Raw genomic sequence first — 144,179 nt, forward strand, 5'->3', positions numbered from 1 at the left:
ATCATCATAGGAAGAACACTTCAAGAATACTTCAAAAATCCCTTCAAGTTTACTAATTTACTTCCAAGCTTTCTAATCCATTCCAAGTAATCATCTAAGATCAAGAAACCTTTGTTATATACAGTAGGTTATCTTTCTTATTCAAGGTAATATTCATATTCAAACTTTGATTCAATTTCTATAACTATAAACTATCTTAATTCGAGCAAAAATCTTACTTGAACTTGTTTTTGTGTCATGATCCTACTTCAAGAACTTTCAAGCCATCCAAGATCCTTTGAAGCTAGATCATTTCTTGTCACTTCCAGTAGGTTTACCTACTAAACTTGAGGTAGTAATGATGTTCATAACATCATTCGATTCATATATATAAAACTATCTTATTCGAAGGTTTAAACTCGTAATCACTAGAACATAGTTTAGTTAATTCTAAACTTGTTCGCAAACAAAAGTTAATCCTTCTAACTTGACTTTTAAAATTAACTAAACACATGTTCTATATCTATATGATATGCTAACTTAATGATTTAAAACCTGGAAACACGAAAAACACCGTAAAACCGGATTTACGCCGTCGTAGTAACACCGCGGGCTGTTTTGGGTTAGTTAATTAAAAACTATGATAAACTTTGATTTAAAAGTTGTTATTCTGAGAAAATGATTTTTATTATGAACATGAAACTATATCCAAAAATTATGGTTAAACTCAAAGTGGAAGTATGTTTTCTAAAATGGTCATCTAGACGTCGTTCTTTCGACTGAAATGACTACCTTTACAAAAATGACTTGTAACTTATTTTTCCGACTATAAACCTATACTTTTTCTGTTTAGATTCATAAAATACAGTTCAATATGAAACCATAGCAATTTGATTCATTCAAAACGGATTTAAAATGAAGAAGTTATGGGTAAAACAAGATTGGATAATTTTTCTCATTTTAGCTACGTGAAAATTGGTAACAAATCTATTCCAACCATAACTTAATCAACTTGTATTGTATATTATGTAATCTTGAGATACCATAGACACGTATACAATGTTTCGACCTATCATGTCGACACATCTATATATATTTCGGAACAACCATAGACACTCTATATGTGAATGTTGGAGTTAGCTATACAGGGTTGAGGTTGATTCCAAAATATATATAGTTTGAGTTGTGATCAATACTGAGATACGTATACACTGGGTCGTGGATTGATTCAAGATAATATTTATTGATTTATTTCTGTACATCTAACTGTGGACAACTAGTTGTAGGTTACTAACGAGGACAGCTGACTTAATAAACTTAAAACATCAAAATATATTAAAAGTGTTGTAAATATATTTTGAACATACTTTAATATATATGTATATATTATTATAGGTTCGTGAATCAACAGTGGCCAAGTCTTACTTCTCGACGAAGTAAAAATCTGTGAAAGTGAGTTATAGTCCTACTTTTAAAATCTAATATTTTTGGGATGAGAATACATGCAGGTTTTATAAATGATTTACAAAATAGACACAAGTACGTGAAACTACATTCTATGGTTGAATTATCGAAATCGAATATGCCCCTTTTTATTAAGTCTGGTAATCTAAGAATTAGGGAACAGACACCCTAATTGACGCGAATCCTAAAGATAGTTCTATTGGGCCTAACAAACCCCATCCAAAGTACCGGATGCTTTAGTACTTCGAAATTTATATCATATCCGAAGGGTGTCCCGGAATGATGGGGATATTCTTATATATGCATCTTGTTAATGTTGGTTACCAGGTGTTCACCATATGAATGATTTTTATCTCTATGTATGGGATGTGTATTGAAATATGAAATCTTGTGGTCTATTGTTACGATTTGATATATATAGGTTAAACCTATAACTCACCAACATTTTTGTTGACGTTTAAAGCATGTTTATTCTCAGGTGAATATTAAGAGCTTCCGCTGTTGCATACTAAAATAAGGACAAGATTTGGAGTCCATGTTTATACGATATTGTGTAAAAACTGCATTCAAGAAACTGATTTCGATGTAACATATTTGTATTGTAAACCATTATGTAATGGTCGTGTGTAAACAGGATATTTTAGATTTTCATTATTTGATAATCTACGTAAAACTTTTTAAACCTTTATTTATGAAATAAAGGTTATGGTTTGTTTTAAAAATGAATGCAGTATTTGAAAAACGTCTCATATAGAGGTCAAAACCTCGCAACGAAATCAATTAATATGGAACGTTTTTAATCAATAAGAACGGGACATTTCACAAAGTTGGTATTTCATATATGGACGGGTCTTTGGCCATAAAACTGATCCCAATCTTATCTAAACCTCATTTCCTTTTCATTTCTTCCCACCCACTCACACCCCAAACCCTAGAGAGAGAGTAAAGGGTTTAGAGAGAGAAAGCTCGAATCGGGGATGAAGAAGAGTGATTCGGGTCGGGTCTCAAGAGTTAAAGTTGTTCTCCTCGTTCACGGCTACGTTGTGATAGTGATGGTAAGTTCTAACTCCGAAATTCATCTTTATGATTTGGTATTCAAGTTAGGGTTTTTAGCTTTTTAGTTGTAAAACCCATTTAGATGATGAAGTGGGTTTATGGAAACTAGTTATTTTTGATACATGGCGGGTTTTGGGTTGATTGACGTTTTGACCATGATTAGGCTTTGGTTTTGGGTGTAATCACTTAGTTTAGTGATTTTGGAAGCGTTGGAACCCTTTTGGGTGTATTCGAGTTGACTAATTTTGAAATGGGTCAAAATTAGGGTTTATGTGTCAAAGTGGGTTTCGAGTGATGAAATTATGAGTTTGGGTCTTGCGTATGTTGGTTAAACGTTAGAACATCCGTATTGACTCGGTTTTTGGGTGTAAACCCTAATTTAGGTCAAAACGGGTCAAATGGGCATTTCGGGACAAGTAAGCTCGATTCGTTGTCAAATTAAGTTTTAAATCAAGTTTTGGTAAATCAAGTAGGTAAATACTTGATTTAAGTGTTAGTGGTTGTCTTGGAAATATAATCACTAGCCGTTAGTGATTTTGGGGCGTTTTATGACTTTGGTCAAAATGAGCAATTTGAATTGGGTCAAAATTGAGGATGACACTAATTTGGATTAATTGGATGTTAAACACTTTTGTTGAGTGTTAAATGATGCTTTTCATGTAATTACTCGCGAGAAGTGATTTTAGGTTAAAATTTGGTGTTTTAGCAATAAAGTCAAACTTGGTCAACCATGGAATGGGTTTTGTGAAAAATACGAGCTAGTATGCGTTTAAAGGTTAAAGTTGACATAATTGGGTATTTCGAGAACGCGGGAACTAGTCTCGCTAGTTTTGGACCTTCGGGTAGCGTTAAAAGTGCAAAAGGGTATATTTTGCACTTGTTGTTCATTTGGGCGGGTCGAGAGTCCAAATGGGGTTGTATGTTGACTATGTGTATACCTATATGCGTATTATAGGTAAAATCTTGCTCGGTTGCGTGTGGTGGAGATTTCACGCATGGTTTGTAATGCTCGAGTTCACAAGGTGAGTGGAATAATTATATGCGTAGGTATATAATATATTTATTTGTGGTAGCGTGAGATGTGAAGTGTCGAGGTGTTAAGACACCACGTTTCACGTGACGAGTGAAGCATCGAGGTGTTAAGATACCACTCGAGGTGAAGCATCGAGGTGTTAAGATGCCACCTAGGAGTGAAGTGTCGAGGTGTTAAGACGCCACTCCATGTTAAAGGGTGAAGTGTCGAGGTGTTAAGACGCCACCCGAGGGTGAAGTATCGAGGTGTTAAGATGCCACCCGGGGGTTAGTGATACGAGGTGCTTGTAGTGACCCGAACTTTTCCATGTTTATATATATTAATTGAGATTGATATTTACATGATTAAATGTTTCCAACATGTTAAGCAATCAAACTTGTTAAGACTTGATTAATTGAAATATGTTTCATATAGACAATTGACCACCCAAGTTGACCGGTGATTCACGAACGTTAAAACTTGTAAAAACTATATGATGACATATATATGGATATATATATAGTTAACATGATACTATGATAAGTAAACATATCATTAAGTATATTAACAATGAACTACATATGTAAAAACAAGACTACTAACTTAATGATTTTTAAACGAGACATATATGTAACGATTATCGTTGTAAAGACATTTAATGTATATATATCATATTAAGAGATATTCATACATGATAATATCATGATAATATAATAATTTAAAATCTCATTTGATATTATAAACATTAGGTTAACAACATTTAACAAGATCGTTAACCTAAAAGTTTCAAAACAACACTTACATGTAACGACTAACGATGACTTAACGACTCAGTTAAAATGTATATACATGTAGTGTTTTAATATGTATTTATACACTTTTGAAAGACTTCAATACACTTATCAAAATACTTCTACTTAACAAAAATGCTTACAATTACATCCTCGTTCAGTTTCATCAACAATTCTACTCGTATGCACCCGTATTCGTACTCGTACAATACACAGCTTTTAGATGTATGTACTATTGGTATATACACTCCAATGATCAGCTCTTAGCAGCCCATGTGAGTCACCTAACACATGTGGGAACCATCATTTGGCAACTAGCATGAAATATCTCATAAAATTACAAAAATATGAGTAATCATTCATGACTTATTTACATGAAAACAAAATAACATATCCTTTATATCTAATCCATACACCAACGACCAAAAACACCTACAAACACTTTCATTCTTCAATTTTCTTCATCTAATTGATCTCTCTCAGGTTCTATCTTCAAGTTCTAAGTGTTCTTCATAAATTCCAAAAGTTCTAGTTTCATAAAATCAAGAATACTTTCAAGTTTGCTAGCTCACTTCCAATCTTGTAAGGTGATCATCCAACCTCAAGAAATCTTTGTTTCTTACAGTAGGTTATCATTCTAATACAAGGTAATAATCATATTCAAACTTTGGTTCAATTTCTATAACTATAACAATCTTATTTTAAGTGATGATCTTACTTGAACTTGTTTTCGTGTCATGATTCTGCTTCAAGAACTTCGAGCCATCCAAGGATCCATTGAAGCTAGATCCATTTTTCTCTTTTCCAGTAGGTTTATCCAAGGAACTTAAGGTAGTAATGATGTTCATAACATCATTCGATTCATACATATAAAGCTATCTTATTCGAAGGTTTAAACTTGTAATCACTAGAACATAGTTTAGTTAATTCTAAACTTGTTCGCAAACAAAAGATAATCCTTCTAACTTGAATTTTAAAATCAACTAAACACATGTTCTATATCTATATGATATGCTAACTTAATGATTTAAAACCTGGAAACACGAAAAACACCGTAAAACCGGATTTACGCCGTCGTAGTAACACCGCGGGCTGTTTTGGGTTAGTTAATTAAAAACTATGATAAACTTTGATTTAAAAGTTGTTATTCTGAGAAAATTATTTTTATTATGAACATGAAACTATATCCAAAAATTATGGTTAAACTCAAAGTGGAAGTATGTTTTCTAAAATGGTCATCTAGACGTCGTTCTTTCGACTGAAATGACTACCTTTACAAGAACGACTTGTAACTTATTTTTCTGACTATAAACCTATACTTTTTCTGTTTAGATTCATAAAATAGAGTTCAATATGAAACCATAGCAATTTGATTCACTCAAAACGGATTTAAAATGAAGAAGTTATGGGTAAAACAAGATTGGATAATTTTTCTCATTTTAGCTACGTGAAAATTGGTAACAAATCTATTCCAACCATAACTTAATCAACTTGTATTGTATATTATGTAATCTTGAGATACCATAGACACGTATACAATGTTTCGACCTATCATGTCGACACATCTATATATATTTCGGAACAACCATAGACACTCTATATGTGAATGTTGGAGTTAGCTATACAGGGTTGAGGTTGATTCCAAAATATATTTAGTTTGAGTTGTGATCAATACTGAGATACGTATACACTGGGTCGTGGATTGATTCAAGATAATATTTATCGATTTATTTCTGTACATCTAACTGTGGACAACTAGTTGTAGGTTACTAACGAGGACAGCTGACTTAATAAACTTAAAACATCAAAATATATTAAAAGTGTTGTAAATATATTTTGAACATACTTTGATATATATGTATATATTGTTATAGGTTCGTGAATCAACCAGTGGCCAAGTCTTACTTCCCGACGAAGTAAAAATCTGTGAAAGTGAGTTATAGTCCCACTTTTAAAATCTAATATTTTTGGGATGAGAATACATGCAGGTTTTATAAATAATTTACAAAATAGACACAAGTACGTGAAACTACATTCTATGGTTGAATTATCGAAATCGAATATGCCCCTTTTTATTAAGTCTGGTAATCTAAGAATTAGGGAACAGACACCCTAATTGACGCGAATCCTAAAGATAGATCTATTGGGCCTAACAAACCCCATCCAAAGTACCGGATGCTTTAGTACTTCGAAATTTATATCATATCCGAAGGGTGTCCCGGAATGATGGGGATATTCTTATATATGCATCTTGTTATTGTCGGTTACCAGGTGTTCACCATATGAATGATTTTTATCTCTATGTATGGGATGTGTATTGAAATATGAAATCTTGTGGTCTATTGTTACGATTTGATATATATAGGTTAAACCTATAACTCACCAACATTTTTGTTGACGTTTAAAGCATGTTTATTCTCAGGTGAATATTAAGAGCTTCCGCTGTTGCATACTAAAATAAGGACAAGATTTGGAGTCCATGTTTGTATGATATTGTGTAAAAACTGCATTCAAGAAACTGATTTCGATGTAACATATTTGTATTGTAAACCATTATGTAATGGTCGTGTGTAAACAGGATATTTTAGATTATCATTATTTGATAATCTACGTAAAGCTTTTTAAACCTTTATTTATGAAATAAAGGTTATGGTTTGTTTTAAAAATGAATGCAGTCTTTGAAAAACGTCTCATATAGAGGTCAAAACCTCGCAACGAAATCAATTAATATGGAACGTTTTTAATCAATAAGAACTGGACATTTCAGTTGGTATCCGAGCGATGGTCTTAGAGAACCAGAATTTTGCATTAGTGTGTCTTATCTAGTTTGTTAGGATGCATTAGTGAGTCTGGACTTCGACCGTGTTTACTTGAAAAATGATTGCTTAACAAATTTTGTTGGAAACTATATATTTTTAACATGTGAATATTATGTGATATATTAATCTCTTAACGCGTTTGATATTATGTGATAGATGTCTACCTCTAGAACAAGTCCCATTGACTCACCTAATAATAATGAAGAGTCAAATGTAAATTGGAATGATTCGTGGACTGATTCACAAGTTCCCGAAGAGGAACCGGAAGAAGAGTCGGAACCGGAAGAAGAATCGGAACCGGAAGAAGAATCGGAACCGGATGAAGAAATAGAACCGGTGGGGGAAATAATAAAACGGTTAAGTAAAAGAAAATCCTCAACCAACCGACCAAGGTTAATTATGGTCAATGGTGTTTCCGCCAAGGAAGCAAAATATTGGGAGGATTACCAATTCTCCGATGAATCAGATTTCGACGAGAATTCCGATGATGTTATAGAAATTACCCCAACTGAATTTAAAAAGGCAAAAGAAAATAATAAGGGAAAGGGCATAAAAATAGAGAAATCTAATTCCAACCCCGATGAACTGTATATGTATCGTCAACCCCCGAAGTCCTTAAGTTGTAACAATGACCCGGGAACCTCTAAACCACCAGGTTTTTCTAAACCAATGTGGATAACGACGACTCGTATTAGGGGAACATCATATATCCCTAGAAACTTGGCAAAACGAACAAAAATCGAAGAAGAAGAAACGAACGAGTCGGAATAAGATAGTTGTATTCGTGTGGTGTAATATATGTAATATAGTGTTCTTATGCTTTATGATATATGTAAAAATTGCTTGTATTAATAAGTATTTTTTTTATTAATCTAACTCTTGTCTATTTTACAGTTTAAAAACACAAAATGGATAGACAGCCCAATATTTTAAGAGACCTACCCGGAGACATGATTGATGAAATCTTGTCTAGAGTCGGCCAGAATTCCTCGGCACAACTATTTAAGGCGAGATCAGTTTGTAAGACATTCGAAGAACGTTCCAAGAATGTCTTGGTTTATAAGAGACTTTCGTTTGAAAGATGGGGGATATCACATTGGGAAACCCATAAGTTACGATGTGTTTACTTTGACGCATATATTGCGGGGAACCCAAATGCTATTTTACGCAACGGGTTAAGAAATTATTTTGACTCAATATATCCGAATATTAGACTTCGTGATTTAGAAAAAGCGGCTAACATGCAACATAAAGAAGCATGTTATGCTTACGGATTAGTAATGTTCGCTTCTCACCAGAGTGAGAACAAGAACATCGGGCTACAACTATTAAACAAAACATTTCCACAAGTGACGGAGTCGGTAATTGGGGTAAGAAATGAGGTTTTTAGATTGTTACGGGACTGTTGGACATTACGTAACCCTCGTCCCTTTGACGACGTTACAACACGCTGTCTTATCAACGGCCATAACGGTTATGTTGCACAAGACCAAGGATGGGAAGTAGTCCTAGTAAAACCAGAATGCATGACTTGTTTCTGGACGTATGAATTACGTGTCTTTATTGCCTTTGCTGAACGACTTGTGTATTAGCTAGAATTATCTTCACAACTATCTTGTATCAAAGTTATTGTGTGCTATATTTCATGCTTTATGTAAAATAAGCGGTATTGTAAGTTTGTAAAATATTGTATAAAAGTTTGAACGCGAAATATTATTATAATCAGTTTTTCATATAGAATTGTAGTAGTTGAATTGTATATTAGCTACTAAGTATGAACTTAACGGGTAGGTACTACCCGAATTTAAACTTATAAAACGCTAATATGAAGAAAAAGCTTTTATAAATGAGTTCATATTATGCTACGAAATACTATTAACTACTCTTAATATTCTGTATGATTAACTTGTTCCATTTAACTATTTTGAAGGAAATGGCACCGACTACTCGACACACCGTGAATATGAATGAAGAGGAATTCCGTACTTTTCTAGCTTCAAACATAGCCGCAGTACAGGCTGCGCTACATACCAACAATAACCTTGGATCTAGCAGTACAGGAAATCGTGTAGGATGCACCTACAAAGAATTCACGGCCTGTAAACCTTTGGAATTTGATGGAACCGAAGGACCGATCGGATTGAAACGGTGGACCGAGAAGGTCGAATCGGTGTTTGCCATAAGTAAGTGTACTGAAGAGGACAAAGTGAAGTACGCTACGCATACCTTCACAGGTTCTGCGTTAACATGGTGGAATACCTATCTAGAGCAAGTGGGACAAGACGATGCGTACGCACTACCGTGGTCAGCATTCAAGCACTTGATGAACGAGAAGTACCGTCCCAGAACCGAGGTCAATAAGCTCAAGACAGAACTTAGAGGGTTACGAACCCAAGGATTTGATATTACCACGTACGAAAGACGATTCACAGAATTGTGCCTATTGTGTCCGGGAGCATTCGAAGATGAGGAAGAGAAGATCGACGCGTTTGTGAAAGGATTACCGGAAAGAATCCAAGAAGATATAAGTTCACACGAGCCCGCCTCCATACAACAGGCATGTAGAATGGCTCACAAACTAGTGAACCAGATTGAAGAAAGAATTAAAGAACAGACTGCTGAAGAGGCCAATGTGAAGCAAGTCAAAAGAAAGTGGGAGGAAAATGGTGATAAGAATCACCAATACAACAACAACAACAATCGCAACATCAATCGCAACTACAACAAACGGCTCAACAACAACAACAACAACAACAACAACAACAGCAACTACAACAATCATCCCAACAACAATAATAACCGCAACAACAACAACAATCAGAAACAGCTATGCCAAAGGTGTGAAAAGTATCACTCGGGGTTCTGCACCAAATTTTGCAACAAGTGTAAAAGAAATGGTCATAGCGCGGCGAAGTGTGAGGTCTACGGACCAGGGGTTAATAGAACAAAAGGAACAAATGGTGTCGGAACGAGTAATGGCGGAGCAAGTAGTGTCGGAGCAAGCTATGCCAATGTAGTTTGTTATAAATGTGGAAAACCGGGCCACATTATTAGAAATTGCCCGAACCAGGAGAACACGAATGGACAAGGCCGCGGAAGAGTTTTCAATATTAATGCGGCAGAGGCACAGGAAGACCCGGAGCTTGTTACGGGTACGTTTCTTATTGACAATAAATCTGCTTACGTTTTATTTGATTCGGGTGCGGATAGAAGCTATATGAGTAGAGATTTTTGTGCTAAATTAAGTTGTCCATTGACGCCTTTGGATAGTAAATTTTTACTCGAATTAGCAAATGGTAAATTAATTTCAGCAGATAATATATGTCGGAATCGAGAAATTAAACTGGTTAGCGAAACATTTAAGATTGATTTGATACCAGTAGAGTTAGGGAGTTTTGATGTGATAATCGGTATGGACTGGTTGAAAGAAGTGAAAGCAGAGATCGTTTGTTACAAAAATGCAATTCGCATTATACGAGAAAAAGGAAAACCCTTAATGGTGTACGGAGAAAAGGGCAACACGAAGCTACATCTTATTAGTAATTTGAAGGCACAAAAACTAATAAGAAAAGGTTGCTATGCTGTTCTAGCACACGTCGAGAAAGTACAAACTGAAGAAAAGAGCATCAATGATGTTCCCGTCGCAAAAGAATTTCCCGATGTATTTCCGAAAGAATTACCGGGATTACCCCCACATCGATCCGTTGAATTTTAAATAGATCTTGTACCAGGAGCTGCACCAATAGCTCGTGCTCCTTACAGACTCGCACCCAGTGAGATGAAAGAACTGCAAAGCCAATTACAAGAACTTTTAGAGCGTGGTTTCATTCGACCAAGCACATCACCTTGGGGAGCTCCTGTTTTGTTTGTCAAGAAGAAAGATGGTACATTCAGGTTGTGTATCGACTACCGAGAGTTGAACAAACTTACCATCAAGAATCGCTACCCACTACCGAGAATCGACGACTTATTTGATCAACTACAAGGCTCGTCTGTTTATTCAAAGATTGACTTACGTTCCGGGTATCATCAAATGCGGGTGAAAGAAGATGATATTCCAAAGACTGCTTTCAGAACACATTACGGTCATTACGAGTTTATGGTCATGCCGTTTGGTTTAACTAATGCACCAGCTGTGTTCATGGACCTTATGAACCGAGTGTGTGGACCATACCTTGACAAGTTTGTCATTGTTTTCATTGATGACATACTTATTTACTCAAAGAATGACCAAGAACACGGTGAACATTTGAGAAAGGTGTTAGAAGTATTGAGGAAGGAAGAATTGTACGCTAAGTTTTCAAAGTGTGCATTTTGGTTGGAAGAAGTTCAATTCCTCGGTCACATAGTGAACAAAGAAGGTATTAAGGTGGATCCGGCAAAGATAGAAACTGTTGAAAAGTGGGAAACCCCGAAAACTCCGAAACACATACGCCAGTTTTTAGGACTAGCTGGTTACTACAGAAGGTTCATCCAAGACTTTTCCAGAATAGCAAAACCCTTGACTGCATTAACGCATAAAGGGAAGAAATTTGAATGGAATGATGAACAAGAGAAAGCGTTTCAGTTATTGAAGAAAAAGCTAACTACGGCACCTATATTGTCATTGCCTGAAGGGAATGATGATTTTGTGATTTATTGTGATGCATCAAAGCAAGGTCTCGGTTGTGTATTAATGCAACGAACGAAGGTGATTGCTTATGCGTCTAGACAATTGAAGATTCACGAACAAAATTATACGACGCATGATTTGGAATTAGGCGCGGTTGTTTTTGCATTAAAGACTTGGAGGCACTACTTATATGGGGTCAAAAGTATTATATATACCGACCACAAAAGTCTTCAACACATATTTAATCAGAAACAACTGAATATGAGGCAGCGTAGGTGGATTGAATTGTTGAATGATTATGACTTTGAGATTCGTTACCACCCGGGGAAGGCAAATGTGGTAGCCGATGCCTTGAGCAGGAAGGACAGAGAACCCATTCGAGTAAAATCTATGAATATAATGATTCATAATAACATTACTACTCAAATAAAGGAGGCGCAACAAGGAGTTTTAAAAGAGGGAAATTTAAAGGATGAAGTACCCAAAGGATCGGAGAAGCATCTTAATATTCGGGAAGACGGAACCCGGTATAGCGCTGAAAGGATTTGGGTACCAAAATTTGGAGATATGAGAGAAATAGTACTTAGAGAAGCTCATAAAACCAGATACTCAATACATCCTGGAACGGGGAAGATGTACAAGGATCTCAAGAAACATTTTTGGTGGCCAGGTATGAAAGCCGATGTTGCTAAATACGTAGGAGAATGTTTGACGTGTTCTAAGGTTAAAGCTGAGCATCAGAAACCATCAGGTCTACTTCAACAACCCGAAATCCCGGAATGGAAATGGGAAAACATTACCATGGATTTCATCACTAAATTGCCAAGGACTGCAAGTGGTTTTGATTCTATTTGGGTAATAGTTGATCGTCTCACCAAATCCGCACACTTCCTACCGATAAGAGAAGATGACAAGATGGAGAAGTTAGCACGACTGTATTTGAAGGAAGTCATCTCCAGACATGGAATACCAATCTCTATTATCTCTGATAGGGATGGCAGATTTATTTCAAGATTCTGGCAGACATTACAGCAAGCATTAGGAACTCGTCTAGACATGAGTACTGCCTATCATCCACAAACTGATGGGCAGAGCGAAAGGACGATACAAACGCTTGAAGACATGCTACGAGCATGTGTTATTGATTTCGGAAACAGTTGGGATCGACATCTACCGTTAGCAGAATTTTCCTACAACAACAGCTACCATTCAAGCATTGAGATGGCGCCGTTTGAAGCACTTTATGGTAGAAAGTGCAGGTCTCCGATTTGTTGGAGTGAGGTGGGGGATAGACAGATTACGGGTCCGGAGATTATACAAGAAACTACCGAGAAGATCATCCAAATTCAACAACGGTTGAAAACTGCCCAAAGTCGACAAAAGAGCTACGCTGACATTAAAAGAAAAGATATAGAATTTGAAATTGGAGTGATGGTCATGCTTAAAGTTGCACCTTGGAAAGGCGTTGTTCGATTTGGTAAACGAGGGAAATTAAATCCAAGGTATATTGGACCATTCAAGATTATTGATCGTGTCGGACCAGTAGCTTACCGACTTGAGTTACCTCAACAACTCGCGGCTGTACATAACACTTTCCACGTCTCGAATTTGAAGAAATGTTTTGCTAAAGAAGATCTCACTATTCCGTTAGATGAAATCCAAATCAACGAAAAACTTCAATTCATCGAAGAACCCGTCGAAATAATGGATCGTGAGGTTAAAAGACTTAAGCAAAACAAGATACCAATTGTTAAGGTTCGATGGAATGCTCGTAGAGGACCCGAGTTCACCTGGGAGCGTGAAGATCAGATGAAGAAGAAATACCCGCATCTATTTCCAGAAGATTCATCAACACCTTCAACAGCTTAAAATTTCGGGACGAAATTTATTTAACGGGTAGGTACTGTAGTGACCCAAACTTTTCCATGTTTATATATATTAATTGAGATTGATATTTACATGATTAAATGTTTCCAACATGTTAAGCAATCAAACTTGTTAAGACTTGATTAATTGAAATATGTTTCATATAGACAATTGACCACCCAAGTTGACCGGTGATTCACGAACGTTAAAACTTGTAAAAACTATATGATGACATATATATGGATATATATATAGTTAACATGATACTATGATAAGTAAACATATCATTAAGTATATTAACAATGAACTACATATGTAAAAACAAGACTACTAACTTAATGATTTTTAAACGAGACATATATGTAACGATTATCGTTGTAAAGACATTTAATGTATATATATCATATTAAGAGATATTCATACATGATAATATCATGATAATATAATAATTTAAAATCTCATTTGATATTATAAACATTAGGTTAACAACATTTAACAAGATCGTTAACCTAAAAGTTTCAAAACAACACTTACATGTAACGACTAACGATGACTTAACGACTCAGTTAAAATGTATATACATGTAGTGTTTTAATATGTATTTATACACTTTTGAAAGACTTCAATACACTTATCAAAATACTTCTACTTAACAAAAATGCTTACAATTACATCCTCGTTCAGTTTCATCAACAATTCTACTCGTATGCACCCGTATTCGTACTCGTACAATACACAGCTTTTAGATGTATGTACTATTGGTATATACACTCCAATGATCAGCTCTTAGCAGCCCATGTGAGTCACCTAACACATGTGGGAACCATCATTTGACAACTAGCATGAAATATATCATAAAATTACAAAAATATGAGTAATCATTCATGACTTATTTACATGAAAACAAAATAACATATCCTTTATATCTAATCCATACACCAACGACCAAAAACACCTACAAACACTTTCATTCTTCAATTTTCTTCATCTAATTGATCTCTCTCAAGTTCTATCTTCAAGTTCTAAGTGTTCTTCATAAATTCCAAAAGTTCTAGTTTCATAAAATCAAGAATACTTTCAAGTTTGCTAGCTCACTTCCAATCTTGTAAGGTGATCATCCAACCTCAAGAAATCTTTGTTTCTTACAGTAGGTTATCATTCTAATACAAGGTAATAATCATATTCAAACTTTGGTTCAATTTCTATAACTATAACAATCTTATTTTAAGTGATGATCTTACTTGAACTTGTTTTCGTGTCATGATTCTGCTTCAAGAACTTCGAGCCATCCAAGGATCCATTGAAGCTAGATCCATTTTTCTCTTTTCCAGTAGGTTTATCCAAGGAACTTAAGGTAGTAATGATGTTCATAACATCATTCAATTCATACATATAAAGCTATCTTATTCGAAGGTTTAAACTTGTAATCACTAGAACATAGTTTAGTTAATTTTAAACTTGTTCGCAAACAAAAGATAATCCTTCTAACTTGAATTTTAAAATCAACTAAACACATGTTCTATATCTATATGATATGCTAACTTAATGATTTAAAACCTGGAAACACGAAAAACACCGTAAAACCGGATTTACGCCGTCGTAGTAACACCGCGGGCTGTTTTGGGTTAGTTAATTAAAAACTATGATAAACTTTGATTTAAAAGTTGTTATTCTGAGAAAATTATTTTTATTATGAACATGAAACTATATCCAAAAATTATGGTTAAACTCAAAGTGGAAGTATGTTTTCTAAAATGGTCATCTAGACGTCGTTCTTTCGACTGAAATGACTACCTTTACAAGAACGACTTGTAACTTATTTTTCCGACTATAAAACTATACTTTTTCTGTTTAGATTCATAAAATAGAGTTCAATATGAAACCATAGCAATTTGATTCACTCAAAACGGATTTAAAATGAAGAAGTTATGGGTAAAAACAAGATTGGATAATTTTTCTCATTTTAGCTACGTGAAAATTGGTAACAAATCTATTCCAACCATAACTTAATCAACTTGTATTGTATATTATGTAATCTTGAGATACCATAGACACGTATACAATGTTTCGACCTATCATGTCGACACATCTATATATATTTCGGAACAACCATAGACACTCTATATGTGAATGTTGGAGTTAGCTATACAGGGTTGAGGTTGATTCCAAAATATATTTAGTTTGAGTTGTGATCAATACTGAGATACGTATACACTGGGTCGTGGATTGATTCAAGATAATATTTATCGATTTATTTCTGTACATCTAACTGTGGACAACTAGTTGTAGGTTACTAACGAGGACAGCTGACTTAATAAACTTAAAACATCAAAATATATTAAAAGTGTTGTAAATATATTTTGAACATACTTTGATATATATGTATATATTGTTATAGGTTCGTGAATCAACCAGTGGCCAAGTCTTACTTCCCGACGAAGTAAAAATCTGTGAAAGTGAGTTATAGTCCCACTTTTAAAATCTAATATTTTTGGGATGAGAATACATGCAGGTTTTATAAATAATTTACAAAATAGACACAAGTACGTGAAACTACATTCTATGGTTGAATTATCGAAATCGAATATGCCCCTTTTTATTAAGTCTGGTAATCTAAGAATTAGGGAACAGACACCCTAATTGACGCGAATCCTAAAGATAGATCTATTGGGCCTAACAAACCCCATCCAAAGTACCGGATGCTTTAGTACTTCGAAATTTATATCATATCCGAAGGGTGTCCCGGAATGATGGGGATATTCTTATATATGCATCTTGTTATTGTCGGTTACCAGGTGTTCACCATATGAATGATTTTTATCTCTATGTATGGGATGTGTATTGAAACATGAAATCTTGTGGTCTATTGTTACGATTTGATATATATAGGTTAAACCTATAACTCACCAACATTTTTGTTGACGTTTAAAGCATGTTTATTCTCAGGTGAATATTAAGAGCTTCCGCTGTTGCATACTAAAATAAGGACAAGATTTGGAGTCCATGTTTGTATGATATTGTGTAAAAACTGCATTCAAGAAACTGATTTCGATGTAACATATTTGTATTGTAAACCATTATGTAATGGTCGTGTGTAAACAGGATATTTTAGATTATCATTATTTGATAATCTACGTAAAGCTTTTTAAACCTTTATTTATGAAATAAAGGTTATGGTTTGTTTTAAAAATGAATGCGGTCTTTGAAAAACGTCTCATATAGAGGTCAAAACCTCGCAACGAAATCAATTAATATGGAACGTTTTTAATCAATAAGAACGGGACATTTCAGTGCTAAGTACACTAATGGATGTTATGAACACCAATGGGAAATTCGAGTACCATCCCTTGTACGATTGGTTAACCATGGTTATTGTGTTGTAGTGTAGCATATGATAATGTTCGAGTTATATATATGCTATTGTTGTGCTAGCTTGTGGTATTGGAGGTTAATGGCTTTGTACTTGTGATGATAAGCTGATTGTGTTGCTAGCATGTATGCGGTATGTGAGTAAGTGTTTGCAAGTAGGTATATTATATATGTATGTGTATAATTATTGCATTCACTAGGCTTTATGCTTACCCCTCTCGTTGTTTACCTTTTTACAGGTATTTTGTTATGAAGCTAGCTAGTTGTTAGACTAGATGCATAGGAGCGCTTGGGCTCGAAGGGGTAGCTTTTGGTTATATGGACGCGGACTGGGGATTTGGTAGTCTCCGGGATTATGCTCTTGGTATTGGGTTGGGTTATTGAGTCTTAACCCGTATTTCTTGTGATCGGGTCATTATTACAAATGATTTTGTAAAGTGTAATTTGTGTGCCAAGGGTCATGATAGATTGTTAAACGTATCCTTATGATGTTATGTTTCGATTAAAACAGAGTTGAAAATGTATTATATTAATGTGACCTAACTAAATAAAAAAAAATGTACTCTATTTTTGGTTAAATGGATTTGGGTTGTTACAAGTGGTATCAGAGCATAGTCTAAGGGAATTAGGTGACCTTGGGATAGGTGCCTAGTCTTAGACTTATTGGCGATTGTGCGTTATTTGCGGGGCTTGTAGGAGTACGGGTCGGATTGAGATTTGTTAGTGCCTTAGAGTAGGTGACTAACTAGGACTAGTGCTTGTCCAATGTGGGATTATGTGGGGCCTTATTTCGCATGTAAATTAGTGCCTTAGATTGCTAGTGCCTAAGGTAAGTAGGCAAACTTGGACGTTGTTTTAGTGATAGTCACCTAGGTTGTAGGTTGACTTGTCGTTGTGGTGTACTTGTGTACGTTTATTACTATTGTATATTGGTGTATATATATATATATATATATATATATATACAGGTATCTAATTGGTGCGTTGTCTTAGAGATGAATCTATTGGAGAGATTCAAAGGTTTGGCGATTTTGAGTGATCAAGTTCACGGTAAGGACTTTGGTCATTCGGGTACTAGGAGTTATCGCGTGTTATTTTGTGTGAATGTTGCGTCAGTTCGGGTAAAGTACTTTGCGTGACCATGTGGAAATGGTAAGGTACGCATTTGTAATAGTGACCGATCACCATTATTACGAAAGTGTATTTTGATACCAAGCATGACATGACAAGTACCGAACGGAGGAAACGTGGCATGGTTGGGGTAGAACGGGACGTGTTAGGAATCTTTTATTGGTTCCTAGGATATAGTGGTCTCGAGTGATGTGCTTGTTGTCATGTCGAGTTCTTTACGAGTCGGGAAGTGTTACGCTGGATTCGGTTAGCTAAGGTGAGTGAGCAACTCACGAGTTTGGCGCGTGCTTAGTCACCCTAAGTAGTGGGTGTACTGTTGAGAATGTTATTGGTTTTAGTTACCTATCGTAACTAGGATGACCGATTTACGTGTGCGTGTGTGCGGCGAAGACTTGAATTCCGTAATGGAATGCAATAAGTCTAATGATTGTAGTTTTGAGTTACACTCGGTAGAGTGTGTGGTTAGAGAATCGTTGTGACAACCCGGAAATTTCCAACCAAATTTAAACTTTAATCTTTATATGTTTCCGACACAATAAGCAATATTTGTTAAGTTAAATTTCAAGAATTTTAAACTATGTTCATACATTCATTCAACTTCGACCAAGTTCCAACGATTCACGAACCATTAAACGAATATGATTATATATGTATATGTGTATATATATTATAACTTGAAACGTAAATGAAATATTATATTAAATACTTTATATGATTGTATCTGTTTCAAAATATTTATCAATGGAATTAGAAGATAAGATCAACTGATTGAATTATCAGATATATTAAATTATGATTACAAGTCTCTGTTGAAAGGCCCACGTTGATTTGAGAAATCTTTCCATTTTAACAATATTCGGAAAATGGTAAAGTAATTTATAAATAAGAACAAATTGTCAATCATTGAGAACTAGACAAAGGATAGTGGAAGATTGAATCTCATAAAGACTCGATTGATCTATTTAGTTTCAAACGTACAAAAATGTTTTCAGTTTAAAAAGAACTTTATTATTAAAACGTATATAACTTTTATAAATATCTAGAACCACTTTTGACAACTCATTACTTAACTAGTATGATAAAGATAACGATATTTATATTTTATTTTATTAAATATATATATATATAACGATCTAAATTAATATTATATATATTTATACGCGTATAATACGTACATAGTTTTATACTTTTACTATACTTAAACTTTACCTTTACTTTATTTTTACTTTACTTTAACTTTAATAATTCACTTTAATAATTCATACTTTAATAATTTATACTTTAATAATTCACTTTAATAATTCATACTTTAATAATTCACTTTAATAATTCATACTTTAATAATTCACTTTAATAATTCATACTTTAATAATTCATTTTAATAATTCAAAAATCTATTATAAATAGAATTCAATAGGTTTCATTATTTCATAGAAACTTGAAAATATTTTTCTCTAAACTCTCTCAATCGATTTACATATATATATTTACTCCGTATTATTTCAAGATATTATTAGTATACATAAAATATTACGACGGAGTGTTGTCTGAGTGATTTCGAAATTGTTTTTCGAGTAGGATAGGATTAAGGAAATTATGGGTTATAGCTATAGAGGTGATTGAGTATGGTTCATGGGTATGCTCGTGAGGTCAATATAGTGTTTATCATTTCCGTTGCGTCTACGTACCTTTCCTGCAATATTGAATCTCAATATTGATACGTGAGTACTCATAATTTAACTTTTACATACTAATAGTGTATCCTTGACTAGTGCTCGAGTATTTAGGATTATGCATGCTTGTACTTTTGATATTGCCCTTAGACAGGTTAGGTTGAATCTTGAATTAGTTACACTTGCGGTTGAGATAAGGTATAAGATATGCATGTCCTTGGAAAGCTAGCGAAAAATTAAGAACTTTTCCTTTAGATATCGAATGGTTTCGATGAACGGATTAGAAGTTATAATCAATTGAATTTTCGATATTTTTATTAAAAATGATTATTATTATCGTCGTTTTTATCGTCGTTCTAGTTTTATCTTATTATTATCATTATTATTATCTTTATCAATAAAAGGGATTTATCATTAAAAATTGTTTTCTTTATTACTATCGTTATTATCGTTAAAGTTATAATTAGTGTTATTATTATTATCCCATTATCATTATCATTATTATTATTATTATTATTATTAGTATTATTATTATTATTATTATTATTATCATTATTAATATATATATATATATATCATTATTTAAAAATGGTTATTGTTATTGTTATTATTATTATTACTATATTATCATTAAGATAATTATTAGTATTATCGTTAATAATATTATAGTAACTATCATTATTAATATTAGTGCAATTAAAACAAATAATTGTAACACCTAAATATTTTGATTACTATTATTATCATTATTATGAACACGATATAAAAGACGATTAAAAGCTGTTAAACGAAACGATTAGGAAATAATGAGTAAGAGTATCATGATGAAATTAAAATATTATAAGATATTAATTTAGATAAAATTATCGTTCTTATTATTTTTATCATTACTATTATTATTAAAAGTATCGTTAGTATTAAAACTATCATTTTAACAAAAATTATCATTTTAATAGAAATGTCATTGTTACTATAAAATATCATTATTATTATTATTTTTAAATAGAATTATTATTTTAAAGATAATATTAAAAATTATCGTAAATATTAAAGTTATCATAATTAGAATTATCGTTTTATCATAATGTCATCTTAGTAATTATAAATATTGATATTTTTATAATAATAATTATTATTACAAAATAATACAACTTTTACTTACTATCATTATAGATATTATTTTATCAAATAAATATGTGATACAAACATATTTTACTACGTGTAATAACTTACTTTAATAATACCTATCATATTATCTTTATGATATTAAATGAACCCTATAAATTTTATTACTTAATATATATAAAAGTATATTTGATTATATAAATTTAATATAAAATTTTATTTATTAATAAATAAATTATATTATTTACTCTAATAAATCTTTTTAAAATATTTAAAAATATAAAACGACGATATTTAAACTATATATTAATCATGTATAGATTTCTAGAAATTATTTTGAGTCAAATTTACTTTTGTTGACTTTTGCATATTAGTCTCGAGCATTAGGATTGTGGTACACTATGACTTGACCTAATTTGTTAGACAAATATTGACCAACATATAAATATATATAATTAATTTAGGTTCGTGAATCCGAGGCCAACCTTGCACTTGTTCAATGACGTTATATGTATTTTTACTACGAAATACAGTATGGTGAGTTTCATTTGCCTTTTTACCTTTTATATTTTTGGGCTGGGAATACATGCGCAACTTTTATAAATGTTTTACGAAATAGACACAAGTACGTGAAACTACATTCTATGGTTGAATTATCGAAATCGAATATGCCCCTTTTTATTAAGTCTGGTAATCTAAGAATTAGGGAACAGACACCCTAATTGACGCGAATCCTAAAGATAGATCTATTGGGCCTAACAAACCCCATCCAAAGTACCGGATGCTTTAGTACTTCGAAATTTATATCATGTCCGAAGGAGGATCCCGGAATGATAGGGGATATTCTTATATGTATCTAGTTAATGTCGGTTACCAGGTGTTCACCATATGAATGATTATTTTTGTCTCTATGCATGGGACGTATATTTATGAGAACTGAAAATGAAATTCTTGTGGTCTATTAAAATGATGGAAATAAATGATTATGATAAACTAATGAACTCACCAACCTTTTGGTTGACACTTTAAAGCATGTTTATTCTCAGGTGTTAAAGAAATCTTCCGCTGTGCATTTGCTCATTTTAAAGATATTACTTGGAGTCTTTCATAGCATATTTTGAAGAACGTTGCATTCGAGTCATTGAGTTCATCAAAGATTATTATTAAATCAATTTATAGTTGGATAGTGGATATTATGAAATGGTATGCATGCCTGTCAATTTTCGATGTAAAGAAAGTTTGTCTTTTAAAAACGAATGCAATGTTTGTAAAATGTATCATATAGAGGTCAAATACCTCGCAATGTAATCAACTATTGTGAATCGTTTATAATGTATATGAACGGGTCCTTTCAGTTGGTATCAGAGCGGTGGTCTTAGCGAACCAGGTCTGCATTAGTGTGTCTAACTGATAAGTCGATAGGATGCATTAGTGAGTCTGGACTTCGACCGTATCTGCATGTCAAAAGTTTTGCTTATCATTTTGTGTCGAAAATTAACTACTTATCATCCTCAGAAAATTACCTGCTTATCATTTTTAGTCTAAGACACGTCTTGCTGTATTGATTGCATGAATAGTGTATAGACAAAAATTCATATCTTAGCATATCTGCTAAATCATATCTTATCGTATCTGTTACTTTAAACTTTGCCTGACATATCCCGCAAAGTCCTCCGTAATCTACGAAATCTTTTGATCTATATATATATATATATATATATATATATATATATATATATATATATATATATATATATATATATATATATATATATATATATATTCTATGTAATTAGAATACCATCCGTTAGCCAAAATCATTTCATATCGGAAAAAAAAATCCTTTATCCAATCGTACGAAATGGAATTCGTCATCAGTTCAAGTCACTCAGATTCCGAAATGGAATCCCATTCAAGCTCCGAAAGTAGTGTGACCGGAATAGATCAACCAATCAGTCATCACCTATTCTGGATGAATTGGGGATGGGTTCGTAGCCTCCTCAATCATTGGAGACAAGAAGAAGGTGATCCCTTCCATCCACCACATTGCCCTCTTGATGAAGAACCTGAAGCACTTACCGGCGAACCTGTCCGAAACACCATTTTCTCGCTCATTTCCAGAGTATCTCGTCACGATTATATATTACATCAAATTTTAGATTTTATTTATCCGCTCGTCCGAACCGACAATCACCCCGGTGTAATAGAAGAAGTCAACGAGCTTCGCGCTCGGGTAGTGGCTTTGGAGAATATGGTGCAGAGATTACAAACACCAGCAGCAGCATCAGCAGCATAACCAGTACCACCATCATCAACACCAACAGTACCATTACCACCTCCAACCACAACCGCGTCGTAAACCTCAACTTCACAATCTGTCCCACGAGCATCAACGTCATACGCACCATAGATACCAAGGAGTACCAACAACAATAACTGACGAAGTATTAATTCATAACTTCATTGGAGAAACATTCCGCGGCGATTATGTAATCTCTAAAGTCTTAGAGATTATCTAATCTAGCCCTAACCATAAATCAGTTAAGCGAACCAAAATGATGGAAGGAAGAGTAGAAACCCTGACAAAAATGGTGTGTGATTAACAAGCTAAACTTGCTTTACCAACAACATCAATAGTACCATCAGTGTTACCAGCATCGTCAGTACAGTCAACATCCGAATCAACAACACCGATAACATCACAAACTCCGTCAGTTCAAGAATCACTGTGGACATCATTACGAATCAATAACGTTTATATTGTATCAACGAGTTATGAAGAATTAACTCATTTCCTCTGAAGAAATTATATGTATATATATATATATATATATATATATATATATATATATATATATATATATATTGAAATAAATCTTTCAGTGCTAAGCTATTGTGTGTGAATCTTAACTACTCGGTTAATTCATATTACAAATATGCAATAATGTACGTCCTTCGGCCGCAACTTAACCAGCGTTAACTACAATCTCTGTCGCAATTCAACAAATTCCAATTCATAATAAATCAAGTATATATTTGATTTTACACTTTCATCATCAATGTACCCGAAACTTTTCAGATAACATCATTCGTACTTTACGAAATTCACAAGAATTCCACGAACCGAACACCATACATCAACAAATAACGAAGTATTGATTCATAATTTTAATGTCATTAAAGAAATACTGCGTAAAAGTTATGTACTTTTTAAAGCTTTTAGGGATTATTCAATTCTAGTTTCAACCGTAAATTAAATGAGTTTAATTTAACATTAACTCATTAAATCTATGTTACATCTGAAGAAAATATACATATATATATTTTCATAAAGACTGTAATAAAATTCTTTTGTACAAAATATTAATTGTGAATTTTTTTTTAACGGGTAGGTAATACCCGAGAGATATATAAATTCACAATTAATATGTTACATTCTTCGAATCTGATTCAGCAAATCATCCATTATACTCCCTACTTTCACAACAATATACATTCTTTTATAGAAATCAAAACAACCATACTCATTCAAAATTTAATTACATATTCTGATTTTGAAATCTCAAAATTTAACTTGAGATATGACCAAAATCATCACTCTTAGATCCTTACATCTTTCACAAGCTATATTTTGACTTCAAAACTGTGTTAGAACATCAAATGTATGTTAACGATTACAATCTGTGTTCAAACCCTTCGAAAATTTCTGAAGACACTTCGAATGATGAGCAATCGAGATAATGATCCAACCACATGTTACCCACAGTTATGTACCCGAAAAACTCTTGAAACCAAAGTAAAAGTTTAAACAACGTATCCGCGTCAGATTCTTTGGCATTTATTAGCAAAAATAACTTTGCGACTCCTATTCAAAGTAGCCAGTTTTGTCACAGCTCCAGCAAGTCAACTTTGAATTTTCAGTCAGACTAACCTTATTATAACCTTGAGATATACACCATCGTTACCAGGGAACCTTTTACATTCCACCATATTATTAGCAGATGTACCAACAACTTCATTACCCTTTGACTTTAGCCTCTCCAAAAAGTCATCATAATTATTCATTGAAACCCCATCATTTACTCATTCGCATCTTGTAATGAGAATTGCCATACGAATCATTGGGAATTAGCAATCAGTATTTTGAAATCTTGCAGCATGTCTGCGCCAACAGTTATATGTGTATATATAACGTCTATCTTCTGGACTTAATTTGAATGTGAAGTTTCTGAAAAACACTCCGAACTACGAATTGGTTCTCCGAAAATGGAAAAAATGCTGATGAAGCAGCAAAAACTATAAACGACTTTAAATGGTAAAAGCTGGATGATAATGATGAAGTGTGCTGGCAAAGCGCAGAAAAAGAGAAGTTTTGGAACTGGAAAACGGATTGAGCAAAGTAGGAAGGAGGCTGTGGACAAATTACAAAGACTGAACCTTGACTTTAAAGGATCCAAATGATTCAGTCATTAACGAATACCTTGCTCCTGACTCTAAACCCCTGCGGACAATATTCTTCATCATCCTCTGATATTAGAAATTCTAAAATATCATCATATCTTTCATTATAAATATCCTCCATATTTCTGAAGATATTTTCTTAATTCTTCTTATTTGAAATCATTTACCTCTTCGCGCTATCTGTATTACATCATAAAAGAAACTATTTTAGTTTCTAAATTCTGAAAGATTCAAGTTTAAAATAGGAATATTTTGAAGTAGTGTTGAGAACTGAAGCATGAATTAGTATAATATAATGACACTTGATCAATGTGATTATATTACAGTAAGTCATGCTGAGTTTCTAAATGGAACGTGATGATTCACAGATCATAACATCATCATGTGCCATGTTATACGACTCTTGTATTCTATTTAACCTCTAAAATATCAAAAAAATATTTCTTGATGATTCGGCCTTTTCCAAGGTATTCTAGTAATTTGACAAGTCAAGATCGTGCCATCACAATTTCCTTCCTAGAACATTAACAATGTTCATTCCGAAATTCATATCTGTGAATTCTGGACCATTACAAGCGGTGCTTAATCGCAAGAAGAAGAAACGAAAGGACAAAACTCCGAAATAGAAATTGGGGTATAAATTGCAGCAAATAAAAGAGAGCATTAACTGTGAATGATAATGATTATAGAAGACAGAAGCAGAGACTTTGAAATATAAGGGAACATATAAAGCTCAACGACAAACCAGAAATTATAAACCATATATCGATGCATATAGCAATATAAAGACACGGGAGAACTAGAAACACTATAAACCCAAGAGTATAGTAGAAGTAAATAGATTCTTCCGGCGGTAGATGAAAAAGAAGAATGACCGATATGAAAGTTAGAAGTATATCGAGAATCAGAGCTGGATGGAGCATATTGATGAATACTTTAAAATATGAGTTGAGGGGGAAAGAATAGAAGGTGATGAAACATGACTAGGAACTTAGAAATCAACAGATTTAACTCACACAATGGCAGAATAAGTGAATCAAACCCTCTAGTGAATAGGTTAAGTTTTTTTTGATTAATTTAGTCAAACCACAACTAAATCAAGTGTGATTAGATCAACACCTAGAGCTATTATTCACCACATGGGTGATTTGGACTGAGAGAGAATCGGAGGAGCTCACTAGATCTGAGTGTGTGTAACAAATAAGAGGCTTAACCTAAAATGAAGAACATAAGACTTTATATACCCCTGCTGTTGACTCACCCATACGATTCATTCATCACACGTACGAGTTGGCTTCATCAGCCGTACGGGTGATCACTCACTCGTGTCTTCTCATTTAGGTTGTAATTGTGACTTAGCTCAGCATCAACCGTGCGTATGAGCCTATCAGCCGTACTAGTGAGGCTTCACTCGTACGTCTGACTAAGTCTAACATAGTCAAACATCTAAATCTCGTTCCTGCAGTTCCTGTAACCACATACAAACACAGGATAATAATGAGCAATCATGGTGGCCTGTAAACTGTTGTACCTGCAATGGACGTGGGTAGATGTCTAGGGACTTGCATAAAATGCATCAACAGAAGGTGTGAGTTGTAAGGAAACGAAGGAGGTGAATTTATAAGAAAATCTCCGACAGAATAATTAAAATGGACGATCGCATTTAAAGCGGATCCTAATTTCCTTGATTACCGGAGAGTCAAATCTTATTAAGAAGATTTTCTTCAAATCCCTTGAAATCTGGGAATCAATCATATCTACGTCAAATGATAAGATGAATCTACACTTACTCATTTCACTCTTCTATGTTAGCTTCATTCGTACTCTTCATATAAATGGATTGTTTATCCAAATTATTCGCTGATGATAAAACTCTAATTTTCAGCCCGTATGTATCATGAAAACATACTTATTATCATTCACGACCTTTCCACTTAAATTTCGGGACGAAATTTCTTTAACGGGTAGGTACTGTGACAACCCGGAAATTTCCAACCAAATTTAAACTTTAATCTTTATATGTTTCCGACACAATAAGCAATATTTGTTAAGTTAAATTTCAAGAATTTTAAACTATGTTCATACATTCATTCAACTTCGACCAAGTTCCAACGATTCACGAACCATTAAACGAATATGATTATATATGTATATGTGTATATATATTATAACTTGAAACGTAAATGAAATATTATATTAAATACTTTATATGATTGTATCTGTTTCAAAATGTTTATCAATGGAATTAGAAGATAAGATCAACTGATTGAATTATCAGATATATTAAATTATGATTACAAGTCTCTGTTGAAAGGCCCACGTTGATTTGAGAAATCTTTCCATTTTAACAATATTCGGAAAATGGTAAAGTAATTTATAAATAAGAACAAATTGTCAATCATTGAGAACTAGACAAAGGATAGTGGAAGATTGAATCTCATAAAGACTCGATTGATCTATTTAGTTTCAAACGTACAAAAATGTTTTCAGTTTAAAAAGAACTTTATTATTAAAACGTATATAACTTTTATAAATATCTAGAACCACTTTTGACAACTCATTACTTAACTAGTATGATAAAGATAACGATATTTATATTTTATTTTATTAAATATATATATATATAACGATCTAAATTAATATTATATATATTTATACGCGTATAATACGTACATAGTTTTATACTTTTACTATACTTAAACTTTACCTTTACTTTATTTTTACTTTACTTTAACTTTAATAATTCACTTTAATAATTCATACTTTAATAATTTATACTTTAATAATTCACTTTAATAATTCATACTTTAATAATTCACTTTAATAATTCATACTTTAATAATTCACTTTAATAATTCATACTTTAATAATTCATTTTAATAATTCAAAAATCTATTATAAATAGAATTCAATAGGTTTCATTATTTCATAGAAACTTGAAAATATTTTTCTCTAAACTCTCTCAATCGATTTACATATATATATTTACTCCGTATTATTTCAAGATATTATTAGTATACATAAAATATTACGACGGAGTATTGTCTGAGTGATTTCGAAATTGTTTTTCGAGTAGGATAGGATTAAGGAAATTATGGGTTATAGCTATAGAGGTGATTGAGTATGGTTCATGGGTATGCTCGTGAGGTCAATATAGTGTTTATCATTTCCGTTGCGTCTACGTACCTTTCCTGCAATATTGAATCTCAATATTGATACGTGAGTACTCATAATTTAACTTTTACATACTAATAGTGTATCCTTGACTAGTGCTCGAGTATTTAGGATTATGCATGCTTGTACTTTTGATATTGCCCTTAGACAGGTTAGGTTGAATCTTGAATTAGTTACACTTGCGGTTGAGATAAGGTATAAGATATGCATGTCCTTGGAAAGCTAGCGAAAAATTAAGAACTTTTCCTTTAGATATCGAATGGTTTCGATGAACGGATTAGAAGTTATAATCAATTGAATTTTCGATATTTTTATTAAAAATGATTATTATTATCGTCATTTTTATCGTCGTTCTAGTTTTATCTTATTATTATCATTATTATTATCTTTATCAATAAAAGGGATTTATCATTAAAAATTGTTTTCTTTATTACTATCGTTATTATCGTTAAAGTTATAATTAGTATTATTATTATTATTATCCCATTATCATTATCATTATTATTATTATTATTATTATTATTATTAGTATTATTATTATTATTATTATTATTATCATTATTAATATATATATATATATATATATCATTATTTAAAAATGGTTATTGTTATTGTTATTATTATTATTACTATATTATCATTAAGATAATTATTAGTATTATCGTTAATAATATTATAGTAACTATCATTATTAATATTAGTGCAATTAAAACAAATAATTGTAACACCTAAATATTTTGATTACTATTATTATCATTATTATGAACACGATATAAAAGACGATTAAAAGCTGTTAAACGAAACGATTAGGAAATAATGAGTAAGAGTATCATGATGAAATTAAAATATTATAAGATATTAATTTAGATAAAATTATCGTTCTTATTATTTTTATCATTACTATTATTATTAAAAGTATCGTTAGTATTAAAACTATCATTTTAACAAAAATTATCATTTTAATAGAAATGTCATTGTTACTATAAAATATCATTATTATTATTATTTTTAAATAGAATTATTATTTTAAAGATAATATTAAAAATTATCGTAAATATTAAAGTTATCATAATTAGAATTATCATTTTATCATAATGTCATCTTAGTAATTATAAATATTGATATTTTTATAATAATAATTATTATTACAAAATAATACAACTTTTACTTACTATCATTATAGATATTATTTTATCAAATAAATATGTGATACAAACATATTTTACTACGTGTAATAACTTACTTTAATAATACCTATCATATTATCTTTATGATATTAAATGAACCCTATAAATTTTATTACTTAATATATATAAAAGTATATTTGATTATATAAATTTAATATAAAATTTTATTTATTAATAAATAAATTATATTATTTACTCTAATAAATCTTTTTTAAATATTTAAAAATATAAAACGACGATATTTAAACTATATATTAATCATGTATAGATTTCTAGAAATTATTTTGAGTCAAATTTACTTTTGTTGACTTTTGCATATTAGTCTCGAGCATTAGGATTGTGGTACACTATGACTTGACCTAATTTGTTAGACAAATATTGACCAACATATAAATATATATAATTAATTTAGGTTCGTGAATCCGAGGCCAACCTTGCACTTGTTCAATGACGTTATATGTATTTTTACTACGAAATACAGTATGGTGAGTTTCATTTGCCTTTTTACCTTTTATATTTTTGGGCTGGGAATACATGCGCAACTTTTATAAATGTTTTACGAAATAGACACAAGTACGTGAAACTACATTCTATGGTTGAATTATCGAAATCGAATATGCCCCTTTTTATTAAGTCTGGTAATCTAAGAATTAGGGAACAGACACCCTAATTGACGCGAATCCTAAAGATAGATCTATTGGGCCTAACAAACCCCATCCAAAGTACCGGATGCTTTAGTACTTCGAAATTTATATCATGTCCGAAGGAGGATCCCGGAATGATAGGGGATATTCTTATATGTATCTAGTTAATGTCGGTTACCAGGTGTTCACCATATGAATGATTATTTTTGTCTCTATGCATGGGACGTATATTTATGAGAACTGAAAATGAAATTCTTGTGGTCTATTAAAATGATGGAAATAAATGATTATGATAAACTAATGAACTCACCAACCTTTTGGTTGACACTTTAAAGCATGTTTATTCTCAGGTGTTAAAGAAATCTTCCGCTGTGCATTTGCTCATTTTAAAGATATTACTTGGAGTCTTTCATAGCATATTTTGAAGAACGTTGCATTCGAGTCATTGAGTTCATCAAAGATTATTATTAAATCAATTTATAGTTGGATAGTGGATATTATGAAATGGTATGCATGCCTGTCAATTTTCGATGTAAAGAAAGTTTGTCTTTTAAAAACGAATGCAATGTTTGTAAAATGTATCATATATAGGTCAAATACCTCGCAATGTAATCAACTATTGTGAATCGTTTATAATGTATATGAACGGGTCCTTTCAATCGTGTTGGGATTCTTGTTGTGAGTCACCTTGGAATTGGCGAATCGAGGAGTCTTCGGGTCGTTAAACTCATGGGAGTGGGACCCGTGTAATGTTGATTGCATTAGTGTGTTGTAGATTATAGGGCAACATTCCTAATGGAATATCCCTTGTAGTAGTGGTTTTATCGAGATGTAGAAGGGTGTAAGACTTGGTATCCCCGAGCATCTCTTTAGCGTTAGATGAAAGGTTCGTGTGGCTATATCGTTTGGCCTTGCGGAAATTGCAGGTAGCGTGTGATCGCTAGGAAATTTCGATAAGACGATAAACCGTAAGGTTTTGTCAGGTGGATATGACTTCAGGTCATTACTATAGAGAGATAGGTGACATCGGGCGTATGGAACCTAAAGGTCGAGTTTCTAAAATTCGGTTGATTATGGTGGGAGTCTGCATGACACGGCGTCAGGTGCCTTCTTATACCTGCTAGTGTAATGTTCAACTCCGGTGATGGTGTGATCACTTTGTGCTTAGGGTGCTTGTGAGATACCCTTTGGAAGCATCAAAGATTTTAAATAGTGATCGACGGGTGATAGTAATTCGACGGTTGCAAAAGTCGAAGTTTAGGAGCATTGCAGTAAATACTTCTTATGAAGTGGCAGATGAGCGAATCTTGTTGCTCTTATGTGATGGACGAGTAAGGATGACCGATGAGCCGGTGATGGGCTTAATGGTCGATTAGGTCGAAGGTTATGATGAAGCGTTGATATTGCGGTCGATGCAATTGTTGTGTCAGATTAGTCACTCTTACCCATGAGAGTGAGCAATTGTTGATAATGGTTCGTTGCGTAGAAGGTCGGGTGATCTCGACTGTGATGCACGACTGATTAAGCGGAGTGGCATATGCCTAGTCATAGAGGCGTGTGTGGGGCTTTGGTGGAGTTCGCTTTTCGAACGATGAAGAGCTGTAAATTATGATTTGTGGTATGACGGTGCGATGTCGTCGCGTGTACGACGTCTCAAGTGATAGTACATGTCGGCTCTAAGAGCCTAAAGTGAATTTGCGGTGATTTGATGTTTATGACCAACGGTGAGAATGGTCAGGTATGACGTGAAATTACAATTCCGCGGGATGTTATCATCTTGGCGGTGAGAATGGAGAGATAAATCCTAAGTGGGGGAGTTTTTACTGCCGCCCGAGGAATATCCGGTGGTGTTAGATCAAGTGAAGTGTAAGTCTTCTTGTATAAGGTGGTCGTGCAGTACCAAGTGCGGTATGAAACCAAGTGTGAAGTTTGATATCACGGAAGTGAGAGAATGTAACTGTTATTGCAGGTGCTCTCGTGATATAAATTTGGGTTGGTGTGAAACTCGAATAGTACTGTCGAGTGAGTACGAGTTCGAGATGGTGGTGAATACTGTATTTTCCCTGTCGGGAAACGTGATCGTGAGGATTTTCGGTGGATTATTCCACTTTGTGGATGGTTATGAGGCGGGGAGTGCCAGTTCTCATTGTCTCACGTTGAGACACGCGGTTGTTGTTTATTTACGAGAGTGTGTTCCCTAGTGATGTGACCTGTTGGTTGTATCGAAATGTCGAAGCCATCCTCAATGGACGGTCAATGTAGGAGGATTCACCCGGCGTTGGTGAATATTTTGTGGGTCATGTGGCGAATTGCGAATTGTTATGTGATAATTCGCTGCTGACGGGATTCTAGTACACGAATAGTTTCCATGATAGTACTAGGAAGCCATTGTGTATGGATGTGTTGTAGGGTTTAAGGGAGAAACCTTGTGTCGAGTGTTGATGTTTTGTCTAACTTGTGGTGTATTATTGTCGTCCTGGATTAATTCAGAGACGGAAGGTCGTGTGCGGATCCATTCATGGGAAAGTTTGTATCCCTAGTGTGATTGGTTGGTGATACCGAAATTTCTTCGTTGAAGGAATAACCCGGTTGTGGAGACGAGGGGAGTTGGTTCTTGAATCGGAGAACATTCATGATTGAACGGTTGAGTGTAAATTTATGAACCGGTGAAGCAGGGAGTTTTAACGCGGCATGAATCCTTCTCGATTTGGATTAATGCAAGACTTGGGTCACAGCGTAGTGGACCTAGTAGATCGCGTTGGGTGATATAGTTAAGGATGTAGCTTGTTGTGAGTTATAGCCGAGAGAACTTGAAGGGATGTTGAGATACCATAGACACGTATACAATGTTTCGACCTATCATGTCGACACATCTATATATATTTCGGAACAACCATAGACACTCTATATGTGAATGTTGGAGTTAGCTATACAGGGTTGAGGTTGATTCCAAAATATATATAGTTTGAGTTGTGATCAATACTGAGATACGTATACACTGGGTCGTGGATTGATTCAAGATAATATTTATTGATTTATTTCTGTACATCTAACTGTGGACAACTAGTTGTAGGTTACTAACGAGGACAGCTGACTTAATAAACTTAAAACATCAAAATATATTAAAAGTGTTGTAAATATATTTTGAACATACTTTAATATATATGTATATATTGTTATAGGTTCATGAATCAACAGTGGCCAAGTCTTACTTCTCGACGAAGTAAAAATCTGTGAAAGTGAGTTATAGTCCCACTTTTAAAATCTAATATTTTTGGGATGAGAATACATGCAGGTTTTATAAATGATTTACAAAATAGACACAAGTACGTGAAACTACATTCTATGGTTGAATTATCGAAATCGAATATGCCCCTTTTTATTAAGTCTGGTAATCTAAGAATTAGGGAACAGACACCCTAATTGACGCGAATCCTAAAGATAGATCTATTGGGCCTAACAAACCCCATCCAAAGTACCGGATGCTTTAGTACTTCGAAATTTATATCATATCCGAAGGGTGTCCCGGAATGATGGGGATATTCTTATATATGCATCTTGTTAATGTTGGTTACCAGGTGTTCACCATATGAATGATTTTTATCTCTATGTATGGGATGTGTATTGAAATATGAAATCTTGTGGTCTATTGTTACGATTTGATATATATAGGTTAAACCTATAACTCACCAACATTTTTATTGACGTTTAAAGCATGTTTATTCTCAGGTGAATATTAAGAGCTTCCGCTGTTGCATACTAAAATAAGGACAAGATTTGGAGTCCATGTTTATACGATATTGTGTAAAAACTGCATTCAAGAAACTGATTTCGATGTAACATATTTGTATTGTAAACCATTATGTAATGGTCGTGTGTAAACAGGATATTTTAGATTATCATTATTTGATAATCTACGTAAAACTTTTTAAACCTTTATTTATGAAATAAAGGTTATGGTTTGTTTTAAAAATGAATGCAGTATTTGAAAAACGTCTCATATAGAGGTCAAAACCTCGAAACGAAATCAATTAATATGGAACGTTTTTAATCAATAAGAACGGGACATTTCACAAAGTTGGTATTTCATATATGGACGGGTCTTTGGCCATAAATCTGATCCCAATCTTATCTAAACCTCATTTCCTTCTCATTTCTTCCCTCCCACTCACACCCCAAACCTTAGAGAGAGAGTAAAGGGTTTAGAGAGAGAAAGCTCGAATCGGGGATGAAGAAGAGTGATTCGGGTCGGGTCTCAAGAGTTAAAGTTGTTCTCCTCGTTCACGGCTACGTTGTGATAGTGATGGTAAGTTCTAACTCCGAAATTCATCTTTATGATTTGGTATTCAAGTTAGGGTTTTTAGCTTTTTAGTTGTAAAACCCATTTAGATGATGAAGTGGGTTTATGGAAACTAGTTATTTTTGATACATGGCGGGTTTTGGGTTGATTGACGTTTTGACCATGATTAGGCTTTGGTTTTGGGTGTAATCACTTAGTTTAGTGATTTTGGAAGCGTTGGAACCCTTTTGGGTGTATTCGAGTTGACTAATTTTTAAATGGGTCAAAATTAGGGTTTATGTGTCAAAGTGGGTTTCGAGTGATGAAATTATGAGTTTGGGTCTTGCGTATGTTGGTTAAACGTTAGAACATCCGTGTTGACTCGGTTTTTGGGTGTAAACCCTAATTTAGGTCAAAACGGGTCAAATGGGCATTTCGGGACAAGTAAGCTCGATTCGTTGTCAAATTAAGTTTTAAATCAAGTTTTGGTAAATCAAGTAGGTAAATACTTGATTTAAGTGTTAGTGGTTGTCTTGGAAATATAATCACTAGCCGTTAGTGATTTTGGGGCGTTTTATGACTTTGGTCAAAATGAGCAATTTGAATTGGGTCAAAATTGAGGATGACACTAATTTGGATTAATTGGATGTTAAACACTTTTGTTGAGTGTTAAATGATGCTTTTCATGTAATTACTCGCGAGAAGTGATTTTAGGTTAAAATTTGGTGTTTTAGCAATAAAGTCAAACTTGGTCAACCATGGAATGGGTTTTGTGTAAAATACGAGCTAGTATGCGTTTAAAGGTTAAAGTTGACATAATTGGGTATTTCGAGAACGCGGGAACTAGTCTCGCTAGTTTTGGACCTTCGGGTAGCGTTAAAAGTACAAAAGGGTATATTTTGCACTTGTTGTTCATTTGGGCGGGTCGAGAGTCCAAATGGGGTTGTATGTTGACTATGTGTATACCTATATGCGTATTATAGGTAAAATCTTGCTCGGTTGCGTGTGGTGGAGATTTCGCGCATGGTTTGTAATGCTCGAGTTCACAAGGTGAGTGGAATAATTATATGCGTAGGTATATAATATATTTATTTGTGGTAGCGTGAGATGTGAAGTGTCGAGGTGTTAAGACACCACGTTTCACGTGACGAGTGAAGCATCGAGGTGTTAAGATGCCACTCGAGGTGAAGCATCGAGGTGTTAAGATGCCACCTAGGAGTGAAGTGTCGAGGTGTTAAGACGCCACTCCATGTTAAAGGGTGAAGTGTCGAGGTGTTAAGACGCCACCCGAGGGTGAAGTATCGAGGTGTTAAGATGCCACCCGGGGGTTAGTGATACGAGGTGCTAAGTACACTAATGGATGTTATGAACACCAATGGGAAATTCGAGTACCATCCCTTGTACGATTGGTTAACCATGGTTATTGTGTTGTAGTGCAGCATATGATAATGTTCGAGTTATATATATGCTATTGTTGTGCTAGCTTGTGGTATTGGAGGTTAATGGCTTTGTACTTGTGATGATAAGCTAATTGTATTGCTAGCATGTATGCGGTATGTGAGTAAGTGTTTGCAAGTAGGTATATTATATATGTATGTGTATAATTATTGCATTCACTAGGCTTTATGCTTACTGTAACAGACTCGTCCCACATCGGTGGGAGAGGAAAACAAAGCACTCCTTATAAGGGTGTGGATACCTCTTCTGGTATGACGCGTTTTGAGGGTGTTTACCCGAGAAGCAAATCCGTGAGGTAGAAGTGCGATCCGGGGTTGTACTCGTGCGCGGGTAGCCCGTCGGTGATCGGCTTGTGTCCAAAGCGGACAATATCATACTACGGGCTGATGGTGATGTTACTTATGGTATCAGAGCTGGGGCCCGCATCGATGTGCACTGCGGGGACGCAGTGTCCCGAAGGGGGGGAGAGTTGTAACAGACTCGTCCCACATCGGTGGGAGAGGAAAACAAAGCACTCCTTATAAGGGTGTGGATACCTCTTCTGGTATGACGCGTTTTGAGGGTGTTTACCCGAGAAGCAAATCCGTGAGGTAGAAGTGCGATCCGGGGTTGTACTCGTGCGCGGGGTAGCCCGTCGGTGATCGGCTTGTGTCCAAAGCGGACAATATCATACTGGCAGGTTAATCGTAGAGGGGGTTCTCACAGTGGCGACCTGTGACGAAGCATTGGCTCTTACCCCTTGCGATCCCTTTATGTGTAAAGGGTTGGCCGGCTGTGCGGAGACGCGGGCTGTAAAACCAGGCTTTGAGGTACACTCAGTGGTCACCAAGTGCGCAGGAACGGCACTGAGTGGGATGCGTCCCCAGCTTGTGTTACAAGATGGTATCAGAGCTGGGGCCCGCATCGATGTGCACTGCGGGGACGCAGTGTCCTGAGTGGGGGAGAGTGTGAGAACTCATCCCACATCGGTGGGGGAGGAGAACGAAACACCCCTTATAAAGGGTGTGGATACCTCCTCTAGTGGACGCGTTTTGAGGGTGAGTCCCGAGAAACAAAACCGTGAGCCACCGTGCGTCGGGGCAAAGCGGACAATATCCACTACGGGTTGTACTCGGGCTGTTACAAGACAAATTATAACACCCTAGTTTTTTTTTAATAGCAGCGGAAGAAATTAAAACAGCCATATCATTATTATTTATTAAACACGAGTACTTATTATTCAAAAACCCACAATATGGTGTTACTTAACAAAACAGTTCCTTTATTACAAAATCACGACATCAGAGTTACAAAAGGTTGTCAAACATATCCACTAGACATCCCATCTTCACCCAAAAAGTAGCATGCAATTACCATCAACCTGCAGGGAAGATGAGGGGGATTAGCACGAAGCTAAGTGAATGAAACTATCATAACAGCATTAGCATACAGTATCAATTCATACAATTGTAGGTAACAACTAACAACAAACAACTTTGCCATCCCAGAGGACCGGCGGCCAGGCCTGACCTGCAACCCTAGTTGATCGGGCTAGAGTCTACCGATAGTTCCTGTTACTGACTCCTTCGCATAGTAATCCAGACGCAACGGATGCATCATTCAAAGCTATACTACACAGATAGTAACACTCGAACCCAACCTCACAAATCAAGGTTGACCTCATGAGTCCAACCTTACAAATCAAGACCGACTCCCGGCATCCGACCTCACAAATCAAGATCGAATCAACTGGTGCACATATAATCATATAATCAACACAACATATCAACAACATACTATTATGGCAATCTAATCAGGCGGTTGGGGCAACAGTAGCACAACTTGCTACTCTATACTAATATCTGAAAGGATAGTTCCACTCACCGATATCCACAAGTACTCAGTAGTCTAATATTACTGAGGCTTCTGCTTACTCTTATCACCTGAGAATAATACAATCCGAGTCAGTAATCATATCTCAAAAATATATGCTGAATCAAAAGCAATGTTTTGGTCGAATTATTATAAACGAAATTCACACAACATATTTTTAACATCACACAAGTATTAAAACCACTTTTCACACAAGATTCATGTCAAAACCCACTTAACACACTTTTTGACATAAACCCTAAAATCACCATTCCAACGAGTTCCTAGTCAACAAGTTATATAAACAACATGCATATAACTCGTCTAAGCAATAACAATTAACAATTTCACTATACAAATATCACATAGCAAGACTAATTATTTACTCCTATTTTGTACTAAACCCTTGTTATAACATAAAATATATATCATTCTCATGTACGCTCCATGTGACTTTTATCTATGTTTTCACTTGGTGACTCCATGAATCTATATCCTATTTCCTTTCCATTTCCTTAGTAATTAGGATAAACAACAAAATCCAATACTCCCATGGTTCCATATCATTTTCGTTAATCTTTTAATTAAGGGGAGTGATTCGTACACCACTTGTTTTTAGCCGTACACCACCAAATATGCTTTACAGTGTTGTACAGTACAACACTGTAAAGCACATTTGGTGGTGTACGGCTAAAAACAGGTGGTGTACGAATCAACAGCCTTTAATTAATTAAACCAAAGAATCTGTCCATTGCTCTTGCGAATTTAACAAAGGATGACAAGGTATTTTGTGATCATTTTACATCAATTATTAATTAATTATAATTACTAATGTCTACTTCTTGCTCCTGGTTCCAATTACACATAAACTATAACATATATATATACATAATACATTACGAGCATAGATATGTATACCTTGATGAAGTTGCGCTTTGCAAGACTAGTCCACAAAATTGCTTGATTAAATTAAAGAACACAAAATTAAGAATAGATTCGACGACATGTAAGCAAGGGTGTATATTTAGATTCTAGTTTTAGGATATAAAGAAAATGGAGTAAAATAGAAATGAAATGAAGTAATACAATAACCTGGGACCAACCGTCCATTTCCTTCATAATTGATAACAGTCGCACATTTATATACATATATTAATTAGGCATTTTAGCCGTTATCTAAAACATAGTGTTCATGTTAGGCTGTCTTAACGGGGTTCATTTCAATCAAAAAAGACATTTTCTGTGACATCGTCATAAAAAATATTCATTTATCCACTTAATAAGTACTCCACTCATAATTTATTATTTCACTTTTATATTTAGTCGTTATTATTTATCCATAATTTAAATATCATATTTAAATCATACAATAAAAATAATATATTTTATTCGTTATATCTAGGACATTAATCAGGGTGTTACAAATTTATCCCCCTTAAGAAGATTCCGTCCTCGGAATCTGGACAGGCACATTAAACAAGGGTTCTCGGTTACTACACTACCGCTAGTTATTATAGGGTTCAACGTTTCTAGGTCACATTTTGACGTCCTAGATCTCCTTCGGTTCTCGGAACTTCTGTATGATTTACCACAATGTATTTGCATTGGCCAGGCGCAAGTATATCATCCTAAATCATTCTTTCATTCCGAGCAACACAATTTAGAGATGTTATACCTAATCTCAATCCTTACGGTCTCTACATACGTTATACACACCAAGGAAATGATAACTACCTATATCTACACAAGCATAGCTCATTTTAACACATAATAAAAGACATAATTAAATGATTCAAATCAACAGATTATACAACATACAGGCTAATACGGGTTATATCAAAACATACCTGCGTTCGCATAGTCGGTATCAGTCTCTGCATCTACTGTCATCTGAAAGGCTCTTGCTTCCGCAAAGGAAGGATTCTTTCTTTTCTGTCCTGTTGTCGAAACAGAGGACCCAGCTACTGACATTGTCGGAACCCCTGACCCCACCCCAGAACCTGACCTTCCACTAGTAGGACACTGCGCTGATCGATGCCCCTCTTTCTTGCAATTCCAACAAACATTAACCCTGAGCGAACACGCTTGAATCTCATGTCCCACCTCTCCACACCTCAAACATCTTTTTGTTAAAGCTGAACAAGGACCACTATGTTTCGATCTACAATTGTGACACCAAACCCTCTGACTCGACTCGGTTCCACTCTGAGTAGGGTTCTCTTTCTGTCTATACCCAAGTGACTTCTTAGACTTTGAACTGGCCTGACTATTTGCTTTACTAGGTTGTGACACAACGCTTTCTACCACTCTGCTCTTGGACTCTTTCATATCTCCCTCAGTCATCTTGGCCATAACAAAGGCTTGAGATAAAGTAGTAGCAAACCTTGCCATCGTTCGGTATTCCGGTAGTATCATCTTAACAAAATGTTGAATTCTTGACTGTTCGTCCGGAACCCACTGTTGCACAAATCGGAGTTTATCCATGTACTGTTCAATCACCTCGTCTATTGTCATTTGCGCTGTCATTTTCATCTCCATGAACTCCTTCTTAAGTCTCCCAATGTCATACGCCGTGCAATACTGTTCACAAACCTTGCTGTAAAATTGTTCCCATGTAATCATGCTCACTTGTTCTTTAGGTATACTAGATATAACCGAATCCCACCAAACCATTGCTCTGTTCTTCAACAACCTACTCGCGAAAATAACCCGTAATTCTGGTTCACACTGGCATGCCTCAAAAACTCTTTCCATTTCCCTCAACCAGTTTACGGTTACAGTTGGGTCAGGGCTTCCTGAATACTCAGGTGGTTTACAATCCATGAACTGTTTGAAGGTACACTTCTTCGGTTGTTGAAACATGGACATCTGATACGGGTTCCACATTTGATTAGGGTACTGGTTACCAAACTGTGTTGGCATCTGAAACTGTTGAGGCATCTGATATTGTTGTGGAAACGGTGGTTGTGGTTGCGAGGTGTTTCCACTAGGCATGGACGGAAACTGTGGTGTCGGAAACCCAGGAGGTGGTCCACCAGCATTAGTAGTAGTTGGTGTTGTAGTTGGGGTAACAACTGGTGTGGCAGTCGGGGCAACAGTCTGTTGTGTGGCTTCTAACTCAGCCACTCTATCACGGGCTTCCTTGAGTTGCGCTTCTAACTTGAGAATGTATTCCCGTTGCTCATCATCTGAGTCAGACCCTTCTGCAGGTGCTCGGAAGGTTCCGGGGGTCAAGGGGGAAACAACATTTCTTCGTGGATCTGACATACCTGTACTATCACAACATCTCACCAAAGCTTAGTAGATAAACCGTTAGTACCTATCAACTAACACGTACGATCCCTACATTCACTTAACCCCATCCCCAGTGATATGTTTGACACTATTCAAGATTTGGGAACATGAGACTTGCGTGTACATGCGGCCAAACCTGGCTCTGATACCAAATTATAACACCCTAGATTTTTTTTAATAGCAGCGGAAGAAATTAAAACAGCCATATCATTATTATTTATTAAACACGAGTACTTATTATTCAAAAACCCACAATATGGTGTTACTTAACAAAACAGTTCCTTTATTACAAAATCACGACATCAGAGTTACAAAAGGTTGTCAAACATATCCACTAGACATCCCATCTTCACCCAAAAAGTAGCATGCAATTACCATCAACCTGCAGGGAAGATGAGGGGGATTAGCACGAAGCTAAGTGAATGAAACTATCATAACAGCATTAGCATACAGTATCAAATCATACAATTGTAGGTAACAACTAACAACAAACAACTTTGCCATCCCAGAGGACCGGCGGCTAGGCCTGACCTGCAACCCTAGTTGATCGGGCTAGAGTCTACCGATAGTTCCTGTTACTGACTCCTTCGCATAGTAATCCAGACGCAACGGATGCATCATTCAAAGCTATACTACACAGATAGTAACACTCGAACCCAACCTCACAAATCAAGGTTGACCTCATGAGTCCAACCTCACAAATCAAGACCGACTCCCGGCATCCGACCTCACAAATCAAGATCGAATCAACTGGTGCACATATAATCATATAATCAACACAACATATCAACAACATACTATTATGGCAATCTAATCAGGCGGTTGGGGCAACAGTAGCACAACTTGCTACTCTATACTAATATCTGAAAGGATAGTTCCACTCACCGATATCCACAAGTACTCAGTAGTCTAATATTACTGAGTCTTTTGCTTACTCTTATCACCTGAGAATAATACAATCCGAATCAGTAATCATATCTCAAAAATATATGCTGAATCAAAAGCAATGTTTTGGTTGAATTATTATAAACGAAATTCACACAACATATTTTTAACATCACACAAGTATTAAAACCACTTTTCACACAAGATTCATGTCAAAACCCACTTAACACACTTTTTGACATAAACCCTAAAATCACCATTCCAACGAGTTCCTAGTCAACAAGTTATATAAACAACATGCATATAACTCGTCTAAGCAATAACAATTAACAATTTCACTATACAAATATCACATAGCAAGACTAATCATTTACTCCTATTTTGTACTAAACCCTTGTTATAACATAAAATATATATCATTCTCATGTACGCTCCATGTGACTTTTATCTATGTTTTCACTTGGTGACTCCATGAATCTATATCCTATTTCCTTTCCATTTCCTTAGTAATTAGGATAAACAACAAAATCCAATACTCCCATGGTTCCATATCATTTTCGTTAATCTTTTAATTAATTAAACCAAAGAATCTGTCCATTGCTCTTGCGAATTTAACAAAGGATGACAAGGTATTTTGTGATCATTTTACATCAATTATTAATTAATTATAATTACTAATGTCTACTTCTTGCTCCTGGTTCCAATTACACATAAACTATAACATATATATATACATAATACATTACGAGCATAGATATGTATACCTTGAGGAAGTTGCGCTTTGCAAGACTAGTCCACAAAATTGCTTGATTAAATTAAAGAACACAAAATTAAGAATAGATTCGATGACATGTAAGCAAGGGTGTATATTTAGATTCTAGTTTTAGGATATAAAGAAAATGGAGTAAAATAGAAATGAAATGAAGTAATACAATAACCTGGGACCAACCGTCCATTTCCTTCACAATTGATAACAGTCGCACATTTATATACATATATTAATTAGGCATTTTAGCCGTTATCTAAAACATAGTGTTCATGTTAGGCTGTCTTAACGGGGTTCATTTCAATCAAAAAAGACATTTTCTGTGACATCGTCATAAAAAATATTCATTTATCCACTTAATAAGTACTCCACTCATAATTTATTATTTCACTTTTATATTTAGTCGTTATTATTTATCCATAATTTAAATATCATATTTAAATCATACAATAAAAATAATATATTTTATTCGTTATATCTAGGACATTAATCAGGGTGTTACACTTACCCCTCTCGTTGTTTACCTTTTTACAGGTATTTTGTTATGAAGCTAGCTAGTTGTTAGACTAGATGCATAGGAGCGCTTGGGCTCGAAGGGGTAGCTTTTGGTTATATGGACGCGGATTGGGGATTTGGTAGTCTCCGGGATTATGCTCTTGGTATTGGGTTGGGTTATTGAGTCTTAACCCGTATTTCTTGTGATCGGGTCATTATTACAAATGATTTTGTAAAGTGTAATTTGTGTGCCAAGGGTCATGATAGATTGTTAAACGTATCCTTATGATGTTATGTTTCGATTAAAACAGAGTTGAAAATGTATTATATTAATGGGACCTAACTAAATAAAAAAAAATGTACTCTGTTTTTGGTTAAATGGATTTGGGTTGTTACATTAACTGAGTCGTTAAGTCATCGTTAGTCGTTACATGTAAATGTTGTTTTGAAACCTTTAGGTTAACAATCTTGTTGAATGTTGTTAACCCATTGTTAACTATATATATAACCATATATATGCCATCGTATAGTTTTTACAAGTTTTAACGTTCGTGAATCACCGGTCAACTTGGGTGGTCAATTGTCTATATGAAACATATTTCAATTAATCAAGTCTTAACAAGTTTGATTGCTTAACATGTTGGAAACATTTAATCATGTAAATATCAATCTCAATTTATATATATTAACATGGAAAAGTTCGGGTCACTACAGTACTTACTCGTTAAATAAATTTCGTCCCGAAATTTTAAGCTGTTGAAGGTGTTGACGAATCTTCTGGAAATAGATGCGGGTATTTCTTCTTCATCTGATCTTCACGCTCCCAGGTGAACTCGGGTCCTCTACGAGCATTCCATCGAACCTTAACATTTGGTATCTTGTTTTGCTTAAGTCTTTTAACCTCACGATCCATTATTTCGACGGGTTCTTCGATGAATTGAAGTTTTTCGTTGATTTGGATTTCATCTAACGGAATAGTGAGATCTTCTTTAGCAAAACATTTCTTCAAATTCGAGACGTGGAAAGTGTTATGTACAGCCGCGAGTTGTTGAGGTAACTCAAGACGGTAAGCTACTGGTCCGACACGATCAATAATCTTGAATGGTCCAATATACCTTGGATTTAATTTCCCTCGTTTACCAAATCGAACAACGCCTTTCCAAGGTGCAACTTTAAGCATGACCATCTCTCCAATTTCAAATTCTATATCTTTTCTTTTAGTGTCAGCGTAGCTCTTTTGTCGACTTTGGGCGGTTTTCAACCGTTGTTGAATTTGGATGATCTTCTCGGTAGTTTCTTGTATAATCTCCGGACCCGTAATCTGTCTATCCCCCACTTCACTCCAACAAATCGGAGACCTGCACTTTCTACCATAAAGTGCTTCAAACGGCGCCATCTCAATGCTTGAATGGTAGCTGTTGTTGTAGGAAAATTCTGCTAACGGTAGATGTCGATCCCAACTGTTTCCGAAATCAATAACACATGCTCGTAGCATGTCTTCAAGCGTTTGTATCGTCCTTTCGCTCTGCCCATCAGTTTGTGGATGATAGGCAGTACTCATGTCTAGACGAGTTCCTAATGCTTGCTGTAATCTCTGCCAGAATCTTGAAATAAATCTGCCATCCCTGTCAGAGATAATAGAGATTGGTATTCCATGTCTGGAGATGACTTCCTTCAAATACAGTCGTGCTAACTTCTCCATCTTGTCATCTTCTCTTATCGGCAGGAAGTGTGCTGATTTGGTGAGACGATCAACTATTACCCAAATAGTATCAAAACCACTTGCAGTCATTGGCAATTTAGTGATGAAATCCATGGTAATGTTTTCCCATTTCCATTCCGGGATTTCGGGTTGTTGAAGTAGACCTGATGGTTTCTGATGCTCAGCTTTGACCTTAGAACACGTCAAACATTCTCCTACGTATTTAGCAACATCGGCTTTCATACCCGGCCACCAAAAATGTTTCTTGAGATCCTTGTACATCTTTCCCGTTCCAGGATGTATTGAGTATCTGGTTTTATGAGCTTCTCTAAGTACCATTTCTCTCATATCTCCAAATTTTGGTACCCAAATTCTTTCAGCCCTATACCGGGTTCCGTCTTCTCGAATATTAAGATGCTTCTCCGATCCTTTGGGTATTTCATCCTTTAAATTTCCCTCTTTTAAAACTCCTTGTTGCGCCTCCTTTATTTGAGTAGTAAGGTTAGTGTGAATCATTATATTCATAGATTTTACTCGAATGGGTTCTCTGTCCTTTCTGCTCAAGGCGTCGGCTGAGACGTCCCGTCCCAATCCATAGGGACGAATACAATAACATATGATTACATCGCGAGGTATTTGACCTCTATATGATACATTTTACAAACATTGCATTCGTTTTAAAAGACAAACTTTCATTTACATCGAAAGTTGACAGGTATGCATACCATTTCATAATATCCAAACTATAAATGACCTAATCTGTCATTTACTTAATAATAATCTCTAATGAACCTCAACGACTCGAATGCAACGTCTTTTGAAATATGGCATGAATGACTCCAAGTAATATCTTTAAAATGAGCTAATGCACAGCGGAAGATTTCTTTCGTACCTGAGAATAAACATGCTTTAAAGTGTCAACCAAAAGGTTGGTGAGTTCATTAGTTTAACTTAAACAATCGTTTCCATCATTTTAATAGACCACAAGATTTCAGATTTCCATTTCTCATAAACATACGTCCCATGCATAGAGACAAAAATATCATTCATATGGATTGAACACCTGGTAACCGACATTAACAATATGCATATATAAGAATATCCCCATCATTCCGGGATCCTCCTTCGGACATGATATAAATTTCGAAGTACTAAAACATCCGGTACTTTGGATGGGGCTTGTTGGGCCCGATAGATCTATCTTTAGGATTCGCGTCAATTAGGGTGTCTGTTCCCTAATTCTTAGATTACCAGACTTAATAAAAAGGGGCATATTCGACTTCGATAATCCAACCATAGAATGTAGTTTCACGTACTTGTGTCAATTTCGTAAAACAGTTATAAAAGTTGCGCATGTATTCTCAGCCCAAAAATATATTTTGCAAAAGCATTTAAAAGGGAGCAAATGAAACTCACCATACTGTATTTTGTAGTAAAAATACATATAACATCATTGAACAAGTGTAGGGTTGGCCTCGGATTCCCGAACCTAAATTATTTATATATATTTATGTATTTGTCAATATTTGTCTAATAAATTAAGTTAAGTCATAGTGTACCACAATCCTAATGCTCGAGTCTAATATGCAAAGATCGACGAAAATTAGTTTGACTCAAAATAATTTTCAAAAGTTTATAAATGATTATTATATAATTTAAATATCGTCGTTTTATATTTTTAAAATATTTAAAAGATTTAATAGAGTAAATAATATAATTCATTTATTAATAAATATAATTTTATATTAAAGTATACTTTTATATATCTTAAGTAATAAAATTTATAAAGTTCATTTAATATCATAAAAATATTGTGATAGATTCTATTAAGATAATTTTATTTGATAAAATAGCATTGATAATAATAATTAAAAGTCGTATTGTTTTGTAATTATAACAATCGATATTTATATTTACTAACAATGATGTTATTGAAAAATGATAATTCTAATTATGATATCTTTAATATTTACGATATTTTTAATATTAACTTTAAAGTAATAATTTTTATTCAAAATGATAATAATAATGATATTTTATAATAACAATGACATTTCTATTAAATTGATAATTTTTGAATAACTGATAGTTTTTATACCAACGGTACTTTTAATAATACTAGTAATATTGAATATTATAATAATGAATATACTAATAACTATTTTATGTGATAATAATAATAATACTAATTATAACTTTAACGATGATAACTATAAAAATAACAATTCTTAATAATAATAATAATAATTATAATAATAATAATAATATTGGCAATTAGATTAAAAATTAGATCAACGATATTAACGACGATAATAATAATCATTTTTACGAAATTTCAATTGGCTATAACTTCTAATCCGTCCATCAGATCCCTTTGTCATCTAAAGGAAAAGTTCTTAATTTCTCACTAGCTTTCCAACGACATGCATATCTTATATCTTATCCCATCCCTAGTATAACAACCTTTAAGATTCAACATAACCTATCTAGGGGCAATATCAAATATACAAGCATGCATAATTTTATTTTCTCGAGCACTAGTCAGGGATACACTATTGATAAATAAAAGTTAAGTTATAAGTGCTCACGTATCAATATTGAGGTTCAATATTGTAGGAAAGGTACGTAGACGCAACGGAGATGACAAACACTAAATTGACCTCACGGGCATACCCATGAACCATACCCATCACCTCCATAGCCATAACTCATAATTTCCTTAGCCCTATCCTACTCATAAAACTTGTCTTGAAATGACCCGCTCATGACCTCGTCGTAATATTTTATGTATAATACTAATAATATTACTCCTAATAATACTAATAATAATAATAATAATAATATTAATCTTAATAATATAAATAATATAAGAGTAATATATAGATTAGAGAGATATCGATCAATTGATATGAATGGAACTAGAACCAAATTTCGTTCAACTTATAGCATTTTTTTTTCCTACCTAACCCCATCATTGTCCAGCATATAAAATAAAATAAAAAAAAAATAAAAAAAAAAAAAAAAAAAAAAAAGAGATAAAACTTGCCGACACTCATATTTACATACATTGCACACATAACACGTAAACTATATTTTATTTAATATAAATTATATTTAATCTTTAGAATTAATTAAATATTATATTATATTTACGCTCATGGTAAAAATTTAATTTTTATAAAAATGACACGGTCGTGGTCTCACGACTCATGTACCACTTTCGGTTTTTCGGGCGCACTTTCGTACGTTTAGAAAACTAGCCTTTTACGTTACGTGACGTGTACCTTTTACAAAAATTAGACTTACTCAACAATAAATTACCTTATAAAAAATGTAATTTATAAAATTGAGTGTTGTGGTCATTTACTTTTATAAATCAGTGACTCGTTGTTTAACAAAATATTTTATTTTAAATTAAACGTTTTGTGACATGTACCTTTATTATGAACTAGACTTAAATTAATTAAAAACTAACCCACTCAAAGTGTAACTTAATCTTTTGAGTGTTTTGGTCATTTACTTTTATAATTCATACCCTCGTTAGTTATCGAAGTATATTTAATAACATTAACTTAAACCAAAACGTCTTTTGACTAAATTGAAATATATTTATAATATATAGGTTTGAAATACTTTAATAAAATATTTAGATTTTAATTATATTTCAAAGTATATTTGAAGATCGTTTATAATATTATATCCTATAACGTTTATAAAAAAAAAATATAATTTCCTTATGCGTCAACGTTTAGTTTGTTTTCCTTAAACTTTCTAAATAATATAACTATATTCCCAAAATTTCACTTTCACTCTAAATAATAGGAAGGTTAACTAGTTAACGTTTATTTTAGTTTTCTTAAACTTTCTAAATAAATACCTTAGTATCAATTGAATCAAATAACAAGGGTTATGAAATTCAATCCTCCACCAACTTATGTCTAATCCTCAATAATTAAAACTTTTGTTCTTATATACAATCACTTTTCCAAATATTCCGAATACCGTTAAAAGTAAGGGTTTCCTAATTCAAAGTGGACCTCATAACAGAGACTCTTCATCCTAATTCAATGTATCTGATAATTCAATCATTTGATATTATCTTTTAATCTCGTCGATAAACTTACATCGAACAAATACGTTCGTATAAAGTATTATTAATTCAATACCTTGATAACATTTCTAAATTCATAAAATAGATCTCATAGCTTATATTCATATCAACTAATCCATTCAATGTTTTATAATATATGTCAATCTAATAAGCACACATGTATATATACATAAATATTTATTTACACATAATTGTTCGTGAATCGTTTGGCATGGTCAAAGGGTATTTAATTAAATGAATATAATTTCAAAACTTTCGAGACTCAATCATTACAGATTTGCTTATCGTGTCGGATACATATAAAGATTAAAGTTTAAATTTGATCGAAAATTCCCGGGTCATCACAGTACCTACCCGTTAAAAGAAATTTCATCCCGAAATTTGATCGAGGTCTTCATGGCTAACTATAAGAATGTTTTCATGACGAATATGAGTTGATAAATAGAGTTTTATCATCATGGAGTAATATGGATAAAACAATTCATTTATGTGAAGATTACGAATGAAGCTATCACATAGGATTGAAAATGAATAAATGCTGGTTTGACTTAACCGGCGGTGTAGTCAAGATTGATTTCCAGAATTTAAGGAATTTAGAAGAAATCTTCATAATAAGATTTGATTCTTCGGTAATTAAGGAGATTTAGATCTTCTTTGGTTGAACGCGATAATCTGCTTCGATTGTTATGTCGGATATTTCCTTATAAATCCGCCTTCTTCATTTCCTTACGACTCACACCCTCTATTCTTTCTTCCTCAATTCATACTTTAAAACATTCGTTAATATGCTCCATCCCATCCTGATCCTTGATATCCTCTTAACGTTCATATCCGTCATTCTTCTTTTTAATCTGCCACCAGAAGAATCTATTTACTTTTACTATACCCTAGGGTTTATAGTATTTTTAGTCCTCCCGTGTCTTTACGTTGCTATATGCATCGATATATACGGTTTGTAATTTTTCGGGTTGTTGCTAGATTTTTATATCTTCCCTGATATTTCGATGTCCCTGCTTCTGTCTTCTATAATCATCATCATCCATAGTTAATGCTCTCTTCTATTTGCTGCGGTTTATACCCCACATTTCCATTTCGAAGCTTTGTCCTTTCGTTTCTTCTTCTTGCGATTAAATAGCTCTTGTAATGGTCCGGAATTCATATGTATGGATTTAAGAAGGAATATAGTAATTGTTCTAAGAAGGAAAGGGTAATGGTAAATCCTGATTTTTTTAAATTACCAGAATACCCTGAAAAAGACCGAATCATCAAGAAATAGTTCCTTGATATGTTTAGAGATTAAGTAGAATGTAAGAGTCGTGTAAATGGTACATGATGACGGTATGTCCTGTGAATCATCACATCCATTAGAAACTCAGCATGAATTACTTTAATATAATGACGTTGATCAAGTGTCATTATATTATACTAACTCATGCATCAGTTCCCAACACTACTTCAAAACATTCATATTTGAATTTTTCAGAATTTAGAAACTAACACAGTTTCTTTTATGTTGCAGATATTACCGAGAGATAAATGATCTCAGATAAGGATAGTGGTGAAGATATCTCCAGAAATATGAAGAATATGTATAATGGGAGATACGAAGATATCTTATAATATTTAAGATATGATGATGATGAAGAATATCTGTCCGTGAAGGTTTAGAATAAGAAGTAAGGTGTTTGCTAACGAGTTCATTAGGCACTGAATCATTTGGATCCTTTGAAGGCAGAATCAGTCTCTGTGATTTGTCCACGGCTTCCTTCATACTTTGCTCAATTCATTTTTCAGTACCAAATCCTTTCTTTTTCTGAGCTTTACCAACTCACTATCTTTTATCATCAAACTTTTGACCGTTTAAACCATCTACCATTTTTATGTTTCCTCTGCATTTAATGCTATAATATCTGAATCTCTGGTTATCAATCCGAGGTGGGTTCAGAAGAATCGTGTTTTAGATGATTAAACGCTGGTGGTAATATGGTGGAATATGAAAGGTTCCCCAGTAATAATGACGAAAGGGCAACGTATCTATCGGGGTTATAATAAGACTGGTCCGACTGAAAAATCGAAGTTGACTTGCTGGAGCTGTGACAAAACTGGCTACTTGAAATGGAATTGTAAGGTTGTTTTTGCTAATAAATGATAAAGAATTGGATGTGGGTACGTGTCAACCTACGACCTTGGTTTCGAGAGCTTTTCAGGTACAAAACTTCAGGTAATGTGTGGTTGGATCACCATCTCGATTGTTCAATGTTTGAAGTGTCTTTCAGAATTTCGAAGGGTTTTAAATGCAGATTGTCATAGTCAATATCCAAATGATGGAATTGTCCTGACTCCCGAATGATTTTCATATCCATCTTGTGTGTTACGATTAAAAGTGATGTTCTATCACAGTTTTGAAGTCAAAGTATAGCTTTGAAAAATGTAAAGATCTAAGAGTGATGATTTTGGTTGTATCTCGAGTTGAATTCTGAAATTTCCAAAATCAGAATATGTATTTAGATTCGAATGAGTATGGTTGTTTTGATTTCTTATAGAAGAATGTATATTGGTTTAGTTGATGATTATTGAATCAGAATTGAAGACTGTAACATATTAATTGTGATTTTATATATCTCTCGGGTATTACCTACCCGTTAAAAATTTTCACAAATAATATTTTGAACAAGAATTCTCATTACAATCTTTATGAAAATATAGGTGGGTATATTTTCTTCAGATGTAGTACAGATTCAATGAGTTAATATCATACTAAGCTCATTTGATTTTCGGATTGAATTAGAAATGAATTTTCTCTAAAACATTAGAGATTACATAATCTTTGCGGAGTATTTCACTAATGTAACCAATGCTTCAATATTTATTGGTATTTCCTTAGTGAATCATGCTGATGCTCATAGAACTCTTGCTAACTTCTCAAGGTACGAATATTGTGTTCCCGTAAATTTCGGGTATATCGAAGATGAAAGTGTATAATCAAACATGTTATTGAATGATACACTTGATTTATTATGAAATAAAATTCATTGAGTTGAAGTAGAGATTGTAGTTAACAATGATTAAATTGTTAACGAAGAAAGTACATCATAGCAAATTAGTAATATGAATTAACCAGATAGTTAAGTTCCATACATAATAGCTTAGTACATAAAGATTTATTATGGTAAAAAAAAATTTATATATATATATATATATATATATATATATATATATATATATATATATATATATATATATATATATATATATATATATATAATATACATATAAATTCTTTGGAGAGACTGAGTTAATACTTCATAACTCATTGATACAATATACTCGTTATTAATTCGTAATGGTTTCCACAGTGATTCTTAAACTGGCGAAACTTGTGAGGTTGGAGGTGCTGACGATTCTAACAATGTTGACAGCATTGACTGTGTTGGTGAGGCTATTGGTACTGCTGATGCTGTTGGTAAAACAAGTCTAGCTTGTACCTTACGCACTAGTCTTGTTAGGGTTTCGGTTCTTCTCTCGATCCTCTCTGTCCACTCATCTGATTTAGGGTTAGGGTGGAAATAGATAATCTATAAGACTTTAGAGATTACATAATCGCCGTAGAATATTCCTCAGATGAAGTTATGAATCAATACTTCATCGTTTGTTGTTGTTGGTACTCCTTGGTATCTATGATGCGTGTGATGTTGATATCCGAGGTATAGATTATGATGTTGAGGCGTGTGATGCGAATGTGATTGTTGATGATGGTAATGGTGCTGTTGGTGTTAATGATGATGATACCGTTGATGCCGGTGATGCTGCTGATGTCTAGAGTATTGAGGTTTGCGATGTGGATGTTACTGGCGGTACCGGTTATGCTGCTGGTGCTGCTGATAATGTTTGTAACCTTCGCACCGTATTTTCCAAAGCCACCACCTGAGCACGAAGCTCGTTGACTTCTTCTATCACACCGGGATGGTCAGCAGTTCGGACGAGCGGATAGATATAATCTAGAATTTGGTGTAGTATATAATCATGACGAGATACTCTGGAAATGAGAGAGAAAATTGTTTCTCGAATAGGTTCGCCGGTAAGTGCTTCAGGTTCATTGCCAAGAGGGCAATGTGGTGGATGGAAGGGATCACCTTCTTCTTGTCGCCAATGATTGAGGAGGCTACGAACCCATCCCCATTTCATCCAGAATAGATGATGGCTGATTGGTTGATTCATTCCGGTCACACTGTTGTCAGAGCTCGAATGAAACTCCATATCGGAATAGCTGTCGTAATCTGAGGAGTTCGAACTGGTTGAGGGATCCATCTCGTATGATCAAGGGAATGAATTTTGGTATAAAATAGATTGTAGAATTTAGATTTGGTATTCCTCAGTACATAATTTACATATGTATATATAATACCAAAATCCCATAGATTTCGGAGAATCTTTGAAAGATGTTAGTCAAAGTTCACAGTAATAAATACGCTAAGATATTAATTAGCAGATATGCTAAGATGTGAATTTCGTCTATACGCTGTTATGCAATAAATGCAGGAAAACGCGTCTAGACTTAAGATGATAAGCAGATAATTTCCTAAGGATGATAAGTAGATGATTTCCGACATAAAATGATAAGCAAAACTTTTGACATGCAGACACGGTCGAAGTCCAGACTCACTAATGCATCTTAACAACTAACAGTAAGACACACTAATGCAAGACCTGGTTCGCTAAGACCACCGCTCTGATACCACATGAGACGTCCCGTCCCAATCCATAGGGACGAATACAATAACATATGATTACATCGCGAGGTATTTGACCTCTATATGATACATTTTACAAACATTGCATTCGTTTTAAAAGACAAACTTTCATTTACATCGAAAGTTGACAGGTATGCATACCATTTCATAATATCCAAACTATAAATGACCTAATCTGTCATTTACTTAATAATAATCTCTAATGAACCTCAACGACTCGAATGCAACGTCTTTTGAAATATGGCATGAATGACTCCAAGTAATATCTTTAAAATGAGCTAATGCACAGCGGAAGATTTCTTTCGTACCTGAGAATAAACATGCTTTAAAGTGTCAACCAAAAGGTTGGTGAGTTCATTAGTTTAACTTAAACAATCGTTTCCATCATTTTAATAGACCACAAGATTTCAGATTTCCATTTCTCATAAACATACGTCCCATGCATAGAGACAAAAATATCATTCATATGGATTGAACACCTGGTAACCGACATTAACAATATGCATATATAAGAATATCCCCATCATTCCGGGATCCTCCTTCGGAAATGATATAAATTTCGAAGTACTAAAACATCCGGTACTTTGGATGGGGCTTGTTGGGCCCGATAGATCTATCTTTAGGATTCGCGTCAATTAGGGTGTCTGTTCCCTAATTCTTAGATTACCAGACTTAATAAAAAGGGGCATATTCGACTTCGATAATCCAACCATAGAATGTAGTTTCACGTACTTGTGTCAATTTCGTAAAACAGTTATAAAAGTTGCGCATGTATTCTCAGCCCAAAAATATATTTTGCAAAAGCATTTAAAAGGGAGCAAATGAAACTCACCATACTGTATTTTGTAGTAAAAATACATATAACATCATTGAACAAGTGTAGGGTTGGCCTCGGATTCCCGAACCTAAATTATTTATATATATTTATGTATTTGTCAATATTTGTCTAATAAATTAAGTTAAGTCATAGTGTACCACAATCCTAATGCTCGAGTCTAATATGCAAAGATCGACGAAAATTAGTTTGACTCAAAATAATTTTCAAAAGTTTATAAATGATTATTATATAATTTAAATATCGTCGTTTTATATTTTTAAAATATTTAAAAGATTTAATAGAGTAAATAATATAATTCATTTATTAATAAATATAATTTTATATTAAAGTATACTTTTATATATCTTAAGTAATAAAATTTATAAAGTTCATTTAATATCATAAAAATATTGTGATAGATTCTATTAAGATAATTTTATTTGATAAAATAGCATTGATAATAATAATTAAAAGTCGTATTGTTTTGTAATTATAACAATCGATATTTATATTTACTAACAATGATGTTATTGAAAAATGATAATTCTAATTATGATATCTTTAATATTTACGATATTTTTAATATTAACTTTAAAGTAATAATTTTTATTCAAAATGATAATAATAATGATATTTTATAATAACAATGACATTTCTATTAAATTGATAATTTTTGAATAACTGATAGTTTTTATACCAACGGTACTTTTAATAATACTAGTAATATTGAATATTATAATAATGAATATACTAATAACTATTTTATGTGATAATAATAATAATACTAATTATAACTTTAACGATGATAACTATAAAAATAACAATTCTTAATAATAATAATAATAATTATAATAATAATAATAATATTGGCAATTAGATTAAAAATTAGATCAACGATATTAACGACGATAATAATAATCATTTTTACGAAATTTCAATTGGCTATAACTTCTAATCCGTCCATCAGATCCCTTTGTCATCTAAAGGAAAAGTTCTTAATTTCTCACTAGCTTTCCAACGACATGCATATCTTATATCTTATCCCATCCCTAGTATAACAACCTTTAAGATTCAACATAACCTATCTAGGGGCAATATCAAATATACAAGCATGCATAATTTTATTTTCTCGAGCACTAGTCAGGGATACACTATTGATAAATAAAAGTTAAGTTATAAGTGCTCACGTATCAATATTGAGGTTCAATATTGTAGGAAAGGTACGTAGACGCAACGGAGATGACAAACACTAAATTGACCTCACGGGCATACCCATGAACCATACCCATCACCTCCATAGCCATAACTCATAATTTCCTTAGCCCTATCCTACTCATAAAACTTGTCTTGAAATGACCCGCTCATGACCTCGTCGTAATATTTTATGTATAATACTAATAATATTACTCCTAATAATACTAATAATAATAATAATAATAATATTAATCTTAATAATATAAATAATATAAGAGTAATATATAGATTAGAGAGATATCGATCAATTGATATGAATGGAACTAGAACCAAATTTCGTTCAACTTATAGCATTTTTTTTTTCCTACCTAACCCCATCATTGTCCAGCATATAAAATAAAATAAAAAAAAAAAAAAAAAAAAAAAAAAAAGAGATAAAACTTGCCGACACTCATATTTACATACATTGCACACATAACACGTAAACTATATTTTATTTAATATAAATTATATTTAATCTTTAGAATTAATTAAATATTATATTATATTTACGCTCATGGTAAAAATTTAATTTTTATAAAAATGACACGGTCGTGGTCTCACGACTCATGTACCACTTTCGGTTTTTCGGGCGCACTTTCGTACGTTTAGAAAACTAGCCTTTTACGTTACGTGACGTGTACCTTTTACAAAAATTAGACTTACTCAACAATAAATTACCTTATAAAAAATGTAATTTATAAAATTGAGTGTTGTGGTCATTTACTTTTATAAATCAGTGACTCGTTGTTTAACAAAATATTTTATTTTAAATTAAACGTTTTGTGACATGTACCTTTATTATGAACTAGACTTAAATTAATTAAAAACTAACCCACTCAAAGTGTAACTTAATCTTTTGAGTGTTTTGGTCATTTACTTTTATAATTCATACCCTCGTTAGTTATCGAAGTATATTTAATAACATTAACTTAAACCAAAACGTCTTTTGACTAAATTGAAATATATTTATAATATATAGGTTTGAAATACTTTAATAAAATATTTAGATTTTAATTATATTTCAAAGTATATTTGAAGATCGTTTATAATATTATATCCTATAACGTTTATAAAAAAAAAATATAATTTCCTTATGCGTCAACGTTTAGTTTGTTTTCCTTAAACTTTCTAAATAATATAACTATATTCCCAAAATTTCACTTTCACTCTAAATAATAGGAAGGTTAACTAGTTAACGTTTATTTTAGTTTTCTTAAACTTTCTAAATAAATACCTTAGTATCAATTGAATCAAATAACAAGGGTTATGAAATTCAATCCTCCACCAACTTATGTCTAATCCTCAATAATTAAAACTTTTGTTCTTATATACAATCACTTTTCCAAATATTCCGAATACCGTTAAAAGTAAGGGTTTCCTAATTCAAAGTGGACCTCATAACAGAGACTCTTCATCCTAATTCAATGTATCTGATAATTCAATCATTTGATATTATCTTTTAATCTCGTCGATAAACTTACATCGAACAAATACGTTCGTATAAAGTATTATTAATTCAATACCTTGATAACATTTCTAAATTCATAAAATAGATCTCATAGCTTATATTCATATCAACTAATCCATTCAATGTTTTATAATATATGTCAATCTAATAAGCACACATGTATATATACATAAATATTTATTTACACATAATTGTTCGTGAATCGTTTGGCATGGTCAAAGGGTATTTAATTAAATGAATATAATTTCAAAACTTTCGAGACTCAATCATTACAGATTTGCTTATCGTGTCGGATACATATAAAGATTAAAGTTTAAATTTGATCGAAAATTCCCGGGTCATCACATCGGCTACCACATTTGCCTTTCCCGGGTGGTAACGAATCTCAAAGTCGTAATCATTCAACAATTCAATCCACCTACGCTGCCTCATATTCAGTTGTTTCTGTTTAAATATGTGTTGAAGACTTTTGTGGTCGGTATATATAATACTTTTGACCCCATATAAGTAGTGCCTCCAAGTCTTTAATGCAAAAACAACCGCGCCTAATTCCAAATCATGCGTCGTATAATTTTGCTCGTGAATCTTCAATTGTCTAGACGCATAAGCAATCACCTTCGTTCATTGCATTAATACACAACCGAGACCTTGCTTTGATGCGTCACAATAAATCACAAAATCATCATTCCCTTCAGGCAATGACAATATAGGTGCCGTAGTTAGCTTTTTCTTCAATAATTGAAACACCTTCTCTTGTTCATCCTTCCATTCAAATTTCTTCCCTTTATGCGTTAATGCAGTCAAGGGTTTTGCTATTTTGGAGAAATCTTGGATGAATCTTCTGTAGTAACCAGCCAATCCTAAAAATTGACGTATATGCTTCGGAGTTTTTGGGGTTTCCCACTTTTCAACGTTTTCGATCTTTGCCGGGTCCACCTGGATACCTTCTTTGTTCACTATGTTGTAGTGACCCGAACTTTTCCATGTTTATATATATTAATTGAGATTGATATTTACATGATTAAATGTTTCCAACATGTTAAGCAATCAAACTTGTTAAGACTTGATTAATTAAAATATGTTTCATATAGACAATTGACCACCCAAGTTGACCGGTGATTCACGAACGTTAAAACTTGTAAAAACTATATGATGACATATATATGGATATATATAGTTAACATGATACTGATAAGTAAACATATCATTAAGTATATTAACAATGAACTACATATGTAAAAACAAGACTACTAACTTAATGATTTTTAAACGAGACATATATGTAACGATTATCGTTGTAAAGACATTTAATGTATATATATCATATTAAGAGATATTCATACATGATAATATCATGATAATATAATAATTTAAAATCTCATTTGATATTATAAACATTGGGTTAACAACATTTAACAAGATCGTTAACCTAAATGTTTCAAAACAACACTTACATGTAACGACTAACGATGACTTAACGACTCAGTTAAAATGTATATACATGTAGTGTTTTAATATGTATTTATACACTTTTGAAAGACTTCAATACACTTATCAAAATACTTCTACTTAACAAAAATGCTTACAATTACATCCTCGTTCGGTTTCATCAACAATTCTACTCGTATGCACCCGTATTCGTACTCGTACAATACACAGCTTTTAGATGTATGTACTATTGGTATATACACTCCAATGATCAGCTCTTAGCAGCCCATGTGAGTCACCTAACACATGTGGGAACCATCATTTGGCAACTAGCATGAAATATCTCATAAAATTACAAAAATATGAGTAATCATTCATGACTTATTTACATGAAAACAAAATTACATATCCTTTATATCTAATCCATACACCAAAGACCAAAAACACCTACAAACACTTTCATTCTTCAATTTTATTCATCTAATTGATCTCTCTCAAGTTCTATCTTCAAGTTCTAAGTGTTCTTCATATATTCTACAAGTTCTAGTTACATAAAATCAAGAATACTTTCAAGTTTGCTAGCTCACTTCCAATCTTGTAAGGTGATCATCCAACCTCAAGAAATCTTTGTTTCTTACAGTAGGTTATCATTCTAATACAAGTTAATAATCATATTCAAACTTTGGTTCAATTTCTATAACTATAACAATCTTATTTCAAGTGATGATCTTACTTGAACTTGTTTTCGTGTCATGATTCTGCTTCAAGAACTTCGAGCCATCTAAGGATCCGTTGAAGCTAGATCCATTTTTCTCTTTTCCAGTAGGTTTATCCAAGGAACTTAAGGTAGTAATGATGTTCATAACATCATTCGATTCATACATATAAAGCTATCTTATTCGAAGGTTTAAACTTGTACTCACTAGAACAAAGTTTAGTTAATTCTAAACTTGTTCGCAAACAAAAGTTAATCCTTCTAACTTGACTTTTAAAATCAAATAAACACATGTTCTATATCTATATGATATGCTAACTTAATGATTTAAAACCTGGAAACACGAAAAACACCGTAAAACCGGATTTACGCCGTCGTAGTAACACCGCGGGCTGTTTTGGGTTAGTTAATTAAAAACTATGATAAACTTTGATTTAAAAGTTGTTATTCTGAGAAAATGATTTTTATTATGAACATGAAACTATATCCAAAAATTATGGTTAAACTCAAAGTGGAAGTATGTTTTCTAAAATGGTCATCTAGACGTCGTTCTTTCGACTGAAATGACTACCTTTACAAAAACGACTTGTAACTTATTTTTCCGACTATAAACCTATACTTTTTCTGTTTAGATTCATAAAATAGAGTTTAATATGAAACCATAGCAATTTGATTCACTCAAAACGGATTTAAAATGAAGAAGTTATGGGTAAAACAAGATTGGATAATTTTTCTCATTTTAGCTACGTGAAAATTGGTAACAAATCTATTCCAACCATAACTTAATCAACTTGTATTGTATATTATGTAATCTTGAGATACCATAGACACGTATACAATGTTTCGACCTATCATGTCGACACATCTATATATATTTCGGAACAACCATAAACACTCTATATGTGAATGTTGGAGTTAGCTATACAGGGTTGAGGTTGATTCCAAAATATATATAGTTTGAGTTGTGATCAATACTGAGATACGTATACACTGGGTCGTGGATTGATTCAAGATAATATTTATCGATTTATTTCTGTACATCTAACTGTGGACAACTAGTTGTAGGTTACTAACGAGGACAGCTGACTTAATAAACTTAAAACATCAAAATATATTAAAAGTGTTGTAAATATATTTTGAACATACTTTGATATATATGTATATATTGTTATAGGTTCGTGAATCAACCAGTGGCCAAGTCTTACTTCCCGACGAAGTAAAAATCTGTGAAAGTGAGTTATAGTCCCACTTTTAAAATCTAATATTTTTGGGATGAGAATACATGCAGGTTTTATAAATGATTTACAAAATAGACACAAGTACGAGAAACTACATTCTATGGTTGAATTATCGAAATCGAATATGCCCTTTTTTATTAAGTCTGGTAATCTAAGAATTAGGGAACAGACACCCTAATTGACGCGAATCCTAAAGATAGATCTATTGGGTTTAACAAACCCCATCCAAAGTACCGGATGCTTTAGTACTTCGAAATTTATATCATATCCGAAGGGTGTCCCGGAATGATGGGGATATTCTTATATATGCATCTTGTTAATGTCGGTTACCAGGTGTGAAATGTCCCGTTCTTATTGATTAAAAACGTTCCATATTAATTGATTTCGTTGCGAGGTTTTGACCTCTATATGAGACGTTTTTCAAAGACTGCATTCATTTTTAAAACAAACCATAACCTTTATTTCATAAATAAAGGTTTAAAAAGCTTTACGTAGATTATCAAATAATGATAATCTAAAATATCCTGTTTACACACGACCATTACATAATGGTTAACAATACAAATATGTTACATCGAAATCAGTTTCTTGAATGCAGTTTTTACACAATATCATACAAACATGGACTCCAAATCTTGTCCTTATTTTAGTATGCAACAGCGGAAGCTCTTAATATTCACCTAAGAATAAACATGCTTTAAACGTCAACAAAAATGTTGGTGAGTTATAGGTTTAACCTATATATATCAAATCGTAACAATATACCACAAGATTTCATATTTCAATACACATCCCATACATAGAGATAAAAATCATTTATATGGTGAACACCTGGTAACCGACAATAACAAGATGCATATATAAGAATATCCCCATCATTCCGGGACACCCTTCGGATATGATATAAATTTCGAAGTACTAAAGCATCCGGTACTTTGGATGGGGTTTGTTAGGCCCAATAGATCTATCTTTAGGATTCGCGTCAATTAGGGTGTCTGTTCCCTAATTCTTAGATTACCAGACTTAATAAAAAGGGGCATATTCGATTTCGATAATTCAACCATAGAATATAGTTTCACGTACTTGTGTCTATTTTGTAAATCATTTATAAAACCTGCATGTATTCTCATCCCAAAAATATTAGATTTTAAAAGTGGGACTATAACTCACTTTCACAGATTTTTACTTCGTCGGGAAGTAAGACTTGGCCACTGGTTGATTCACGAACCTATAACAATATATACATATATATCAAAGTATGTTCAAAATATATTTACAAAACTTTTAATATATTTTGATGTTTTAAGTTTATTAAGTCAGCTGTCCTCGTTAGTAACCTACAACTAGTTGTTCACAGTTAGATGTACAGAAATAAATCGATAAATATTATCTTGAATCAATCCACGACCCAGTGTATACGTATCTCAGTATTGATCACAACTCAAACTATATATATATTTTGGAATCAACCTCAACCCTGTATAGCTAACTCCAACATTCACATATAGAGTGTCTATGGTTGTTCTGAAATATATATAAATGTGTCGACATGATAGGTCGAAACATTGTATACGTGTCTATGGTATCTCAAGATTACATAATATACAATACAAGTTGATTAAGTTATGGTTGGAATAGATTTGTTACCAATTTTCACGTAGCTAAAATGAGAAAAATTATCCAATCTTGTTTTACCCATAACTTCTTCATTTTAAATCCGTTTTGAGTGAATCAAATTGCAATGGTTTCATATTGAACTCTATTTTATGAATCTAAACAGAAAAAGTATAGGTTTATAGTCAGAAAAATAATTTACAAGTCGTTTTTGTAAAAGTAGTCATTTCAGTCGAAAGAACGACGTCTAGATGACCATTTTAGAAAACATACTTCCACTTTGAGTTTAACCATAATTTTTGGATATAGTTTAATGTTTATAATAAAAATCATTTTCTCAAAATAACAAATTTTAAATCAAAGTTTATCATAGTTTTTAATTAACTAACCCAAAACAGCCCGCGGTGTTACTACGACGGCGTAAATCCGGTTTTATGGTGTTTTTCGTGTTTCCAGGTTTTAAATCATTAAGTTAGCATATCATATAGATATAGAACATGTGTTTAGTTGATTTTAAAAGTCAAGTTAGAAGGATTAACTTTTGTTTGCGAACAAGTTTAGAATTAACTAAACTTTGTTCTAGTGATTACAAGTTTAAACCTTCGAATAAGATAGCTTTATATGTATGAATCGAATGATGTTATGAACATCATTACTACCTTAAGTTCCTTGGATAAACCTACTGGAAAAGAGAAAAATGGATCTAGCTTCAACGGATCCTTGGATGGCTCGAAGTTCTTGAAGCAGAATCATGACACGAAAACAAGTTCAAGTAAGATCATCACTTGAAATAAGATTGTTATAGTTATAGAAATTGAACCAAAGTTTGAATATGATTATTAACTTGTATTAGAATGATAACCTACTGTAAGAAACAAAGATTTCTTGAGGTTGGATGTGTAGTGACCCGAACTTTTCCATGTTTATATATATTAATTGAGATTGATATTTACATGATTAAATGTTTCCAACATGTTAAGCAATCAAACTTGTTAAGACTTGATTAATTGAAATATGTTTCATATAGACAATTGACCACCCAAGTTGACCGGCGATTCACGAACGTTAAAACTTGTAAAAACGACTTGACGATATATATATGGATATACATATGGTTAACATGAGATTATGATAAGTAATTATCTCCATAAGTATATTAACAATGAGTTATATACATATAAACAAGACTACTAACTTAAGGATTTCGAAACGAGACATATATGTAACGATTATCGTTGTAACGACATTTAAATGTATATATATCATATTAAGATATATTAATATATCATAATATCATGATAATATAATAATTTAACATCTCATTAGATATAATAAACAATGGGTTAACAACATTAATTGAGATCGTTAACTTAAAGGTTTCAAAACAACACTTACATGTAACGACTAACGATGACTTAACGACTCCGTTAAAATGTATATACATGTAGTGTATTTATATGTATTAAAATACTTTTGGAAGACTTCAAGACATATATCAAAACACTCATACTTAACGAAAATGGTTACAGTTACTTTCCCATTCTTTTCTTTCATCAAGAATTCTAGTCGTATTCTTACCCGTATTATACACAGCTTCAAAACGTACTTACTATGGGTATATACCAATAGGAACTAGCATGGGATTCCACTCTTGATTATGTCATGTATGACTAATCAATTTTAACTTCTACCATGAGCTAGTCAACTAACTAGAACTCCTTTTAACCCCACTCACCACTCACCAATTAACACTCATCATTCACTCCATTTCACTTCCAAATCTCTTTCTAATTCTCTCTCAACACACCCACACTATTATGAACGTATTTTTCCAGTAGTTAATCATCATCTTCATCAAAAATCACTTCAAGAATCAAGCTATAATCATCATAGGAAGAACACTTCAAGAATACTTCAAAAATCCCTTCAAGTTTACTAATTTACTTCCAAGCTTCCTAATCCATTCCAAGTAATCATCTAAGATCAAGAAACCTTTGTTATATACAGTAGGTTATCTTTCTTATTCAAGGTAATATTCATATTCAAACTTTGATTCAATTTCTATAACTATAAACTATCTTAATTCGAGCAAAAATCTTACTTGAACTTGTTTTTGTGTCATGATCCTACTTCAAGAACTTTCAAGCCATCCAAGATCCTTTGAAGCTAGATCATTTCTTGTCACTTCCAGTAGGTTTACCTACTAAACTTGAGGTAGTAATGATGTTCATAACATCATTCGATTCATATATATAAAACTATCTTATTCGAAGGTTTAAACTCGTAATCACTAGAACATAGTTTAGTTAATTCTAAACTTGTTCGCAAACAAAAGTTAATCCTTCTAACTTGACTTTTAAAATTAACTAAACACATGTTCTATATCTATAAGATATGCTAACTTAATGATTTAAAACCTGGAAACACGAAAAACACCGTAAAACCGGATTTACGCCGTCGTAGTAACACCGCGGGCTGTTTTGGGTTAGTTAATTAAAAACTATGATAAACTTTGATTTAAAAGTTGTTATTCTGAGAAAATGATTTTTATTATGAACATGAAACTATATCCAAAAATTATGGTTAAACTCAAAGTGGAAGTATGTTTTCTAAAATGGTCATCTAGACGTCGTTCTTTCGACTGAAATGACTACCTTTACAAAAACGACTTGTAACTTATTTTTCCGACTATAAACCTATACTTTTTCTGTTTAGATTCATAAAATACAGTTCAATATGAAACCATAGCAATTTGATTCATTCAAAACGGATTTAAAATGAAGAAGTTATGGGTAAAACAAGATTGGATAATTTTTCTCATTTTAGCTACGTGAAAATTGGTAACAAATCTATTCCAACCATAACTTAATCAACTTGTATTGTATATTATGTAATCTTGAGATACCATAGACACGTATACAATGTTTCGACCTATCATGTCGACACATCTATATATATTTCGGAACAACCATAGACACTCTATATGTGAATGTTGGAGTTAGCTATACAGGGTTGAGGTTGATTCCAAAATATATATAGTTTGAGTTGTGATCAATACTGAGATACGTATACAATGGGTCGTGGATTGATTCAAGATAATATTTATTGATTTATTTCTGTACATCTAACTGTGGACAACTAGTTGTAGGTTACTAACGAGGACAGCTGACTTAATAAACTTAAAACATCAAAATATATTAAAAGTGTTGTAAATATATTTTGAACATACTTTAATATATATGTATATATTGTTATAGGTTCGTGAATCAACAGTGGCCAAGTCTTACTTCTCGACGAAGTAAAAATCTGTGAAAGTGAGTTATAGTCCCACTTTTAAAATCTAATATTTTTGGGATGAGAATACATGCAGGTTTTATAAATGATTTACAAAATAGACACAAGTACGTGAAACTACATTCTATGGTTGAATTATCGAAATCGAATATGCCCCTTGTTATTAAGTCTGGTAATCTAAGAATTAGGGAACAGACACCCTAATTGACGCGAATCCTAAAGATAGATCTATTGGGTTTAACAAACCCCATCCAAAGTACCGGATGCTTTAGTACTTCGAAATTTATATCATATCCGAAGGGTGTCCCGGAATGATGGGGATATTCTTATATATGCATCTTGTTAATGTCGGTTACCAGGTGTTCACCATATGAATGATTTTTATCTCTATGTATGGGATGTGTATTGAAATATGAAATCTTGTGGTCTATTATTATGATTTGATATATATAGGTTAAACCTATAGCTCACCAACATTTTTGTTGACGTTTTAAGCATGTTTATTCTCAGGTGATTATTAAGAGCTTCCGCTGTTGCATACTTAAATAAGGACAAGATTTGGAGTCCATGCTTGTATGATATTGTGTAAAAAAACTGCATTCAAGAAACTTATTTTTTTGTAACATATTTGTATTGTAAACCATTATGTAATGGTCGTGTGTAAACAGGATATTTTAGATTATCATTATTTGATAATCTACGTAAAGCTTTTTAAACCTTTATTGATGAAATAAAGGTTATGGTTTGTTTAAAAATGAATGCAGTCTTTGAAAAACGTCTCATATAGAGGTCAAAACCTCGCAACGAAATCAATTAATATGGAACGTTTTTAATCAATAAGAACGGGACATTTCAGTTGGTATCAGAGCGATGGTCTTAGAGAACCAGAATTTTGCATTAGTGTGTCTTATCTAGTTTGTTAGGATGCATTAGTGAGTCTGGACTTCGACCGTGTTTACTTGAAAAATGATTGCTTAACAAATTTTGTTGGAAACTATATATTTTTAACATGTGAATATTATGTGATATATTAATCTCTTAACGCGTTTGATATTATGTGATAGATGTCTACCTCTAGAACAAGTCTCATTGACTCACCTAATAATAATGAAGAGTCAAATGTAAATTGGAATGATTCGTGGACTGATTCACAAGTTCCCGAAGAGGAACCGGAAGAAGAGTCGGAACCAGAAGAAGAATCGGAATCGGAAGAAGAATCGGAACCGGATGAAGAAATAGAACCGGTGGGGGAAATAATAAAACGGTTAAGTAAAAGAAAATCCTCAACCAACCGACCAAGGTTAATTATGGTCAATGGTGTTTCCGCTAAGGAAGCAAAATATTGGGAGGATTACCAATTCTCCGATGAATCGGATTCCGACGAGAATTCCGATGATGTTATAGAAATTACCCCAACTGAATTTAAAAAGGCAAAAGAAAATAATAAGGGAAAGGGCATAAAAATAGAGAAATCTAATTCCAACCCCGATGAACTTTATATGTATCGTCAACCCCCGAAGTCCTTAAGTTGTAACAATGACCCGGGAACCTCTAAACCACCAGGTTTTTCTAAACCAATGTGGAAAATAACGGCTCGTATTAGGGGAACATCATATATCCCTAGAAACTTGGGAAAACGAACCAAAACCAAAGAAGAAGAAACAAGCGAGTCGGAATAAGATAGTTGTATTCGTGTGGTGTAATATATGTAATATAGTGTGCTTATGCTTTATGATATATGTAAAAATTGCTTGTATTAATAAGTATTTTTTTTATGAATCTAACTCTTGTCTATTTTACAGTATAAAAACACAAAATGGATAGACAACCCAATATTTTAAGAGACCTACCCGGAGACATGATTGATGAAATCTTGTCTAGAGTCGGTCAGAATTCCTCGGCACAACTATTTAAGGCGAGATCAGTTTGTAAGACATTCGAAGAACGTTCCAAGAATGATTTGGTTTATAAAAGGCTTTCGTTCGGAAGATGGGGGATATCACATTGGGAAATCCATAAGTTACGATGTGTTTACTTTGACGCATATATTGCGGGGAACCCAAATGCTATTTTACGCAACGGGTTAAGAAATTATTTTGACTCAGTATATCCAAATATAGGACTTCGTGATTTAGAAAAAGCGGCTAACATGCAACATAAAGAAGCATGTTATGCTTACGGGTTAGTAATGTTCGCTTCTCACCAAAGTGAGAACAAGAACATCGGGCTACAACTATTAAACAAAACGTTCCCTCAAGTGACGGAGTCGGTAATTGGGGTAAGAAATGAGGTTTTTAGGTTATTACGAGACTGTTGGTCATTACGTAACCCTCGTCCCTTTGACGACGTTACAACACGCTGTCTTATCAACGGCCATAACGGTTATGTTCCACAAGACCAAGGATGGGAAGTAATCCTAGTAAAACCAGAATGCATGACTTGTTTCTGGACGTATGAATTACGTGTCTTTATTGCCTTTGCTGAACGACTTGTGTACTAGCTAGAATTATCTTCACAACCATCTTGTATCAAATTTATTGTGTGCTATATTTCATGCTATATGTAAAATAAGCGGTATTGTAAGTTTGTAAAATATTGTGTAAAAGTTTGAACGCGAAATATTATTACAATCAGTTTTTCATATAGAATTGTAGTAGTTGAATTGTATATTAGCTACTAAGTATGAACTTAACGGGTAGGTACTACCCGAATTTAAACTTATAAAACGCTAATATGAAGAAAAAGCTTTTATAAATGAGTTCATATTATGCTACGAAATACTATTAACTACTCTTAATATTCTGTATGATTAACTTGTTCCATTTAACTATTTTGAAGGAAATGGCACCGACTACTCGACACACCGTGAATATGAATGAAGAGGAATTCCGTACTTTTCTAGCTTCAAACATAGCCGCAGTACAGGCTGCGCTATATACCAACAATAACCTTGGATCTGGCAGTACAGGAAATCGTGTAGGATGCACCTACAAAGAATTCACTGCCTGCAAACCTTTGGAATTTGATGGAACCGAAGGACCGATCGGATTGAAACGGTGGACCGAGAAGGTCGAATCGGTGTTTGCCATAAGTAAGTGTACTGAAGAGGACAAAGTGAAGTACGCTACGCATACCTTTACAGGTTCTGCGTTAACATGGTGGAATACCTATCTAGAGCAAGTGGGACAAGATGATGCGTACGCACTACCGTGGTCAGCATTCAAGCACTTGATGAACGAGAAGTACCGTCCCAGAACCGAGGTCAATAAGCTCAAGACAGAACTTAGAGGGTTACGAACCCAAGGATTTGATATTACCACGTATGAAAGACGATTCACAGAATTGTGCCTATTGTGTCCGGGAGCATTCGAAGATGAGGAAGAGAAGATCGACGCGTTTGTGAAAGGATTACCAGAAAGAATCCAAGAGGATATAAGTTCACACGAGCCCGCCTCCATACAACAGGCATGTAGAATGGCTCACAAACTAGTGAACCAGATTGAAGAAAGAATTAAAGAACAGACTGCTGAAGAGGCCAATGTGAAGCAAGTCAAAAGAAAGTGGGAGGAAAATGGTGATAAGAATCACCAATACAACAACAACAACAATCGCAACATCAATCGCAACTACAACAAACGGCTCAACAACAACAACAACAACAACAACAGCAACAGCAACTACAACAATCATCCCAACAACAATAATAACCGCAACAACAACAACAATCAGAAACAGCTATGCCAAAGGTGTGAAAAGTATCACTCGGGGTTCTGCACCAAATTTTGCAACAAGTGTAAAAGAAATGGTCATAGCGCGGCGAAGTGTGAGGTCTACGGACCAGGGGTTAATAGAACAAAAGGAACAAATGGTGTCGGAACGAGTAATGGCGGAGCAAGTAGTGTCGGAGCAAGCTATGCCAATGTAGTTTGTTATAAATGTGGAAAACCGGGCCACATTATTAGAAATTGCCCGAACCAGGAGAACACGAATGGACAAGGCCGCGGAAGAGTTTTCAATATTAATGTGGCAGAGGCACAGGAAGACCCGGAGCTTGTTACGGGTACGTTTCTTATTGACAATAAATCTGCTTACGTTTTATTTGATTCGGGTGCGGATAGAAGCTATATGAGTAGAGATTTTTGTGCTAAATTAAGTTGTCCATTGACGCCTTTGGATAGTAAATTTTTACTCGAATTAGCAAATGGTAAATTAATTTCAGCAGATAATATATGTCGGAATCGAGAAATTAAACTGGTTAGCGAAACATTTAAGATTGATTTGATACCAGTAGAGTTAGGGAGTTTTGATGTGATAATCGGTATGGACTGGTTGAAAGAAGTGAAAGCAGAGATCGTTTGTTACAAAAATGCAATTCGCATTATACGAGAAAAAGGAAAACCCTTAATGGTGTACGGAGAAAAGGGCAACACGAAGCTACATCTTATTAGTAATTTGAAGGCACAAAAACTAATAAGAAAAGGTTGCTATGCTGTTCTAGCACACGTCGAGAAAGTACAAACTGAAGAAAAGAGCATCAATGATGTTCCCATTGCAAAAGAATTTCCCGATGTATTTCCGAAAGAATTACCGGGATTACCCCCACAGCGATCCGTTGAATTTCAAATAGATCTTGTACCAGGAGCTGCACCAATAGCTCGTGCTCCTTACAGACTCGCACCCAGCGAGATGAAAGAACTGCAAAGCCAATTACAAGAACTTTTAGAGCGTGGTTTCATTCGACCAAGCACATCACCGTGGGGAGCTCCTGTTTTGTTTGTTAAGAAGAAAGATGGTACATTCAGGTTGTGTATCGACTACCGAGAGTTGAACAAACTTACCATCAAGAACCGCTACCCACTACCGAGAATCGACGACTTATTTGATCAACTACAAGGCTCGTCTGTTTATTCAAAGATTGACTTACGTTCCGGGTATCATCAAATGCGGGTGAAAGAAGATGATATTCCAAAGACTGCTTTCAGAACACGTTACGGTCATTACGAGTTTATGGTCATGCCGTTTGGTTTAACTAATGCACCAGCTGTGTTCATGGACCTTATGAACCGAGTGTGTGGACCATACCTTGACAAATTTGTCATTGTTTTCATTGATGACATACTTATTTACTCAAAGAATGACCAAGAACACGGTGAACATTTGAGAAAGGTGTTAGAAGTATTGAGGAAGGAAGAATTGTACGCTAAGTTTTCAAAGTGTGCATTTTGGTTGGAAGAAGTTCAATTCCTCGGTCACATAGTGAACAAAGAAGGTATTAAGGTGGATCCGGCAAAGATAGAAACTGTTGAAAAGTGGGAAACCCCGAAAACTCCGAAACACATACGCCAGTTTTTAGGACTAGCTGGTTACTACAGAAGGTTCATCCAAGACTTTTCCAGAATAGCAAAACCCTTGACTGCATTAACGCATAAAGGGAAGAAATTTGAATGGAATGATGAACAAGAGAAAGCGTTTCAGTTATTGAAGAAAAAGCTAACTACGGCACCTATATTGTCATTGCCTGAAGGGAATGATGATTTTGTGATTTATTGTGACGCATCAAAGCAAGGTCTCGGTTGTGTATTAATGCAACGAACGAAGGTGATTGCTTATGCGTCTAGACAATTGAAGATTCACGAACAAAATTATACGACGCATGATTTGGAATTAGGCGCGGTTGTTTTTGCATTAAAGACTTGGAGGCACTACTTATATGGAGTCAAAAGTATTATATATACCGACCACAAAAGTCTTCAACACATATTTAATCAGAAACAACTGAATATGAGGCAGCGTAGGTGGATTGAATTATTGAATGATTACGATTTTGAGATTCGTTACCACCCGGGGAAGGCAAATGTGGTAGCCGATGCCTTGAGCAGGAAGGATAGAGAACCCATTCGAGTAAAATCTATGAATATAATGATTCATAATAACATTACTACTCAAATAAAGGAGGCGCAACAAGGAGTTTTAAAAGAGGGAAATTTAAAGGATGAAATACCCAAAGGATCGGAGAAGCATCTTAATATTCGGGAAGACGGAACCCGGTATAGGGCTGAAAGGATTTGGGTACCAAAATTTGGAGATATGAGAGAAATGGTACTTAGAGAAGCTCATAAAACCAGATACTCAATACATCCTGGAACGGGGAAGATGTACAAGGATCTCAAGAAACATTTTTGGTGGCCGGGTATGAAAGCCGATGTTGCTAAATACGTAGGAGAATGTTTGACGTGTTCTAAGGTCAAAGCTGAGCATCAGAAACCATCAGGTCTACTTCAACAACCCGAAATCCCGGAATGGAAATGGGAAAACATTACCATGGATTTCATCACTAAATTGCCAAGGACTGCAAGTGGTTTTGATACTATTTGGGTAATAGTTGATCGTCTCACCAAATCAGCACACTTCCTACCAATAAGAGAAGATGACAAGATGGAGAAGTTAGCACGACTGTATTTGAAGGAAGTCGTCTCCAGACATGGAATACCAATCTCTATTATCTCTGATAGGGATGGCAGATTTATTTCAAGATTCTGGCAGACATTACAGCAAGCATTAGGAACTCGTCTAGACATGAGTACTGCCTATCATCCACAAACTGATGGGCAGAGCGAAAGGACGATACAAACGCTTGAAGACATGCTACGAGCATGTGTTATTGATTTCGGAAACGGTTGGGATCGACATCTACCGTTAGCAGAATTTTCCTACAACAACAGCTACCATTCAAGCATTGAGATGGCGCCGTTTGAAGCACTTTATGGTAGAAAGTGCAGGTCTCCGATTTGTTGGAGTGAAGTGGGGGATAGACAGATTACGGGTCCGGAGATTATACAAGAAACTACCGAGAAGATCATCCAAATTCAACAACGGTTGAAAACCGCCCAAAGTCGACAAAAGAGCTACGCTGACATTAAAAGAAAAGATATAGAATTTGAAATTGGAGAGATGGTCATGCTTAAAGTTGCACCTTGGAAAGGCGTTGTTCGATTTGGTAAGCGAGGGAAATTAAATCCAAGGTATATTGGACCATTCAAGATTATTGATCGTGTCGGACCAGTAGCTTACCGACTTGAGTTACCTCAACAACTCGTGGCTGTACATAACACTTTCCACGTCTCGAATTTGAAGAAATGTTTTGCTAAAGAAGATCTCACTATTCCGTTAGATGAAATCCAAATCAATGAAAAACTCCAATTCATCGAAGAACCCGTCGAAATAATGGATCGTGAGGTTAAAAGACTTAAGCAAAACAAGATACCAATTGTTAAGGTTCGATGGAATGCTCGTAGAGGACCCGAGTTCACCTGGGAGCGTGAAGATCAGATGAAGAAGAAATACCCGCATCTATTTCCAGAAGATTCGTCAACACCTTCAACAGCTTAAAATTTCGGGACGAAATTTATTTAACGGGTAGGTACTGTAGTGACCCGAACTTTTCCATGTTTATATATATTAATTGAGATTGATATTTACATGATTAAATGTTTCCAACATGTTAAGCAATCAAACTTGTTAAGACTTGATTAATTGAAATATGTTTCATATAGACAATTGACCACCCAAGTTGACCGGCGATTCACGAACGTTAAAACTTGTAAAAACGACTTGACGATATATATATGGATATACATATGGTTAACATGAGATTATGATAAGTAATTATCTCCATAAGTATATTAACAATGAGTTATATACATATAAACAAGACTACTAACTTAAGGATTTCGAAACGAGACATATATGTAACGATTATCGTTGTAACGACATTTAAATGTATATATATCATATTAAGATATATTAATATATCATAATATCATGATAATATAATAATTTAACATCTCATTAGATATAATAAACAATGGGTTAACAACATTAATTGAGATCGTTAACTTAAAGGTTTCAAAACAACACTTACATGTAACGACTAACGATGACTTAACGACTCCGTTAAAATGTATATACATGTAGTGTATTTATATGTATTAAAATACTTTTGGAAGACTTCAAGACATATATCAAAACACTCATACTTAACGAAAATGGTTACAGTTACTTTCCCATTCTTTTCTTTCATCAAGAATTCTAGTCGTATTCTTACCCGTATTATACACAGCTTCAAAACGTACTTACTATGGGTATATACCAATAGGAACTAGCATGGGATTCCACTCTTGATTATGTCATGTATGACTAATCAATTTTAACTTCTACCATGAGCTAGTCAACTAACTAGAACTCCTTTTAACCCCACTCACCACTCACCAATTAACACTCATCATTCACTCCATTTCACTTCCAAATCTCTTTCTAATTCTCTCTCAACACACCCACACTATTATGAACGTATTTTTCCAGTAGTTAATCATCATCTTCATCAAAAATCACTTCAAGAATCAAGCTATAATCATCATAGGAAGAACACTTCAAGAATACTTCAAAAATCCCTTCAAGTTTACTAATTTACTTCCAAGCTTCCTAATCCATTCCAAGTAATCATCTAAGATCAAGAAACCTTTGTTATATACAGTAGGTTATCTTTCTTATTCAAGGTAATATTCATATTCAAACTTTGATTCAATTTCTATAACTATAAACTATCTTAATTCGAGCAAAAATCTTACTTGAACTTGTTTTTGTGTCATGATCCTACTTCAAGAACTTTCAAGCCATCCAAGATCCTTTGAAGCTAGATCATTTCTTGTCACTTCCAGTAGGTTTACCTACTAAACTTGAGGTAGTAATGATGTTCATAACATCATTCGATTCATATATATAAAACTATCTTATTCGAAGGTTTAAACTCGTAATCACTAGAACATAGTTTAGTTAATTCTAAACTTGTTCGCAAACAAAAGTTAATCCTTCTAACTTGACTTTTAAAATTAACTAAACACATGTTCTATATCTATAAGATATGCTAACTTAATGATTTAAAACCTGGAAACACGAAAAACACCGTAAAACCGGATTTACGCCGTCGTAGTAACACCGCGGGCTGTTTTGGGTTAGTTAATTAAAAACTATGATAAACTTTGATTTAAAAGTTGTTATTCTGAGAAAATGATTTTTATTATGAACATGAAACTATATCCAAAAATTATGGTTAAACTCAAAGTGGAAGTATGTTTTCTAAAATGGTCATCTAGACGTCGTTCTTTCGACTGAAATGACTACCTTTACAAAAACGACTTGTAACTTATTTTTCCGACTATAAACCTATACTTTTTCTGTTTAGATTCATAAAATACAGTTCAATATGAAACCATAGCAATTTGATTCATTCAAAACGGATTTAAAATGAAGAAGTTATGGGTAAAACAAGATTGGATAATTTTTCTCATTTTAGCTACGTGAAAATTGGTAACAAATCTATTCCAACCATAACTTAATCAACTTGTATTGTATATTATGTAATCTTGAGATACCATAGACACGTATACAATGTTTCGACCTATCATGTCGACACATCTATATATATTTCGGAACAACCATAGACACTCTATATGTGAATGTTGGAGTTAGCTATACAGGGTTGAGGTTGATTCCAAAATATATATAGTTTGAGTTGTGATCAATACTGAGATACGTATACAATGGGTCGTGGATTGATTCAAGATAATATTTATTGATTTATTTCTGTACATCTAACTGTGGACAACTAGTTGTAGGTTACTAACGAGGACAGCTGACTTAATAAACTTAAAACATCAAAATATATTAAAAGTGTTGTAAATATATTTTGAACATACTTTAATATATATGTATATATTGTTATAGGTTCGTGAATCAACAGTGGCCAAGTCTTACTTCTCGACGAAGTAAAAATCTGTGAAAGTGAGTTATAGTCCCACTTTTAAAATCTAATATTTTTGGGATGAGAATACATGCAGGTTTTATAAATGATTTACAAAATAGACACAAGTACGTGAAACTACATTCTATGGTTGAATTATCGAAATCGAATATGCCCCTTGTTATTAAGTCTGGTAATCTAAGAATTAGGGAACAGACACCCTAATTGACGCGAATCCTAAAGATAGATCTATTGGGTTTAACAAACCCCATCCAAAGTACCGGATGCTTTAGTACTTCGAAATTTATATCATATCCGAAGGGTGTCCCGGAATGATGGGGATATTCTTATATATGCATCTTGTTAATGTCGGTTACCAGGTGTTCACCATATGAATGATTTTTATCTCTATGTATGGGATGTGTATTGAAATATGAAATCTTGTGGTCTATTATTATGATTTGATATATATAGGTTAAACCTATAGCTCACCAACATTTTTGTTGACGTTTTAAGCATGTTTATTCTCAGGTGATTATTAAGAGCTTCCGCTGTTGCATACTTAAATAAGGACAAGATTTGGAGTCCATGCTTGTATGATATTGTGTAAAAAAACTGCATTCAAGAAACTTATTTTTTTGTAACATATTTGTATTGTAAACCATTATGTAATGGTCGTGTGTAAACAGGATATTTTAGATTATCATTATTTGATAATCTACGTAAAGCTTTTTAAACCTTTATTGATGAAATAAAGGTTATGGTTTGTTTAAAAATGAATGCAGTCTTTGAAAAACGTCTCATATAGAGGTCAAAACCTCGCAACGAAATCAATTAATATGGAACGTTTTTAATCAATAAGAACGGGACATTTCAGGATGATCAACTTACAAGATTGGAAGTGAGCTAGCAAACTTGAAAGTATTCTTGATTTTATGTAACTAGAACTTGTAGAATATATGAAGAACACTTAGAACTTGAAGATAGAACTTGAGAGAGATCAATTAGATGAATAAAATTGAAGAATGAAAGTGTTTGTAGGTGTTTTTGGTCGTTGGTGTATGGATTAGATATAAAGGATATGTAATTTTGTTTTCATGTAAATAAGTCATGCATGATTACTCATATTTTTGTAATTTTATGAGATATTTCATGCTAGTTGCCAAATGATGGTTCCCACATGTGTTAGGGGACTCACATGGGCTGCTAAGAGCTGATCATTGGAGTGTATATACCAAAAATACATACATCTAAAAGCTGTGTATTGTACGAGTACGAATACGGGTGCATACGAGTAGAATTGTTGATGAAACTGAACGAGGATGTAATTGTAAGCATTTTTGTTAAGTAGAAGTATTTTGATAAGTGTATTGAAGTCTTTCAAAAGTGTATAAATACATATTAAAACACTACATGTATATACATTTTAACTGAGTCGTTAAGTCATCGTTAGTCGTTACATGTAAGTGTTGTTTTGAAACCTTTAGGTTCACTATCTTGTTAAATGTTGTTAACCCAATGTTTATAATATCAAATGAGATTTTAAATTATTATATTATCATGATATTATCATGTATGAATATCTCTTAATATGATATATATCCATTAAATGTCTTTACAACGATAATCGTTACATATATGTCTCGTTTAAAAATCATTAAGTTAGTAGTCTTGTTTTTACATATGTAGTTCATTGTTAATATACTTAATGATATGTTTTCTTATCATAGTATCATTTTAAATATATATATATATATATCCATATATATGTCATCATATAGTTTTTACAAGTTTTAACGTTCGTGAATCACCGGTCAACTTGGGTGGTCAATTGTCTATATGAAACATATTTCAATTAATCAAGTCTTAACAAGTTTGATTGCTTAACATGTTGGAAACATTTAATCATGTAAATATCAATCTCAATTAATATATATAAACATGGAAAAGTTCGGGTCACTACAGTACCTACCCGTTAAATAAATTTCGTCCCGAAATTTTAAGCTGTTGAAGGTGTTGACGAATCTTCTGGAAATAGATGCGGGTATTTCTTCTTCATCTGATCTTCACGCTCCCAGGTGAACTCGGGTCCTCTACGAGCATTCCATCGAACCTTAACAATTGGTATCTTGTTTTGCTTAAGTCTTTTAACCTCACGATCCATTATTTCGACGGGTTCTTCGATGAATTGAAGTTTTTCGTTGATTTGGATTTCATCTAACGGAATAGTGAGATCTTCTTTAGCAAAACATTTCTTCAAATTCGAGACGTGGAAAGTGTTATGTACAGCCGCGAGTTGTTGAGGTAACTCAAGTCGGTAAGCTACTGGTCCGACACGATCAATAATCTTGAATGGTCCAATATACCTTGGATTTAATTTCCCTCGTTTAACAAATCGAACAACGCCTTTCCAAGGTGCAACTTTAAGCATGACCATCTCTCCAATTTCAAATTCTATATCTTTTCTTTTAATGTCAGCGTAGCTCTTTTGTCGACTTTGGGCGGTTTTCAATCGTTGTTGAATTTGGATGATCTTCTCGGTAGTTTCTTGTATAATCTCCGGACCCGTAATCTGTCTATCCCCCACTTCACTCCAACAAATCGGAGACCTGCACTTTCTACCATAAAGTGCTTCAAACGGCGCCATCTCAATGCTTGAATGGTAGCTGTTGTTGTAGGAAAATTCTGCTAACGGTAGATGTCGATCCCAACTGTTTCCGAAATCAATAACACATGCTCGTAGCATGTCTTCAAGCGTTTGTATCGTCCTTTCGCTCTGCCCATCAGTTTGTGGATGATAGGCAGTACTCATGTCTAGACGAGTTCCTAATGCTTGCTGTAATGTCTGCCAGAATCTTGAAATAAATCTTCCATCCCTATCAGAGATAATAGAGATTGGTATTCCATGTCTGGAGACGACTTCCTTCAAATACAGTCGTGCTAACTTCTCCATCTTGTCATCTTCTCTTATTGGTAGGAAGTGTGCTGATTTGGTGAGACGATCAACTATTACCCAAATAGTATCAAAACCACTTGCAGTCCTTGGCAATTTAGTGATGAAATCCATGGTAATGTTTTCCCATTTCCATTCCGGGATTTCTGGTTGTTGAAGTAGACCTGATGGTTTCTGATGCTCAGCTTTGACCTTAGAACACGTCAAACATTCTCCTACGTATTTAGCAACATCGGCTTTCATACCCGGCCACCAAAAATGTTTCTTGAGATCCTTGTACATCTTCCCCGTTCCAGGATGTATTGAGTATCTGGTTTTATGAGCTTCTCTAAGTACCATTTCTCTCATATCTCCAAATTTTGGTACCCAAATCCTTTCAGCCCTATACCGGGTTCCGTCTTCCCGAATATTAAGATGCTTCTCCGATCCTTTGGGTATTTCATCCTTTAAATTTCCCTCTTTTAAAACTCCTTGTTGCGCCTCCTTTATTTGAGTAGTAATGTTATTATGAATCATTATATTCATAGATTTTACTCGAATGGGTTCTCTGTCCTTCCTGCTCAAGGCATCGGCTACCACATTTGCCTTCCCCGGGTGGTAACGAATCTCAAAGTCGTAATCATTCAATAATTCAATCCACCTACGCTGCCTCATATTCAGTTGTTTCTGATTAAATATGTGTTGAAGACTTTTGTGGTCGGTATATATAATACTTTTGACCCCATATAAGTAGTGCCTCCAAGTCTTTAATGCAAAAACAACCGCGCCTAATTCCAAATCATGCGTCGTATAATTTTGTTCGTGAATCTTCAATTGTCTAGACGCATAAGCAATCACCTTCGTTCGTTGCATTAATACACAACCGAGACCTTGCTTTGATGCATCACAATAAATCACAAAATCATCATTCCCTTCAGGCAATGACAATATAGGTGCCGTAGTTAGCTTTTTCTTCAATAACTGAAACGCTTTCTCTTGTTCATCATTCCATTCAAATTTCTTCCCTTTATGCGTTAATGCAGTCAAGGGTTTTGCTATTCTGGAAAAGTCTTGGATGAACCTTCTGTAGTAACCAGCTAGTCCTAAAAACTGGCGTATGTGTTTCGGAGTTTTCGGGGTTTCCCACTTTTCAACAGTTTCTATCTTTGCCGGATCCACCTTAATACCTTCTTTGTTCACTATGTGACCGAGGAATTGAACTTCTTCCAACCAAAATGCACACTTTGAAAACTTAGCGTACAATTCTTCCTTCCTTAATACTTCTAACACCTTTCTCAAATGTTCACCGTGTTCTTGGTCATTCTTTGAGTAAATAAGTATGTCATCAATGAAAACAATGACAAACTTGTCAAGGTATGGTCCACACACTCGGTTCATAAGGTCCATGAACACAGCTGGTGCATTAGTTAAACCAAACGGCATGACCATAAACTCGTAATGACCGTAACGTGTTCTGAAAGCAGTCTTTGGAATATCATCTTCTTTCACCCGCATTTGATGATACCCGGAACGTAAGTCAATCTTTGAATAAACAGACGAGCCTTGTAGTTGATCAAATAAGTCGTCGATTCTCGGTAGTGGGTAGCGGTTCTTGATGGTAAGTTTGTTCAACTCTCGGTAGTCGATACACAACCTGAATGTACCATCTTTCTTCTTGACAAACAAAACAGGAGCTCCCCACGGTGATGTGCTTGGTCGAATGAAACCACGCTCTAAAAGTTCTTGTAATTGGCTTTGCAGTTCTTTCATCTCGCTGGGTGCGAGTCTGTAAGGAGCACGAGCTATTGGTGCAGCTCCTGGTACAAGATCTATTTGAAATTCAACGGATCGATGTGGGGGTAATCCCGGTAATTCTTTCGGAAATACATCGGGAAATTCTTTTGCAATGGGAACATCATTGATGCTCTTTTCTTCAGTTTGTACTTTCTCAACGTGTGCTAGAACAGCATAGCAACCTTTTCTTATTAGTTTTTGTGCCTTCAAATTACTAATAAGATGTAGCTTCGTGTTGCCCTTTTCTCCATACACCATTAAGGGTTTTCCTTTTTCTCGTATAATGCGAATTGCATTTTTGTAACAAACGATCTCCGCTTTCACTTCTTTCAACCAGTCCATACCGATTATCACATCAAAACTCCCTAACTCTACTGGTATCAAATCAATCTTAAATGTTTCGCTAACCAGTTTAATTTCTCGATTCCGACATATATTATCTGCTGAAATTAATTTACCATTTGCTAATTCGAGTAAAAATTTACTATCCAAAGGCGTCAATGGACAACTTAATTTAGCACAAAAATCTCTACTCATATAGCTTCTATCCGCACCCGAATCAAATAAAACGTAAGCAGATTTATTGTCAATAAGAAATGTACCCGTAACAAGCTCCGGGTCTTCCTGTGCCTCTGCCGCATTAATATTGAAAACTCTTCCACGGCCTTGTCCATTCGTGTTCTCCTGGTTCGGGCAATTTCTAATAATGTGGCCTGGTTTTCCACATTTATAACAAACTACATTGGCATAACTTGCTCCGACACTACTTGCTCCGCCATTACTCGTTCCGACACCATTTGTTCCTTTTGTTCTATTAACCCCTGGTCCGTAGACCTCACACTTCGCCGCGCTATGACCATTTCTTTTACACTTGTTGCAAAATTTGGTGCAGAACCCCGAGTGATTCTTTTCACACCTTTGGCATAGCTGCTTCTGATTGTTGTTGTTGTTGCGGTTATTATTATTGTTGGGATGATTGTTGTAGTTGCTGTTGTTGTTGTTGTTGTTGTTGGGCCGTTTGTTGTAGTTACGATTGATGTTGCGATTGTTGGGATAATTGTTGCGATTATTGTTGTAATTGCTGTTGTTGTTGTATTGGTGATTCTTATCACCGTTTTCCTCCCACTTTCTTTTAACTTGTTTCACATTGGCCTCTTCAGCAGTCTGTTCTTTAATTCTTTCTTCAATTTGGTTCACGAGTTTGTGAGCCATTCTACATGCCTGTTGTATGGAGGCGGGCTCGTGTGAACTTATATCTTCTTGGATTCTTTCCGGTAATCCTTTCACAAACGCGTCGATCTTCTCTTCCTCATCTTCGAATGCTCCCGGACACAATAGGCACAATTCTGTGAATCGTCTTTCGTACGTGGTAATATCAAATCCTTGGGTTCGTAACCCTCTAAGTTATGTCTTGAGCTTATTGACCTCGGTTCTGGGACGGTACTTCTCGTTAATCAAGTGCTTGAATGCTGACCACAGTAGTGCGTAAGCATCATCTTGTCCTACTTGCTCTAGATAGGTATTCCACCATGTTAACGCAGAACCTGTGAAGTTATGCGTAGCGTACTTCACTTTGTCCTCTTCAGTACACTTACTTATGGCAAATACCGATTCGACCTTCTCGGTCCACCGTTTCAATCCGTTCGGTCCTTTGGTTCCATCAAATTCCAAAGGTTTGCAGGCAGTGAATTCTTTGTAGGTGCATCCTACATGATTTCCTGTACTGCTAGATCCAAGGTTATTGTTGGCATGTAGCGCAGCCTGTACTGCTGCTATGTTTGAAGCTATAAAAGTACAGAATTCCTCTTCATTCATATTCACGGTTTGTCGAGTAGTCGGTGCCATTTCCTTCAAAATAGTCAAATGGAACAAGTTAATCATACAGAATATTAAGAGTAGTTAATAGTATTTCGTAGCATAATATGAACTCATTTATAAAAGCTTTTTCTTCATATTAGCGTTTTATAAGTTTAAATTCGGGTAGTACCTACCCGTTAAGTTCATACTTAGTAGCTAATATACAATTCAACTACTACAATTCTATATGAAAAACTGATTATAATAATATTTCGCGTTCAAACTTTTATACAATATTTTACAAACTTACAATACCGCTTATTTTACATAAAGCATGAAATATAGCACACAATAACTTTGATACAAGATAGTTGTGAAGACAATTCTAGCTAGTACACAAGTCGTTCAGCAAAGGCAATAAAGACACGTAATTCATACGTCCAGAAACAAGTCATGCATTCTGGTTTTACTAGGACTACTTCCCATCCTTGGTCTTGTGCAACATAACCGTTATGGCCGTTGATAAGACAGCGTGTTGTAACGTCATCAAAGGGACGAGGGTTACGTAATGTCCAACAGTCCCGTAATAATCTAAAAACCTCATTTCTTACCCCAATTACCGACTCCGTCACTTATGGGAATGTTTTGTTTAATAGTTGTAGCCCGATGTTCTTTTTCTCACTTTGGTGAGAAGCGAACATTACTAACCCGTAAGCATAGCATGCTTTTTTATGTTGCATGTTAGCCGCTTTTTCTAAATCAGGAAGTCCTATATTCGGATACATTGAGTCAAAATAATTTCTTAACCCGTTGCGTAAAATAGCATTTGGGTTCCCCGCAATATATGCGTCAAAGTAAACACATCGTAACTTATGGGTTTCCCAATGTGATATCCCCCATCTTTCAAACGAAAGTCTCTTATAAACCAAGACATTCTTGGAATGTTCTTCGAATGTCTTACAAACTGATTTCGCCATAAATAGTTGTGCCGAAGAATTCTGACCGACTCTAGACAAGATTTCATCAATCATGTCTCCGGGTAGGTCTCTTAAAATATTGGGTTGTCTATCCATTTTGTATTTTTATACTGTAAAATAGACAAGAGTTAGATTCATAAAAAAGAAATACTTATTAATACAAGCAATTTTTACATATATCATAAAGCATAAGCACGCTATATTACATATATTACACCACACGAATACAACTATCTTATTCCGAATCGCTTGTTTCTTCTTCTTCGGTTTTGGTTCGTTTTGCCAAGTTTCTAGGGATATATGATGTTCCCCTAATACGAGCTGTCGTTTTCCACAACGGTTTAGAAAAAACCTGGTGGTTTAGAGGTTTCCGGGTCATTGTTACAACTTAAGGGCTTCGGGGGTTGACGATACATATAAAGTTCATCGGGGTTGGAATTAGATTTCTCTATTTTTATGCCCTTTCCCTTATTATTTTCTTTTGCCTTTTTAAATTCAGTTGGGGTAATTTCTATAACATCATCGGAATTCTCGTCGGAATCCGATTCATCGAAGAATTGGTAATCCTCCCAATATTTTGCTTCCTTGGCGGAAACACCATTGACCATAGTTAACCTTGGTCATTTGGTTGAGGATTTCTTTTACTTAACCGTTTTATTATTTCCCCCACCGGTTCTATTTCCTCCTCCGGTTCCTCCTCTTCCGGTTCTGATTCTTCTTCCGGTTCTGATTCTTCTTCCGGTTCTTCTTCGGGAACTTGTGAATCAGTCCAATATATATTCGACTCTTCGTTATTATTAGGTGAGTCAATGGGATTTGTGCTAGAGGTAGACATCTATCACACAATATCAAACATGTTAAGAGATTAATATATCACATAATATATACATGTTAATAATATATAGTTTTCAACAAAAATGTTAAGCAATCATTTTTAAAGAAAACACGGTCGAAGTCCAGACTCACTAATGCATCCTAACAAACTCGATAAGACACAGTAATGCAAATTTTCTGGTTCTCTAAGACCAACGCTCGGATACCAACTGAAATGTCCCGTTCTTATTGATTAAAAACGTTCCATATTAATTGATTTCGTTGCGAGGTTTTGACCTCTATATGAGACGTTTTTCAAAGACTGCATTCATTTTTAAAACAAACCATAACCTTTATTTCATAAATAAAGGTTTAAAAAGCTTTACGTAGATTATCAAATAATGATAATCTAAAATATCCTGTTTACACACGACCATTACATAATGGTTAACAATACAAATATGTTACATCGAAATCAGTTTCTTGAATGCAGTTTTTACACAATATCATACAAACATGGACTCCAAATCTTGTCCTTATTTTAGTATGCAACAGCGGAAGCTCTTAATATTCACCTGAGAATAAACATGCTTTAAACGTCAACAAAAATGTTGGTGAGTTATAGGTTTAACCTATATATATCAAATCGTAACAATAGACCACAAGATTTCATATTTCAATACACATCCCATACATAGAGATAAAAATCATTCATATGGTGAACACCTGGTAACCGACAATAACAAGATGCATATATAAGAATATCCCCATCATTCCGGGACACCCTTCGGATATGATATAAATTTCGAAGTACTAAAGCATCCGGTACTTTGGATGGGGTTTGTTAGGCCCAATAGATCTATCTTTAGGATTCGCGTCAATTAGGGTGTCTGTTCCCTAATTCTTAGATTACCAGACTTAATAAAAAGGGGCATATTCGATTTCGATAATTCAACCATAGAATATAGTTTCACGTACTTGTGTCTATTTTGTAAATCATTTATAAAACCTGCATGTATTCTCATCCCAAAAATATTAGATTTTAAAAGTGGGACTATAACTCACTTTCACAGATTTTTACTTCGTCGGGAAGTAAGACTTGGCCACTGGTTGATTCACGAACCTATAACAATATATACATATATATCAAAGTATGTTCAAAATATATTTACAAAACTTTTAATATATTTTGATGTTTTAAGTTTATTAAGTCAGCTGTCCTCGTTAGTAACCTACAACTAGTTGTTCACAGTTAGATGTACAGAAATAAATCGATAAATATTATCTTGAATCAATCCACGACCCAGTGTATACGTATCTCAGTATTGATCACAACTCAAACTATATATATATTTTGGAATCAACCTCAACCCTGTATAGCTAACTCCAACATTCACATATAGAGTGTCTATGGTTGTTCTGAAATATATATAAATGTGTCGACATGATAGGTCGAAACATTGTATACGTGTCTATGGTATCTCAAGATTACATAATATACAATACAAGTTGATTAAGTTATGGTTGGAATAGATTTGTTACCAATTTTCACGTAGCTAAAATGAGAAAAATTATCCAATCTTGTTTTACCCATAACTTCTTCATTTTAAATCCGTTTTGAGTGAATCAAATTGCAATGGTTTCATATTGAACTCTATTTTATGAATCTAAACAGAAAAAGTATAGGTTTATAGTCGGAAAAATAATTTACAAGTCGTTTTTGTAAAAGTAGTCATTTCAGTCGAAAGAACGACGTCTAGATGACCATTTTAGAAAACATACTTCCACTTTGAGTTTAACCATAATTTTTGGATATAGTTTCATGTTTATAATAAAAATCATTTTCTCAAAATAACAAATTTTAAATCAAAGTTTATCATAGTTTTTAATTAACTAACCCAAAACAGCCCGCGGTGTTACTACGACGGCGTAAATCCGGTTTTATGGTGTTTTTCGTGTTTCCAGGTTTTAAATCATTAAGTTAGCATATCATATAGATATAGAACATGTGTTTAGTTGATTTTAAAAGTCAAGTTAGAAGGATTAACTTTTGTTTGCGAACAAGTTTAGAATTAACTAAACTTTGTTCTAGTGATTACAAGTTTAAACCTTCGAATAAGATAGCTTTATATGTATGAATCGAATGATGTTATGAACATCATTACTACCTTAAGTTCCTTGGATAAACCTACTGGAAAAGAGAAAAATGGATCTAGCTTCAACGGATCCTTGGATGGCTCGAAGTTCTTGAAGCAGAATCATGACACGAAAACAAGTTCAAGTAAGATCATCACTTGAAATAAGATTGTTATAGTTATAGAAATTGAACCAAAGTTTGAATATGATTATTAACTTGTATTAGAATGATAACCTACTGTAAGAAACAAAGATTTCTTGAGGTTGGATGATCACCTTACAAGATTGGAAGTGAGCTAGCAAACTTGAAAGTATTCTTGATTTTATGTAACTAGAACTTGTAGAATATATGAAGAACACTTAGAACTTGAAGATAGAACTTGAGAGAGATCAATTAGATGAATAAAATTGAAGAATGAAAGTGTTTGTAGGTGTTTTTGGTCGTTGGTGTATGGATTAGATATAAAGGATATGTAATTTTGTTTTCATGTAAATAAGTCATGCATGATTACTCATATTTTTGTAATTTTATGAGATATTTCATGCTAGTTGCCAAATGATGGTTCCCACATGTGTTAGGGGACTCACATGGGCTGCTAAGAGCTGATCATTGGAGTGTATATACCAAAAATACATACATCTAAAAGCTGTGTATTGTACGAGTACGAATACGGGTGCATACGAGTAGAATTGTTGATGAAACTGAACGAGGATGTAATTGTAAGCATTTTTGTTAAGTAGAAGTATTTTGATAAGTGTATTGAAGTCTTTCAAAAGTGTATAAATACATATTAAAACACTACATGTATATACATTTTAACTGAGTCGTTAAGTCATCGTTAGTCGTTACATGTAAGTGTTGTTTTGAAACCTTTAGGTTCACGATCTTGTTAAATGTTGTTAACCCAATGTTTATAATATCAAATGAGATTTTAAATTATTATATTATCATGATATTATCATGTATGAATATCTCTTAATATGATATATATCCATTAAATGTCTTTACAACGATAATCGTTACATATATGTCTCGTTTAAAAATCATTAAGTTAGTAGTCTTGTTTTTACATATGTAGTTCATTGTTAATATACTTAATGATATGTTTACTTATCATAGTATCATTTTAAATATATATATATATATCCATATATATGTCATCATATAGTTTTTACAAGTTTTAACGTTCGTGAATCACCGGTCAACTTGGGTGGTCAATTGTCTATATGAAACATATTTCAATTAATCAAGTCTTAACAAGTTTGATTGCTTAACATGTTGGAAACATTTAATCATGTAAATATCAATCTCAATTAATATATATAAACATGGAAAAGTTCGGGTCACTACAAGGTGTTCACCATATGAATGATTTTTATCTCTATGTATGGGATGTGAATTGAAATATGAAATCTTGTGGTCTATTATTATGATTTGATATATATAGGTTAAACCTATAACTCACCAACATTTTTGTTGACGTTTTAAGCATGTTTATTCTCAGGTGATTATTAAGAGCTTCCGCTGTTGCATACTTAAATAAGGACGAGATATGGAGTCCATGCTTGTATGATATTGTGTAAAAACTGCATTCAAGAAACTTATTTTGTTGTAACATATTTGTATTGTAAACCATTATGTAATGGTCGTGTGTAAACAGGATATTTTAGATTATCATTATTTGATAATCTACGTAAAGCTTTTTAAACCTTTATTGATGAAATAAAGGTTATGGTTTGTTTTAAAATGAATGCAGTCTTTGAAAAACGTCTCATATAGAGGTCAAAACCTCGCAACGAAATCAATTAATATGGAACGTTTTTAATCAATAAGAACGGGACATTTCAGTTGGTATCCGAGCGTTGGTCTTAGAGAACCAGAATTTTGCATTAGTGTGTCTTATCGAGTTTGTTAGGATGCATTAGTGAGTCTGGACTTCGACCGTGTTTACTTGAAAAATGATTGCTTAACAAATTTTGTTGGAAACTATATATTTTTAACATGTGAATATTATGTGATATATTAATCTCTTAACGCGTTTGATATTGTGTGATAGATGTCTACCTCTAGAACAAGTCCCATTGACTCACCTAATAATAATGAAGAGTCAAATGTAAATTGGAATGATTCGTGGACTGATTCACAAGTTCCCGAAGAGGAACCGGAAGAAGAGTTAGAACCGGAAGAAGAATCGGAACCGGAGAATCGGAACCGGATGAAGAAATAGAACCGGTGGGGGAAATAATAAAACGGTTAAGTAAAAGAAAATCCTCAACCAACCGACCAAGGTTAATTATGGTCAATGGTGTTTTCGCCAAGGAAGCAAAATATTGGGAGGATTACCAATTCTCCGATGAATCGGATTCCGACGAGAATTCCGATGATGTTATAGAAATTACCCCAACTGAATTTAAAAAGGCAAAAGAAAATAATAAGGGAAAGGGCATAAAAATAGAGAAATCAAATTCCAACCCCGATGAACTTTATATGTATCGTCAACCCCCGAAGTCCTTAAGTTGTAACAATGACCCGGGAACCTCTAAACCACCAGGTTTTTCTAAACCAATGTGGAAAACGACGGCTCGTATTAGGGGAACATCATATACCCCTAGAAACTTGGCAAAACGAACCAAACCGAAGAAGAAGAAACAAGCGAGTCGGAATAAGATAGTTGTATTCGTGTGGTGTAATATATGTAATATAGTGTGCTTATGCTTTATGATATATGTAAAAATTGCTTGTATTAATAAGTATTTTTTTTATGAATCTAACTCTTGTCTATTTTACAGTATAAAAACACAAAATGGATAGACAACCCAATATTTTAAGAGACCTACCCGGAGACATGATTGATGAAATCTTGTCTAGAGTCAGTCAGAATTCTTCGGCACAACTACTTAAGGCGAGATCATTTTGTAAGACATTCGAAGAATGTTCCAAGAATGCCTTGGTTTATAAAAGGCTTTCGTTCGAAAGATGGGGGATATCACATTGGGAAATCCATAAGTTACGATGTGTTTACTTTGACGCATATATTGCGGGGAACCCAAATGCTATTTTACGCAATGGGTTAAGAAATTATTTTGACTCAATATATCCGAATATTGGACTTCGTGATTTAAAAAAAGCGGCTAACATGCAACATAAAGAAGCATGTTATGCTTACGGATTAGTAATGTTCGCTTCTCACCAAAGTGAGAACAAGAACATCGGCCTACAACTATTAAACAAAACGTTCCCACAAGTGACGGAGTCGGTAATTGGGGTAAGAAATGAGGTTTTTAGATTGTTACGGGACTGTTGGACATTACGTAACCCTCGTCCCTTTGACGACGTTACAACACGCTGTCTTATCAACGGACATAACGGTTATGTTCCACAAGACCAAGGATGGGAAGTAGTCCTAGTAAAACCAGAATGCATGACTTGTTTCTGGACGTATGAATTACGTGTCTTTATTGCCTTTGCTGAACGACTTGTGTACTAGCTAGAATTATCTTCACAACTATCTTGTATCGAAGTTATTGTGTGCTATATTTCATGCTTTATGTAAAATAAGCGGTATTGTAAGTTTGTAAAATATTGTATAAAAGTTTGAACGCGAAATATTATTATAATCAGTTTTTCATATAGAATTGTAGTAGTTGAATTGTATATTAGCTACTAAGTATGAACTTAACGGGTAGGTACTACCCGAATTTAAACTTATAAAACGCTAATATGAAGAAAAAGCTTTTATAAATGAGTTCATATTATGCTACGAAATACTATTAACTACTCTTAATATTCTGTATGATTAACTTGTTCCATTTGACTATTTTGAAGGAAATGGCACCGACTACTCGACACACCGTGAATATGAATGAAGAGGAATTCCGTACTTTTCTAGCTTCAAACATAGCCGCAGTACAGGCTGCGCTACATACTAACAATAAACTTGGATCTAGTAGTACAGGAAATCGTGTAGGATGCACCTACAAAGAATTCACTGCCTGCAAACCTTTGGAATTTGATGGAACCGAAGGACCGGTCGGATTGAAACGGTGGACCGAGAAGGTCGAATCGGTGTTTGCCATAAGTAAGTGTACTGAAGAGGACAAAGTAAAGTACGCTACGCATACCTTCATAGGTTCTGCGTTAATGAAATGTCCCGTTCTTATTGATTAAAAATGTTCCATATTAATTGATTTCGTTGCGAGGTTTTGACCTCTATATGAGACGTTTTTCAATGACTGCATTCATTTTAAAACAAACCATAACCTTTATTTCATCAATAAAGGTTTAAAAAAGCTTTACGTAGATTATCAAATTATGATAATCTAAAATATCCTGTTTACACACGACCATTACATAATGGTTTACAATACATATATGTTACAACAAAATAAGTTTCTTGAATGCAGTTTTTACACAATATCATACAAGCATGGACTCCAAATCTCGTCCTTATTTAAGTATGCGACAGCGGAAGCTCTTAATAATCACCTGAGAATAAACATGCTTAAAACCTCAACAAAAATGTTGGTGAGTTATAGGTTTAACCTATATATATCAAATCATAATAATAGACCACAAGATTTCACATTTCAATACACATCCCATACATAGAGATAAAAATCATTCATATGGTGAACACCTGGTAACCGACATTAACAAGATGCATATATAAGAATATCCCCATCATCCCGGGACACCCTTCGGATATGATATAAATTTCGAAGTACTAAAGCATCCGGTACTTTGGATGGGGTTTGTTAGGCCCAATAGATCTATCTTTAGGATTCGCGTCAATTAGGGTGTCTGTTCCCTAATTCTTAGATTACCAGACTTAATAAAAAGGGGCATATTCGATTTCGATAATTCAACCATAGAATGTAGTTTCACGTACTTGTGTCTATTTTGTAAATCATTTATAAAACCTGCATGTATTCTCATCCCAAAAATATTAGATTTTAAAAGTGGGACTATAACTCACTTTCACTGATTTTTACTTCGTCGGGAAGTAAGACTTGGCCACTGGTTGATTCACGAACCTATAACAATATATACATATATATCAAAGTATGTTCAAAATATATTTACAACACTTTTAATATATTTTGATGTTTTAAGTTTATTAAGTCAGCTGTCCTCGTTAGTAACCTACAACTAGTTGTCCACAGTTAGATGTACAGAAATAAATCGATAAATATTATCTTGAATCAATCCATGACCCAGTGTATACGTATCTCAGTATTGATCACAACTCAAACTATATATATTTTGGAATCAACCTCAACCCTGTATAGCTAACTCCAACATTCACATATAGAGTGTCTATGGTTATTCCGAAATATATATAGATGTGTCGACATGATAGGTCGAAACATTGTATACGTGTCTATGGTATCTCAAGATTACATAATATACAATACAAGTTGATTAAGTTATGGTTGGAATAGATTTGTTACCAATTTTCACGTAGCTAAAATGAGAAAAATTATCCAATCTTGTTTTACCCATAACTTCTTCATTTTAAATCCGTTTTGAGTGAATCAAATTGCTATGGTTTCATATTGAACTCTATTTTATGAATCTAAACAGAAAAAGTATAGGTTTAAAGTCGGAAAAATAAGTTACAAGTCATTTTTGTAAAGGTAGTCATTTCAGTCGAAAGAACGACGTCTAGATGACCATTTTAGAAAACATACTTCCACTTTGAGTTTAACCATAATTTTTGGATATAGTTTCATGTTCATAATAAAAATCATTTTCTCAGAATAACAACTTTTAAATCAAAGTTTATCATAGTTTTTAATTAACTAACCCAAAACAGCCCGCGGTGTTACTACGACGGCGTAAATCCGGTTTTACGGTGTTTTTCGTGTTTCCAGGTTTTAAATCATTAAGTTAGCATATCATGTAGATATAGAACATGTTTTTAGTTGATTTTAAAAGTCAAGTTAGAAGGATTAACTTTTGTTTGCGAACAAGTTTAGAATTAACTAAACTATGTTCTAGTGATTACAAGTTTAAACCTTCGAATAAGATAGCTTTATATGTATGAATCGAAGGATGTTATGAACATCATTACTACCTTAAGTTCCTTGGATAAACCTACTGGAAAAGAGAAAAATGGATCTAGCTTCAATGGATCCTTGGATGGCTCGAAGTTCTTGAAGCAGAATCATGACACGAAAACAAGTTCAAGTAAGATCATCACTTGAAATAAGATTGTTATAGTTATAGAAATTGAACCAAAGTTTGAATATGATTATTACCTTGTATTAGATTGATAACCTACTGTAAGAAACAAAGATTTCTTGAGGTTGGATGATCACCTTACAAGATTGGAAGTGAGCTAGCAAACTTGAAAGTATTCTTGATTTTATGTAACTAGAACTTGTAGAATATATGAAGAACACTTAGAACTTGAAGATAGAACTTGAGAGAGATCAATTAGATGAAGAAAATTGAAGAATGAAAGTGTTTTTAGGTGTTTTTGGTCGTTGGTGTATGGATTAGATATAAAGGATATGTAATTTTGTTTTCATGTAAATAAGTCATGAATGATTACTCATATTTTTGTACTGATTCACAAGTTCCCGAAGAGGAACCGGAAGAAGAGTCGGAACCGGAAGAAGAATTAGAACCGGAAGAAGAATTGGAACCGGAAGAAGAATCAGAACCGGATGAAGAAATAGAACCGGTGGGGGAAATAATAAAACGGTTAAGTAAAAGAAAATCCTCAACCAACCGACCAAGGTTAATTATGGTCAATGGTGTTTCCGCCAAGGAAGTAAAATATTGGGAGGATTACCAATTCTCCGATGAATCGGATTCCGACGAGAATTCCGATGATGTTATAGAAATTACCCCAACTGAATTTAAAAAGGCAAAAGAAAATAATAAGGGAAAGGGCATAAAAATAGAGAAATCTAATTCCAACCCCGATGAACTTTATATGTATCGTCAACCCCCGAAGTCCTTAAGTTGTAACAATGACCCGGGAACCTCTAAACCACCAGGTTTTTCTAAACCAATGTGGAAAATTACGGCTCGTATTAGGGGAACATCATATATCCCTAGAAACTTGGCAAAACGAACCAAAACCGAAGAAGAAGAAACAAGCGAGTCGGAATAAGATAGTTGTATTCGTGTGGTGTAATATATGTAATATAGTGTGCTTATGCTTTATGATATATGTAAAAATTGCTTGTATTAATAAGTATTTTTTTTATGAATCTAACTCTTGTCTATTTTACAGAATAAAAACACAAAATGGATAGACAACCCAATATTTTAAGAGACCTACCCGGAGACATGATTGATGAAATCTTGTCTAGAGTCGGTCAGAATTCTTCGGCACAACTATTTAAGGCGAGATCAGTTTGAAAGACATTCAAAGAACGTTCCAAGAATGCCTTGGTTTATAAAAGGCTTTCGTTCAAAAGATGGGGGATATCACATTGGGAAATCCATAAGTTACGATGTGTTTACTTTGACGCATATATTGCGGGGAACCCAAATGCTATTTTACGCAATGGGTTAAGAAATTATTTTGACTCAATATATCCGAATATTGGACTTCGTGATTTAGAAAAAGCGGCTAACATGCAACATAAAGAAGCATGTTATGCTTACGAATTAGTAATGTTCGCTTCTCACAAAAGTGAGAACAAGAACATCGGGCTACAGCTATTAAACAAAACGTTCCCACAAGTGACGGAGTCGGTAATTGGGGTAAGAAATGAGGTTTTTAGATTGTTACGGGACTGTTGGACATTACGTATGTAGTGACCCGAACTTTTCCATGTTTATATATATTAATTGAGATTGATATTTACATGATTAAATGTTTCCAACATGTTAAGCAATCAAACTTGTTAAGACTTGATTAATTGAAATATGTTTCATATAGACAATTGACCACCCAAGTTGATCGGTGATTCACGAACGTTAAAACTTGTAAAAACTATATGATGACATATATATGGATATATATATATAGTTAACATGATACTATGATAAGAAAACATATCATAAAGTATATTAACAATGAACTACATATGTAAAAACAAGACTACTAACTTAATGATTTTTAAACGAGACATATATGTAACGATTATCGTTGTAAAGACATTTAATGTATATATATCATATTAAGAGATATTCATACATGATAATATCATGATAATATAATAATTTAAAATCTCATTTGATATTATAAACATTGGGTTAACAACATTTAACAAGATCGTTAACCTAAAGGTTTCAAAACAACACTTACATGTAACGACTAACGATGACTTAACGACTCAGTTAAAATGTATATACATGTAGTGTTTTAATATGTATTTATACACTTTTGAAAGACTTCAATACACTTATCAAAATACTTCTACTTAACAAAAATGCTTACAATTACATCCTCGTTCAGTTTCATCAACAATTCTACTCGTATGCACCCGTATTCGTACTCGTACAATACACAGCTTTTAGATGTATGTACTATTGGTATATACACTCCAATGATCAGCTCTTAGCAGCCCATGTGAGTCACCTAACACATGTGGGAACCATCATTTGGCAACTAGCATGAAATATCTCATAAAATTACAAAAATATGAGTAATCATTCATGACTTTTTTACATGAAAACAAAATTACATATCCTTTATATCTAATCCATACACCAACGACCAAAAACACCTACAAACACTTTCATTCTTCAATTTTCTTCATCTAATTGATCTCTCTCAAGTTCTATCTTCAAGTTCTAAGTGTTCTTCATAAATTCCAAAAGTTCTAGTTTCATAAAATCAAGAATACTTTCAAGTTTGCTAGCTCACTTCCAATCTTGTAAGGTGATCATCCAACCTCAAGAAATCTTTGTTTCTTACAGTAGGTTATCATTCTAATACAAGGTAATAATCATATTCAAACTTTGGTTCAATTTCTATAACTATAACAATCTTATTTCAAGTGATGATCTTACTTGAACTTGTTTTCGTGTCATGATTATGCTTCAAGAACTTCGAGCCATCCAAGGATCCATTGAAGCTAGATCCATTTTTCACTTTTCCAGTAGGTTTATCCAAGGAACTTAAGGTAGTAATGATGTTCATAACATCATTCGATTCATACATATAAAGCTATCTTATTCGAAGGTTTAAACTTGTAATCACTAGAACATAGTTTAGTTAATTCTAAACTTGTTCGCAAACAAAAGTTAATCCTTCTAACTTGACTTTTAAAATCAACTAAACACATGTTCTATATCTATATGATATGCTAACTTAATGATTTAAAACCTGGAGACACGAAAAACACCGTAAAATCGGATTTACGCCGTCGTAGTAACACCGCGGGCTGTTTTGGGTTAGTTAATTAAAAACTATGATAAACTTTGATTTAAAAGTTGTTATTCTGAGAAAATTATTTTTATTATGAACATGAAACTATATCCAAAAATTATGGTTAAACTCAAAGTGGAAGTATGTTTTCTAAAATGGTCATCTAGACGTCGTTCTTTCGACTGAAATGACTACCTTTACAAAAACGACTTGTAACTTATTTTTCCGACTATAAACCTATACTTTTTCTGTTTAGATTCATAAAATATAGTTCAATATGAAACCATAGCAATTTGATTCACTCAAAACGGATTTAAAATGAAGAAGTTATGGGTAAAACAAGATTGGATAATTTTTCTCATTTTAGCTACGTGAAAATTGGTAACAAATCTATTCCAACCATAACTTAATCAACTTGTATTGTATATTATGTAATCTTGAGATACCATAGACACGTATACAATGTTTCGACCTATCATGTCGACACATCTATATATATTTCGGAACAACCATAGACACTCTATATGTGAATGTTGGAGTTAGCTATACAGGGTTGAGGTTGATTCCAAAATATATATAGTTTGAGTTGTGATCAATACTGAGATACGTATACACTGGGTCGTGGATTGATTCAAGATAATATTTATCGATTTATTTCTGTACATCTAACTGTGGACAACTAGTTGTAGGTTACTAACGAGGACAGCTGACTTAATAAACTTAAAACATCAAAATATGTTAAAAGTGTTGTAAATATATTTTGAACATACTTTGATATATATGTATATATTGTTATAGGTTCGTGAATCAACCAGTGGCCAAGTCTTACTTCCCGACGAAGTAAAAATCTGTGAAAGTGAGTTATAGTCCCACTTTTAAAATCTAATATTTTTGGGATGAGAATACATGCAGGTTTTATAAATGATTTACAAAATAGACACAAGTACGTGAAACTACATTCTATGGTTGAATTATCGAAATCGAATATGCCCCTTTTTATTAAGTCTGGTAATCTAAGAATTAGGGAACAGACACCCTAATTGACGCGAATCCTAAAGATAGATCTATTGGGCCTAACAAACCCCATCCAAAGTACCGGATGTTTTAGTACTTCGAAATTTATATCATATCCGAAGGGTGTCCCGGAATGATGGGGATATTCTTATATATGCATCTTGTTAATGTCGGTTACCAGGTGTTCACCATATGAATGATTTTTATCTCTATGTATGGGATGTGTATTGAAATATGAAATCTTGTGGTCTATTATTATGATTTGATATATATAGGTTAAACCTATAACTCACCAACATTTTTGTTGACGTTTTAAGCATGTTTATTCTCAGGTGATTATTAAGAGCTTCCGCTGTCGCATACTTAAATAAGGACAAGATTTGGAGTCCATGCTTGTATGATATTGTGTAAAAACTGCATTCAAGAAACTTATTTTGTTGTAACATATTTGTATTGTAAACCATTATGTAATGGTCGTGTGTAAACAGGATATTTTAGATTCTACGTAAAGCTTTTTAAACCTTTATTGATGAAATAAAGGTTATGGTTTGTTTTAAAATGAATGCAGTCTTTGAAAAACGTCTCATATAGAGGTCAAAACCTCGCAACGAAATCAATTAATATGGAACGTTTTTAATCAATAAGAACGGGACTTTTCAGTTGGTATCCGAGCGTTGGTCTTAGAGAACCAGAAAATTTGCATTAGTGTGTCTTATCGAGTTTGTTAGGATGCATTAGTGAGTCTGGACTTCGACCGTGTTTTCTTTAAAAATGATTGCTTAACATTTTTGTTGGAAACTATATATTTTTAACATATGAATATTATGTGATATATTAATCTCTTAACGTATTTGATATTATGTGATAGATGTCTACCTCTAGAACAAGTCCCATTGACTCACCTAATAATAATGAAGAGTCAAATGTAAATTGGAATGATTTGTGGACTGATTCACAAGTTCCCGAAGAGGAACCGGAAGAAGAGTCGGAACCGGAAGAAGAATCGGAACCGGAAGAAGAATCGGAACCGGATGAAGAAATAGAACCGGTGGGGGAAATAATAAAACGGTTAAGTAAAAGAAAATCCTCAACCAACCGACCAAAGTTAATTATGGTCAATGGTGTTTCCGCCAAGGAAGCAAAATATTGGGAGGATTACCAATTCTCCGATGAATCGGATTCCGACGAGAATTCCGATGATGTTATAGAAATTACCCCAACTGAATTTAAAAAGGCAAAAGAAAATAATAAGGGAAAGGGCATAAAAATAGAGAAATCTAATTCCAACCCCGATGAACTTTATATGTATCGTCAACCCCCGAAGTCCTTAAGTTGTAACAATGACCCGGGAACCTCTAAACCACCAGGTTTTTCTAAACCAATGTGGACAACGACGGCTCGTATTAGGGGAACATCATATATCCCTAGAAACTTGGCAAAACGAACCAAAACCGAAGAAGAAGAAACGAGCGAGTCGGAATAAGATAGTTGTATTCGTGTGGTGTAATATATGTAATATAGTGTTCTTATGCTTTATGATATATGTAAAAATTGCTTGTATTAATAAGTATTTTTTTATGAATCTAACTCTTGTCTATTTTACAGTTTAAAAACACAAAATGGATAGACAACCCAATATTTTAAGAGACCTACCCGGAGACATGATTGATGAAATCTTGTCTAGAGTCGGCCAGAATTCTTCGGCACAACTATTTAAGGCGAGATCAGTTTGTAAGACATTCGAAGAACGTTCCAAGAATGTCTTGGTTTATAAGAGACTTTCGTTTGAAAGATGGGGGATATCACATTGGGAAACCCATAAGTTACGATGTGTTTACTTTGACGCATATATTGCGGGGAACCCAAATGCTATTTTACGCAACGGGTTAAGAAATTATTTTGACTCAATATATCCGAATATTGGACTTCGTGATTTAGAAAAAGCGGCTAACATGCAACATAAAGAAGCATGTTATGCTTACGGATTAGTAATGTTCGCTTCTCACCAAAGTGAGAACAAGAACATCGGGCTACAACTATTAAACAAAACGTTTCCACAAGTGACGGAGTCGGTAATTGGGGTAAGAAATGAGGTTTTTAGATTATTACGGGACTGTTGGACATTACGTAACCCTCGTCCCTTTGATGACGTTACAACACGCTGTCTTATCAACGGCCATAACGGTTATGTTGCACAAGGCCAAGGATGGGAAGTAGTCCTAGTAAAACCAGAATGCATGACTTGTTTCTGGACGTATGAATTACGTGTCTTTATTGCCTTTGCTGAACGACTTGTGTACTAGCTAGAATTGTCTTCACAACTATCTTGTATCAAAGTTATTGTGTGCTATATTTCATGCTTTATGTAAAATAAGCGGTATTGTAAGTTTGTAAAATATTGTATAAAAGTTTGAACGCTAAATATTATTATAATCAGTTTTTCATATAGAATTGTAGTAGTTGAATTGTATATTAGCTACTAAGTATGAACTTAACGGGTAGGTACTACCCTAATTTAAACTTATAAAACGCTAATATGAAGAAAAAGCTTTTATAAATGAGTTCATATTATGCTACGAAATACTATTAACTACTCTTAATATTCTGTATGATTAACTTGTTCCATTTAACTATTTTGAAGGAAATGCCACCGACTACTCGACACACCGTGAATATGAATGAAGAGGAATTCCGTACTTTTCTAGCTTCAAACATAGCCGCAGTACAGGCTGCGCTACATACCAACAATAACCTTGGATCTAGCAGTACAGGAAATCGTGTAGGATGCACCTACAAAGAATTCACTGCCTGCAAACCTTTGGAATTTGATGGAACCGAAGGACCGATCGGATTGAAACGGTGGACCGAGAAGGTTGAATCGGTGTTTGCCATAAGTAAGTGTACTGAAGAGGACAAAGTGAAGTACGCTACGCATACCTTCACAGGTTCTGCGTTAACATGGTGGAATACCTATCTAGAGCAAGTGGGACAAGATGATGCGTACGCACTACCGTGGTCAGCATTCAAGCACTTGATGAACGAGAAGTACCGTCCTAGAACCGAGGTCAATAAGCTCAAGACAGAACTTAGAGGGTTACGAACCCAAGGATTTGATATTACCACGTACGAAAGACGATTCACAGAATTGTGCCTATTGTGTCCGGGAGCATTCGAAGATGAGGAAGAGAAGATCGACGCATTTGTGAAAGGATTACCGGAAAGAATCCAAGAAGATATAAGTTCACACGAGCCCGCCTCCATACAACAGGCATGTAGAATGGCTCACAAACTAGTGAACCAGATTGAAGAAAGAATTAAAGAACAGACTGCTGAAGAGGCCAATGTGAAGCAAGTCAAAAGAAAGTGGGAGGAAAACGGTGATAAGAATCACCAATACAACAACAACAGCAATTACAACAATAATCGCAACAATTATCCCAACAATCGCAACATCAATCGCAACTACAACAAACGACCCAACAACAACAACAACAACAACAACAGCAGCAACTACAACAATCATCCCAACAACAATAATAACCGCAACAACAACAACAATCAGAAGCAGCTATGCCAAAGGTGTGAAAAGAATCACTCGGGGTTCTGCACCAAATTTTGCAACAAGTGTAAAAGAAATGGTCATAGCGCGGCGAAGTGTGAGGTCTATGGACCAGGGGTTAATAGAACGAAAGGAACAAATGGTGTCGGAACGAGTAATGGTGGAGCAAGTAGTGTCGGAGCAAGTTATGCCAATGTAGTTTGTTATAAATGTGGAAAACCAGGCCACATTATTAGAAATTGCCCGAACCAGGAGAACACGAATGGACAAGGCCGTGGAAGAGTTTTCAATATTAATGCGGTAGAGGCACAGGAAGACCCGGAGCTTGTTACGGGTACGTTTCTTATTGACAATAAATCTGCTTACGTTTTATTTGATTCGGGTGCGGATAGAAGCTATATGAGTAGAGATTTTTGTGCTAAATTAAGTTGTCCATTGACGCCTTTGGATAGTAAATTTTTACTCGAATTAGCAAATGGTAAATTAATTTCAGCAGATAATATATGTCGGAATCGAGAAATTAAACTGGTTAGCGAAACATTTAAGATTGACTTGATACCAGTAGAGTTAGGGAGTTTTGATGTGATAATCGGTATGGACTGGTTGAAAGAAGTGAAAGCAGAGATCGTTTGTTACAAAAATGCAATTCGCATTATACGAGAAAAAGGAAAACCCTTAATGGTGTACGGAGAAAAGGGCAACACGAAGCTACATCTTATTAGTAATTTGAAGGCACAAAAACTAAAAAGAAAAGGTTGCTATGCTGTTCTAGCACACGTCGAGAAAGTACAAACTGAAGAAAAGAGCATCAATGATGTTCCCATTGCAAAAGAATTTCCCGATGTATTTCCGAAAGAATTACCGGGATTACCCCCACAACGATCCGTTGAATTTCAAATAGATCTTGTACCAGGAGCTGCACCAATAGCTCGTGCTCCTTACAGACTCGCACCCAGCGAGATGAAAGAACTGCAAAGCCAATTACAAGAACTTTTAGAGCGTGGTTTCATTCGACCAAGCACATCACCGTGGGGAGCTCCTGTTTTGTTTGTCAAGAAGAAAGATGGTACATTCAGGTTGTGTATCGACTACCGAGAGTTGAACAAACTTACCATCAAGAACCGCTACCCACTACCGAGAATCGACGACTTATTTGATCAACTACAAGGCTCGTCTGTTTATTCAAAGATTGACTTACGTTCCGGGTATCATCAAATGCGGGTGAAAGAAGATGATATTCCAAAGACTGCTTTCAGAACACGTTACGGTCATTACGAGTTTATGGTCATGCCGTTTGGTTTAACTAATGCACCAGCTGTGTTCATGGACCTTATGAACCGAGTGTGTGGACCATACCTTGACAAGTTTGTCATTGTTTTCATTGATGACATACTTATTTACTCAAAGAATGACCAAGAACACGGTGAACATTTGAGAAAGGTGTTAGAAGTATTGAGGAAGGAAGAATTGTACGCTAAGTTTTCAAAGTGTGCATTTTGGTTGGAAGAAGTTCAATTCCTCGGTCACATAGTGAACAAAGAAGGTATTAAGGTGGATCCGGCAAAGATAGAAACTGTTGAAAAGTGGGAAACCCCGAAAACTCCGAAACACATAAGCCAGTTTTTAGGACTAGCTGGTTACTACAGAAGGTTCATCCAAGACTTTTCCAGAATAGCAAAACCCTTGACTGCATTAACGCATAAAGGGAAGAAATTTGAATGGAATGATGAACAAGAGAAAGCGTTTCAGTTATTGAAGAAAAAGCTAACTACGGCACCTATATTGTCATTGCCTGAAGGGAATGATGATTTTGTGATTTATTGTGATGCATCAAAGCAAGGTCTCGGTTGTGTATTAATGCAACGAACGAAGGTGATTGCTTATGCGTCTAGACAATTGAAGATTCACGAACAAAATTATACGACGCATGATTTGGAATTAGGCGCGGTTGTTTTTGCATTAAAGACTTGGAGGCACTACTTATATGGGGTCAAAAGTATTATATATACCGACCACAAAAGTCTTCAACACATATTTAATCAGAAACAACTGAATATGAGGCAGCGTAGGTGGATTGAATTATTGAATGATTACGACTTTGAGATTCGTTACCACCCGGGGAAGGCAAATGTGGTAGCCGATGCCTTAAGCAGGAAGGACAGAGAACCCATTCGAGTAAAATCTATGAATATAATGATTCATAATAACATTACTACTCAAATAAAGGAGGCGCAACAAGGAGTTTTAAAAGAGGGAAATTTAAAGGATGAAATACCCAAAGGATCGGAGAAGCATCTTAATATTCGGGAAGACGGAACCCGGTATAGGGCTGAAAGGATTTGGGTACCAAAATTTGGAGATATGAGAGAAATGGTACTTAGAGAAGCTCATAAAACCAGATACTCAATACATCCTGGAACGGGGAAGATGTACAAGGATCTCAAGAAACATTTTTGGTGGCCGGGTATGAAAGCCGATGTTGCTAAATACGTAGGAGAATGTTTGACGTGTTCTAAGGTCAAAGCTGAGCATCAGAAACCATCAGGTCTACTTCAACAACCCGAAATCCCGGAATGGAAATGGGAAAACATTACCATGGATTTCATCACTAAATTGCCAAGGACTGCAAGTGGTTTTGATACTATTTGGGTAATAGTTGATCGTCTCACCAAATCGGCACACTTCCTGCCAATAAGAGAAGATGACAAGATGGAGAAGTTAGCACGACTGTATTTGAAGGAAGTCATCTCCAGACATGGAATACCAATCTCTATTATCTCTGATAGGGATGGCAGATTTATTTCAAGATTCTGGCAGACATTACAGCAAGCATTAGGAACTCGTCTAGATATGAGTACTGCCTATCATCCACAAACTGATGGGCAGAGCGAAAGGACAATACAAACGCTTGAAGACATGCTACGAGCATGTGTTATTGATTTCGGAAACAGTTGGGATCGACATCTACCGTTAGCAGAATTTTCCTACAACAACAGCTACCATTCAAGCATTGAGATGGCGCCGTTTGAAGCACTTTATGGTAGAAAGTTCAGGTCTCCTATTTGTTGGAGTGAGGTGGGGGATAGATAGATTACGGGTCCGGAGATTATACAAGAAACTACCGAGAAGATCATCCAAATTCAACAACGGTTGAAAACCGCCCAAAGTCGACAAAAGAGCTACGCTGACATTAAAAGAAAAGATATAGAATTTGAAATTGGAGAGATGGCCATGCTTAAAGTTTCACCTTGGAAAGGCGTTGTTCGATTTGGTAAACGAGGGAAATTAAATCCAAGGTATATTGGACCATTCAAGATTATTGATCGTGTCGGACCAGTAGCTTACCGACTTGAGTTACCTCAACAACTCGCGGCTGTACATAACACTTTCCACGTCTCGAATTTGAAGAAATGTTTTGCTAAAGAAGATCTCACTATTCCGTTAGATGAAATCCAAATCAACGAAAAACTCCAATTCATCGAAGAACCCGTCGAAATAATGGATCGTGAGGTTAAAAGACTTAAGCAAAACAAGATACCAATTGTTAAGGTTCGATGGAATGCTCGTAGAGGACCCGAGTTCACCTGGGAGCGTGAAGATCAGATGAAGAAGAAATACCCGCATCTATTTCCAGAAGATTCATCAACACCTTCAACAGCTTAAAATTTCGGGACGAAATTTATTTAACGGGTAGGTACTGTAGTGACCCGAACTTTTCCATGTTTATATATATTAATTGAGATTGATATTTACATGATTAAATGTTTCCAACATGTTAAGCAATCAAACTTGTTAAGACTTGATTAATTGAAATATGTTTCATATAGACAATTGACCACCCAAGTTGATCGGTGATTCACGAACGTTAAAACTTGTAAAAACTATATGATGACATATATATGGATATATATATATAGTTAACATGATACTATGATAAGAAAACATATCATAAAGTATATTAACAATGAACTACATATGTAAAAACAAGACTACTAACTTAATGATTTTTAAACGAGACATATATGTAACGATTATCGTTGTAAAGACATTTAATGTATATATATCATATTAAGAGATATTCATACATGATAATATCATGATAATATAATAATTTAAAATCTCATTTGATATTATAAACATTGGGTTAACAACATTTAACAAGATCGTTAACCTAAAGGTTTCAAAACAACACTTACATGTAACGACTAACGATGACTTAACGACTCAGTTAAAATGTATATACATGTAGTGTTTTAATATGTATTTATACACTTTTGAAAGACTTCAATACACTTATCAAAATACTTCTACTTAACAAAAATGCTTACAATTACATCCTCGTTCAGTTTCATCAACAATTCTACTCGTATGCACCCGTATTCGTACTCGTACAATACACAGCTTTTAGATGTATGTACTATTGGTATATACACTCCAATGATCAGCTCTTAGCAGCCCATGTGAGTCACCTAACACATGTGGGAACCATCATTTGGCAACTAGCATGAAATATCTCATAAAATTACAAAAATATGAGTAATCATTCATGACTTTTTTACATGAAAACAAAATTACATATCCTTTATATCTAATCCATACACCAACGACCAAAAACACCTACAAACACTTTCATTCTTCAATTTTCTTCATCTAATTGATCTCTCTCAAGTTCTATCTTCAAGTTCTAAGTGTTCTTCATAAATTCCAAAAGTTCTAGTTTCATAAAATCAAGAATACTTTCAAGTTTGCTAGCTCACTTCCAATCTTGTAAGGTGATCATCCAACCTCAAGAAATCTTTGTTTCTTACAGTAGGTTATCATTCTAATACAAGGTAATAATCATATTCAAACTTTGGTTCAATTTCTATAACTATAACAATCTTATTTCAAGTGATGATCTTACTTGAACTTGTTTTCGTGTCATGATTCTGCTTCAAGAACTTCGAGCCATCCAAGGATCCATTGAAGCTAGATCCATTTTTCACTTTTCCAGTAGGTTTATCCAAGGAACTTAAGGTAGTAATGATGTTCATAACATCATTCGATTCATACATATAAAGCTATCTTATTCGAAGGTTTAAACTTGTAATCACTAGAACATAGTTTAGTTAATTCTAAACTTGTTCGCAAACAAAAGTTAATCCTTCTAACTTGACTTTTAAAATCAACTAAACACATGTTCTATATCTATATGATATGCTAACTTAATGATTTAAAACCTGGAGACACGAAAAACACCGTAAAATTGGATTTACGCCGTCGTAGTAACACCGCGGGCTGTTTTGGGTTAGTTAATTAAAAACTATGATAAACTTTGATTTAAAAGTTGTTATTCTGAGAAAATGATTTTTATTATGAACATGAAACTATATCCAAAAATTATGGTTAAACTCAAAGTGGAAGTATGTTTTCTAAAATGGTCATCTAGACGTCGTTCTTTCGACTGAAATGACTACCTTTACAAAAACGACTTGTAACTTATTTTTCCGACTATAAACCTATACTTTTTCTGTTTAGATTCATAAAATATAGTTCAATATGAAACCATATCAATTTGATTCACTCAAAACGGATTTAAAATGAAGAAGTTATGGGTAAAACAAGATTGGATAATTTTTCTCATTTTAGCTACGTGAAAATTGGTAACAAATCTATTCCAACCATAACTTAATCAACTTGTATTGTATATTATGTAATCTTGAGATACCATAGACACGTATACAATGTTTCGACCTATCATGTCGACACATCTATATATATTTCGGAACAACCATAGACACTCTATATGTGAATGTTGGAGTTAGCTATACAGGGTTGAGGTTGATTCCAAAATATATATAGTTTGAGTTGTGATCAATACTGAGATACGTATACACTGGGTCGTGGATTGATTCAAGATAATATTTATCGATTTATTTCTGTACATCTAACTGTGGACAACTAGTTGTAGGTTACTAACGAGGACAGCTGACTTAATAAACTTAAAACATCAAAATATGTTAAAAGTGTTGTAAATATATTTTGAACATACTTTGATATATATGTATATATTGTTATAGGTTCGTGAATCAACCAGTGGCCAAGTCTTACTTCCCGACGAAGTAAAAATCTGTGAAAGTGAGTTATAGTCCCACTTTTAAAATCTAATATTTTTGGGATGAGAATACATGCAGGTTTTATAAATGATTTACAAAATAGACACAAGTACGTGAAACTACATTCTATGGTTGAATTATCGAAATCGAATATGCCCCTTTTTATTAAGTCTGGTAATCTAAGAATTAGGGAACAGACACCCTAATTGACGCGAATCCTAAAGATAGATCTATTGGGCCTAACAAACCCCATCCAAAGTACCGGATGTTTTAGTACTTCGAAATTTATATCATATCCGAAGGGTGTCCCGGAATGATGGGGATATTCTTATATATGCATCTTGTTAATGTCGGTTACCAGGTGTTCACCATATGAATGATTTTTATCTCTATGTATGGGATGTGTATTGAAATATGAAATCTTGTGGTCTATTATTATGATTTGATATATATAGGTTAAACCTATAACTCACCAACATTTTTGTTGACGTTTTAAGCATGTTTATTCTCAGGTGATTATTAAGAGCTTCCGCTGTCGCATACTTAAATAAGGACAAGATTTGGAGTCCATGCTTGTATGATATTGTGTAAAAACTGCATTCAAGAAACTTATTTTGTTGTAACATATTTGTATTGTAAACCATTATGTAATGGTCGTGTGTAAACAGGATATTTTAGATTATCATTATTTGATAATCTACGTAAAGCTTTTTAAACCTTTATTGATGAAATAAAGGTTATGGTTTGTTTTAAAATGAATGCAGTCTTTGAAAAACGTCTCATATAGAGGTCAAAACCTCGCAACGAAATCAATTAATATGGAACGTTTTTAATCAATAAGAACGGGACATTTCAACGTAACCCTCGTCCCTTTGACGACGTTACAACACGATGTCTTATCAACGGCCATAACGGTTATGTTCCACAAGACAAAGGATGGGAAGTAATCCTAGTAAACCCAGAATGCATGGCTTGTTTCTGGACGTATGAATTACGTGTCTTTATTGCCTTTGCTGAACGACTTGTGTACTAGCTAGAATTATCTTCACAACCATCTTGTATCAAATTTATTGTGTGCTATATTTCATGCTATATGTAAAATAAGCGGTATTGTAAGTTTGTAAAATATTGTGTAAAAGTTTGAACACGAAATATTATTATAATCAGTTTTTCATATAGAATTGTAGTAGTTGAATTGTATAATAGCTACTAAGTATGAACTTAACGGGTAGGTACTACCCGAATTTAAACTTATAAAACGCTAATATGAAGAAAAAGCTTTTATAAATGAGTTCATATTATGCTACGAAATACTATTAACTACTCTTAATATTCTGTATGATTAACTTGTTCCATTTAACTATTTTGAAGGAAATGGCACCGACTACTCGACACACCGTGAATATGAATGAAGAGGAATTCCGTACTTTTCTAGCTTCAAACATAGCCGCAGTACAGGCTGCGCTACATACCAACAATAACCTTGGATCTAGCAGTACAGGAAATCGTGTAGGATGCACCTACAAAGAATTCACTGCCTGCAAACCTTTGGAATTTGATGGAACCGAAGGACCGATCGGATTGAAACGGTGGACCGAGAAGGTTGAATCGGTGTTTGCCATAAGTAAGTGTACTGAAGAGGACAAAGTGAAGTACGCTACGCATACCTTCACAGGTTCTACGTTAACATGGTGGAATACCTATCTAGAGCAAGTGGGACAAGACGATGCGTACGCACTACCGTGGTCAGCATTCAAGCACTTGATGAACGAGAAGTACCGTCCCAGAACCGAGGTCAATAAGCTCAAGACAGAACTTAGAGGGTTACGAACCCAAGGATTTGATATTACCACGTACGAAAGACGATTCACAGAATTGTGCCTATTGTGTCCGGGAGCATTCGAAGATGAGGAAGAGAAGATCGACGCGTTTGTGAAAGGATTACCGGAAAGAATCCAAGAAGATATAAGTTCACACGAGCCCGCCTCCATACAACAGGCATGTAGAATGGCTCACAAACTAGTGAACCAGATTGAAGAAAGAATTAAAGAACAGACTGCTGAAGAGGCCAATGTGAAGCAAGTCAAAAGAAAGTGGGAGGAAAACGGTGATAAGAATCACCAATACAACAACAACAGCAATTATAACAATAATCGCAACAACTATCCTAACAATCGCAACATCAATCGCAACTACAACAAACGGCCCAACAACAACAACAACAACAACAACAACAACAACAACAACAACAACAACCACAACAATCATCTTAACAACAATAATAACCGCAACAACAACAACAATCAGAAGCAGCTATGCCAAAGGTGTGAAAAGTATCACTCGGGGTTCTGCACCAAATTTTGCAACAAGTGTAAAAGAAATGGTCATAGCGCGGCGAAGTGTGATGTCTACGGACCAGGGGTTAACAGAACGAAAGGAACAAATGGTGTCGGAATGAGTAATGGCGGAGCAAGTAGTGTCGAAGCAAGTTATGCCAATGTAGTTTTTTATAAATGTGGAAAACCGGGCCACATTATTAGAAATTGCCCGAACCAGGAGAACACGAATGGACAAGGCCGCGGAAGAGTTTTCAATATTAATGCGGCAGAGGCACAGGAAGACCCGGAGCTTGTTACGAGTACGTTTCTTATTGACAATAAATCTGCTTACGTTTTATTTGATTCGGGTGCGGATAGAAGCTATATGAGTAGAGATTTTTGTGCTAAATTAAGTTGTCCATTGACGCCTTTGGATAGTAAATTTTTACTCGAATTAGCAAATGGTAAATTAATTTCAGCAGATAATATATGTCGGAATCGAGAAATTAAACTGGTTAGCGAAATATTTAAGATTGATTTGATACCAGTAGAGTTAGGGAGTTTTGATGTGATAATCGGTATGGACTGGTTGAAAGAAGTGAAAGCAGAGATCGTTTGTTACAAAAATGCAATTCGCATTATACGAGAAAAAGGAAAACCCTTAATGGTGTACGGAGAAAAGGGCAACACGAAGCTACATCTTATTAGTAATTTGAAGGCACAAAAACTAATAAGAAAAGGTTGCTATGCTGTTCTAGCACACGTCGAGAAAGTACAAACTGAAGAAAAGAGCATCAATGATGTTCCCATTGCAAAAGAATTTCCCGATGTATTTCTGAAAGAATTACCGGGATTACCCCCACATCGATCCGTTGAATTTCAAATAGATCTTGTACCAGGAGCTGCACCAATAGCTCGTGCTCCTTACAGACTCGCACCCAGCGAGATGAAAGAACTGCAAAGCCAATTACAAGAACTTTTAGAGCGTGGTTTCATTCGACCAAGCACTTCACCGTGGGGAGCTCCTGTTTTGTTTGTCAAGAAGAAAGATGGTACATTCAGGTTGTGTATCGACTACCGAGAGTTGAACAAACTTACCATCAAGAACCGCTACCCACTACCGAGAATCGACGACTTATTTGATCAACAACAAGGCTCGTCTGTTTATTCAAAGATTGACTTACGTTCCGGGTATCATCAAATGCGGGTGAAAGAAGATGATATTCCAAAGACTGCATTCAGAACACGTTACGGTCATTACGAGTTTATGGTCATGCCGTTTGGTTTAACTAATGCACCAGCTGTGTTCATGGACCTTATGAACCGAGTGTGTGGACCATACCTTGACAAGTTTGTCATTGTTTTCATTGATGACTTACTTATTTACTCAAAGAATGTCATAACCCGTCCTTAACCATAAGAACGTGTTAGATAACGTATGATTTCATTGCGAGGTATTGACCTCTATATGCGACATTTTTAAAAGAAAAACTGCATATATTATACATTACAAACCATGATTCTTATTTTTGATACAAGCTTTGGACAAAATAAAGATGATTATCGTTTAGCGATAATCTTCGACTTACAAACTTTACAAATGATGATAACAACACGATTTCTAGCATATTTTACAACACAAGTTCTTGGATATGCAGTTTTATTTTTGACACAAATATGCGTACGCAAGATCCTGCTCAAATTCAACATAATGCAGCGGAAGCTTCTAATTATCACCTGAGAATAAACATGTTTAAAACGTCAACATAAAGTTGGTGAGATATAGGTTTAGTACCGGCAGCAATATATATATATATATAGACCACAAGATTTCATATATAAACATTTTCATAAAAATATTCTAAGTGGTTGAGCACTTGGTAACCATACTTAACATTTAATCACGTCGCATATTCCCTTTAATATGAAATCTTACTACACCGTACCAAGTGTAGTCACAAAACGAAGTACTGTGCAACCGTTGAATACTGGTCGTCCAGTCCGGTTGGGGTTGTCAGGCCCGATAGATCTATCAACAGGATTCGCGTTTACAATACCGCTGTAAATATTAGTTACCAAGCTACAGGGAAGTATGCCAGTGGTATAACTCAACGTAGAATATATTTTCAGTTACTTGTGTCCATAACGTAAAACATAAAATACATGTATTCTCATCCCGAAATATTTAGAGTTTAAAAGTGGGACTATATACTCACTTTCGTCTTGAAGATATATATAATTTGACTTGGTCTCCGGTTGATATCACGAACCTATCCATATATAATATATCAATACCTTTTCTTTTTAAACAAACGTCACATATATATACTTGTTATACTTTTAATACTTTTAATAATTCCTTAGTCCGTAGTTAGCAGTTCGTTGTTAGTAATTCAATTTTAATGGTTCATTTTTAGATGTTTAATATACCCGCAATGAAATAAATAAAACCCCCAACGAAATAAATAAAACCCCATCGTATATGTATTGGTCGAGATTAATCTTGACCCATGGTACCGGTGTTGTCAAATGACGTGTTGCGTACATAAAGTACCGGTGTTGTCAAATGACATGTTGCGTACAATCATGGGATCTTATGATTAATCTTCTCGTATTGTTTACGGGTGATCCTGAACCATATAAAATTAAATTATGAGTACATATATATAAAATATCATGTTATTTTAAAAAGATGTGATTTATTTAATTTTCTCCAATTATTTTCGTAGCTAAACTAGTCTTAGATATCCGATCTCGTTTTGGTCATAGTTTCTTCGTTACAACTCCGTTTTCGTTGATTCAACTTGCCACTTCCTTGGATCGAGTCCCTCTTTAAGACTATGAACTGTAAATACCTTAGTTTGTATTCGAAATCACAGGTCATAGGTCAAACTTTAGTGAAACTTATGAAGTTAATCATTTTCCATCATGTAAACAACCTTAAATGATTATTTTTCTAAAAATACTTATACTTTGAGTTAAATCATGAAATTTTTATGTGTTATCATATTTATAGTAAAAATCATTTTTCCAGAAAATAAACCTCCAATTCAAAGTTTAAGATGGTTTTTAATTATCCAACCCAAAACAGCCCCCGGTTGCACTCCGATGTCGTAAATTCAGTTTTTAAGGTGCTCTTTGAAAAACCAAGTTATACCTTGTTAAATTAGCATATATTTAAGATATATTACAGGTCTTGAAGTATTTTAAAAGTTAAGTTAGAAGGATCTATTTAGTTTGCAAACAAGTTTGAAAACTTTCAAACTATGTTCTTGTTGTTAAACTTTTATACCACAAAATAAGATAGCTATATATATATATGAATCGAATAAGGTTATGAACATAGATTCTACCTCAAGTTCCTTGGACAAGGTTGCTGTAAAAGAGGAGTAAGAACCTAGAACCAAAAGGGTGATGGAAGTGGATGAAAGATTGGAAGTAAGTTGGTGTTCTTGGAAGGATTTCTTGAAGTGTTTTTGTAAGGTTTTCTTATGAGGTTTAAGTGTTGTTTTTGAAGCAAAATGATGGGGAAAATGCTTGGAGATGATCAAGTATGAAGTTAAGAGTATTTTGAGAGAGAAATGGAAGTGTAAGTATGAGAAAATGGGGTGAAGAAATGGTGTGCATGCATAAAAACGTTTTTAGGTTATAAAGGAAAAAAAAGATACCTAACTTTGTTTTCTTGCTAAATAATTCATGCTACTTGACAAATGGTTGGTTCCACATGTTTCTTAATCATTTAAGGCTGCTAAGGAGCAGATTTTTATTGGTATATACCAATAGTAAATACATCTAGAAGCTGCGTATGATACGAGTACATATACCCTAAGTATACGTATAGAAATCTTTGAGAAAACGGAACGAGGATTCAAATATAGCTATCTTTTGTAAATATACTTATATTGTTTTATGTATGTAAGCCCTTTAAAAGTGATTAAATACATTACTTATACGATATATGTATAAACATTATAGGTTATAAGTATTTAAGTCAAATAACGTTACGTATGGTTATCGTTTTGAAAACTTAAGTTAGTAGTTTCAAAATATACTTATAACTTATTGTTATTAATACAAAATGAGATATTAAAACATTCTTAGATCATGTTAAATATGTATATATACATATATATACATAAACGTATAATTATCATATATTGTATAGTTCGTGATATCATCGGTCAAACTATACGGTCAAACGTTGTGTAAAACTCTTTTCGAAAACATAAGTCTCAACAATTTGGATTGCTTATCATGTTGGTAAGGTTTAATTTATGTAAATATTAATCTTATAAACATTACCTCCCCGTTAAATAAATTTCGTCCCGAAATTTTAAAATTGTACCTATTTTGCGTCATCGAGAAACAAGTGTGGATACTTTTGTTTCATCTGATCCTCTCGTTCCCACGTAAACTCGGGACCTCTTCTAGCACTCCAACGAACCTTAACGATCGGTATGTTGCTCTGCTTGAGCTGTTTAACTTCACGATCCATGATTTCGATTGGTTCTTCGATGAATTGTAGTTTCTCGTCGACATGGATTTCTTCAAGAGGAATGGTGAGGTCTTCCTTTGCAAGACACTTCTTAAGATTCGAAACGTGGAATGTATTATGTACTCCGGCGAGTTGTTGCGGTAACTCGAGTCGATAAGCTACCGGTCCAATGCGTTCAATGATCTTGAACGGGCCTACATATCTTGGGTTCAGTTTACCTCTTTTACCGAAACGTATCACACCTTTCCAAGGTGACACCTTTAGCATAACCATGTCACCGATCTGAAACTCTAATGGTTTCCTTCGGACATCGGCGTAGCTCTTTTGGCGACTACGGGCTGTTTTCAATCTCTCCTTAATTTGTACTATCTTCTCAGTCGTTTCGTGTATGATCTCGGGACCAGTTAATTGTCGATCTCCTACTTCATTCCAACAGATAGGAGATCTACACTTCCTTCCATACAATGCTTCGAATGGTGCAGCTTTAATGCTCGCATGATAACTATTATTATACGAGAATTCTGCTAACGGTAAATACTTATCCCATCCGTTTCCAAAGTCGATCACACATGCCCTGAGCATGTCTTCGAGAGTCTGAATCGTTCTTTCACTCTGCCCGTCGGTTTGCGGATGATATGCGGTACTCATATCCAAACGAGTTCCTAGTGCCTCCTGTAGTGATTGCCAGAATTTTGAGGTAAATCTACTATCACGATCGGATATAATGAAAATAGGTATTCCATGCCTTGAAACAATTTCCTTTATATACAATCGTAATAGTTTCTCCATTCTATCCGTTTCCTTTATAGACAAGAAATGTGCAGACTTGGTGAGACGATCAACAATCACCCAAATGGTGTCTTATCCCCAGGCAGTCTTAGGTAACTTCGTGATGAAATCCATGGTAATACCATCCCATTTCCATTCTGGGATTTCTGGTTGTTGAAGTAACCCTGACGGCTTCTGGTGTTCAGCTTTGACTTTGGAACAAGTTAAACATTCCCCAACATATGTTGCAACGTCTGTCTTTAAATTAGGCCACCAATAATGTGTCTTAAGATCTTGGTACATCTTTCCAACTCCAGGATGTATCGAGTATCTTGTCTTATGTGCCTCATTCAATATCAACTTCCTTAATCCACCCAACTTCGGTACCCAAATACGGTTTGCAAAATATCGAATTCCATCTTCCCGTATAACGAGTTGCTTCTCATACTTCTTCATTATTTCATTTCCTATATTTTCTTTAGTAAGTGCTTCTCGTTGAACTTCTTTGATTTGTGAGTTGAGATTCATGCGGATTTTTATGTTCATCGCTCGTACTCGAATTGGTTCTCGTTCCTTTCTGCTTAAAGCGTCAGCCACCACATTCGCTTTCCCGGGATGATAACGAATTTCACAATCATAGTCGTTTATTAACTCGACCCACCTACGTTGCCTCATGTTCAGCTGTTTTTGATCGAAAATATGTTGAAGGCTTTTATGATCAGTAAACACAGTGCATTTAACCCCATACAAGTAGTGTCTCCATATCTTCAATGCAAACACGACTGCTCCCAGTTCTAGATCATGCGTCGTATAATTCCGCTCGTGAATCTTTAATTGTCGGGATGCGTATGCAATAACTTTCTTCCGTTGCATAAGAACGCAACCAAAACCTTGTCGCGAAGCGTCACAATATATTTCAAAATCATCGTTCCCTTCTGGTAACGATAAAATAGGCGCCGTAGTCAACTTCTTTTTCAGTAATTGAAATGCACTCTCCTGCTCAGAAGTCCATTCATATTTCTTCCCTTTTTGCGTTAACGCTGTCAACGGCTTAGCTATTCGGGAAAAATCTTGAATAAACCTTCTATAATAACCGGCTAAACCCAAAAATTGGCGTATCTGCATTGGTGTCTTAGGAGTCTCCCATTTTTCAATGGCTTCAATTTTTGCTGGATCAACCTGAATTCCTTTGCTACTAACAACGTGGCCAAGAAATTGCACTTCTTTCAACCAGAAAGCACATTTAGAAAATTTAGCATATAGCTGTTCTTTTCTCAATAACTCTAATATCAACCTTAAATGCTGTTCATGCTCTTGCTCACTCTTGGAATAGATAAGAATATCATCAATGAAAACGATAACAAACTTATCTAAATATGGACTACAAACTCGATTCATGAGGTCCATGAATACAGCAGGCGCATTCGTCAATCCAAACGGCATGACCAAAAATTCGTAATGACCGTAGCGTGTCCGAAAAGCAGTTTTCGGTATATCTTCTTCTTTGACACGTAATTGATGATAACCCGATCTTAGGTCAATTTTCGAGTACACACATGATCCTTGGAGTTGATCAAATAAGTCGTCAATTCTCGGTAGTGGATTCCGATTCTTGATAGTTAACTTATTTAATTCACGATAATCTATACACATTCGGAAAGATCCGTCTTTCTTCTTGACGAATAAAATTGGAGCTCCCCACGGTGAAGTGCTTGGTCGTATGAATCCACGGTCTAGTAATTCTTTTAACTGACTTTGAAGTTCTTTTAACTCGGACGGTGCAAGTCTATATGGAGCACGAGCCACTGGTACAGCTCCTGGTACTAAATCTATTTGAAATTCTACAGATCTAAATGGAGGTAATCCCGGCAACTCTTCCGGAAATACTTCAGGAAAATCTCTTGCCACAGGCACGTCATTGATGCACTTCTCTTTTTCTTTCTTTTCGACTTTATTAACATGTGCTAAGATAGCATAGCACCCTTTCTTCAAGCACTTTTGAGCTTTCAAATAACTAATGAGTTTTAGCTTTGAGTTACCCTTCTCTCCATAAATCATTACTGGCGTTTTATTCTTACGAGGAATGCGAATTGCCTTCTTGGCGCACACAACTTCAGCTCCTATTTTGGACATCCAGTCCATGCCGACTATTACATCAAAACTTCCTAATTCTACGGGTATTAAGTCAATTTTAAATGTTTCTCCGGCTAAATTTATTTTACAATCACGGCAAATTTTATCGGCTTTAATTAGTTTACCATTAGCTAACTCAATCATGTACTTAGCATCTAGAGGTAATGATGAACAATTCAATTTAGCGTGAAAGTCTCTACACACGTAACTGTAAGGATTCAAAAGATTACCAAGTTTCCATATCCATATATGTTTATGTCTAAAATCAATTTAGTTAACATAGAAAGCGGAAGCATTTTGATTTTAATCTTTACCAAGTTTAACCACTTAAACATGAATCCCAAAATAGATCAAGTCAAGATAATATGCTTACAAAGTAAGAGAGCTAGTTTAGAGTTATACCTTCTCCAAGTTAGGAGGTTATTTACTTCCAAGAATGATGAATTTGAAGATGAAAACACCAAGCTTATGCTTCTCCAATATCACCCTTAACCTTGGCTAGACTTTGTAACCTCAACACTCTTGTTAATCTAGCTTGAAACCCACTTTTATGTACTCAAAATTCTGGACAGCAGCTCTCAAGAAATGATGATGAATGCAAGTTCCAAAAGCATGAAACCTCAAGGGATAATACCCCAAGCTTGTACCCAACACCTAATACTATGGTTAGGATTTTATTATACTTGATTATCACTTGAAGAACCAAGCTTAAGAACCCTTTTTCTGCCCCAACAGTCACGACAGCAGCAGCTGTGTTTTGGAGAGCCTTTTGTGCAGATTTTTGAGGTATTCTTTGCATGTATCACTTGAGAGAGTTTAGTCAAAACTTGGTGAAAGTGTTAGACCACCTTGTGAGAAGTTGTGTCACATTAAAAGTAACTAAACTAAGCATGAGTTGTCTTTTCTTGGAGACCCAAAAATTCTGCCATGCTTTATGTTAAATAATAATACATATAAGTTTTATAAAAGTTTAAAACTTGTTATAAAATTATGTATTATTTTGTTACTTATACATTTTATAAAACCTTTTATAAAATATAACACAATATAATCATTTAAACTTATAAACAATTATATATAAATTATCCAAATAATTTATCTCAAGTGATAATATTTTAGAAAAACCGATTTTCTAAAGTTCAAGTGTCACGTATTTGTTTAATGAACCAATCGTTAAGATCAAATACGTTTAAGGTGTCGGTAAACTTGTTATTGGGTATGACCCGACTTGGATCATAACATAGTGGCCACGTTAATTTAATATGTCTCTCGGGCATACGAAATACCTTCAATCTCCCACTTGCACGCGAAACATAAGAAATTAATGCAAGTGATGGATACAGCCTAACACACCGTCCATCACCCCTAATATGTTATGACTTTGTGCCATTCAATAACATCATCCCTTTCGAGTTCCCATCTCGAATATGATTAGGTGAATCTTTCATTATTTCCTTTCGTCCTAGATGTCATGTTAAATCCAAGAGATACAGAGTGATCACTCTCTTATAGATTTAACTATTCAGGCCTTAGACATCTGACTCTCAACGAATAAGAGGGACAAATTCCATCTTGACTACATACGTCCTAGATATACACTTTGTAATATACCTGAGTTCTTCCTTATGTACTACCATGTTTCAGAATAGCGAAGGAAAGAATCAAGGCACAGTACTTGGTGAATATCCGAACCCAATATGTATCTCAGGTCAGAGGATACAATGATATTCGCCTTTACTCAAGATTACATGTGATCAACCACAAAGGCTCTATACAGTAATTCTTGAGAGCGGGTCTTCCAATATTTGTTTCCCACAAATATCTATGAACCTTGGTTGCAACCTTGCCCCACATTCAACCTATGAATGCATACCAATCCGAGTTCATAATAGTCTAAACCTCACACTTGTTCCCACAAATGTGATCGACTACGGAAATTTAGAGTAATTGCTTATTCATGGATGAAATATGCAAAATAGGAACATAACTTAAATAAATTAACACCATAGTTATATTAATGAGTTTGAATAATTTTGTTCCGGTACAATACTTAAAATAGATCATATCCAATCACTAGAATATCGAAGCCCTAATGCACAAACATGTCCCTCATGTTTTGGCCCATGTAAAAGCTTCGTGAGTGGATCCGCAACATTTTGATCTGTGTGAACTTTGTGAATACATATCTTTCCCTTTTCAACCTCATCCCTGATGTAGTTGAATCTCCGCTCAATGTGACGAGTCTTTTGATGAGCACGAGGTTCCTTGATTTGAGCAATCGCACCCTCGTTGTCACAAAAGATCTCAAGAGGGTCCTGAATGGAAGGGACCACTCCTAAGTCGTCGATGAATTTCTTCATCCATGCAGCTTCCTGAGCTGCCAGTGAGGCGGCAATGTACTCCGACTCTGTAGTGGATAACGCAACAACCTCCTGTTTCGAACTCTTCCAAGAGACCGCACCACCATTTAACATGAAGACATAACCGGATTGTGATCGAGAGTCATCTCGATCAGTTTGGAAACTCGCGTCCACGTAACCTTTTACGGCGAGTTCCTCCTCACCAGACCCATATATTAGAAACATATCCTTAGTTCTCCTAAGGTATTTCAATATACTTTTAACAGCAATCCAATGACTGTTTCCTGGGTTGTTCTGGTATCTACTTGTCAAGCTTAGAGCGCATGACACATCCGGTCTAGTACATATCATTGCATACATGATAGACCCAATAGCAGATGCGTATGGGACTTTCTTCATTCTCTCTTGTTCATCTTTCGTGGCAGGACACTGAGATGAACTGAGAACGGTTCCCTTTTGAATAGGTACCAAACCTCTCTTAGAGTTTTCCATCTTGAACCTTTTCAAGATTTTATCAATGTATGTACTTTGACTTAAACCTATCAATCTCTTGGATCTATTTCTATAGATCCCTATCCCCAATATGTATTGTGCATCTCCAAGATCCTTAATGGAGAAGCAACTCTTTAGCCAAGTTTTGACTCCTTGCATTGTGGTAATATCATTCCCAAATAATAATATATCATCCACATATAGTACAAGGAACATGATGGTGCTCCCACTAGCTTTCTTATATACACAAGCTTCATCACCATTTTTAATGAAGCCAAATTTCTCGGCTTCCTCATTAAAACGATGATTCCACATTCTAGATGCTTGTTTCAATCCGTAGATTGACTTCTTTAACTTGCATACACTTTTAGGATATTTTGGATCAACAAAACCTTCAGGCTGGACCATATAGACATCTTCCATAAGATATCCATTTAGGAAAGCGGTTTTGACATCCATTTGCCATATTTCATAGTCGTAGTGAGCAGCAATGGCAAATAATATCCTAATAGACTTTAGCATTGCCACAGGCGAGAAAGTTTCATCATAATCAACCCCTTGAGTTTGAGTGAAACCTTTTGCAACAAGTCTAGCTTTATATGTATCCAAGTTTCCATGTATGTCGGTTTTCTTCTTGAAAAGCCATTTGCAATCAACTAGCTTGGAGCTAGGAGGTTGCATAACAAGTTCCCAAACTTGGTTTTCATACATGGATTCCATCTCGGCGTTCATGGCTTCCTGCCATTTATCTTTATCAATTCTTGATAAAGCATCTTGGTAGTTTGTTGGTTCATCCAAATCAACCGTATAGCAACCATCTATGAGAAACCCATATCTCTCAGGAGGATTGCTAATCCTACCAGATCTACGAATGTCTTGTGTATTTTGATCATCCATTTGATCACTATCAACATTTTCATGTTGAGTGCTAGTGTCAACCAATTGTGTATCATCGGCTTGATCTTGTACCTCTACAAGATCTATCTTCCTTTCACCATCACCTTCCATAAGGAACTTGGTTTCAAGGAATTCCGCTTTCCGAGCAACAAATACGGTTTGCTCGGATGGATCATAGAAGTAATATCCCATGTCATCTTTGGGATATCCTATGAAGATACACTTTGTGGATCGAGCATGTAACTTATTTTTTACATAACGCTTAGGATAAGCTTCACATCCCCATACTTTCAAGTATGAAAGAGAAGGAGGTTTTCCAAACCACATCTCATGAGGAGTTCGTTCCACCTTCTTGGTTGGGGCCATATTTAAAATACGAGCCGCGGAGCTTAGACAATAACCCCAAAATGATAGAGGCAACGAGCTTCTTGCCATCATAGATCGAACCATATCCATTAGGGTTCGGTTCCTCCTTTCGGAAACTCCATTAAGTTGGGGTGTTCCGGGTGGAGTAAGTTGTGAGATAATCCCACAACTCCTAAGATGATCTTGGAAGGCATCGCTTAGGTATTCACCTCCTCTATCGGTACGTAGTACCTTAATTGTCTTATTGAGTTGATTTTGTACTTCGTTTTGATATTCTTTGAATGCTTCAAACGTTTCGTCCTTGTGTCTTAATAAGTAGACATATCCGAAACGACTAAAGTCATCAATGAAAGTAACAAAGTATCTTTCACCTTTCCTAGTCATGGGTTTAAAGGGTCCACATACATCCGAATGTATTAATCCCAATAAATCTTTAGCCCTTTCATAGGTCCCTTTGAAAGGTGCTTTAGTCATCTTGCCTTGTAAACAAGATTCGCATACATCAAATGAATCCATTTCATTTGATTTCAAAAGTCCATTCTTTTGAAGTGTATGCATTCGGTTCTTGTTTATGTGACCAAGGCGACAATGCCATAAATAGGAATCACTCAAATCCCTTTTGAGTTTCTTGGTGCTAGTATGGTATATTGAGCTACTAGATGATGCATCATCATGAACCAATTCATAAATTCCATTTGAAGGCGAAGCCTTGAAATAGAATACATTATCTTTAGAAACATGAATATCATCATCAATAAAATTAACAACGTAACCACATTGTTTTAAGCGAGAAATAGAAATAATGTTTCTACACAAATCCGGAGCATACAAAACATTTTCTAAAATAAGTTCCAATCCGCTTGGAAGCTTCAAAATAAAATCTCCTTGTGCTTTAACATGCACCTTTGCACCATTGCCCATATAGAGACTTGATGTTCCCGCCTTATGATCACTTCTTTTGAACCCCTGCAAAGAATTGCAAATATGAGTTCCACATCCCGTGTCTAATACCCATGTATTAGAAGAAGTAATACTCAGCTCTATATATACCATATATATATTACCTGAGGTTTGCCCTGCATCCCTCTTGTCCTTCAACTCTTTAAGATAGACCGGACAGTTTCGTTTCCAATGACCCATCTCACCGCAACCGAAACATGGGTCTTCCTTGGGGTTTGCCTTCTCGGCTACCTTTTGCTTCTTAGCCTTGTTGATGGTTGGGGTAACCATCTTCCCCTTCCCTTTGCCTTGATTGGCGGGTCCTTTTCTCTTGGCCACCTTTGGCTTAGAGGTGTTACCTTTAGACCCACCTTGATCGATTGCTAACACGGGTAAAGCCCTTTTACCCATGCTAGTTTCCGCCGTCCTCAGCATACCATGAAGCTCACCTATGCTCTTATCCATCCCATTCATGTTGTAATTAATTACAAATTGATCAAACCTCTTTGATAGGGAGTTAAGGATAAGATCGGTGGCTAACTCATTAGATATGTTAAGGTTAAGACGGTTAGCACGATCGATAAGGCTTTTCATCTTAAGTACATAAGATGAAACCGATTGGGTATCGTCCATACGACAAGCATGAAGCGCCCGAACCGTTTCGAAACGCTCAACACGTGCTTGTTGGAGAAACATCTCCTTCAATTGTGTTATCATGTCGTATGCGCTATGATGCTCGAAATCCTTTTGGAGTTCGGGTATCATAGTCCCAAGCATTAAGCATGAGACTTGAAGGGAGTCGTGGCAATACTTATCGTAAGAGGCCATTGCCTCCACATCACTCTCATCCGGTTGATCGGGAATGGGGTCCTCAAGCACATACATTTTATCCTCTTGTTTGAGGACAATCCGAAGATTGCGGAACCAATCCATAAAGTTTGTATGGTTGAGTTTGTCTTTCTCGAGGAGAGACCGCAACGATAGGTTGTTAAAGTTAAGTGGTGCGTTGTTCATGTTGTTGTTGTTATTAGCGGCCATCTACAAAATTCAACAAAGTTCTTTTAAGTATTGATTTCAAATTTAATAAACAATACCCTTTTAATTTGTTTTATTAAATATTAGAATCCAACGGTAAATCAAATTTCGGTTAGGTGACCTTTATCCCGTCATTTGATTTAGCTAGGTAGTCTTAATGACAATTGCAATCCTTTTGCAACTTCTAAATTATGGGATCATGCAATCCTTTTGCATGGCATATTAATCCCATCAACGCCTATTTGTTCCTCATGCTTCGGTGACCCTAAGTTCATGATTCCCAAATCAAGTCGTCCTACTTGTGTAGACATGTAGACTTAACATACAAGTGGTTAGGTGACCTTTATCCCACATGTATGCGAAGTGTACCTTATTCATATTAGTTCACTCATGACGGTTAGGTGACCTTTATCCCATCAAGAGATTCCTAATATGTCTAAGTGTTTCCACAAAAGGATGGCGTTTAACTTGTTTACCTTGTTTTAGTTAAAGGGATTTTAGGTTTTCTACATTCTAGTTTAGAAAACAAAATGCTATACACCAACATGCATTTGGTGTGTAGTATGTTTATGAAAAACCCATTTTCATGTACCTTTTAGTAACCAATTACTAGTTTTAACCATTTCATTACCCTTTTTAAATAAACCATTTTATTTAAGTCTAATAACCAATTATTAGTGTCATTTTGTTATGTTTTATTATAACCAATTATAATGTATTATGCAAGTTCTTAACATGTGATGATCTTGAAGCAACCAAACATACAAACATACACAAACATGCATAACAAAGTGTTCACAATCAAGAGCCATTTTGGTGGACATTTGTTTAGCCAAAAAACAAATGTCACCTAAGAGTGTTAACCAAAGTAAGAGATTTTTACCAAAATCTCCCACTTAATCTTGTAATCTTCAAATGCTCCATCTTGTAATCTTCATCTTCATTTTACAAAATTATATCCTAATACAATTTTTCTAGAAAATGAAATAACAACCTATTCTATTTTACAAACCAAAATAGAACAAATTACATACAAAATTACAAGATTAATTACAACCTTTCCAAACCAAAAATTACAAAATTATTACAACCATAAGAATGAATATTACAAATCAAGAATAATCACCAAATCATTCAACCAAACAAACACACGGTCTAGGCTCGATTGTGAACAACAACATAACAATAATCTTGGCCAAACTTGAAGTCCAAACCCACTTTTGGAGCTCCAAAAATTCGGCCTACACCATAAACCCCACCAAAACTCAAAATTTTTACATTCTACTTTCATGCATGTTAGTAGATTGTAAAATAAATGAGTTTTCTAGCCAAAAACAAGAAGCATATTCCTATGACTTTGGCTCTTGATACCATTGTAAGGATTCAAAAGATTACCAAGTTTCCATATCCATATATGTTTATGTCTAAAATCAATTTAGTTAACATAGAAAGCGGAAGCATTTTGATTTTAATCTTTACCAAGTTTAACCACTTAAACATGAATCCCAAAATAGATCAAGTCAAGATAATATGCTTACAAAGTAAGAGAGCTAGTTTAGAGTTATACCTTCTCCAAGTTAGGAGGTTATTTACTTCCAAGAATGATGAATTTGAAGATGAAAACACCAAGCTTATGCTTCTCCAATATCACCCTTAACCTTGGCTAGACTTTGTAACCTCAACACTCTTGTTAATCTAGCTTGAAACCCACTTTTATGTACTCAAAATTCTGGACAGCAGCTCTCAAGAAATGATGATGAATGCAAGTTCCAAAAGCATGAAACCTCAAGGGATAATACCCCAAGCTTGTACCCAACACCTAATACTATGGTTAGGATTTTATTATACTTGATTATCACTTGAAGAACCAAGCTTAAGAACCCTTTTTCTGCCCCAACAGTCACGACAGCAGCAGCTGTGTTTTGGAGAGCCTTTTGTGCAGATTTTTGAGGTATTCTTTGCATGTATCACTTGAGAGAGTTTAGTCAAAACTTGGTGAAAGTGTTAGACCACCTTGTGAGAAGTTGTGTCACATTAAAAGTAACTAAACTAAGCATGAGTTGTCTTTTCTTGGAGACCCAAAAATTCTGCCATGCTTTATGTTAAATAATAATACATATAAGTTTTATAAAAGTTTAAAACTTGTTATAAAATTATGTATTATTTTGTTACTTATACATTTTATAAAACCTTTTATAAAATATAACACAATATAATCATTTAAACTTATAAACAATTATATATAAATTATCCAAATAATTTATCTCAAGTGATAATATTTTAGAAAAACCGATTTTCTAAAGTTCAAGTGTCACGTATTTGTTTAATGAACCAATCGTTAAGATCAAATACGTTTAAGGTGTCGGTAAACTTGTTATTGGGTATGACCCGACTTGGATCATAACATAGTGGCCACGTTAATTTAATATGTCTCTCGGGCATACGAAATACCTTCAGTAACTTCTATCAGCACCAGTATCAAATATAATAGATGCGGATAAGTTATTAATGGTAAACGTACCCGTAACAAGCTCCGGGTCTTCACATGCCTCTCTAGCATTAACAACAAATGCTCTCCCACGTGCAGGTCCGATATTCTTCTCTGGATTCGGGCACTGGCTCTTATAGTGACCTTGTTTTCCACACCCAAAACAAGTAATGGTAGCCAAAGCAGTTCTATTTGCATTGGTGGCAGGAGTCTTGGTACCATTTGTAACGAGAGCCCTACAATCTTCAGCAAGATGACCCTTTCGATTACATTTGTTGCATACCACATTACAGTAACCAGAGTGATGTTTGTGGCATCGGTTGCATAAAGGATTTTGTCCTTTATAACCAAAGCTTAAACCACTACCCGCACCTTGCGTGTTTTCTTGTTTCTTAAAAGATTGTTGTTGGTTACCTCGATCATAATTTCCATTCCACTTTCTTTTGTTACCTGATACCTTCACATCAGTATTGGATACTTTCTTATCCATGATGACCTGATCCATTAGCTCGTTTGCCATAGTTATAGCTTCATGAATCGTCTTAGGTTTCGATGCTGTAACATTTGCCTTGACCTTTTTGGGCAAACCATCTTTGTACATTTCAATCTTCCGTTCTTCGGTTGGAACCAATTCAGGACATAGCAAAACTAATTCCATGAATCGCTGATTGTAGTTGGTGATTTCAGTACCAATAACCTTCAGACTTCGTAACTCATCTTCCAACTTCCTAACCTCGTTCCTTGGACAATATTCGTTGATTAACATTGTTTTGAATTCTTCCCACGGAGTATCATAAGCTACATCTCCTCCTACAGCCTTCACATAATTTTTCCACCATGTGAGTGCACTATCTTGTAAAGTGCACGATGCATACTTGGTAACTGCAGCACCTCTTGCAGCCTCGACCCATAACATTCTGTCGTTCACTCGCTGATTGATGAGTTCCTGGATTTCTTGTTCCGTCATTCGGTTCAATCGCGCCATATTCTTCTATAAGAATGAAAAGAAAATAATTATTCACATGGAATATTATAGATGTAGTGTATATTTACAGTACATTATAGCTTATTAATAATATGAACCAGGTATTATTATAAAAGCCTTTTCTTCTTATTAGCGTTTTATAATTATATCTAGGGTAGTACCTACCCGTTAATGTCCATACTTAATAGCTTAGTACAGAATCAATTACTACCATCTAAATAATACTTAACCATGGAAAATTATTGCATTTCACACTTCACTATCTTACATATGCTTATCTTACATCAAACATTAAACAAACCACACTAATAATATTATACAAAACATTATATGATCCCATGGTTTAATACGGCAGCGCATCGTTTGGTCTATTTTCTAGGACGTTTAGGTTCAAAGAATCGCTTAACGCTTATCCTGGCTGTCTGCCTATATTTTGGCTGTGGGACTGAAGAACTGGATGCCGGGATAGAACGAATAGGAATAGCGGGAATAGGGGTGGTAGTGTCTAGTGGAGTTGGTGCCACATCATCCTTATTAAACTCAGGATTTGAATTTTCTAATTCATTAGCCTTTCGTTTCTTTCCTAGTTCGAACTTTTCTTTTGTAATTTCCTGTATTTCTTCCTCGGGTTCACTTTCCACCTCGGGTTCACTTTCCTCCTCGGGTTCACTTTCCTCCTCGGGTTCACTTTCCGGGTTCTCTATAGTCGGTTCATCCGGAATTTGTGAGTCTTCCCCAAAGATATTATTTTCGTCATCGGATAGGTTAATGACTGGAACATCATCTGAAGATTCTGGTTCGGAGTCGCTGAATGTGATAACAAGTTTTGAGCCCGACATCTATCACACAACAACTAACCCATTAGTACTACATAATATTTACATATAAATTTTAACCAACGATGATAAGCAATGGTTTTTAAATAAGACCCGGTCAAAGTCTAGACTTACTAATGTATCCTAACGACTTATCAGTTAGACACACTAATGCAAACCTGGTTCGCTAAGACCACCGCTCTGATACCACATGTCATAACCCGTCCTTAACCATAAGAACGTGTTAGATAACGTATGATTTCATTGCGAGGTATTGACCTCTATATGCGACATTTTTAAAAGAAAAACTGCATATATTATACATTACAAACCATGATTCTTATTTTTGATACAAGCTTTGGACAAAATAAAGATGATTATCGTTTAGCGATAATCTTCGACTTACAAACTTTACAAATGATGATAACAACACGATTTCTAGCATATTTTACAACACAAGTTCTTGGATATGCAGTTTTATTTTTGACACAAATATGCGTACGCAAGATCCTGCTCAAATTCAACATAATGCAGCGGAAGCTTCTAATTATCACCTGAGAATAAACATGTTTAAAACGTCAACATAAAGTTGGTGAGATATAGGTTTAGTACCGGCAGCAATATATATATATATAGACCACAAGATTTCATATATAAACATTTTCATAAAAATATTCTAAGTGGTTGAGCACTTGGTAACCATACTTAACATTTAATCACGTCGCATATTCCCTTTAATATGAAATCTTACTACACCGTACCAAGTGTAGTCACAAAACGAAGTACTGTGCAACCGTTGAATACTGGTCGTCCAGTCCGGTTGGGGTTGTCAGGCCCGATAGATCTATCAACAGGATTCGCGTTTACAATACCGCTGTAAATATTAGTTACCAAGCTACAGGGAAGTATGCCAGTGGTACAACTCAACGTAGAATATATTTTCAGTTACTTGTGTCCATAACGTAAAACATAAAATACATGTATTCTCATCCCGAAATATTTAGAGTTTAAAAGTGGGACTATATACTCACTTTCGTCTTGAAGATATATATAATTTGACTTGGTCTCCGGTTGATATCACGAACCTATCCATATATAATATATCAATACCTTTTCTTTTTAAACAAACGTCACATATATATACTTGTTATACTTTTAATACTTTTAATAATTCCTTAGTCCGTAGTTAGCAGTTCGTTGTTAGTAATTCAATTTTAATGGTTCATTTTTAGATGTTTAATATACCCGCAATGAAATAAATAAAACCCCCAACGAAATAAATAAAACCCCATCGTATATGTATTGGTCGAGATTAATCTTGACCCATGGTACCGGTGTTGTCAAATGACGTGTTGCGTACATAAAGTACCGGTGTTGTCAAATGACATGTTGCGTACAATCATGGGATCTTATGATTAATCTTCTCGTATTGTTTACGGGTGATCCTGAACCATATAAAATTAAATTATGAGTACATATATATAAAATATCATGTTATTTTAAAAAGATGTGATTTATTTAATTTTCTCCAATTATTTTCGTAGCTAAACTAGTCTTAGATATCCGATCTCGTTTTGGTCATAGTTTCTTCGTTACAACTCCGTTTTCGTTGATTCAACTTGCCACTTCCTTGGATCGAGTCCCTCTTTAAGACTATGAACTGTAAATACCTTAGTTTGTATTCGAAATCACAGGTCATAGGTCAAACTTTAGTGAAACTTATGAAGTTAATCATTTTCCATCATGTAAACAACCTTAAATGATTATTTTTCTAAAAATACTTATACTTTGAGTTAAATCATGAAATTTTTATGTGTTATCATATTTATAGTAAAAATCATTTTTCCAGAAAATAAACCTCCAATTCAAAGTTTAAGATGGTTTTTAATTATCCAACCCAAAACAGCCCCCGGTTGCACTCCGATGTCGTAAATTCAGTTTTTAAGGTGTTCTTTGAAAAACCAAGTTATACCTTGTTAAATTAGCATATATTTAAGATATATTACAGGTCTTGAAGTATTTTAAAAGTTAAGTTAGAAGGATCTATTTAGTTTGCAAACAAGTTTGAAAACTTTCAAACTATGTTCTTGTTGTTAAACTTTTATACCACAAAATAAGATAGCTATATATATATGAATCGAATAAGGTTATGAACATAGATTCTACCTCAAGTTCCTTGGACAAGGTTGCTGTAAAAGAGGAGTAAGAACCTAGAACCAAAAGGGTGATGGAAGTGGATGAAAGATTGGAAGTAAGTTGGTGTTCTTGGAAGGATTTCTTGAAGTGTTTTTGTAAGGTTTTCTTATGAGGTTTAAGTGTTGTTTTTGAAGCTAAATGATGGGGAAAATGCTTGGAGATGATCAAGTATGAAGTTAAGAGTATTTTGAGAGAGAAATGGAAGTGTAAGTATGAGAAAATGGGGTGAAGAAATGGTGTGCATGCATAAAAACGTTTTTAGGTTATAAAGGAAAAAAAAGATACCTAACTTTGTTTTCTTGCTAAATAATTCATGCTACTTGACAAATGGTTGGTTCCACATGTTTCTTAATCATTTAAGGCTGCTAAGGAGCAGATTTTTATTGGTATATACCAATAGTAAATACATCTAGAAGCTGCGTATGATACGAGTACATATACCCTAAGTATACGTATAGAAATCTTTGAGAAAACGGAACGAGGATTCAAATATAGCTATCTTTTGTAAATATACTTATATTGTTTTATGTATGTAAGCCCTTTAAAAGTGATTAAATACATTACTTATACGATATATGTATAAACATTATAGGTTATAAGTATTTAAGTCAAATAACGTTACGTATGGTTATCGTTTTGAAAACTTAAGTTAGTAGTTTCAAAATATACTTATAACTTATTGTTATTAATACAAAATGAGATATTAAAACATTCTTAGATCATGTTAAATATGTATATATACATATATATATACATAAACGTATAATTATCATATATTGTATAGTTCGTGATATCATCGGTCAAACTAGACGGTCAAACGTTGTGTAAAACTCTTTTCGAAAATATAAGTCTCAACAATTTGGATTGCTTATCATGTTGGTAAGGTTTAATTTATGTAAATATTAATCTTATAAGTATAGAACGATCGAAAAAGTGCGGGTCGTTACAAAGAATGACCAAGAACACGGTGAACATTTGAGAAAGGTGTTAGAAGTATTGAGGAAGGAAGAATTGTACGCTAAGTTTTCAAAGTGTGCATTTTGGTTGGAAGAAGTTCAATTCCTCGGTCACATAGTGAACAAAGAAGGTATTAAGGTGGATCCGGCAAAGATAGAAACTGTTGAAAAGTGGGAAACCCCGAAAACTCCGAAACACATACGCCAGTTTTTAGGACTAGCTGGTTACTACAGAAGGTTCATCCAAGACTTTTCCAGAATAGCAAAACCCTTGACTGCATTAACGCATAAAGGGAAGAAATTTGAATGGAATGATGAACAAGAGAAAGCGTTTCAGTTATTGAAGAAAAAGCTAACTACTGCACCTATATTGTCATTGCCTGAAGGGAATGATGATTTTGTGATTTATTGTGATGCATCAAAGCAAGGTCTCGGTTGTGTATTAATGCAACGAACGAAGGTGATTGCTTATGCGTCTAGACAATTGAAGATTCACGAACAAAATTATACGACGCATGATTTGGAATTAGGCGCGGTTGTTTTTGCATTAAAGACTTGGAGGCACTACTTATATGGGGTCAAAAGTATTATATATACCGACCACAAAAGTCTTCAACACATATTTAATCAGAAACAACTGAATATGAGGCAGCGTAGGTGGATTGAATTGTTGAATGATTACGACTTTGAGATTCGTTACCACCCGGGGAAGGCAAATGTGGTAGCCGATGCCTTGAGCAGGAAGGACAGAGAACCCATTCGAGTAAAATCTATGAATATAATGATTCATAGTAACCTTACTACTCAAATAAAGGAGGCGCAACAAGGAGTTTTAAAAGAGGGAAATTTAAAGGATGAAATACCCAAAGGATCGGAGAAGCATCTTAATATTCGGGAAGACAGAACCCGGTATAGGTCTGAAAGGATTTGGGTACCAAAATTTGGAGATATGAGAGAAATGGTACTTAGAGAAGCTCATAAAACCAGATACTCAATACATCCTGGAACGGGAAAGATGTACAAGGATCTCAAGAAACATTTTTGGTGGCCGGGTATGAAAGCTGATGTTGCTAAATACGTAGGAGAATGTTTGACGTGTTCTAAGGTCAAAGCTGAGCATCAGAAACCATCAGGTCTACTTCAACAACCCGAAATCCCGGAATGGAAATGGGAAAACATTACCATGGATTTCATCACTAAATTGCCAAGGACTGCAAGTGGTTTTGATACTATTTGGGTAATAGTTGATCGTCTCACCAAATCAGCACACTTCTTGCCAATAAGAGAAGATGACAAGATGGAGAAGTTAGCACGACTGTATTTGAAGGAAGTCGTCTATAGACATGGAATACCAATCTCTATTATCTCTGATAGGGATGGTAGATTTATTTCAAGATTCTGGCAGACATTACAGCAAGCATTAGGAACTCGTCTAGACATGAGTACTGCCTATCATCCACAAACTGATGGGCAGAGCGAAAGGACGATACAAACGCTTGAAGACATGCTACGAGCATGTGTTATTGATTTCGGAAACAGTTGGGATCGACATCAAGCGTTTGTATCGTCCTTTCGCTCTGCCCATCAGTTTGTGGATGATAGGCAGTACTCATGTCTAGACGAGTTCCTAATGCTTGCTGTAATGTCTGCCAGAATCTTGAAATAAATCTGACATCCCTATCAGAGATAATAGAGATTGGTATTCCATGTCTGGAGACGACTTCCTTCAAATACAGTCGTGCTAACTTCTCCATCTTGTCATCTTCTCTTATTGGTAGGAAGTGTGCTGATTTGGTGAGACGATCAACTATTACCCAAATAGTATCAAAACCACTTGCAGTCCTTGGCAATTTAGTGATGAAATCCATGGTAATGTTTTCCCATTTCCATTCCGGGATTTCGGGTTGTTGAAGTAGACCTGATGGTTTCTGATGCTCAGCTTTGACCTTAGAACACGTCAAACATTCTCCTACGTATTTAGCAACATCAGCTTTCATACCCGGCCACCAAAAATGTTTCTTGAGATCCTTGTACATCTTCCCCGTTCCAGGATGTATTGAGTATCTGGTTTTATGAGCTTCTCTAAGTACCATTTCTCTCATATCTCCAAATTTTGGTACCCAAATCCTTTCAGCCCTATACCGGGTTCCGTCTTCCCGAATATTAAGATGCTTCTCCGATCCTTTGGGTATTTCATCCTTTAAATTTCTCTCTTTTAAAACTCCTTGTTGCGCCTCCTTTATTTGAGTAGTAATGTTATTATGAATCATTATATTCATAGATTTTACTCGAATGGGTTCTCTATCCTTCCTGCTCAAGGCATCGGCTACCACATTTGCCTTCCCCGGGTGGTAACGAATCTCAAAATCGTAATCATTCAATAATTCAATCCACCTACGCTGCCTCATATTCAGTTGTTTCTGATTAAATATGTGTTGAAGACTTTTGTGGTCGGTATATATAATACTTTTGACCCCATATAAGTAGTGCCTCCAAGTCTTTAATGCAAAAACAACCGCGCCTAATTCCAAATCATGCGTCGTATAATTTTGTTCGTGAATCTTCAATTGTCTAGACGCATAAGCAATCACCTTCGTTCGTTGCATTAATACACAACCGAGACCTTGCTTTGATGCGTCACAATAAATCACAAAATCATCATTCCCTTCAGGCAATGACAATATAGGTGCCGTAGTTAGCTTTTTCTTCAATAACTGAAACGCTTTCTCTTGTTCATCATTCCATTCAAATTTCTTCCCTTTATGCGTTAATGCAGTCAAGGGTTTTGCTATTTTGGAAAAGTCTTGGATGAACCTTCTGTAGTAACCAGCTAGTCCTAAAAACTGGCGTATGTGTTTCGGAGTTTTCGGGGTTTCCCACTTTTCAACAGTTTCTATCTTTGCCGGATCCACCTTAATACCTTCTTTGTTCACTATGTGACCGAGGAATTGAACTTCTTCCAACCAAAATGCACACTTTGAAAACTTAGCGTACAATTCTTCCTTCCTCAATACTTCTAACACCTTTCTCAAATGTTCACCGTGTTCTTGGTCATTCTTTGAGTAAATAAGTATGTCATCAATGAAAACAATGACAAACTTGTCAAGGTATGGTCCACACACTCGGTTCATAAGGTCCATGAACACAGCTGGTGCATTAGTTAAACCAAACGGCATGACCATAAACTCGTAATGACCGTAACGTGTTCTGAAAGCAGTCTTTGGAATATCATCTTCTTTCACCCGCATTTGATGATACCCGGAACGTAAGTCAATCTTTGAATAAACAGACGAGCCTTGTAGTTGATCAAATAAGTCGTCGATTCTCGGTAATGGGTAGCGGTTCTTGATGGTAAGTTTGTTCAACTCTCGGTAGTCGATACACAACCTGAATGTACCATCTTTCTTCTTGACAAACAAAACAGGAGCTCCCCACGGTGATGTGCTTGGTCGAATGAAACCACGCTCTAAAAGTTCTTGTAATTGGCTTTGCAGTTCTTTCATCTCGCTGGGTGCGAGTCTGTAAGGAGCACGAGCTATTGGTGCAGCTCCTGGTACAAGATCTATTTGAAATTCAACGGATCGATGTGGGGGTAATCCCGGTAATTCTTTCGGAAATACATTGGGAAATTCTTTTGCAATGGGAACATCATTGATGCTCTTTTCTTCAGTTTGTACTTTCTCGACGTGTGCTAGAACAGCATAGCAACCTTTTCTTATTAGTTTTTGTGCCTTCAAATTACTAATAAGATGTAGCTTCGTGTTGCCCTTTTCTCCGTACACCATTAAGGGTTTTCCTTTTTCTCGTATAATGCGAATTGCATTTTTGTAACAAACGATCTCCGCTTTCACTTCTTTCAACCAGTCCATACCGATTATCACATCAAAACTCCCTAACTCTACTGGTATCAAATCAATCTTAAATGTTTCGCTAACCAGTTTAATTTCTCGATTCCGACATATATTATCTGCTGAAATTAATTTACCATTTGCTAATTCGAGTAAAAATTTACTATCCAAAGGCGTCAATGGACAACTTAATTTAGCACAAAAATCTCTACTCATATAGCTTCTATCCGCACCCGAATCAAATAAAACGTAAGCAGATTTATTGTCAATAAGAAACGTACCCGTAACAAGCTCCGGGTCTTCCTGTGCCTCTACCGCATTAATATTGAAAACTCTTCCACGGCCTTGTCCATTCGTGTTCTCCTGGTTCGGGCAATTTCTAATAATGTGGCCTGGTTTTCCACATTTATAACAAACTACATTGGCATAACTTGCTCCGACACTACTTGCTCTGCCATTACTCGTTCCGACACCATTTGTTCCTTTCGTTCTATTAGCCCCTGGTCCGTAGACCTCACACTTCGCCGCGCTATGACCATTTCTTTTACACTTGTTGCAAAATTTGGTGCAGAACCCCGAGTGATTCTTTTCACACCTTTGGCATAGCTGCTTCTGATTGTTGTTGTTGTTGCGGTTATTATTGTTGTTGGGATGATTGTTGTAGTTGCTGTTGTTGTTGTTGTTGTTGTTGTTGGGCCGTTTGTTGTAGTTGCGATTGATGTTGCGATTGTTGGGATAATTGTTGCGATTATTGTTGTAATTACTGTTGTTGTTGTATTGGTGATTCTTATCACCGTTTTCCTCCCACTTTCTTTTGACTTGCTTCACATTGGCCTCTTCAGCAGTCTGATCTTTAATTCTTTCTTCAATCTGGTTCACTAGTTTGTGAGCCATTCTACATGCCTGTTGTATGGAGGCGGGCTCGTGTGAACTTATATCTTCTTGGATTCTTTCCGGTAATCCTTTCACAAACGCGTCGATCTTCTCTTCCTCATCTTCGAATGCTCCCGGACACAATAGGCACAATTCTGTGAATCGTCTTTCGTACGTGGTAATATCAAATCCTTGGGTTCGTAACCCTCTAAGTTCTGTCTTGAGCTTATTGACCTCGGTTCTGGGACGGTACTTCTCGTTCATCAAGTGCTTGAATGCTGACCACGGTAGTGCGTACGCATCATCTTGTCCCACTTGCTCTAGATAGGTATTCCACCATGTTAACGCAGAACCTGTGAAGGTATGCGTAGCGTACTTCACTTTGTCCTCTTCAGTACACTTACTTATGGCAAACACCGATTCAACCTTCTCGGTCCACCGTTTCAATCCGATCGGTCCTTCGGTTCCATCAAATTCCAAAGGTTTGCAGGCAGTGAATTCTTTGTAGGTGCATCCTACACGATTTCCTGTACTGCTAGATCCAAGGTTATTGTTGGTATGTAGCGCAGCCTGTACTGCGGCTATGTTTGAAGCTAGAAAAGTACGGAATTCCTCTTCATTCATATTCACGGTGTGTCGAGTAGTCGGTGCCATTTCCTTCAAAATAGTTAAATGGAACAAGTTAATCATACAGAATATTAAGAGTAGTTAATAGTATTTCGTAGCATAATATGAACTCATTTATAAAAGCTTTTTCTTCATATTAGCGTTTTATAAGTTTAAATTAGGGTAGTACCTACCCGTTAAGTTCATACTTAGTAGCTAATATACAATTCAACTACTACAATTCTATATGAAAAACTGATTATAATAATATTTCGCGTTCAAACTTTTATACAATATTTTACAAACTTACAATACCGCTTATTTTACATAAAGCATGAAATATAGCACACAATAACTTTGATACAAGATAGTTGTGAAGACAATTCTAGCTAGTACACAAGTCGTTCAGCAAAGGCAATAAAGACACGTAATTCATACGTCCAGAAACAAGTCATGCATTCTGGTTTTACTAGGACTACTTCCCATCCTTGGTCTTGTGCAACATAACCGTTATGGCCGTTGATAAGACAGCGTGTTGTAACGTCATCAAAGGGACGAGGGTTACGTAATGTCCAACAGTCCCGTAATAATCTAAAAACCTCATTTCTTACCCCAATTACCGACTCCGTCACTTGTGGAAACGTTTTGTTTAATAGTTGTAGCCCGATGTTCTTGTTCTCACTTTGGTGAGAAGCGAACATTACTAATCCGTAAGCATAACATGCTTCTTTATGTTGCATGTTAGCCGCTTTTTCTAAATCACGAAGTCCAATATTCGGATATATTGAGTCAAAATAATTTCTTAACCCGTTGCGTAAAATAGCATTTGGGTTCCCCGCAATATATGCGTCAAAGTAAACACATCGTAACTTATGGGTTTCCCAATGTGATATCCCCCATCTTTCAAACGAAAGTCTCTTATAAACCAAGACATTCTTGGAACGTTCTTCGAATGTCTTACAAACTGATCTCGCCTTAAATAGTTGTGCCGAAGAATTCTGGCCGACTCTAGACAAGATTTCATCAATCATGTCTCCGGGTAGGTCTCTTAAAATATTGGGTTGTCTATCCATTTTGTGTTTTTAAACTGTAAAATAGACAAGAGTTAGATTCATAAAAAAATACTTATTAATACAAGCAATTTTTACATATATCATAAAGCATAAGAACACTATATTACATATATTACACCACACGAATACAACTATCTTATTCCGACTCGCTCGTTTCTTCTTCTTCGGTTTTGGTTCGTTTTGCCAAGTTTCTAGGGATATATGATGTTCCCCTAATACGAGCCGTCGTTGTCCACATTGGTTTAGAAAAACCTGGTGGTTTAGAGGTTCCCGGGTCATTGTTACAACTTAAGGACTTCGGGGGTTGACGATACATATAAAGTTCATCGGGGTTGGAATTAGATTTCTCTATTTTTATGCCCTTTCCCTTATTATTTTCTTTTGCCTTTTTAAATTCAGTTGGGGTAATTTCTATAACATCATCGGAATTCTCGTCGGAATCCGATTCATCGGAGAATTGGTAATCCTCCCAATATTTTGCTTCCTTGGCGGAAACACCATTGACCATAATTAACCTTGGTCGGTTGGTTGAGGATTTTCTTTTACTTAACCGTTTTATTATTTCCCCCACCGGTTCTATTTCTTCATCCGGTTCCGATTCTTCTTCCGGTTCCGACTCTTCTTCCGGTTCCTCTTCAGGAACTTGTGAATCAGTCCACGAATCATTCCAATTTACATTTGACTCTTCATTATTATTAGGTGAGTCAATGGGACTTGTTCTAGAGGTAGACATCTATCACATAATATCAAACACGTTAAGAGATTAATATATCACATAATATTCATATGTTAAAAATATATAGTTTCCAACAAAAATGTTAAGCAATCATTTTTAAAGAAAACACGGTCGAAGTCCAGACTCACTAATGCATCCTAACAAACTCGATAAGACACACTAATGCAAATTTTCTGGTTCTCTAAGACCAACGCTCGGATACCAACTGAAATGTCCCGTTCTTATTGATTTAAAACGTTCCATATTAATTGATTTCGTTGCGAGGTTTTGACCTCTATATGAGACGTTTTTCAAAGACTGCATTCATTTTTAAACAAACCATAACCTTTATTTCATCAATAAAGGTTTAAAAAGCTTTACGTAGATTATCAAATAATGATAATCTAAAATATCCTGTTTACACACGACCATTACATAATGGTTTACAATACAAATATGTTACAACAAAATAAGTTTCTTGAATGCAGTTTTTACACAATATCATACAAGCATGGACTCCAAATCTTGTCCTTATTTAAGTATGCGACAGCGGAAGCTCTTAATAATCACCTGAGAATAAACATGCTTAAAACGTCAACAAAAATGTTGGTGAGTTATAGGTTTAACCTATATATATCAAATCGTAACAATAGACCACAAGATTTCATATTTCAATACACATCCCATACATAGAGATAAAAATCATTCATATGGTGAACACCTGGTAACCGACAATAATAAGATGCATATATAAGAATATCCCCATCATTCCGGGACACCCTTCGGATATGATATAAATTTCGAAGTACTAAAGCATCCGGTACTTTGGATGGGGCTTGTTGGGCCCGATAGATCTATCTTTAGGATTCGCGTCAATTAGGGTGTCTGTTCCCTAATTCTTAGATTACCAGACTTAATAAAAAAGGGCATATTCGATTTCGATAATTCAACCATAGAATGTAGTTTCACGTACTTGTGTCTATTTTGTAAATCATTTATAAAACCTGCATGTATTCTTATCCCAAAAATATTAGATTTTAAAAGTGGGACTATAACTCACTTTCACAGATTTTTACTTCGTCGGGAAGTAAGACTTGGCCGCTGGTTGATTCACGAACCTATAACAATATATACATATATATCAAAGTATGTTCAAAATATATTTACAACACTTTTAATATATTTTGATGTTTTAAGTTTATTAAGTCAGCTGTCCTCGTTAGTAACCTACAACTAGTTGTCCACAGTTAGTTGTACAGAAATAAATCGATAAATATTATCTTGAATCAATCCACGACCCAGTGTATACGTATCTCAGTATTGATCACAACTCAAACTATATATATTTTGGAATCAACCTCAACCCTGTATAGCTAACTCCAACATTCACATATAGAGTGTCTATGGTTGTTCCGAAATATATATAGATGTGTCGACATGATAGGTCGAAACATTGTATACGTGTCTATGGTATCTCAAGATTACATAATATATAATACAAGTTGATTAAGTTATGGTTGGAATAGATTTGTTACCAATTTTCACGTAGCTAAAATGAGAAAAATTATCCAATCTTGTTTTACCCATAACTTCTTCATTTTAAATCCGTTTTGAGTGAATCAAATTGCTATGGTTTCATATTGAACTCTATTTTATGAATCTAAACAAAAAAAGTATAGGTTTCTAGTCGGAAAAATAAGTTACAAGTCGTTTTTGTAAAGGTAGTCATTTCAGTCGAAAGAACGACGTCTAGATGACCATTTTAGAAAACATACTTCCACTTTGAGTTTAACCATAATTTTTGGATATAGTTTCATGTTCATAATAAAAATCATTTTCTCAGAATAACAACTTTTAAATCAAAGTTTATCATAGTTTTTAATTAACTAACCCAAAACAGCCCGCGGTGTTACTACGACGGCGTAAATCCGGTTTTACGGTGTTTTTCGTGTTTCCAGGTTTTAAATCATTAAGTTAGCATATCATATAGATATAGAACATGTGTTTAGTTGATTTTAAAAGTCAAGTTAGAAGGATTAACTTTTGTTTGCGAACAAGTTTAGAATTAACTAAACTATGTTCTAGTGATTACAAGTTTAAACCTTCGAATAAGATAGCTTTATATGTATGAATCGAATGATGTTATGAACATCATTACTACCTTAAGTTCCTTGGATGAACCTACTGGAAAAGAGAAAAATGGATCTAGCTTCAATGGATCCTTGGATGGCTCAAAGTTCTTGAAGCAAAATCATGACACGAAAACAAGTTCAAGTAAGATCATCACTTGAAATAAGATTGTTATAGTTATAGAAATTGAACCAAAGTTTGAATATGATTATTACCTTGTATTAGAATGATAACCTACTGTAAGAAACAAAGATTTCTTGAGGTTGGATGATCACCTTACAAGATTGGAAGTGAGCTAGCAAACTTGAAAGTATTCTTGATTTTATGAAACTAGAACTTTTGGAATTTATGAAGAACACTTAGAACTTGAAGATAGAACTTGAGAGAGTTCAATTAGATGAAGAAAATTGAAGAATGAAAGTGTTTGTAGGTGTTTTTGGTCGTTGGTGTATGGATTAGATATAAAGGATATGTAATTTTGTTTTCATGTAAATAAGTCATGAATGATTACTCATATTTTTGTAATCTTATGAGATATTTCATGCTAGTTGCCAAATGATGGTTCCCACATGTGTTAGGTGACTCACATGGGCTGCTAAGAGCTGATCATTGGAGTGTATATACCAATAGTACATACATCTAAAAGCTGTGTATTGTACGAGTACGAATACGGGTGCATACGAGTAGAATTGTTGATGAAACTGAACGAGAATGTAATTGTAAGCATTTTTGTTAAGTAGAAGTATTTTGATAAGTGTATTGAAGTCTTTCAAAAGTGTATAAATACATATTAAAACACTACATGTATATACATTTTAACTGAGTCGTTAAGTCATCGTTAGTCGTTACATGTAAGTGTTGTTTTGAAACCTTTAGGTTAACGATCTTGTTAAATGTTGTTAACCCAATGTTTATAATAACAAAAGAGATTTTAAATTATTATATTATCATGATATTATGATGTACGAATATCTCTTAATATGATATATATACATTAAATGTCGTTACAACGATAAACGTTACATATATGTCTCGTTTCAAAATCATTAAGTTAGTAGTCTTGTTTTTACATATGTAGTTCATTGTTAATATAATTAATGATATGTTTACTTATCATAATATCATGTTAACTATATATATAACCATATATATGTCATCATTTAGTTTTTTTACAAGTTTTAACGTTCGTGAATCACCGGTCAACTTGGGTGGTCAATTATCTATATGAAACCTATTTCAATTAATCAAGTCTTAACAAGTTTGATTGCTTAACATGTTGGAAACATTTAATCATGTAAACATCAATCTCAATTAATATATATAAACATGGAAAAGTTCGGGTCACTACACCATTCAAGCATTGAGATGGCGCCGTTTGAAGCACTTTATGGTAGAAAGTGCAGGTCTCCGATTTGTTGGAGTGAAGTGGGGGATAGACAGATTACGGGTCCGGAGATTATACAAGAAACTACCGAGAAGATCATCCAAATTCAACAACGGTTGAAAACCGCCCAAAGTCGACAAAAGAGCTACGCTGACATTAAAAGAAAAGATATAGAATTTAAAATTGGAGAGATGGTCATGCTTAAAGTTGCACCTTGGAAAGGCGTTGTTCGATTTGGTAAACGAGGGAAATTAAATCCAAGGTATATTGGACCATTCAAGATTATTGATCGTGTCGGACCAGTAGCTTACCGACTAGAGTTACCCCAACAACTCGCGGCTGTACATAACACTTTCCACGTCTCGAATTTGAAGAAATGTTTTGCTAAAGAATATCTCACTATTCCGTTAGATGAAATCCAAATCAACGAAAAACTTCAATTCATCGAAGAACCCATCGAAATAATGGATCGTGAGGTTAAAAGACTTAAGCAAAACAAGATACCAATTGTTAAGGTTCGATGGAATGCTCGTAGAGGACCCGAGTTCACCTGGGAGCGTGAAGATCAGATGAAGAAGAAATACCCGCATCTATTTCCAGAAGATTCGTCAACACCTTCAACAGCTTAAAATTTCGGGACGAAATTTATTTAACGGGTAGGTACTGTAGTGACCCGAACTTTTCCATGTTTATATATATTAATTGAGATTGATATTTACATGATTAAATATTTCCAACATGTTAAGCAATCAAACTTGTTAAGACTTGATTAATTGAAATATGTTTCATATAGACAATTGACCACCCAAGTTGACCGGTGATTCACGAACGTTAAAACTTGTAAAAACTATATGATGACATATATATGGATATATATATAGTTAACATGATACTATGATAAGTAAATATATCATTAAGTATATTAACAATGAACTACATATGTAAAAACAAGACTACTAACTTAATGATTTTTAAACGAGACATATATGTAACGATTATCGTTGTAAAGACATTTAATGTATATATATCATATTAAGAGATATTCATACATGATAATATCATGATAATATAATAATTTAAAATCTCATTTGATATTATAAACATTGGGTTAACAACATTTAACAAGATCGTTAACCTAAAGGTTTCAAAACAACACTTACATGTAACGACTAACGATGACTTAACGACTCAGTTAAAATGTATATACATGTAGTGTTTTAATATGTATTTATACACTTTTGAAATACTTTAATACACTTATCAAAATACTTCTACTTAACAAAAATGCTTACAATTACATCCTCGTTCAGTTTCATCAACAGTTCTAAGTGTTCTTCATAAATTCCAAAAGTTCTAGTTTCATAAAATCAAGAATACTTTCAAGTTTGCTAGCTCACTTCCAATCTTGTAAGGTGATCATCCAACCTCAAGAAATCTTTGTTTCTTACAGTAGGTTATCATTCTAATACAAGGTAATAATCATATTCAAACTTTGGTTCAATTTCTATAACTATAACAATCTTATTTCAAGTGATGATCTTACTTGAACTTATTTTCGTGTCATGATTCTGCTTCAAGAACTTCGAGCCATCCAAGGATCCATTGAAGCTAGATCCGTTTTTCTCTTTTCCAGTAGGTTTATCCAAGGAACTTAAGGTAGTAATGATGTTCATAACATCATTCGATTCATACATATAAAGCTATCTTATTCGAAGGTTTAAACTTGTAATCACTAGAACATAGTTTAGTTAATTCTAAACTTGTTCGCAAACAAAAGTTAATCCTTCTAACTTGACTTTTAAAATCAACTAAACACATGTTCTATATCTATATTATATGCTAACTTAATGATTTAAAACCTGGAAACACGAAAAACACCGTAAAACCGGATTTACGCCGTCGTAGTAACACCGCGGGCTGTTTTGGGTTAGTTAATTAAAAACTATGATAAACTTTGATTTAAAAGTTGTTATTCTGAGAAAATGATTTTTATTATGAACATGAAACTATATCCAAAAATTATGGTTAAACTCAAAGTGGAAGTATGTTTTCTAAAATGGTCATCTAGACGTCGTTCTTTCGACTGAAATGACTACCTTTACAAAAACGACTTGTAACTTATTTTTCTGACAATAAACCTATACTTTTTCTGTTTAGATTCATAAAATAGAGTTCAATATGAAACCATAGCAATTTGATTCACTCAAAACGGATTTAAAATGAAGAAGTTATGGGTAAAACAAGATTGGATAATTTTTCTCATTTTAGCTACGTGAAAATTGGTAACAAATCTATTCCAACCATAACTTAATCAACTTGTATTGTATATTATGTAATATTGAGATACCATAGACACGTATACAATGTTTCGACCTATCATGTCGACACATCTATATATATTTCGGAACAACCATAGACACTCTATATGTGAATGTTGGAGTTAGCTATACAGGGTTGAGGTTGATTCCAAAATATATATAGTTTGAGTTGTGATCAATACTGAGATACGTATACACTGGGTCGTGGATTGATTCAAGATAATATTTATCGATTTATTTCTGTACATCTAACTGTGAACAACTAGTTGTAGGTTATTAACGAGGACAGCTGACTTAATAAACTTAAAACATCAAAATATATTAAAAGTGTTGTAAATATATTTTGAACATACTTTGATATACATGTATATATTGTTATAGGTTCGTGAATCAACCAGTGGCCAAGTCTTACTTCCCGACGAAGTAAAAAATATGTGAAAGTGAGTTATAGTCCCACTTTTAAAATCTAATATTTTTGGGATGAGAATACATGCAGGTTTTATAAATGATTTACAAAATAGACACAAGTACGTGAAACTACATTCTATGGTTGAATTATCGAAATCGAATATGCCCCTTTTTATTATGTCTGGTAATCTAAGAATTAGGGAACAGACACCCTAATTGACGCGAATCCTAAAGATAGATCTATTGGGCCTAACAAACCCCATCCAAAGTATTGGATGCTTTAGTACTTCGAAATTTATATCATATCCGAAGGGTGTCCCGGAATGATGGAGATATTCTTATATATGCATCTTGTTAATGTCGGTTACCAGGTGTTCACCATATGAATGACTTTTATCTCTATGTATGGGATGTGTATTGAAATATGAAATCTTGTGGTCTATTATTATGATTTGATATATATAGGTTAAATCTATAACTCACCAACATTTTTGTTGACGTTTTAAGCATGTTTATTCTCAGGTGATTATTAAGAGCTTCCGCTGTCGCATACTTAAATAAGGACGAGATTTGGAGTCCATGCTTGTATGATATTGTGTAAAAACTGCATTCAAGAAACTTAGTTTGTTGTAACATATTTGTATTGTAAACCATTATGTAATGGTCGTGTGTAAACATGATATTTTAGATTATCATTATTTGATAATCTACGTAAAGTTTTTTTAAACCTTTATCTATGAAATAAAGGTTATGGTTTGTTTTAAAAATGAATACAGTCTTTGAAAAATGTCTCATATAGAGGTCAAAACCTCGCAACGAAATCAATTAATATGGAACGTTTTTAATCAATAAGAACGGGACCCAACAACACCAAGGCCCAAATGACAAAACACGGCCCATTAAACAACCTAAACAAAATACGGCCCAATAGAATATTAACAACCCATCCTTAATCTGTATGTTTCTCGATTCAGACTAGTTTCCAAGATTTATAATTTGACAAAATTAAAGAAATGTACGTGGAACTTTTTGGATCCAAGAAAAATTGTATAACAAACATATGCATGCTCTTCATTTACTTATCATAGTATCATGTTAACTATATATATATATATATCCATATATATGTCATCATATAGTTTTTACAAGTTTTAACGTTCGTGAATCACCGGTCAACTTGGGTGGTCAATTGTCTATATGAAACATATTTCAATTAATCAAGTCTTAACAAGTTTGATTGCTTAACATGTTGGAAACATTTAATCATGTAAATATCAATCTCAATTAATATATATAAACATGGAAAAGTTCGGGTCACTACACTATTCTTTCCCCCTCAACTCATATTTTAAAGTATTCATCAATATGCTCCATCCAGTTCTGATTCTTGATATACTTCTAACTTTCATATCGGTCATTCTTCTTTTTTTTCATCTACCGCCGGAAGAATCTATTTACTTCTACTATACTCTTGGGTTTATAGTGTTCCTAGTTCTCCCGTGTCTTTATATTGCTATATGCATCGATATATATGGTTTATAATTTCTGGTTTGTCGTTGGGCTTT

The 144,179-nt window shown here is 34.4% G+C and overlaps 1 long non-coding RNA gene across 1 annotated transcript; it reads right to left on the reverse strand.

The window, feature by feature from the left end:
- Positions 1-41,450: 41,450 nt before the first annotated feature.
- LOC139877882 (uncharacterized) lies at positions 41,451-43,055 on the reverse strand. The gene is made up of 3 exons (XR_011768815.1): positions 42,895-43,055; positions 42,131-42,189; positions 41,451-41,627 (listed from the first exon to the last, which is right to left on the reverse strand). It is a non-coding gene; the product is annotated as an uncharacterized lncRNA (long non-coding RNA).
- Between the last annotated feature and the right edge of the window lie 101,124 nt (positions 43,056-144,179).

Source organism: Rutidosis leptorrhynchoides, chromosome 11 (assembly GCF_046630445.1).
Source record: "Rutidosis leptorrhynchoides isolate AG116_Rl617_1_P2 chromosome 11, CSIRO_AGI_Rlap_v1, whole genome shotgun sequence".
In the NCBI taxonomy this organism is placed as follows: domain Eukaryota; kingdom Viridiplantae; phylum Streptophyta; class Magnoliopsida; order Asterales; family Asteraceae; genus Rutidosis; species Rutidosis leptorrhynchoides.